The 106000-nt window shown below is 41.3% G+C and overlaps 4 protein-coding genes across 4 annotated transcripts; 2 read left to right on the top strand and 2 right to left on the bottom strand.

Moving 5' to 3' along the window:
* Positions 1-756: 756 nt before the first annotated feature.
* Positions 757-10677, bottom strand: LOC135082437 (splicing factor, suppressor of white-apricot homolog). Its single transcript, XM_063977231.1, has 10 exons — positions 10518-10677; positions 9544-9699; positions 7003-7260; positions 5624-6238; positions 4653-4786; positions 3904-3994; positions 3706-3760; positions 3493-3528; positions 2796-3160; positions 757-869 (listed from the first exon to the last, which is right to left on the bottom strand). Exons 1-9 carry the CDS (start codon positions 10675-10677, stop codon positions 2803-2805), a joined length of 1863 nt encoding a protein of 620 aa, XP_063833301.1. The 3' UTR covers positions 757-869; positions 2796-2802.
* Positions 10678-13230: 2553 nt separating this feature from the next.
* LOC135082436 (protein suppressor of white apricot-like) lies at positions 13231-19691 on the bottom strand. The gene is made up of 7 exons (XM_063977230.1): positions 19439-19691; positions 18712-18881; positions 17571-17734; positions 14800-15016; positions 14140-14201; positions 13552-13777; positions 13231-13337 (listed from the first exon to the last, which is right to left on the bottom strand). Exons 1-7 carry the CDS (start codon positions 19630-19632, stop codon positions 13231-13233), a joined length of 1140 nt encoding a protein of 379 aa, XP_063833300.1. The 5' UTR covers positions 19633-19691.
* Positions 19692-20906: 1215 nt separating this feature from the next.
* LOC135082433 (proline-rich protein 12) lies at positions 20907-77242 on the top strand. The gene is made up of 41 exons (XM_063977228.1): positions 20907-21421; positions 38224-38395; positions 39478-39556; positions 42602-42845; positions 42907-43085; positions 43157-43325; positions 43387-43565; positions 43637-43805; positions 44313-44489; positions 44545-44637; positions 44682-44834; positions 44912-45006; positions 45346-45514; positions 45576-45754; positions 45826-45994; positions 46056-46234; positions 46306-46474; positions 47676-47811; positions 48697-48789; positions 49052-49120; positions 49419-49518; positions 50272-50367; positions 51014-51127; positions 51608-51719; positions 52135-52281; positions 53992-54157; positions 54664-54751; positions 54889-54979; positions 55578-55686; positions 56161-56212; positions 57123-57209; positions 58374-58475; positions 59755-59848; positions 61520-61638; positions 62669-62783; positions 63728-63891; positions 71222-71323; positions 71507-71587; positions 73570-73629; positions 74866-74956; positions 76390-77242. Exons 1-41 carry the CDS (start codon positions 21343-21345, stop codon positions 76560-76562), a joined length of 5214 nt encoding a protein of 1737 aa, XP_063833298.1. The 5' UTR covers positions 20907-21342; the 3' UTR covers positions 76563-77242.
* Positions 77243-83851: 6609 nt separating this feature from the next.
* LOC135082432 (uncharacterized) lies at positions 83852-104486 on the top strand. The gene is made up of 6 exons (XM_063977227.1): positions 83852-86601; positions 92391-92568; positions 92955-93021; positions 93175-101944; positions 103507-103595; positions 104286-104486. The coding sequence occupies exons 2-6, from the start codon at positions 92399-92401 to the stop codon at positions 104484-104486; spliced, it is 9297 nt and encodes a 3098-aa protein (XP_063833297.1). The 5' UTR covers positions 83852-86601; positions 92391-92398.
* Positions 104487-106000: the final 1514 nt, after the last annotated feature.

Raw genomic sequence — 106000 nt, 5'->3', positions numbered from 1 at the left:
ACATAAAAATTTAGATTTGTTTTGAATATAAAATTAAATAGATTTTTCTGAATTTTCAATGATTTGGGACTTATTTGACCCATAATTTGGGAAAAATACAAATATTGATAACCCATAAGTTTATGAGTTTCGCATGTAAGCGAACAGTGATTTTATCTTTATAATGAAAACATAATGATGATAAAAGATGTAAATAAACATTTTTAATGTTATTAATTCAGTGATAAGCCAGTGGTGTACCCAAAGCACTCGCTATGTTTCTTTTAGTGTTATTTATGTAATAGCAAATGTACCTATCTCACTATCACCACTACTAATAATAAGCATTCAAATTATTTATATCGTAAATTTTAATTAATTACATTCAAAAAGGAACCCATGAGTGCGACCCTATTGTGACTATTAGCAGTACTTATTATTATTCTGTGCTATTATATTAGATTACTGGTAAAACGGTAATGTTATAATGAGACACAGAGCAATTATTGTGTGCAGTGTGTACTCTAAAAAGGACAATAGATCTGACTGTTTAACTACTGCGCTTTAAAGAAATATTCTCTTGTATTTGATAACGTTTAACAGTTTAACGTTTTAAGTGTATTGTTGATCAGTAATCAGTCAGAAAAAATACAATTTAGAAAACGTTAACGTGACGTCACTCGTTACCTATAGTAGGCACAAACTTCGCGTTATTTCTTGGAGCATTAAAACTAGATGTCGCTGTGTAAAATGGCGAAGGATTTAAATAAAATGTAATTTGGAACAATACGAAATCTATATTTATAAATACATACATTCATAATTCGTTAAGAAATCATAATCTACTTAACTAAGTCTTTTGTGTCGGGGGAATATTTGTCGTTGTGTACCTAAAACAAAAGAAATGACGATATAAACTTTTTACATAGCTTACCGATTCGAAGGATTATGTGATTTATCGTTATAGCGTTAAGTTTTTCTAATACACAGTGGGCGTATTAGCAGAAAAAACTCTTCAAAGAGTTTACGTTAACCAAAAAAATGTTGGCAATCATTTAAAAATGTTTTAAAAAGGAAAAATAAAGGTATTTTTTAAACTTATGCCAGGATATCATCATTATCAAGTCATTTAGTTTCCACTGCAGGAGCACGATCCTCTTATAATGTACTAGAAGTAAATAGTGTATTATTTTGGTCTACACTTTCTACGCTTTTCATGAGAGCGAATGAACTTTACATGTGTGGTGGCTTGCTACTGTTCGTGTTTCAAAAGTTTTGATAGACATTACGCTATCATTATGTGCATGTACACGTATAGTTCCAAAATACTGAACTGTCCTATCCATGAGCATCGAGTCGAAGGCCACAGAGGCCCTTAACATCGCGTCTGATTGGGGAGCCCGGAACCGACTGGGATTCTCTCCTGCCAAGTCGTCCATGATGACAATCAGGGGGAAATTCCAGAGGCCCCCAATCATCAAACTTGATGGCGCCTCGATCCGACAGGTGAGCTCAGGAACAGTGCTCGGCGTGGTGATCGATTCGGGTCTTTTGTTCACGCAGCATGCACAGGACATTGTAGAGCGCGCAGCCAAATGCTTCGGGAAGGTTTCGCGTGTGTCTGCGTCCTCCTGGGGCATTCGATACCCCGGTCTGCGCATTCTCTACCAGGGAACGTTCGTTGCCACGCTTGTGTATGCTGCGGCGTGTTGGTTTGAGCGGGTCAAAGTCCAGTCGGTAGGCGGGATTGTCCTGAGGGGGCAGAGGCCGGCACTCGTGCTGCTGACGAAGGCCTACCGGTCTGTCAGCACGGCCGCGCTCCCGGTCTTGGCCGGAGTGTTGCCCGCCGACCTCGAGGTGGAGTATGCTGGACGGACGGCTGTACTGAGGACGCGCCAGCTCGCGACCCTGGACGAGATGAGCAGTCGAAAACGCGATATACGGGACTCGGTGATCGTATTTTGGCAGCAGCGTTGGGAGCAGGAGACCAAAGGTCGTGAGCTCTATCAGTTCTTCCCGGAGGTGGCTAGTAGGCTCAGCATGCGCTGGGTCCAACCGGACTATGTGACCTCGCAGATACTCACTGGACACGGGTGCTTCAATAAAAGGCTGAGCGACATGAAGCTGCGAGAGGGGAGTATGTGTGAGTGCGGCGAGAGTGAGGAGGACAGGCACCACGTTCTGTGGTACTGTCCCCTGTATGAAGACCTGCGGTGGGAGATGCTGAGTGGGATAGCGCTCTCGGAGGGTTACGGTCCTGCGTGGTACCCCGATCTTGTCAGCTCGGAGGCGAACTTCGCGCGGCTGCGAGGTTTCGCGCACGCGTGGCATAGGAGGCGGAACGGACAGACGCCTAGCGGCCAGGCACCGGATGGTGCCAACGTGCTAGTAGAGTCCATGCCCCAGAAGGGGGAGAGTGGCAAGGGACAAATGGACAAAGATTAAAGAACTTGTAGAGAGTCAAGAATTGCGCGCGGTGGAGTGCAATCTGCCGTAGGCAGCCGCAATTCCGCGCGCATCTCTCAAGATTCGGCCACAATAACCGCGAGGTTGGTATGGCCATGGGTGGTGGTGGGATTTGTCCTATCCATGACATTGACAGTGGGGCGCCACCGTCAATACCGGATCGCTGATTCCGATTTTTGCCATGTTGGAAACCATATAGTTGAACGATGGTAGCGCCCCCCTGTCATTGAGTTTGGTGGGACAGTTCAGCGTGGGTCATCTATATACACATAAGTAAAGCTCACTAGCCTTCATGAGTTGCAAGAACTATAAATGCTGAATAAAGTTATTGTAATTCTTATTTCTCTTACCTGATTATCATTCTTCTTTCCCGCTATAAGACGACCCGGAGTCCTGCTCCGTATCGCTAGACCACTCTCCCTCACTATACTCCCTATCTTCTTTCTTTCTTCTCCTGTCCCTTCTCACTTCTCCATTCTCATCCTCCGAGGAGTCGTCCTGCCTTACAAAGCTTTGCTGCGTGTTGTCGTCAATATCCTGTACCAGTTCTTTGGTGGGGGAAGCGTTCCTGAGTTCCTTCAGAGTGCTCGTGAGGTCAATATTGATGGGGTGGTCAATTTCTCCTTCTTCCTCCTCCATTGGTTCGTCTCGGCGCCTCCGCTTTTTGCTTTTGGAGGCGTGTCGTCTTTCCTTCTTTCGTTTCTTCTTTTTGGTGCTGGAAATAGAGTTAAAATTGTGGTTAGCAAGGCGGACAACAATGCTAGCTGTGGTGTTGTAGGTTCAAACCCATATATCGCGTTCAAACTACAACCTGGTCGAGTTAACTGCGCAACTGGCTGCTGTGACGTCACATCGACGCTATGATACGGACAGGATGAACGCGGGGAGGTGTGCGGGAGAGTGCGAGAGAGTCGTGTGCAGATAACTTTATCGGGTTGTATGTTGGAATTAGAAGAGACATGCGTTTATTTGCGTATCACTTATCTACTTGCTAGCTTGTAAGGTCCGGTAATGATTTGGAAATTATCGATATTAAATTATATTTACCCGTCATAATCCGACTCGTCATTTTCTTCTGATGACCTGTAAAAACATAAATCGTGTTTATTAAATGTTTAAAAAAGGCAGTTTGTGTACGTAACGAATTCAGTAAATATAGCGATATGAATTTAAAAAAAATGATAGTAAATGTTTCTGATTTCTTGACTATGTATTTAATTTGTTACTTGTTTTAATACTAGGTTTCTAGATCCTACTTACTTGTTCTTTCTGCGTTTGCTCTTTCTGTGTGACCTTTCAGACCCATTTTCATAATCTAGAAAAAGAAAAAATCGAGTTATTATCACTTCAGAAATTACGCTCGAAAGAACGTCACATTTTCGTATTTAAATATGAACTCTATGGCACGAAATTAAGGTTACTTCTCGTATCTCAGTAATGTTTGTCTAAGGTCCTTACCGTATCGGTCTCGATGACGTCTCTTCTCGCGTTTTCTCCGTTTCTCCTCCTCTTCGGCTTTCTTCTTTCGCAACGATTCCAATGTGTCCACCTGGAAATGAAACAGGAATACATTGTATTTTTTAAAAAGGGTTCACAAGATTGGTGTAATAAATTGCGGAAACAGATGTATGTTATACTAGCGGCCGCCCGCGACTTCGTTCGCATGGACCTCGTTTTACCCCCGTTAGATATTATGTTGATAGGTATGGCGTTTCACGGCTTCCCCCGAATGAATATGTACGAACGTCAAAACAGTAGTTTGTCCAGCGCTGTAGACCAATGATGATAGATGGCGCTTTTTAGACACGTCTTATTTATTTATTGAAATTTATTTGTCACATGTCGTCATAAGTTATAGCCTATATGTTAATCTGGGTTATAAACAATAATACTGTAAAGTTTCAACAAAATCCGTTCAGGAGATTTTACGTGAAAGAGTAACAAACATCCAGACATCCAAACTTTCGCATTTATAATATTAGTAGGATTAAATTAAGCATTATATCACGCTAATGTTTCCAAAGATCACACTCCCACAAGATAGGATGGGCACACTGCTCATGACTGACATCATCAGGGCGGGCAGACGGGGGGTAAATACTTTTTTACCTTTATAAAAGTGTTTAGTTGCCAAATTCCGTTATAGTGAGTAAATGAGTCTTTATCCGTATTAAAAAGGCACACAAAGACAAAGAATAAACACTGACCATGGCGCTGGCTAAGGAAGATGTAGGCAACGCGGCGGCGGCGGGGTCCACGCCGACTTTCTTCAGGAACTCGGCGGCGCGGCGCCGGCGCGCCTGCTGCTTGGCGCGGTCGCTGGAGCGCGCATCAGATTCACCTGTAATTAAATATAGTGTGCTTAGTGAGGGTATACACCTAACGTCATCGCTAGTGTCAATTCATAGATTTTTGTGTAAGTAATAACTTTGAATAACTTTGACATTGATCTCTGGACATAAATGTATTTATCTCTTATTCTTATTAGTAGTCTTAGGTATGACATTCTATTTTGGACTTAATTATTTTATGTATTTAATTTTAATGTTATTTGACTATTATTTAATTTATCGTTTTAATTATTTGACAATTTTACATATTGAAATTGCTATTATAAATTATCTGTATTGTATAACTTGTTGGCGCGTTGGACTTTCTGTAAGCCTTCAAGCAGATTATAAATAAATAAATAAATAAAATAAATAGTGACTGCGTAAAAAATGACGATACTTTAAAGCAGTGTTTTTCAACCTATGGGTCGCGACCCCTTGGGGGGTTTTTTTTTCATGTCAGGGGGGTCGCGTCGTGAAAAAGGTTGAAAAACACTGCTTTAAAGAACTAAAATCTTCATAGATTTTCTTGACACACCCGCTAGCGAAGACGTTCAATGAAAAGTAAGCATACTGACGACGACACATCAAGATATGCAATGTGGCATCTTATTTGGTTGTAGTATAGTTTAGTAGGTGCGATTTTGCAAAAAAAAAAAATAGTCTGTTGACTGTACAATCATTGATAAATATATATGTCTTTGCCGAGCAATTCGGCTATTTCGGAACCCTAATCACACAGAAAATATGGACGCATGGATCATACCATACTCTGATGTCTTAACATCAATCAACAAAACAACATAAAAACCTCTATCTTTCTACCCAAATACATCATATTTATTTACCTTTAGAATCCTGGTCGCCAGTCAAATCAATCAGATCGTCCGTAGTGTCGACAAGCGATATAATCTCACTGTCCAACTCCTCTCTGCTATACCTTCGTTTCTTTTTCTCTTTCTCCCCGTCTCTCTCTTTCTTCTTCTCTCTATCTACACTCCGCTCCACTCTCTTAGACTCTTTGCTCTCCGATTTAGATTTGTATTCTTTTTTCCTATCCCTATGTTTTCTTTTCTCTTTCCTAGGGCTTTCTTTTACTTTCTTCTCAGGCGTTGGAGATTTTATTTTGATTTCTTCTTGGATCGGTTTTTCTTCTTTCTTTTCTATTTCTTTCACTTCTTTTATCTCCGGTAAGACGGTAGGTATTACTTGGGGGATAGGTTTGACTGGTGCTATGGGTTTGGGCATATCGTTGGTCTGGTTTTCAATCTTGTAGACAACTATAGGGGGTATGTGAGCGGCCGGGAATATTTGAGGGGCGGTTGATTTGGGAGACTCTTTGGGCTCTTCCGCCTTTTCTGTTTTTTCCGACTCGTCTTCTGAACTCGATTCGTAGGGAAGCGCTGGTTTGGGAAGGATTGGATCTGGTTCTTTTAGCTTTTTTATTGAGAAAGATACAGGGGCTGCAAAGAAAGAAAAGTTACTTTATTTATAGCATGGTCTAACAATATTAGAGCCTAAACATGAACATGATTGTCCGAAAAAAAACCGTGGTTACATTTATACGCTCGTTACTAAGTATAGTAACTCAGTAGAGTTTGTTGCGGCGCTTCTTCACAGCACTTGCCAAATGTTTGTCTCGAAGCGCTGGTAGGGCAAAAAAAGAATGAGACATGTATAGGCTCCTTAAGAGCATTTGACGATTTGCAAGTACTAATTTAATTAGTCTAAACAAATAAAGATAATTTTGATTTTGATTTTTTGAGTGTTAAGAGACTTAGGCTGAGTTGCACCATCTTACTTTAACATTAACAAAAGTCAAAAATCTGTCAAACTCCGTACAAAAAACACCGGTTAAGTCGCGGTTAAAATAATGGTGGTGCAACTCAGCTTTAGATTTCAAGGATAACTCAACAGCTTAGTACAGATTAGCTTAAAAGTACGCACGACGTGCTAATGAAGGTTTAAAGACTTTAAAATACTACTAAAGCCCGGTCTGCGAGCACGTAGAATTTTGTCCAATGACCCCAAGCTACCCACCCTTATTGCTCGCGCGTAATTATGTTGCTGTCGCGCTCGCACACTCACTGCGGCCGCCCGTCGCACAGTCGCGACAGCAATATAATTACGCGCGAGCGATAAGGATGGGTAGCTTGGGGTCATTGGACAAAATTCTACGTGCTCACAGACCAGACTATAGTCTCAATTTTTTTTAAATAAAACTCACCCGAGCTCTTTTTCTTCGCATCCTTTCCTTTCCCATTGACATCGCCTCGCTTCTGCTGCATCAGTCTCTTGTAATATGCGTGGTACACATTACTGGGCTCTAAGAACGTGAACCGAGGGTCGTTTTTCGAGCGCACGATCTCCGCGAACTCGTCACCGTTGCGAGCCACATAGGCAGCCATCTTGTCTATGACGAGTTGAACGTCCTCGGGCGGGGTGGGGATGGGAGTTTTGTCGGATGATGAGCTGTCATCGGAATCTGTGGGGAAATAGTAGAACATTGTAAGTAATTGAAAAAACATATTATTTTTTACGTGTATTTTGTTATAGTTTCTGACACGAATTTTGAGCGCTGAAGGAAACATACGCAGAATGTTTGAATGCTGTATAGGGTAGAAAAACATTTCATAAGAAGCACTTCATTCTAGCCCTGAAAATCGATATTTTCAACCGACTTCAAAAAAAGGAGGAGGTTCTCAATTCGACCCGTATGTTTTTTTTTTCTATGTTTGTTACGCGATAACTCCGCCAATTATGAACCGATTTGAACAAATCGTTTTTCGGCGTATAGGTAATACCTCAAAGGTGGTCCCATTTAAATTTAATAATAGAAAAAACAACCCCCAAGGGTGGAAAATTGGGGATGAACTTTTTTATACGCAATATCTCCGCCGATTATAAATCAATTTGAACGATTATTTTTTTGTTGAATAGGTATTATCAAAAGGATGGTTTCATGCGAATTTGAAGAAAATATTTCACCCCTAAGGGTGGAAAATTGGGGATGAACTTTTTTATACGCAATATTTTTAATTTTTAGTTTTTTTTTGTGCTCACGCATTTAAAGTCGGTTTTTTTTTTTAAAGTTAATTATTATTAACTACTTATTGTGATAAAGTTAGATTCTTTTGTCATATAAAATCTTGAAAGTTTATCAATTTACTAGACATTCAAATTATATTTGGTGATTGTTGTTAATGGTAGGACACCACGTAGTCATAGCTGTGTGGTTTTGGTAAAATAGAATATATTGTTTTAAAGGGGCGACTTTGGAAATATGCCATCATAGGGAGTGTAGGCCAAAGCCTACCTGCCCTGCTGTTCTGTCATACTTCCTCATTTGCGTCTGGTAAATAAAAGACGGTTGTCTTTCTGTAGGGGAGAACACAAATGATCTGATGATGATGATACCTGAGCCGGCGCTATCGGAGTCAGTATTGTAGTGGTCGACGAGACTGAGGCCGGCGGAGCGCGCGGGCGCGGGCGGGGGCGGGCGCGGCGGGCGCGGGGGCGGCGGGAAGCGCGGCGGGAACTACGTGAACAGCGGCGGCGCTAGTGTTTATCGCTAGCTTACCTGATGCAACGCTATCGGAGTCTGTGTTGTGGTAATCTCTGATACTTAGACCGGCCGAGCCCGCGGGAGCGGAAACTACTGGTACGGCAGCGATGGTACTGGTGCTATCTGCTTCTTACCTGAGACAGCGCTGTCAGTCTGTATTGTAGTGGGCGGGGGAGGGCGCGGCATGGGGGATACTTCTGGAAGAGCGGCGATGCTAGTGTTCATTGCTGGCTTACCTGAGTCCTGATGCAGCGCTATTAGTCTGTTTATAGTGGTCTAAGAAGCCGAACCCTGCGGATCGCTTAGAGGCGAGAACTGCTGGAAAGGCGACGCCGCTGTTACTTTGCTAAAAATCCGGTCGCCGAGCAGATAGCATTTCGTCCAATGACCCCAAGCTACCCATCCTTATCGCTCGCGCGTAATTATATGCTGTCGCGAATGTGTGACGGTTGGCCGCAGTGAGTGTGCGAACGCGACAGCTATAAGGATGGGCAGCTTGGGGTCATTGGACGAAATTCTATGTGCTCGGCGACCGGACTTTAGTGGATGTTTTTTACCTGAGGCAGCACTATCGGAGCCTGTATTGTAGTGGTCGACGAGACTGAGGCCGGCGGAGCGCGCGGGCGCGGGCGGGGGCGGGCGCGGCGGGCGCGGGGGCGGCGGGAAGCGCGGCGGGAACTGCGCGAACAGCGGCGGCGCTAGTGTTTATTGCTGGCTTACCCTCAGGTAAGGCTGCATCAGGACTCATCCTGATGCAGCGCTATCGGTGTCTGTTTACAGTGGTCTACGAGACTGATGCCAGTTTTCACCATCAATCCCCAATTTTTAAGTGACCTCTATGAAAACAAAATGCCTGTTATGTGTTACCATAGGGTCACTTAAAAATTAGAGATTGATGGTGAAAACGGGCATGAGGCCTGCGGATTGTTTAGGGGCGAAAACTGCTGGAAAGGCGACACCGCTGTTACTTTGCTAAAAATCCGGTCGCCGAGCAGATAGCATTTCGTCCAATGACCCCCAGCTACCCATCCTTATCGCTCGCACGTAATTATAGTGCTATCGCGACTGTGCGACGGGCGGCCGCAGTGAGTGTGCGAACGCGACAGCAATATAGTTACGCGCGAGCGATAAGGATAGGCAGCTTGGGGTCATTGGACGAAATTCTATGTGCTCGGCGACCGGACTTAGTGGCTGTTGATTTACCTGAGGCAGCGCTATCAGAGTCTGTGTTATAATGATCCACCAGACTAAGGCCGGCGGAGCGGGCAGGCGCGGGCGGGGGCGGGCGCGGCGGGCGCGGGGGCGGCGGGAAGCGCGGCGGGAACTGCGTGAACAACGGCGGCGGCGGGATCGGCATACCTGTGAGGAAACAATATTTATTTTTATTGTTAGGAAAACAAACAGCATTCTATAACACGCATAGCATTCTATAACACCAATTAAACTCCACATTTGCCAAAGTTTTAACAAATAATTCTTACATAGGTAAGTATTCGTTTTTAGAAATTGAGTAATCAGAAACAAAAAAAAAGAAAATACATTTTTGGATGAAATTATTTCATATGAATTAACTTGATTACAGCATTATTATACAAGCTGTTACTTCGTTTGTGTGTGTAGTGGAAGTTGATCAATGAAATACCAAGTAGACTGTATAAAATTAGTGATCTATTCGATATAAATTTACAATGACAAGATTAGTACGAAGTCGTTGAAGAGAGTGCGACAGGGCCGTCTTCGCGGATGTTCGCTCTCGAACCGAACATTGCTCGTTCATTCGTCGAACGCTCACTGCCCGCTCCGGTCACGCCATCCGCGGGCAATGCCCATGTGTAGACACAAGCATTTGCTGGGCATACAAGGTTTTTAAAATTGCGTTTCTAAAAATTAGGCGAGAGCATTGTATAGCTTGCAAGGCTCGGTTTCCACCAAGGCAGAGCGGAATTTGACAACGGCTTCAGCGACGCGGCTCGGAGCTGACCTGTGGTCCGCGCAAGTTTTGACGGAGGTCATTCGGTTTGTCTAATCTAAGGAGACACTAATCCGTAAAGTCCTCATAAAGGTAGCAGGAAAGCGCTGGATACAGGTCGCTACCAACCGGTCAACATGGAAATCATTAGGGGAGGCCTGTGTTCAGCAGTGGACGTCCTGTGGCTGAAATGATGATGATGACTTACTAATTATAGGCGGCGGCGGCTGCGAGGCGTTATACATGACGGGTGCCCGCGCGATCTCAGCGCTCGCTTTCGGCGGCAGAGGTTCGGTGCCCGGCGGGGCCACTTCGCCCGGTGCTAATTCCGGCGTGGAAGCCTCGTCTAGGAAGGCTTCGCCCCGCATACTTAATACTACAGGCCTAAGAGTATTTTTGTGACAACAAACGCAAGCGAGACTTCAGATTTGTCACGTCATATGACACCCCTCCTGTGCCACTCCCATAGCTTAGACACTGTCTCAGTTAAGCTAGACCTATGACGGAGGCCTATGTTCAGCAGTGGATTCCCGGCGGGGCCACTTCGCCCGGTGCTAATTCCGGCGTGGAAGCCTCATCTAGGGAGGTTTCATCCCGTATACTTAATACTACAGGTGTTGCGCATAATTTGCGAAGGAGGCCTATGTTCATCAGTGGACGTCCTGTGGCTGAAATGATGATGATGACTCACTAATTATAGGCGGCGGCGGCTGCGAGGCGTTGCACATGACGGGTGCCCGCCATTGAGTTATAATGTACTACGTACTAGAGAAGACATGTCAACTAGACTGTTTCTGGCACGCAAACAGGTCCATGGACCGAAATTCAATTAGTATGTGCTCAGCGGTTGCTGTGACAACACGCTTGAGTGCAGTTTTGTTTTTTGAAATATGCCATCCTATAGACGAAAATACTGTTCAAATAACCCCAGATACATATTAAGTAAAAATCAAGGAATGACTTTTTACCATTAAGTTGTACATTTATGCACTTAAAACACTAATTTAATTTTAATTTGTTAATTACAAGGCGTCACCGCGGCGGCAGCCATTTTACAAAAATTTCAAAGAATAAAAATCGCAGACTTGACACTGACGCATAAATTAGTATATGAAAGGAAGGTTAAATACAGCAATAAAAAGATTTTTTTTTAGATTATAAGCACTTTGTATTGCACAAATTACTAATAGTCCCGTCCAGCCCCTAGTGTTAAGCTAAATAAGCTTGGGTTACGGGTGGGCTCACACAATAGTCGTGCGGCATCATGGATCAGTGAGATTGTTTGAATCTCACTGCTGTTGTTCGTATGCGACTGGTTAGTTAGTAAATCACCCTAATTATTGACACCTAGCTCACGAGATAGGCTAAAATTATAATAATTGTACAGTGTGTCTGGTCACCAGTGTCCGACCCGTTAGGGCGCAATAATATGATCAATTTAATCGACAAATCTAGTATTAAAAAATTACAGCTATTTTAATTTTTTTAGTTTCTGAGTCCGGATGGATTCATTTATTTACCAAATCTACCGATGTACAGGACCTATGAGTATAAAAGTGATTCGTTCGACAGCTGTAAAAGTAAGCAATACGTTGTCATCAAAAGCTTCCATTTAAATTTCTTAGAAACACTTGAACGTAAAAAAAATGATGCTTCTTTTTAGATTTTTCAATGTTACAAAAAACTAGAAAGTTTTACATTTTTAGATGCACTAAGTCATTACCTAAAAACTGATATACCTTGGCTTTAAATCAACTAGTCTAGGTGCTAGCTACACAGGAGATGCAGCGGTGAAAAGGAGAGGTGGGAATAGTCCCGTTACTTCTACCTCACAGCTATTATACGTGTACTCAACCACTGAGTTAGTTAACAATAGAGACAATAAAATAACTGAAAGTTTCTGACTTTCAGTTATTTTATTGGTTCTGGAATGAAGGCGTGGGTCATCCCTAGCTTTGTTCCTACCGTTACGAGTGGGAATTTTTCTAAAATCTCAAGATGGACTGACTGAAGATAGCAGGAAGACGCTGGGTGCAGGCCACTATCAACTGGGCGATGTGGAAATCATTAGAGGAGGCCTTTGTTCAGCAGTGGACGTCTAGTAGCTAAAATGATGATGACGATGTTTCCTTACAGTATCCAATTCAATAGGCAGAAACTAAACGTAAACGAAGTGTCGCCTCTGTAATGGTATCATTATCTATAACTCATAATATTTCGTGCGCTGTTGGATGACAGTTTTAAACTAGAGATGGGTAATTTTTTTATCGAATTAGAAAATACCAGTTAACGATTCTCAAGGCGATTATCGATTACATTAGATTTTAATCGGGAAGAAAAATAATTAATGGCTTAAGCATCAATATGCAGCCCATACGCACTTGTAGCACAAGTAACACGATTAGCCTCAGTCCCCTCAGTTGTGAATTCGGAATCGCCAGTTGTAATTTTAAAATCGCATCACAGAGTGAAGTAACTAACACCAACACCAAAAAACGGCAGAGCGAAGTGATTTCGAATGTTTCAACTGCTACGTTTTGTCACTTGTCTAGGAGGGCTAATTTTAGTCTAAGGGAGGGGAGCTTAGATTACATTACAGGAAACGCACAATATAATAAAAGAAAATTAATGTAAGTAGCTGAACCTTTTTGCTATTGAGCACCATGAAAATTTAACACAATTTGGCCGATTTGTTTATTTTCACAATCGATTCACAATGTCTATGATGAGGCGACCGCAGGAACGTCACTATTCGTGCAATCCTATCAATGAAGTACGACATTTTCTGGTGCAGATTTTATCGCCATAAATTATGAAACTTGATAGTCATGGATTTGACTGACAGCTGTCCGTCAAATTCCCGCCCCGCACCCCGCACTGTACATATTTTGTTCGCGATGTCTGTTCTATACGTAGTAATATTACTTCAATGGTGCCCGCGCGATCTCAGCGCTCGCTCTCGGCGGCAGAGGTTCAGTTCCCGGCGGGGCCACTTCGCCCGATGCTAATTCCGGCGTGTAGGAATCATCTAAGGAGGTTTCGCCCCGCATACTTAATACTACAGGCCTAAGAGTATTTTTGTGACAACAAACGCAAGCGAGACTTCAGATTTGTCACGTCATATGACACCCCTCCCGTGCCGCTCCCATAGCTTAGACACTGTCTCAGTTATGCTAGACCTATGACGGAGGCATATGTTCAGCAGTGGACGTCCTGTGGCTGAAATGATGAAAATGACTCACTAATGATAGGCGGCGGCTGCGAGGCGTTATACATGACGGGTGCCCGCGCGATCTCAGCGCTCGCTCTCGGCGGCAGAGGTTCAGTTCCCGGCGGGGCCACTTCGCCCGGTGCCAATTCCGGCGTGTAGGCCTCATCTAGGGAGGTTTCGCCCCGCATTTTTGATATTAGCATCGTGTAGTCGCAGTCGGCTGACGGTCGGTAATGGATGCTTGGGATTGATGGGGCCTGTGAAAAAAGTAAATAAAAGTGAGTATAGTATTTTATCGAGAACTTAGTAGCTCGCGTAATGGATCAGTTGCGGGTTCGAATCTTGCTGGGAGCAAATTTTACTAACGAATTATTTATTATACCCACAGAATCTTTGATTTAGGAAATACTGGTATCAGAATAAAAAAGCTATCAAAATCGTGACATGCACGACCTTCCTTATCATGTGATGGAAATACGCCATGTTTAAATGCCAAGGCCAAATAATAATGTTTTGGTACGTCTAAATTAAAATAAAAAATAACACATTTTTTTATCTCCAACCACTTGAACGGTAATTGACGTAATTAACAATGTAAATATGATTAAGTTTGACTTACAGACTCGATAACTGTTGACGCCAAACTTGGATGTAGGTACTCTTCGGTTTCTGGTGGTTTCTCTGCAAATAAACAAGGCAAGCAATAAAAAATGTTATCAGCTTACTTTTCTCACAGACCCTTTAGATATACTATGTTACTAAATAATGTTGAAACTTTTAGCCTAGGCGCAGACCACCAACTTTTAGTTGGCCGATAGTTGGATTCGGGCTGTTAATCAGTACGGAGATGTATGAAAGTGCGTACATTACAACGATTTGGTATCGGACGGTTCATCATAAAAATTAAAATCGGGTTCAACTACCGGCCAACTAAAAATCGGTGGTCTGCGCCTAGGCTTATAGTCAGCGTCAATACAATAATTTGTGACACCCAAAGTGGCCAAAAAGTTGATAACACAACCTTATTCCAATAGTAACAAAAATGTGTTGTGAAATTATTGGCTACTTTGGGTGTCACAAACTATTTGACACTAACTGTACTTTATTTTTATACCTTACCTAAAATTATAGTAAGACTTATGTACCAACTGTCATCTTTTGAGAACTTTTAATTTCCCAAATCCATTGTACAGCAGATAAACCCATCAGACATTTTTACAATACAAAATAGCTCTTACTATAATTACAGTGTAGCTTGATATTCCATGAACAGACTTACCTTCAACAACCTCCACTTCCTTCTCCGGCCACTTGCCAGCTTTGACCAGCGCGATGAGAGCAGCATAGTACGGATTCAACGGATCATCTTTATTCAGGAAGCGGAACTGCGGGTTGTCTCCCTGCTTCGCCTTAATCAAGATCTCCATCTGGGCACCTTGGGACGCTATGAACTTGGCCGTCTTCTCGATTATAGCGTTCTGCTTTTGGGACTCGGGCTGTTGGAGATAAATCAGCTATTAACCTCAATGCACTTTAACTGTAACTATAATCGGTGTTTATGTGTGTGGCAATTTTTAGATTTTGGTTTGTAGTATTTGCTATAGTTAAAGTATGATGGTGCAACCCAGGGTTATTATAAATATTATTTTATTGTTTTTGTTGTTCAACCAAGTTCATGTCATGCTTTTCCCTAAGCTAATAATAACTGTATCTATGATGCTATTATAAATGTCCAACGATCATAATTATATTAATACCATTTTTAAAGGAACCACCAGACAGTGGCGAACTATACCATCTGAGGGCCCTTGGCATATCTAGGGATTCTTTTTCATGGGGGCCTGGAACCATCCAACCAAGAATCGCGAGGGGGGGGGGGGGTGCGTTTAGGCCCGTGGCAAATTGCCAGCCCTGCCACTCTATAGTAAGGCCACTGCCACCAGATAATCCAGAGTATAAGATTATAAACTTTAGCCTTCCATTTCGACTTTAATAGAAAGACACGGATCTTAATGCTATGCTGCAGCCGTGGTCACATAGTATAGCAGCCAAAACGGCTTATTCCACTATTCATTCATTCTAGTTCATTAATCCTCATTACGTTAAAAATAAAAACCTAATACAACAGGGATTAGTGAACTTTTTGTTCACTATTCCCCATTAACCAAATTATAAATATAATAAATAATAGTGGAATAAGCCGCCAAAACGTCAAGCCGTGAGTATATAAGGTGTTATTTTTTGTACTGATCATACTTTACCAACGCATCTAATAAAATCATACAAATACAACCCAAGTGTTTTTAAAAAAAAAATCAGGCTAGTTTTTGTTTTTACTTTTCTTAACAAAAAAAAGATATTATTTTTACAACCATCCTGTCTTCACTCACTGCCTCTCTCTCTTTCTTTACTCATTTCATTCATACGAGTACGAACAATGGCCGCGCGCATTCATTCAACGTTCACACACATAAAGGTTAGATTACACTAAACCTACGTTACCAAAAATTATCACTCGTGAGTATGTACCTACGATGTTACGTCATGTTAATAGGTACTACGCGCTGGGAGAAACAAAATCTAGCTACATAAGTAGGTAAATAAGTGTATTTTCATTAGTGTAATAGCGGGGGACTTTTCCAACGAACCGAGGCGAATCATCCGCGTTAAACTAGAAATTTAAAAAAGGATAGAAATTGGAATTCAATATCTACGGTTTCGTAATGCCTATGCAATTTATTTAGAGACGTAATAAAAAATTGATAGGTACATACCTATTACTACTTCGCTTCGCTTCAGTGGAAATGCACCCTAATATTGAATATGAATAGGTGTTGTAAATAAAACTCACTGATCAATTTTCCTGGTTTTAATTCCTAAATTATGATTTGCCATCACACTTTAGATTCATTGATTTTACTTATTCACACATTTACCTATTTTGAATGTTGTTATTTAAAGTTCCTAGGTTATTATTACACTAATCACAATACATTTTGAACGTCAAGCCTTTGTTGAATGTTCACGTAAACACTGTCTTGCACTGTCTAATCTAGCCACGATCGAATTGAGGTAATGCTTTCGGGCTGCACACTTGCTTGCTGTTCACTAGACACCACGTCGGATGTTGTATTCACAATTCGCGCACTAACTTTTTTACGGAAAAAGTCCCTTTCGCGTAAACAAGCACTCATCTGTCCAAATCACACTGTAGGTATGTACCTAGGTAGACTTCCGCAATAACCATCGATAGAACTAGGTCGCGGTCGTGGCCCTCTGGCAACAACTCCTTGATAAGGCATTCCGTATTTTTACGCAAAAGCCGCCGTCTGCGGCGCTCGCATCTGGGTACCGCCAGCACTGTGCCGGTGATTGAAATTGAAATCCAGAACTTCGTCCTCGAAGCGCACGGAATCTCGTCAAGTCAGGATACGGCTGCGCTCCCTGAAGCGCTGCGCGGCTCCAAACAAGCAAGGTATGAAGGTTTTCGACTCGTCAATGTTTCTCGTCGGCCAGTTAGTGTGCCCGAAACATAATTTCACCTGCGTTTTGTTATTGATCAAGCGCGGCATTGTAATAAATCACACATACACTGCAATACGTTTGGGCGCATTGGACGGACTGGGACGATTATTTATGTTGTTGCGCTCCCGCATGCCGATCGGCGGCTCGGCGCGGGCTGTGGGCGCGGAGCGACTGGCAGCGATATCAATATGGCCGACTCACGCGGCGCGGCACGTGGCAGTGGTCGTTGCCCTCGGCCGGCTACTACGATAGTGCGTACAAACGAATACTCACCGCGCTCAAAGGATGATTTATTTTTTATTTTTTTCGAAACATTCTTTGTCGTTTTACTCGAAAACTAGCCTGAATTTTTTTTTAAAAACACTTGGGTTGTATTTGTATGATTTTATTAGATGCGTTGGTAAAGTATGATCAGTACAAAAAATAACACCTTATATAATGTAACTCATTAATAAATGTCGCGTTAAGACCCGGGTTTATTTAAATCCAGAGTATGTATACAAAAACGTTACTTTATACACTTACCAAGACAATTTCCAGCGACAGCAGTGCCTTAAACGCAGGCGTAGGCAGGAAAGGTTCATCGACCTCCACGGGAGCCGCGGGCGCGGCCGGCTCCTGCTGCGTGGCCTCGTAGTTGAAGCCCACTTGACCGTAGCCCGCTGCGTGGAGACGCTTCAGCTCCTCTTCTGTTGTACAAAAAATAAAAAAGATATTTTAAATAATAATTTTAACAACATTGTAGGTAATTATTTTAACAATATAATTTAACGGTCCTCTAATTTATCATCTCCAGTTTGCCCTTGACATAAGCCTTCTCCAAAGATCTCTATGCTTCTCTGTGAATCTGTATGTAATACAAGTTAGTAGTGCTAATTGAAAAACACAACATTACAGTATGCATAGAGGAGAGAATGGAGATAAAAAATAATAAAGCCAAATAAACTACATATTCTTTAGTTTAAATGTCTGATTGAAGAAATTTATTTCAGTTAACTTCAGGGTTGCATGATTTAAATCAACTTGATTTAAATCATGATTTAAATCACGATTTTTATTGCATGATTTTTTTAATAAAAATCACTGATTTAAATCAATATACTAAAATGGAATTAATGCAACGCTGGGAGTGCATATTAATCAACTGTAATGTTCAAAACAATGTTAATATTAGGTGTTCAAGTATGAAATAGACGTTCTGTATGGAAAATTAGAAAAAAATATTTTCACTATAGATTTTTTTTGCGAAAAAAATAAAATTGATACTTGTAAAAAGATATTCGTGTTTTTGTAATGGAAACAGACACCACTTAGGACGAGCTGTTTTTGAAGAGTTTTTTCTTGTTTCAGTAAAAATATGACATACCATCTTACATAATTTAACTTTTTTGGCTTGTTCCCAGTACTATACCTCAATTGTACCTAAATAAACATGTTTTCCGCATGAAAAACCAAGGCAATGATTGCAAAATCGAATAAAAATCAAAAAAATCAATATAAATCAAATAAATCACGATTTATTCAAAAAAAAACTGATTTTTTTGATTAAAATAAAAAAATTGTGATTTTTTTCCACCCTGGTTAACTTCCATACATGGGTGATGACATAAAATTAATCAGCTTACTAAAATATTGTATGTAGTTTTATGGCAAGTTGTTTACACACCTTTGTACATTTCCTCCTCATCTTCATCCGTGTGCAGGGCTCGGTACCTCTCTTCGTCACACAGTTGTTCCACTTCCAGCTCCGCTTTAGTGAGCTCCACGCGCCAGTCGAAGCCCCCGGACGGGGCTTCGTGCGACGACAGGTCGTGCAGGGCCCCTCGAGCATCATACCTGTCCAAATAACAAATGCCTCACTACTCGAACACAATTTGTGTACACAATTAAGCCTTTACATAATTACAATGTAATTCAGGGAAAATATTACTAGTAAGAACCTACTTAATTATAGTTATTTGTTCAATTAGTAAGTTTTTATTAAGACTATAGACACTTATTACTAACTGTAATGATTTCTTTACAAGTTTAGAGTGAAATCTTATGATATGAGGAACTTTGAAGTCAAATTCCCACACAATCTCTTGAATGAGCATATAAACCTAACACTTGCTCAGTCAAAATGAACACTCATCTCATGTCTCAAGACAAATGGCAGATTATACATACGCAAGGGTACCGCTCCAGATATACATACCACCGAGGGTTGTCACCGTAACGTAACGCCGGCCCGGCGCACACTGCCGCTGCTTGCACCCCGTCACTGCTTCAAGTAATATCCTCTGCGAAAATCTTAAAGCTCTTCCAAAATTTAGTTTTTTCTGACCATTGACAGTCGCTTTATAGTTTTTAGCGCCACAGTTAGCAGTCTTATAGTAAAAAACAGATCGAACCTGTCGATTTTCAATGTTTCATCCCCCATCCACGGAATGAGGTGCTTTCCTTGGTCAATGTGCAGGGCTTTCTCATTGTCCCTGAACAATTTGCACGAGTACCCGAACACGAATAGTTCTTCTTTCTTCTCTTTACATTCACTTTTACGCAAAATACCGGATTCACTACGATTCCCAGTCCATTTTAGAGACATTTTTAATAAATTTACAACGCGAAATTCACCATCACACGCACACAGCCAAGATTTTTTTTTGTCAATATTGACATTTGACAGGTTAGCTAAAGCTAGCGTTCAGCGGGTCTAGTCAAAACGCACTTTAAAATCGCAAACCCATCGCAAACCAGTCGCAAACAAATAAACAAATCGCAAAAGAGGTCGATAACAAAAAAGGCTTAGTCAAACGGCAAAAAATCGAATCGCAAAGCCCTACCTATCGATAATCGAAAGACTGGATTGAAATTTCCCATACAAAGGCTTAGCCAACATGCATTTAAGACTCAATCAAAATCGAATCGAATCGCAACACCCGCCATTTTCATTGCGATTACTAAAACCCCGGTGATAAGCTTCGATTCGATCGAAACCAATAGGGTGAGTTGCACCACCTAACTTTGACCGTAACTATGACGTTAACCGGTGTTTTTTGTATGGAGTTTGACAGATTTTAGACGTTTGTCAAAGTTAAACTAAGATGGTGCAACCCACCCTAAGGTTGTTTTGACAAATCCGTATCGCGATGTCGTTTTGACAGCTAGTTTGACAGCGAAGCATAGACGTAAACAGAGAGAGGAAGAAACTAATTTATAAAAAAAAGCTAGAAAAAGTAAAAACAATCGCAAAGTCATAGACATTTTTTAACTTTTATTCGATTTTGAATGAACTTTTATATCGCCGCGTCGTTGGTGGTTCAATGTGCATTTTGGCTGCCATTTTCCGATCGAATCGAATTACTGGTGACGCGGCGACTGACATTAGTGAAAACTTCCTATTGGTTTGTGATGGCATTTTGACTAGACCCACAGAACCATGTTCAGAACACAGATATGGATATCTGTGGTTCAGAAGTTTTTCAGATAAAAAAGTTTATTAAATAAATAATTAAAAGACTTGAAAACATTTTTATTTATTTCAATTATTTAAAACGATTGATACTTAATTATTACTATACTGTGATTCTTACAATAAAATGTTTCTAAACGGATCGCAAAACAAAAGAGCATTCGTTTCGTTTTCGTTCAGAAAAATACATTGGTAGAGAGAATGTTATTGTTTTATTTAGGTCAATGTTTTATTGCATTTAATAATAAAATAAATTTAAATAAAATTATTAATTATAACAAAAATAAAATTAAGGTTATAATGGTGATTTAGAAATAGGTGCGTAGCACAAAGAATGCCGTTTGCTAATAAAAAATAATAAATGGCAACTGGATATAACCTAGCCAAATTGGATAGAACATAATAACTCGAGTTGGTTTGGGGAAACTTCCTTTGACCAAGTACCTCTTAAATTTTGCAGCATCAGAATATACGTTTTCAAAAGGCATATGGCGGACGTTTTATATATTTTTGCATCGAAAACTGATAAATTCTTTTAGTTATGAGTATCTTGTGACCGCTAGAGCCTATTTGTTAAAATTAGCTGATAAACGTTAGTTTTTAAATGTGTAAATAAGTCTATTATATCTAGAGTCTTGTAAATATTGATAGTATTTTCATGCGTGGACGTTTTTATCCGTATTGAAAAACGAAAAGTCTGTGATAATAAACAATACCTTTAGGTGATAGAATAATTTCCTGAACACTTTTGTAAATATTGTAAAGTTATTTTAGACTTTTAGCAAAGTTAATATATTGAGCGAAGACTGAAGAATTGAGTGTTTGATCTGAGACTTGCGAGCTATGTCAGCTGTGAACCTATTATCGTCTTTGAAAGAGAAACCTCACGACGAAAGCCCAAAGGATGGCTCTAAATACGAAGGTAAGTGCTTTTCAGACTGCCCTATCATCTACTTCACAGTCAGTCACATAAAGACTCCCGTTTAGTTTAGATTTCTCTAGATAAAATCCAAGTAGAGCAGTGATTGTTTACAAAATATCACTTTGCTTCTATTATTTACAGTTAGGTCTCTTCGTTGCGTTGCAGGCGTCATGAAAACGCTCCTAGAGTTAAGTAGGTCACAATAATGCAGGTATTTGGCCTTCTCAAACTGCTGCTTTTGTGACATACAAATTAGAAACTGATTGGATTTTTCTAACCTGTTCAATTAGAATTGAATATGTAATGTTTGTGTTTTTATTCTTTCTCTTAAAGGAAAGCTTAATTTTGGCTTGTTATTAAACAAAAATATGTATAGGTCATTATCCTTTGTGTTGGTAAAACTTGTTTTGGCTACATTCCGAACATCACCTTTTTGCATCATTAATTGCAATAAATTAATAAGATGTGTCATCATGTCAACTCATGAATCAAAAGACCATAATTTAAAAAATATCTGCCTATCAATAATTGAAGAGATAAAGATAAATTACATACTGGAAATAATTGAATATAAGTTGTCTTCAGCCGTTGTTAATGCGTTGAACATCAATGAAGAACTAATAACGTTGTTAAGGAAAGTCTATTGACATTCAAATGGTCATTGAAAATCAAATAACATTCTTTCAAGAAACTGGAACTATAGGGTACATTCCTAACTTCGATAATTAGGTTTTTTTCAAGCAGGTGCAGTTGGCTTATTGTGACACTAGTAATAATGCAATGAATGCCCAAAAGAGTCTGATTTATTTATTTATTTATTCTAAGTGATTTTGATAAACTATATTAGTATTAATATTCTTGAAACTAAAATTTATACTAACAATCAAAACTGGAGTTTAAAAAAAGATATGCTTTGATGGGTACAAATTAACTTGTTAGTAGGTAATTATTGATGGATTCCCTACGATATCCCGAAAGTTAAATGATAGATTTTCAGAAATGAAAATTCACCGATGCCTTCTTAGTATGAAGTTTTAATCCCAAGACGTAATGCAAGAACATTGACTTTCTGTCTAATACAAATGTAAAAGTATTGAACTATTTTTGCCAAAATTTTGGTGGTAGGTGCAGAAAGTTTGTGTTGTTTCTCATCATTACGATATGAAACCTCATTATTATGTTTTTGGTTAACATAAATTGTTATTGGTTTTGATCGGTGGACTAGTGGTGATATAGACTTCATGTGACAGATCAGACACCAGATGACAAAGCCTCAGGCAAAAACACGTCTGAATATATTTTCCGAAATAAACCGCTTCTCTTCATTATTTATTATGTATTGATATGCAGGAATAAAATACAGGGTGGCCAAAACAGTGAGGTCTAAAAGAAAAATTTAGAATCCTTACATCAAGGTGTACCTAAATCACCCCCATGTATATCGTACGATTGTGCTTAGTTTAGGAAATAGAGTTAATTTTGTGATATTTTAAAATTTTATGACCTAGTAGGCTTTAAACATTTTTATCTTTTTTTTGGGTTAACTTTTTTCAGATTTCTTTTTTTCGACAGATTTGTTATTAATTGTAGATGTTTGAAAAAAATAATCACCTTCCTATCTTTGATTCAAGATACAAAAGTTTTGCTAGAAACATTAGAATTATGCTTTTATCAGAACACTATCAAATTTTTTAACTTAAAAGTTTAAGTAAAAAAAAGAACTTCCATAGGTCCAAAACCATTTTAAAAACTGCGCCGTTTCATGAACATTCATAATAATACAAAAAAACATGTACTTAATGGGCCACTATTTCCTGTAATCGGTCCACTAAAGTGGTAAGTCGGAGATTCCGTTACATGTTTTTGACTTTCTTAGAGTGAATTAATATTGGGAATCCTCTAAGTTTACATTACGTAGAACAGATTTAGAGCAGCAACTGGACATAACATGTTTTTATTCTCAACGAGGAAGCTCTTGCCCTTCATCACACCTGGTGGAAACTGATGATTAGGCTGAAGGTGGAAGGGAACTTCAACTACAAAGGAACTATGGCTTCCTACCTCTGAATTCCGGAACACATTGTTATTTTAAGTAAGTTTTAATGAACATAAACCAAATGGGATCCTTGTTCTTCTCACTGTAGTAGGTATTTTAAGGGTAATAGTAAAATGTAACAACTGCCTCTGCCTTCAAGTGCTAAGAGGTAAGCTTCAGAGGTCCCGGGTTTGATTCCCAGTGGAGGTGAAATTTTCTGCTCGGTTTGGTTGGTGGTAAGGTTTGATCTAAGTCTGCCTGGCTAGCAACTCTATTTTCCTAAGTCTGTCACTATAACAATAATATTAATAGCATTACTGTATTCCGGCATTTGGAGGTAGGAAGCCATAGTTCCTTTGTAGTTGAAGTTCCCTTCCACCTTCAGCCTAATCATCAGTTTCCACCAGGTTTGATGAAGGGCAAGAGCTTCCTCGATGAGAATAAAAACATGTTCTGTCCAGTTACTGCTCTAAATCTGTTCTACGTAATGTAAACTTAGAGGATTCCCAATATTAATTCACTCTAAGAAAGTCAAAAACAGGTAACGGAATCTCCGACTTACCACTTTAGTGGACCGATTACAGGAAATAGTGGCCCATTAAGTACATGTTTTTTTGTATTATTATGAATGTTCAGGAAACGGCGCAGTTTTTAAAATGGTTTTGGACCTATGGAAGTTCTTTTTTTTACTTAAACTTTTAAGTTGAAAATTTGATAGTGTTCTGATAAAAGCATAATTCTAATGTTTCTAGCAAAACTATTGTATCTTGAATCAAAGATAGGAAGGTGATAATTTTTTTCAAACATCTACAATTAATAACAAATCTGTCGAAAAAAAGAAATCTGAAAAAAGTTAACACAAAAAAAAGATAAAAATGTTTAAAGCCTACTAGGTCATAAAATTTTAAAATATCACAAAATTAACTCTATCTCCTAAACTAAGCACAATCGTATCATATACATGGGGGTGATTTAGGTACACTTTGATGTAAGGAATCTAAATTTTTCTTTTAGACCTCACTGTTTTGGCCACCCTGTATATTTTTTAATTGTATTGCACATTTTCTATACACATGAAATTTTATTTACTGTCTAGTAACTGTAAACCAGCAAATTTTGAATGTTAATAGTCATGTTTATTTATTCTTTAGTCCTTTATAAATTGATTGATGATGGTGAATTTATTGCTATAAGTTCTCTGCCAGTTACCCTTTGGTATAAACGGCAAAAATCTGAGGGAGGAAGAGATTCTCTTGTTGCCATGTGAAAACGTATTATTCATTAAACTTTTGCTTATTATTTAATTAAGTATTAAAATTGAAGTGATTTTGAACAAAAGATGCGCGCGCATTAATAGCTTATTTCAAGCTAATGCAAATTAATACATTCTTATTCTTACTTATCCTACTTACTGAGGACCTGATATTTGTTAATTTTCTTTTAGAAAACTATAGGCCAGAGTTCAAGAAACAAATGTGGCGGCAAAGTCCCGTTAGAAAAAAGGTTTTTTTTTTTCGCAACTCATCAACACAACAGCCGACATTTTATCTGATTACATGATGCCTAGCTGTTGATTGACATTACATTACTTTCTTTAATATGAACCTGTTTACACAAATTCTTTTTTTTATATATTTCCCACATAGATATTCCAATACATTCAACTAATAAAGTATGCGATTTTTTGATATTATTCGTTGACTGTAGGATTACGAACTTTGCGTAATGATATCGGCCGTTTTGTAAAAGGTATTATTACTGAGCTAGGGAGTAAATCCGCGGGGATTTGAAGGTCAAGGGAGAAGCTTTCCCCTATTGCGCACCCCTCTGGTTGCAGGAATTCTCTGCAAACGCCTACCTACATGCATATAATAGCTGGTCACTGTTTTGGCCAGTCAATTTGTTTAAATATGCATGCACGGAAGGGTCAACTTTAGAGTGATTTATGCATTTCGTTTTGAACTCGATTCTACTAGGTATGTATGTAAATAGTGTTAAATTGTAGATTGTAGATACTTGTGTAAGTTGGTTTAATTTTAAAATATTTCTAATTATTTCCTAGATCCAACTTGGTTTACCATGAAACTGCTCCATTAAATATAAAACAAATTGTGCTTGTGTTGTAATGGAAATTGCCGTTGGCCGGTCGCTATTTACAGCTTTCGTTACGTTTTGTCAGAAACCGACGGTATATTCGAAAATGTTACAAGTCGGAATCGGAAAAATACCCACTTTTTTTTGAGAATTTTTATCGTGCAAGCAACAGCCGTTTCTGCGCCAGTCTTTGAGACGTGTCCGTGCGCTGCGAACCCCGCGACAGTTTCCGAGGAAATTCGCCAAATTCCCTCTGCCTTGCTTCCCAGTTTTAACTACCTTCATCGCGAACCTGATACGTAGGATATTCACGTCTGTGTTTACGTATTTTCTCTCGCTCCGTCGATTGCGTCTCATCGACAACCCTAGTTTTAAAGTTTTATTTAATTTAATCGTATTCGTATTGTTATTCTTATTATTTTATTTTAGTGTATCTAGTTATTAGGTAGGTTACGTTAGGTTTTAAATTTTCGGTCCGCCATTTTGTTGTGACGCGTCACCGAGATGGGCTGTAAGGAGATTCAGGCGCCCGCGGGCGATGTTTCGAAGAAAGGGAAGAGGAGGAGGCGCAGGGCTGGATCCAGGTCTGCCAAGCGTCGCGCGCGCAAGACCGCGGCCTCCGCTGGCCTGACAGGCCCGGTCATGTCCCCCATGAAATGCGCCGTCCACGCGTTCTTGATGCGGTACCAGAGCGCCCTGAGAAGGGTGCCGGCGCAGATCCCGCCGAAAATCCACGCCGGACCGCCGTCGAAGAGAGTCAAACGGGTCTCGTGGCGTAAGTGACGTGATTGTTATTACTATCGCCGATTTTTTTAGGCGACCCTTTTCAGATCGCTCGAAATTATTTGAAAATGTCATACTTAACTTCAGGGTGTGATTGCAGTCAAATACCTACATTGCTCTGCTTATAAAAAACATAAAAGCAAAGCAGTTTCCATCGATAATAGTGAAAATTTATCTGATTGTAACGTTAGTACGATTCGCGATTTATTTACAGTTTTTATCACCCTCCTATTGAAACCTTGAAAATGTACAAAACTAATTTGACATCTACCATTGCGTGCTCTGTGTTAATTGCAGTTGTATTTTACGTTTCCGATTTGTAGATTCGCACGCGGAAATCAATACGTGCACGATACGACCTACCCCTTTTCACAATAAAGAAAAAAGTCAGCGACGAATCAAAACCGGGCCTTTGTTTGGACTTTGGACGGAAGCGCATGTATCTATCTATCTATCTACACGCGACAGTTTTATGTCCTTTACTAGTATTTGTACGTGGCTTCGTCTTTCGAAGATTTCGATATACAAGTCTAAATACTATAGCTATAAGCTGTAAGATTGTTAAGTTTCATCAAAATCTGTCCAGTAGTGTTTGCGTGAAGAGATAACAGATCCATAATTCCTCACAAACTTTCGCTTTTAAAATATTAGTACTGATAACAAACAGAGTTACATTGGATTAACCAAACAATGAGAAATCCGTGTGTTTTATCTCAAATAATATTTTAGTTAAATAAACATTTTAATCACTATACAAAAGCAAGATGAAGTTGCACTCTTATCTGTTTGCAGTAATTATAAACAAATGTATAGTTTTCAATAATTATATCTGATAAGAACATAAATAGAAATGGGGTACAGCCTACTGTTACCTAGTTAATATTCAGACTTCATTGTTCTTAATATGTAATTTTAATGTCGTGAGGAATTCCCTCTTTTCAGTTTAAAATAGTGTGGTTATTCAATAAAAACCAATTTGTTTAGCGAAACCTAATTATTTCAGCAGCCGTTAATTAACAGGTTCACCGCATCAATTAGTTTTAACTAATATGTACCACGATTTACGGGTAATGTAACTGTAGAAAATTCGTTTATGTTGTAAGTACACACTACACACTCTAAAATAACTTCAACACTATTAATATTGTTTCAGGCTTATTAAATAGACTTGTATGAATGCATAAAGACCAATGGACAACACGCATAAGTTGTAATATTAAGTTAAATTATGACTTAATTTAAAGTTTAGATCACACACATTACACTAGTTTTTATTTCACCTCAATCCATCCAGTATTACCGAAGATAGAGCCTCGAGAAGTTTACGGACTTTTTAAAATTTTCAAAAAATTCCAATATTCGCGTGTGACGTCACAACATGATTTTGCAGCCCCCGCACGTTAACCCATTTACCACTTTTTGTCTTTTTCCAACTAAAATAAGATTTTACCTAACTGACAACTGTTGTTAGTTGTCATCGTTCAATCACATTTCAAACTAGGCGCTAAAAAAGTAACCATTATTATGCCACCTATTGCCAATTTTGTGCACTATGAAGCCATTTTTACATTTATGCACTTAAATATAAATTTTCTGGAAAAATAACCAAGTTTGTGTCTCTGTGCTCAATAACGAGTAAATAGTCCAGTTATTTGTTAATTTTACTTGGAAAGTTTTCCGGAATTTTTGAAAATTGGTGAATAAATAGATTTCGCTATGTTCTTTCCGAATTTTGTGACCTCGTTTATAGCAGCGCGCGCGCCCGCCTTATTGAAAAAAATCCGCCTTAAAAAGGTTTTTGACAACTACTTTTTTCATTTTATAATTTTTGGGACATAGACAAGCTAAGAAGCTTTGATAAATGTGATAAATTTCATGTAATGTAAGTTAAATAGATTTAGAGTTGTGAAACAGTCAAATTAATGTACCTGCTAAATTGCGAGTTCTTTTTTCTTTGATCATGGCAGGACACTCTGCCGGGTGTCCTAAATATGCTGAAGTATAAAAAAATTCGCGTTGCTGAAGTATAAATTTTTTTTGTCTTGTTTGTTTCTACATTACATAATTGTATCCTACTAATATTATAAATGTGAAAAATTGGATGTCTGGAAGTTTAAAATAAAGTAAAGTAATGTTTATTTCTCACCAACATAACAGATAATATTATGATAACAAACAATCAGGAAAAACAAAAAGTAAGAATGTTGGTGGGTTGATACCTGAACTAGGAAGATTCCTGTGTCTCAGGTTTGTTACTCTTTCACGCAAAAAGTACTCAACGGATTTTGTTGAAACTGTACAATATTATTGTTTGTAACCCAGATTAACATATAGGCTATAATTTATGCCGATCTGTGACACTAAATTTCACGCGGGTGAAGCCGCAGGCAAAAGCTAGTCGTGAAATAAATAGGAAAGTTTAAGGTTCTGAAACGTGGTCGCTTACTATGGGCCTCATAAGAAGGCTCAAGGTCACCCAAAGGGTGATGGAGCGGGCTATGCTCGGGGTTTCCCTGCGTGATCGAATCAGAAATGAGGAGATCCGCAGGAGAACCAAAGTGACCGACATAGCACGCAGAATTGCTAAAATCAAGTGGCAGTGGGCGGGACACATAGCTCGTAGAGACAGACAGAGTTGGGGCAGAAAATTTCTTGAGTGGCGACCACGGGCTGGAAGACGTAGCGTGGGCAGGCCTCCTACTAGGTGGACCGACGATCTGGTAAAGGTCGCGGGAAGAACCTGAATGCGGGCAGCGCAGGACTGTTCATTATGAAAAACCTATGGAAAACCCAAAGGCCTCTCGCCTTTGTCCAGCAGTGAACGTCATTTGGCTGTAACGACGAAATAGGAAAGAATGTAACTATCAAAAATCTTCTCTAAGGCAGCATTTTTCCAATTTCGCAACGAGCGCGGCAATCACACTTAACTAACAGACTAACAGAGAGCATAGCGAAATCTATTTTAATCACCAATTTTCAAAACTCCCGGAACACTTTCCAGGTAACCACGTTAATTTGTACCAAACGACTGGACTATTTAATTTAATTAAATTGATATAAAAATTTGGGTACATCTTCTCAAAAACAAAAGAACTGGTGCTAAAAGGGTTAAGTGACGTTTTGACATTTGTAGAGGGCCTTGTAGAAGGGGAGGCTATGGTGCTGAATGTGGATTAACTCGAGTGTCATAGTAACTTATTAGACTGCTAAGCTTGATGATAAAAAGAAAAATATTTTATTCAATGTACATAGTCTGGTCATAAGTTCTGTCATATGATAATAACTTTTGAATTTTGAATGAAGGTTTCAAAAACATTTTTTACTGAATTATAATTAAAAAGAAAAAATGTGCGATAGTTCGAATTTTATTGTATGTGTAGTGGACGCATAAAATAAAGTTGTCTGTCCGAACTGCAGTTGTCACGTTGCATTGCTACGCGCCAAAGCAGATTTTCGTTGTGCTGAAAAAGTTTAGTTTATCTTTTCATTAAATGATAGGTATAGGTGTACCAGAATCTCATGGCAAACAAAAATATTGGAAAAGTGTGTCTTTAATATGGCAAATGTCTATGGCTTTATACCTGTCAAAGTAAATCAAGTGAACTGTCAGTCGCTGCAGAAATTTTGTAATCTCTTCATGCCTATTTGTTATTTTTGTGAAAAAGTCAAAAAAGCTCAAGCAAGTCATATTGTTTTCAATGTGTATTGTAAAATAAGGCATAATTCAAAGTCAATCTTTGATTTTAAAGCGCGTCGTTGAGTTGACAGTAAGTTGGAGTGAAATTGGATACATTTAGTGTATTACCTAACTGCGTCAGAAGGAGGGTTTTTTTTAAATATTATTCTTATAATAGCTGCTTTATCGGGGGTTTCAGGTGTACCTCACAAATTGGTGCAGAGGAATGGTGAAAATGTTATGACCATGTAAATAAAATTGAAAAAGATTTCATCAAGTAAGATGTAAGATAGAATAATTGAAATGGTGGAAGAGCAACTTATAATCAATACCTCTTTATCTTGATCATCTATTGAAGAAAAGTGGAATCCTTGGAATCGTTTTCTAGTTCTGAATGAAGTGATTAGTTATAAGTATGATACATAATAAAATTAGTTACATAAAGTAATATACGATTTACTTATTTTTCAAGACATTTTCCTATTATTATTACTGACGGGATTGCTACCATGTACCTTAGTTTTGAGTTTCCAATATTTCGGCACTGTTGCAAGCGCCATGGCAGGCCTGGCTCACTCCGCGCGGTACATCCGATAATTACCTACAGCGAAGCGCCCCGCCGGCGGGTATTATATCAGTCGAGTGTCACGCGCGCGCTCGTCAGGACGCTGGCGTGCGTTGTAGTATGATTATAATTCTATGATCGAAGTATTATTTAAAAATGGACATAAAGAGAAAGAAATATTGTGCGGCGTTCGGGTGTTTAAATTCGAAAAGTAATCTACCGGATTTATCTTTTTTTTTCGCTTACCAAAGATGCTGAAAGGTATGTTGGCCATGTAGGTAATCAATAATTCTTAGGATAGTATAGGAACCTAACCTACTATGACTACTGCTCAGAATGCGTTCGTTCGTTTCAGCCAAATGACGTCCACTGCTGGACAAAGGCCTCTCCCAAGGTTTTCCATAATGAATGCATACTTACCTACATACGTACCTCATTACAAATAAGTAGATTAATTATTTTTTCACTAGACAGCAACCCTAACAGCGTAAGAAGAGTTCAGAGGCACGCGATAGAAAGAGACAAAACTTGTAGGTGAATAAAATTGTAGGTACGTAGTGCTGTGCGAGCTGAATTCCACTGTATCGCGTCGTAGCAAGACTCGCATTTATTTAAATCGTCTTGCGGAGTAATCCTTCTGTACCTGTACTATTACTTATTCTGTGGCCATGGTCACGGAGTAACTGAAGAAATTAAAACCAGACATCGTTCAGATGTGCATTCAAAAGACCTGAGATTTAAAAAAATCCCACGTTTTGTTTAAACAGTAAGCGAAAAAAAAGTGACTTGAAAATGGAATACAAAATGATAAGGTATGGTAAATGATAAGTCTTTATCAATGAAGAAGCAGAAGTTCAATTTCATGACGTGTCCTCCATCTAGGCTAGTTTCCATCGTCACTCAAAGTTTGGCTGCGGTCTCAAATTTGGGCTTAATTGAGGTATTTTTTGGGTGAGAGGCATAAGAACTAATGCCGTTTTATATCAAAAATTCATACTTAAAGGTAATCAACCAGGTACAAAGTATTTCCTTGTATGTTAGTCTGCCACTCTTTAGTAAGTCCCGAAATCCCCGCTTCGGCTCCCCTACTAACCATTCTAACCATTGTACACAGATAATATCTTACATGCAGCTTTTCATGTTACTACGTCACATTTTCAAAATCCGCGCGGAAAATCGCTCCTAGCGGAAGAGCGCACTTTGAGCTTGAATATTTCAGTCATTTTTAAAGATACCAAAAAAGTAAAAATACAGTATTCATTCTAATTTTTTGTAGATTTTTTTGGCATCTTCAACAAAAATTGTGCGCCATGTCCATTAGACAACAGAATATCTGCTCGACTTTGAAAAAGTTTGAATAGACTTGAGAGCGTCGTTTCAGAATAGAGTATAAACACCTGAGACACAAAAAAGCCATATTATTACGTAAATCCTACTTCCTACTAATATTATAAATGCGAAAGTTTAGATGTCTGGATGGATGTTTGTTACTCTTTCACGCAAAAACTACTGAACGGATTTTGATGAAACTTTACAGTATTATTCTTTATAACCCCCAATAACATTAGGCTATAATTTATGACGATCTGTGACAAACTAAGTTTCATGCGGGTGAAGCCGCGGGCGGAACGCTAGTGTTAAATAATATTTCGTCTAATGATAACGACTTATCATTCATATCATTGCGATTAATCTAGCGTCATGGCCACCAACGAAGAAAGTCATGACAATGAACTCAAATTAGAGATAATTGAGTAGAAAGGAGTCAATTTACAGTATTGTTCATAGGCTGAATGAACGAACAGTTGACAGTCCATTCGACTAGTTTTTAGTCCTATCTAACCTAGGCTAGGCTATAAATTTTGTCTACGTGAATTATTTCGTCTGTCATAGAGGCACTTGTGTGTTTCCGTGACCCGTTTTAAAACCGGGATAAAAATAATATCTTTCATTTTTCCCTGAGTTTAGGACTCTCTAAAAAAACTATGTATCTGTATTAAAAAACATCGAAATCGGTTCAGCAGGTTAAGCCACAGGTTAAGCGTGAAAAGATAAGACAAATAAGACATACGGGGCTACTTCCGCGTTAATTATATTAGCATGGATTGTGTTTTGTGGGTTTTAAGAAGTGCCTATCATAAGATCACTAGCTAGGGACTGGAATTCACTGTCTTTTCTGAACACTATAATCCGGGTCTTTTCAAGGCGAGAGTGAATGGGCACTTACAGGGAAGATATGTTCTATCCTAGAATGCATCTCACCAGGTGCGATTGCGGTCTAATTGCGATTAATACCTGCCTTGCCTTCATCATCATCATTTCAGCTATAGCCTTACATAAAAAAAAATCTGATAATGTGACATAATTTTTCAACTTTCTCTATGATAGAACTTTTTTTTTAAACCTCAACGCCAAGCGCCATCACGTATTCAGCATTATTTTATCAATCAACCAATTCGCAACATCATGACCCCTCGGAATCGTCGAACTGTGCCAGTGGGCCGACCTTGGGTTGGGTCCCCTTGCAGTGCACTATGCGGACTCGCCCATCGATTTTACGGATAGGTGTACAGGAGCCAGCGTTTTTATACGCCGTCATTATCCGCGTAATATTACATACCAGCAACATGACATTGATCAAGTTTACAACGTTGTGGTCTGGTGTTGAGATGCGTTGGAAATTGCTAATAATATTATTAATTAACACCGGGTGCGATTGCGGCCAAATACCTGCCTTGTCTAGCATAAAAAAAAATAGCTCTTTTTTTATAATGAAAAATGTTTGGTACTTTTAGACGACTGTTTTCTGAAATTGTGTCTACATCGTCTATGATTTGATTACCAGCTAAGATGTTTTTCATTGATTACCTACCAGTTGATAAGAACAAAAAAAAAATTTTTTTTTGCTCAGTTTCTGGAACACATTTCACCAAAGAATGGCCGAGTTGATTTGGATAAAATTACCATCCTTGTTGAAAAATATGTATGAAGAAATATCTATGTTCCTAATCTTACATTCATTATTCCGATTTATGTCTAGTTCTGAGATGAGTATTTATGCCTTTGTGTATAATCGATTATTAATTGAAATTACAAATTATAAACGGTATCGTACCGTTATAATTGTTATACATTTTGTTCAGATTAATTCAGCGATATCCAACAACGTTCCATTCAATGCTCAATTACATATTAATTTGACATGAGGCAAAAGAACGAAACAAATGATTTACAATGATACATTTGTGTTAAATATCGCGCGCAAAAATTATCACCAGTCAACATTTTCACGGAAAATACAAATTAAACGGATTAAAAATATTATAGCAGAGTTTCCTATTTATTGATTTTATAGCAATATCACTACATAGTATAAAACAAAGTCGCTTTCCGCTGTCTGTCCCTATGTATGCTTAGATCTTTAAAACTACGCAATGGATTTTGATGCGGTTTTTTTAATAGATAGAGTGATTCAAGAGGATGGTTTATAAGTACCTATACTTAGCATCCGTGCGAAGCCGGGGCGAGGCACTAGTATTTAATGTTTTTAAAAATTATCATTTATGGTTTTGATCTAAATGGGTTGCGAATCTAATGTTATTATTTTAATCTATTATTATTATTTTAATTATGTCTTGAAATATTCATTCGTAGATGCACTGCACGTTAGTTGTGACGTTAGTGACATTGCACTCTCGAACGCAGTGGCTAAAGAATATCAAGTAACACACACATATCACATACATATACACACATATACACTCACACACGTATTCAGCCTACTGCACACAATACACACAAACGCATGCAGACTCAAACTCAAAATATCTCTGGATACACTTTTCCGTATTTGTATTAAATTGTAGTTTAGTCATTATTAGTATTAAATTAAACGTTGGACTGCTTAACTTGACTTGTAGACGCTTATATCTGTCGCTGTACTGGTTACATAGCACCACTGGGTGCCCACGACACAGGTTATTCCTAGTGTGGGACCCGCAGACAAAGCAATATAATGTTTACCGATTTCATTGTTACCAATTGTATTTGAAGGTGTATGCGTAAACGGTGTGTTTGCATAAATAAAATATTTGTATTTTGTATTTGTAAATATTTGTAACTGGAGCTGCTCTTTGAAATGGTTTCGATATTACTGTGACTCTGTCACTCACACTGACATAGTACGCGAGTGTGTGTGAGAGAGAGACCGCTCCAAACTAAATAACTTTTTGGATTAGTGCATCTGAATGATGCCTCTTATCTAGGGCTGCCAAGTGTCTGATTTTCCTCTTATTTTTCTTGAGACTTTGATTAATATGTCCATTTCTACTGTTTTCGTTCGATATTTCGATGATAAAAATATCTAACCCTCATCAGAAAGTGTTGTATCAAATGTTACATCAACATTTTCTGAATAGTTTCCACTTTTCAATCATTCAGTGTTCGGATCCAAGCCAGATTTGATAATGTCAAGAAATTGTTAAAATTGTGCTCTTACTCTTTATGGTTTACGGGTATTTTTGAACAAACCCCGAAACTTCAGGGAGTCGCTCAAATTTTATTGAGAAATCCCAGGTTTCACGACTCCTTTGTCCACAATTTCGACAATGGCAACCCTACTTCACTTGTGCAGTAAAAGTGTGCCGATCGTCGCGACCTTGTGCGACCACGGAGTACGGACCCGGTCTGTTTATTTTTGTCTGTCGCGGATTCCTGCCGTGTTTACTACGCTAATTACACGTTTCACCTTATCTGTGCCCGGCCAGTTTATGGTGTTTACGTTTTTATTCATTTGAGTTTGATGGTGGACACTGCTAACTGCCTGCCTCGCAGAATTGCTAAAATCAAGTGGCAGTGGGCGGGGCACATATGTAGCTCGTAGAGACGATGGCCGTTGGGGCAGGAAAGTTCTCGAGTGGCGACCATGGGCTGGAAGACGTAGCGTGGGCAGGCCTCCTACTAAGTGGACCGACGATCTGGTAAAGGTCGCGGGAAGAGCCTGGATGCGGGCAGCGCAGGACTGTTCATTATGGAAAACCTTGGGGGGGGCCTTTGTCCAGCAGTGGACGTCATTTGGCTGAAACGACGAACGACGTCGACGACCGCTAACTGCATAGGACCCTAGAAATGTACATTACAGTATTGTTTCTGTAGGTTTATTCTATGTTAGTAATTGTCTACTGCGCATTTGGCCGCGTCGTAAGCACACCGCACAAAAACTGACAAATACATATACCTACAAGAAATATAAACCTTCCTTTTGACTTCGCAGTATCGGGAAGCAAATGTCGGAACAGTTTAGGCGGTCTTATAGCTAGATACCAATCTATTCCAATCCAATCCGGAATTTTATTAGTTTCTGACAAAGGTAGTTTTATGTCATCAGGATCAGGAGGATCCAATCTTAACTAAATGCCATACTTTGTTACCGAATGTAGACATGATTTATAACATTACTAGCTTTCCGCCCGCGGCTTCGCCCGCGTGGAATTTTGTCTGTCATAGAAAACCTTTATCGCGCGCGTCCCTGTTTTAAAAACCGGGATAAAAACTATCCTATGTCCTTTCCCGGGACTCAAAATATCTCTATGCCAACTTTCATCAAAATCGGTTCAGTGGTTTAGGCGTAAAAGCAAGACAGACAGATAGTTACTTTCGCATTTATAATATTAGTATAGATTTACTTTCTGATCTACATTTATGTATTTGAAAAATTCTCAGGAAGAATCGTACACGTAGTTAACCACATCAGTGCCTAGTTAAACGTCCCGTTGAAAAACTATAAAAAAACTCGTTTCTCTAGTTAGTGCGAATCACGTCTGCTATCAGCTGATGCAAGCGGTCATCGACCTGCAGCGAACTGTCGCTTTAAACTATTGTTAGCAATCACTAATGGCATATACATACATACATAGACATATTGTGCAATCGTTTGTGCAAGGAAACTGTATGATGTAGGTACGCTTTAAAATTAACAAAATTCGACAGTCGTCAAAAGAGTATTTGGTTGCAAAATCTACCCTATTAAAACGGAATTAGATGCCAGAGTTAATTTGATGTTCATGTGCCGACACCTGTACAGCGATAGAACATCACACTATTCATTTTTGTTGCAAAGTAAACTGTATTACAAAGAGATAAGATGCGACAGTTTTAGCTTGATGTGGAGTCGTGCTCAGTTCTTATTTTCGAGGACAATGCAATCTTCAGCTATTTGGAATGCAATTGCAAATTGCAATACTGTTTTAAAACTAAATAAAACTGAATTTTATTGCCAAACGAAACTCTATTGTCAGTACTTTTGGTATTTTTGTTGTATCAAGTTTCTTACATGTTCTTCATTGCTTAAGAGCTTGATTGATAAGAAAGAAACGCAAACAAAGATGAATGAAATTTTTTATGGATGGTTGACCATTGCCTTTTCAATGCAACTACTATAAGAAATGCAGAAAAAACTATTGGAAACCATGAAACCATTGAAATCCAAGCCAGTGATTTATTCTAATTAAAACCTAGACTGCATCTCACCTAACATCAGGTACGATTGTGGTCAAATAAATGCTTTATTCTATAAAAAAACTTCCGGTTAAAATTTTAGTTATAATTTTATTTGTAGTATAATAAATCATCATTACAATAATTGCATGACATATCCATGCTTATAAGGACGCGTTATTGCGCGTCTTTGTATGCTCAATATCAGTATTTACCAGTATTTTTGAAGAAGGGCTTACTCGGGAACCAAATAATCCTGCAACCAAGCTCCCACTACAACTCTGTCTAAGCTCCAAGAGGTGTTCTCATCATCTTAGCCATAGGACGTCCACTGCAGAACATAGGCCTTCCCCAATTCATCCAATCCAAGGGGTCTCAAAACTGATAAACTCAGCTAGTGGTCTTTAAGACCAGAATGCTTGAGAAACCCTGTCTTAATTTCTTAAAGTATTCATTTCATTCATGCCGGGCATTTTCAAGGCGAGAGTGAATAGACCAGGGGTGGCCACTTTGATTAGACATAAGATCTACTTTTTACTAACGAAACCCTGGGCGATCTACCACTTACATACTTCTTGAAATCTTAAATGAAACAGCATAGTTTAGTCCACAATCGTGTAGTATTTTTTGCCTTGCCACGATCGACTGGACTAATCGACCGGTTGGCCACCCCTGGAATAGACATTTACAGGACAGATATGTACCATCCCAGCCTGCATCTCACTTAGCATCAGGTGCGATTGCGGTCAAATACCTGCCTTGTCTTGCATAAAAAAAATTCTCAAACTTTCCAGGGGACGAGGAGTGCGTGGGGTCTACTCAAAACTGATAAACTCGGTGCAGTCCTGTTGTCCCCCCTGCTTGGCCCCCCTGGGGGAGCCAACAGGATTTCGAAAACCTGTTATCCCCTCGAAAAATTTATGGCTTTTAAATCATTTTTGCCAGGGGGGACAACAGTCCTCAAATCATTGATTAAAAATCTAGTCCTGTTGTCTCCCCTAGCCAGGGGGGACAACAGGATTTCGAAATCCTGTTGACTCCCCCAGGGGGGGCAAGCAGGGGAGACAACAGGACTGCACCATAAACTCAGCTTGTGGTCTTTAAGACCAGAATGCTTAAGAGACCCTGGTTTAAAGTATCCTCGAACGTTCCAGGGGACGAGGAGTGCGTCGCGGCGAGCGGCGGCGGCGACCCGGCGGTGCTGGCGGTGGGGCCGGCGCGGCGGCCGCTCACCTACACGCGGGAGCAGCTGCTGCGGCTGCGGAACTCGCCGCTCGTCAAGGCCGGCCTCGAGACCGCCTTCGCCGGCTGCGAGGCCCTGGCGCTGTGAGTCCCCTCGCTCTAGCACAGCGGCCGCTCGCCTACACGCGGGAGCAGCTGCTGCGACTGCTCAGCTCGCCGCTCGTCAAGGCCGGCCTCGAGACCGCCTTCGCCGGCTGCGAGGCGCTGGCGCTGTGAGTCCTCCTCGCTCTAGCACAGCGGCCGCTGACTACACGCGGGAGCAGCTGCTGCGGCTGCGGAACTCGCCGCTCGTCAAGGCCGGCCTCGAGACCGCCTTCGCCGGCTGCGAGGCGCTGGCGCTGAGAGTCCCCTCGCTCTAGCACAGCGGCCGCTGACTACACGCGGGAGCAGCTGCTGCGGCTGCGGAACTCGCCGCTCGTCAAGGCCGGCCTCGAGACCGCCTTCGCCGGCTGCGAGGCGCTGGCGCTGTGAGTCCCCTCGCTCTAGCACAGCGGCCGCTGACTACACGCAGGAGCAGCAGCAGCGCCCGCTGACTTCACGCGGTAGCAGCTGCTGCGACTGCTCAACTCGCCGCTAGTCAAGGCCGGCCTCGAGACCGGGAGCGCGATGAGCTGCTGATCATGTAGCCAGTAGGATTGGTTCCAGAAGTGACCAGGCGGCCGCTGAGCTACACGCGGGAGGAACTTCTGCGTCTGCACATCTCGGTCCCAGAGAAAAGGCGATCCTTACCTTCGAACCGCCGCTCTTAAAGAGGGATTCGAATCCTCTTATTTTTCTACCTCCAATTATCAGCTAATAGGACTTACCAATTTATTTAGCCAGTAGGATTAGTCCTAGAGAGAAGTCGATATCCTTACCTTGGAACCTTTTCTGTGATTCTGCTACTGACAATAGGGTTACTTACATTTTTTGAGCAACTGCTTAGCACTGGCCCTTATTGCTCCGCCGATGTGATGACAGGGTTGATTTAAAAAAGATGACTTTGTTATCTAATATCCTTTACACCGGAACCGATACAAAAGCTGATACTTTGCGGTTGACACAATAGACGTCCACGTGCTTGCAAACGATTGTTCAATTGTGAATCTATTAAAATGAGAATGCTACGCATCCTAATGCCTGTATGTGCTTTGTATGAGGTGATTGTATTGTGCCCATTGTTGCAGCGTGCTGAAGAGACGAGCCGACTCGCCCAACGAGGAGGACAAGGGAGCTAGGGGGGATGCACCAAATGAGAACCATAAGGTATTGACCATAGGGTCCACATTGAAAACTAGACTATTTTTTTTAGGGTTAAGTTATTTTGCAAACGTAGGTGCCTTTTTGGTGATGATAGTTTTACTTCATATTCATAAATGGATAGATATTCAAGTTGCATGATGTCAAATTGACTTCTTTATCAAGAATATGACTCTTTTGTTTCCCTATGAGTAGTGCATTCATTTACATTGACAGTGTTACAAATGAATTTTTATCATCTTGCTAGCTTGTTCACAGTGGTTATAAGATTATTTTATCCTTCACAATTATTAGCATCAATTTATAAAACTTACTGTGTATGTGTCAAATAAAAGTACTTGCACTCGCATGGATGACCCTGTGAAAATTACCCACAAAATGACATGTGCATGTGGATTGAGTGATCCTTGCTTCAATCTTAACAAAAATCGAGGAAGTTTTACTTAAAATATGTTAAAACATTGCGATGAAGTTTAAAAATTTGTTAAACCTAAGATAAAAATGTTATGGCCAATAAATAGGAGCACTCATACCGCACGCTTTAAGAAAACGTCAACATGTTTATTTCAGAAAATAAAGCCTTTCCACTTCTTTTTATAGTATTGAAAAATTGTTAAGAATATGTTAAAACTATTAACAAATTCCGAAATCCCTTGCACGTCCCGTTCCAAAGTTATGACGATTATTTAGGATCACTCACACCGCACACGGGCCGTATGAGTGCTCTTCAAAATCATGACTATTTATTAATAAATACGTTTTATTTCTGTTGGGAAATGTGTGCAAACTGACGAGCGAATTTGTTAAAGAATAAGTGTGACAAAACTTAAAAGCTGAAGGAAGAAATTAACCTTTATTCTTTCCTCCAATATGCCGTGTGAGTGATCCTTACTTTTACCTCTATCTGCTCATATGTAGTTCGTAGGCAGACTGAGATAGTATCTAAAATTGTTAATTGTTTTTAACAATTATTTGGCATATATTTTGCTTTTATTAAGGCCATAATTTAAGAAATATCAGGCTTAGATGATTCCTAAAGGAAAATGTTGATTAGGGTACGTATGATTTTTTATTTTGAGAGACTGTTTCGATTCATCAGAAGTTTTCCTAAGGACGTTTTATCAAAAATAATCCTAAAGGAATTATTTGAAAAAATCTGCTACTAGCAGCATTTTTTCAATTTGGTGGCGCCCGCGGAGACAATAGGAGGTCGCAAAGTTGAAATTCGTAATAATACAACATTAATACGTTTTTAATTGAAAACTGTCACTGTCTCAATTTTAGTGGAAAAGTGACACTATTTTTAGAGAAAAAATTAAATATTAAATAAACAATTATGATAATTTGAAAGATAATTATATTTCCGTAAAAGCCAACTAAGGCCCAGTTTTTTGATTCATAGTTAAAATAACAAATTGTTAAATTTTGCTACTAATGTTTAAATATTAACAAAATGTTATCTAATAGTTAAAAAATGTACTAAAAGTCAAGCTAACCACTGTTCGAAAAACATTTTTTTCTGATATTTAACCACTTGTCATTTGACATCTGTCAAATTTGACCATTGGTTATTTTAACTAAGAATCAAAAAACCGGGCCTAAGCCACTACTGGTCTTTAACAAAAAACAAAACATTTAATAGCATTTTGCTCATTTTGCAAAGGTTTTAAAATTTGAGCATTTCAAATGCTTTTCCTGAAAAATAGACTTTTTTGTATAGTGACAGTTTGATTATGAACGTGCGATATAAACAGGACACAAAACACCTAAAGTATGTACCTAGGTATGTCAAGTAAAACAGAATGTCTAGAAGAGTAGTTAGCCAATAGGAATAAAATATAAACAGGACACCTAATACATATTAGATTGCATTGGTTTTGCATTGTCACGTCTGACGAATCGGAACAGTCTCACAAAATAAAAAATCATATGTACCCTAATCAACATTTTCCTTTAGGAATCATCTAAGCCTGATATTTCTTAAATTATGGCCTTAATAAAAGCAAAATATATGCCAAATAATTGTTAAAAACAATTAACAATTTTAGATACTATCTCAGTCTGCCTACGAACTACATATGAGCAGATAGAGGTAAAAGTAAGGATCACTCACACGGCATATTGGAGGAAAGAATAAAGGTTAATTTCTTCCTTCAGCTTTTAAGTTTTGTCACACTTATTCTTTAACAAATTCGCTCGTCAGTTTGCACACATTTCCCAACAGAAATAAAACGTATTTATTAATAAATAGTCATGATTTTGAAGAGCACTCATACGGCCCGTGTGCGGTGTGAGTGATCCTAAATAATCGTCATAACTTTGGAACGGGACGTGCAAGGGATTTCGGAATTTGTTAATAGTTTTAACATATTCTTAACAATTTTTCAATACTATAAAAAGAAGTGGAAAGGCTTTATTTTCTGAAATAAACATGTTGACGTTTTCTTAAAGCGTGCGGTATGAGTGCTCCTATTTATTGGCCATAACATTTTTATCTTAGGTTTAACAAATTTTTAAACTTCATTGCAATGTTTTAACATATTTTAAGTAAAACTTCCTCGATTTTTGTTAAGATTGAAGCAAGGATCACTCAATCCACATGCACATCAAAATGACTGTGTCATTTATTATTTTCATTTTCCATCTTCTTTTCATGATATCCTTATTTTTCTTCTGTAAACTTCACTCTTTACAGTCTTTTTATATTAACGATTTGTTCGGTGATTCGAGTTCGCTCAGACTCCGCGACATCGACCGTAACATTGCTGCGATTATTTTAATAATGCGATTACCTATAAATGGCTAAGCAGATACATAATTTAAGGTACCATCATTTGTATTGTATTGCTGTTGGTTTTCCGAATTAAATAAAATAAAATAATTTAATTGCTTGCAATATGTTACCTAAAATAATCGTGTACAGGCCCGCCTTCGCCAAAGCGAGATAAGAATCAACACTGGTGGTTTATTGTAATAAATAATGTATTTTGCGTTTTGGAATAGCATTTTGGTTTTCAAGGGAGACAAAGTTAAAAGAGTAATATCTCTCAGGGTGTGTACGGTCGCGAGCGCGAGCGCCGTTCAGCGGACCCTCGCGAGCGGGTCCGCAAGGAGGGCTCTCCAGGCGGAGGCATCGTGCTGTCCCCGCAGCGGCGCTCCTTCACGTCGGGCTGCGGCGCGCCCGCCGCCGCCGCGCCCGCCGCGCCGCCGCACCTCGCCGCGCGCACGCGACCTGACTCCCCGCTGTCTGCTGCGCACGCCGCGCACGCCGCGCCGCCCGCCAAGCCTGATACGGGTGAGTCTTACTAGCGCCCCCTGCTGCCGTCTAGAGACAAGCCTCTTCTCCACCAAGCTAGGGCTCTCTAGGCGGGCGTCGTGCTGTCCCCGCAGCGGCGCTCCTTCACGTCGGGCTGCGGCGCGCCCGCCGCCGCCGCGCCCGCCGCGCCGCCGCACCTCGCCGCGCGCACGCGACCTGACTCCCCGCTGTCTGCTGCGCACGCCGCGCACGCCGCGCCGCCCGCCAAGCCTGATACGGGTGAGTCTTACTAGCGCCCCCTGCTGCCGTCTAGAGACAAGCCTCTTCTCCACCAAGCTAGGGCTCTCTAGGCGGGCGTCGTGCTGTCCCCGCAGCGGCGCTCCTTCACGTCGGGCTGCGGCGCGCCCGCCGCCGCCGCGCCCGCCGCGCCGCCGCACCTCGCCGCGCGCACGCGACCTGACTCCCCGCTGTCTGCTGCGCACGCCGCGCACGCCGCGCCGCCCGCCAAGCCTGATACGGGTGAGTCTTACTAGCGCCCCCTGCTGCCGTCTAGAGACAAGCCTCTTCTCCACCAAGCTAGGGCTCTCTAGGCGGGCGTCGTGCTGTCCCCGCAGCGGCGCTCCTTCACGTCGGGCTGCGGCGCGCCCGCCGCCGCCGCGCCCGCCGCGCCGCCGCACCTCGCCGCGCGCACGCGACCTGACTCCCCGCTGTCTGCTGCGCACGCCGCGCACGCCGCGCCGCCCGCCAAGCCTGATACGGGTGAGTCTTACTAGCGCCCCCTGCTGCCGTCTAGAGACAAGCCTCTTCTCCACCAAGCTAGGGCTCTCTAGGCGGGCGTCGTGCTGTCCCCGCAGCGGCGCTCCTTCACGTCGGGCTGCGGCGCGCCCGCCGCCGCCGCGCCCGCCGCGCCGCCGCACCTCGCCGCGCGCACGCGACCTGACTCCCCGCTGTCTGCTGCGCACGCCGCGCACGCCGCGCCGCCCGCCAAGCCCGACGCGGGTGAGTCTTACTAGCGCCCCCTGCTGTCGCCTAAAGTGTCCCTTAGCCTCTGGTGTCTAGAAGAGAGTTCCGCCGTCTCTAAGCTAGGGTGAGTGTGCTGCACTTTGCCGCGCGCACGTGACTTGATTCTCCGTTGTCAGTTGCGCACGCGGCGCCGCCTGCCAAGCCCAATACGGGTGAGTGGCTTACTAGAGCGCCCCTGCCCCTCCTAGAAGTGTCCCTTCGTCGCGCGCACGCGATCTGTTTCCGCGCTGTCAGCTGCGCACGCGGCGCTTCCCATCAAGCTCGACCAGGGTAAGTGTCTTACTAGCGCCTCCTGCTGCCGCTTAGAGACTTGTCCCTTCGTCGCTTCACTAGGCAAGGGAGAGTGCTGCACATTGCTGCGCACACGTGACTAGATTCTCCTGTCATCTGCGCACGCGCCGCCTCCCGCAAAGCTTGTACAGGGTGTCTTACTAGAGCGCCCCTGCTGCCGCCTAGAGATGAGTATCTTCTCCACCAAGCTAGGGCTCTCTAGGCGGGCATCGTGCTGTCCCCAGCGGCGCTCCTTCACGTCGGGCTGCGGCGCGCCCGCCGCCGCCGCGCCCGCCGCGCCGCCGCACCTCGCCGCGCGCACGCGACCTGACTCCCCGCTGTCTGCTGCGCACGCCGCGCACGCCGCGCCGCCCGCCAAGCCCGATGCGGGTGAGTCTTACTAGAGAGCCTCTGGTGTCTACAGGCGAGTCCTTTCATCACTTAGCTTGGGCAAGTGTGCTGCAGAATGCCGCGCGCTCGCGACTTGATTCCCCGCTGTCTGCTGTGCACGCCGCGCCGCCCGCCAAGCCTGATACGGGTGAGTCCCCTGCTGTCGCCTAAAATTGTCCCTTCATCACTTAGCTAGGGCCAGTGTGCTGCAGAATGCCGCGCGCACGCGACCTTTCCCCCCTGACTCTCTTAGAAGTGTCCCTTCGGTGCGAGTGCGCTGCGCGCGCACGCAATCTAGTTCCCCGCTGTTATCTGCGCACGCGCCGCCTGCGAAACCCGACACTGGTAAGTGTCTTACTATTGAGCCTCGCTTGCGTCTCTTAGCTAGTGAGTGTGCTCCACATTGCCCCTGCCCCTCCTAGAAGTGTCCTTTCGTCGCGAGTGCGCTGCGAGCGCGCGCGATCTGGTTCCGCGCTGTCAGCTGCGCACGCGGCGCTTCCCACGAATTGCTACCAGGGTAAGTGTCTTACTAGCGCCCCCTGCTGCCGCTTAGAGACTAGTCCCTTCGTAGCTTCGCTAGGCAAGGGTGAGTGCTGCACATTGCTGCGCGCACGTGACTAGATTCTCCTGTCATCTGCGCACGCGCCGCCTCCCGCTAAGCCTGTACAGGGTGTCTTACTAGAGCGCTCCTGCTGCCGCCTAGAGACAAGCCTCTTTGTCACCAAGCTAGGGGACTCTCTGTTGTCAACTGCGCACGCGGCGCTTCTTACCAAGCCCGACCAAGTGTCTTACTAGAAAAGCGCCCCTGCTGCCGCCTACAGACAAGCCTCTTCTCCACCAAGCTAGGGCTCTCTAGGCGGGCGTCGTGCTGTCCCCGCAGCGGCGCTCCTTCACGTCGGGCTGCGGCGCGCCCGCCGCCGCCGCGCCCGCCGCGCCGCCGCACCTCGCCGCGCGCACGCGACCTGACTCCCCGCTGTCTGCTGCGCACGCCGCGCACGCCGCGCCGCCCGCCAAGCCTGATACGGGTGAGTCTTACTAGCGCCCCCTGCTGCCGTCTAGAGACAAGCCTCTTCTCCACCAAGCTAGGGCTCTCTAGGCGGGCGTCGTGCTGTCCCCGCAGCGGCGCTCCTTCACGTCGGGCTGCGGCGCGCCCGCCGCCGCCGCGCCCGCCGCGCCGCCGCACCTCGCCGCGCGCACGCGACCTGACTCCCCGCTGTCTGCTGCGCACGCCGCGCACGCCGCGCCGCCCGCCAAGCCTGATACGGGTGAGTCTTACTAGCGCCCCCTGCTGCCGTCTAGAGACAAGCCTCTTCTCCACCAAGCTAGGGCTCTCTAGGCGGGCGTCGTGCTGTCCCCGCAGCGGCGCTCCTTCACGTCGGGCTGCGGCGCGCCCGCCGCCGCCGCGCCCGCCGCGCCGCCGCACCTCGCCGCGCGCACGCGACCTGACTCCCCGCTGTCTGCTGCGCACGCCGCGCACGCCGCGCCGCCCGCCAAGCCTGATACGGGTGAGTCTTACTAGCGCCCCCTGCTGCCGTCTAGAGACAAGCCTCTTCTCCACCAAGCTAGGGCTCTCTAGGCGGGCGTCGTGCTGTCCCCGCAGCGGCGCTCCTTCACGTCGGGCTGCGGCGCGCCCGCCGCCGCCGCGCCCGCCGCGCCGCCGCACCTCGCCGCGCGCACGCGACCTGACTCCCCGCTGTCTGCTGCGCACGCCGCGCACGCCGCGCCGCCCGCCAAGCCTGATACGGGTGAGTCTTACTAGCGCCCCCTGCTGCCGTCTAGAGACAAGCCTCTTCTCCACCAAGCTAGGGCTCTCTAGGCGGGCATCGTGCTGTCCCCGCAGCGGCGCTCCTTCACGTCGGGCTGCGGCGCGCCCGCCGCCGCCGCGCCCGCCGCGCCGCCGCACCTCGCCGCGCGCACGCGACCTGACTCCCCGCTGTCTGCTGCGCACGCCGCGCACGCCGCGCCGCCCGCCAAGCCTGATGCGGGTGAGTGTCTTGCTGGAGCCCCCTGCTGTCGCCTAAAAGTGTCCCTTCATCACTTAGCTAGGGCCAGTGTGCTGCAGAATGCCGCGCGCACGCGACTTGATTCCCCGCTGTCTGCTGCGCACGCGGCGCTTCCCATCAAGCTCGAACAGTATTAGTGTCTTGCTAGAGCGCCCCTGTCGCCGCCTAGAGGTGAGTCCCGTTGTCGCTTAGCTCAGGCAAGAGTGCTGCGCATTGTCGCACGCATGCGACTCGATTCCTCGCTGTCAGCTGCGCACGCGGCGCCGCCTGCGAAGCCTGATACGAGTAAGTTTCTTGCTAGAGCGCCCCTGCCCCTCCTAGAAGTGTCCCGCTGTCCGCCGCGCACGCCGCGCCGCCCGCCAAGCCCGATGCGGGTGAGTGGCTTACTAGCCGCCTAGAGACTAATCACTGTCTCCAAGCTAGAGTGAGGGTGCTGTACATTGCCGCGCGCACGTGTCCTGAATCGTCACTGTAAGCTGCGCACGCGCCGCTTTCAACCAAACCTGATACGATTAAGGTTCTTTTCGCGCCCCCTGTTGTCGCCTAGAGGCGAGTCCCGCAGTCTTCAAGCTAGGATGAGTGTGTTGCACATTGCTGCGCGCACGTGACTTGATTCCTCGCTGTCAGCTGCGCACGCGACTTGATTCCTCGCTGTCAGCTGCGCACGCGGCGCTTCCGACCTAGCCTGACACGGGTGAGTGTCTTACTAGCGCCCTCTGATGTTGGCTAGAGGCGAGTCTCTTCATCACCAAGCTAGAGTGAGATCGCCGCGCCTACATGATAAGTAAACATGGCCTTCAGAATTAATCAGAATATCATTGTTTTGATTATTTCGCTATTGCATGTAAATCATCGAGGCCTACATTATAGCTGGCAGATACAGGTGGTGCATGCGTTAAGAATAAACATGCACTGTATATTGCTGCCTACATATTTATTATACTTAAACATAAATCCTTATAAAACTAACGCGAATGCACAAAGCGCCCGCTCCGGACTTGTGTATGGAAACGCGTCCGCGACATTGCGCTACACATTCTATTTTTTCACACAAACCCGCGTGCGGGTTTCCGCGCGAGTTTTATCGCATTCCCTTAGAGAGTTAAGACCCGTATGAATCAAAATTAATACTCGAAGTTAGTAGACAAATAAACATGTTCTTAAATACGTGTATTGTCCGTAGGTCGCCGCATAGGATCCGGCCGCATCATGGTGCGCGACGTGCCGGCCAGCGGTTGGGAAGACAACGAGTATCGCGACCGCGTGGCCGAGCCCTACCGACCGCCGCGCGACCGCGACAACCGCGCCAATGGAGACAGGTGACGTACAGACATAACGGCATCGTTAGAGATTAGAGAGTGGACATATTGCGACCCGGATCTTGACTAGAGACTGGGAAAAGGGAGCATACGCTCTCCATGCGACCGCGAGCACAGGGCCAATGGAGACAGGTGACGTACAGACATAACGGCATCGTTAGAGATTAGAGAGCGGACATATTGCGACCCGGATCTTGACTAGAGACTGGGAAAAGGGAGCATACGCTCTCCATGCGACCGCGAGCACAGGGCTCCATTGGCCCTGATGACGTACATTATCATCAGGGGCAAGTTTAACTTTTTTGATCGCTCCGAAAGTCGAATCTCTTCACGGAACGAAGTAACTTCATCCGAAAAAACTGGAATTCGTTGCCTGCTGCTGTCTTTCCCGAAGACTATGATCCTGGCCTTTTCAAGGCGAGAGTGAATAGGCACTTACAAGGCAGATATGTACCATCCTAGACTGCATCCCACTTAACATCAGGTGCGATTGTGGTCAAATACCTGCCTTGTTATGCATAAATAAAATAAAAACGCTGGAGCCAAAACTTTTAGAAATTGCCAGGTCATTCGGTCAACGTTGCAGGAGCAAGCCCCTTCCCCTAGATATCTGAACTACTGTCCGCATTCAGGTGTTTCTCGCGATCTTCATCAGATTGTCGGTCCACCGAGTGAGAGACCTGTCAACTGTCGACACTCTTTTCTGCCCCAATGGCCATCAGATCTAGCTATGAGCCTCGCCCACTGTAATTTAAGTTTGGAAATTCTACAGGTTGAGTAAGAAGAGAGCGTGAACATCTTATAAATAAAATATTGAATTCTTGAAAATATAAAAATTCCAGTAAAAAAAAAATTAACGAAATTTTAAGTTTAACTTTCTTACAGGTATGACCGTCGGTCGTTCAGCCGAGACTCCTACTCCTCTGACATCAAGAGGGAACGGGACGATCGATTCAACAACGAGAAGGGACGCGACAGGTTGGTCCAATTCGAAAATAAACTCGGTAAATCGCTTCATGACCAGTGGACGAGAATTTTTCAGAGATATAGTAGAGCAATGACATGTAGAGAGATCACATGATATCTCTAATTTACTAAGTCAATTGACTAACTTTGATTTCAAAGCCACTAAAAGTCTATATTGTACAGTTGATTGAAAACTAATTTGTTTTTTAAGGCCACGATGTGTCTATGTCTTGTAAAATTATAAAATTCGTAATAATTTTTTTGTTTGTTTCAGAGAGGACAACCGTAGATCTGGTGGTCGCTTCTCTCAACGCCGATTTGAGAAGGAAGATGAACCCGAATGGTATGTATATTACTAATAAACTGTTACTAAAGCCCGGTCTGTGAGCACGTAGAATTTTGTCCAATGACCCCAAGCTACCCATCCATCCATTATGTTGCTGTCGCGCTCGCACACTCACTGTGGGCGCTCGTCGCACAGTCGCGACAGCAATACAATTACGCGCGAGCGATAAGGATGGGTAGCTTGGGGTCATTGGACAAACTTCTACGTGCTCGCAGACCAGACTATGCTCGCAGACCAGACTATAGAATACTATGTAGGGATTATACAATTAATTTGTGTGTTTTGGTGACCATAGGTTTAGTGGAGGGCCGACATCTCAACACGACACGATCGAGCTGCGCGGTTTCGACGAACCGGTCAAGAAGAATGGTGCAACGAACAACAAAGAGACTGACGTAAGCATTTATAATATACTTTCCACATAAAGTGCACGTCATGCTTATGCTACCGTCAATTGACGATTCCTTGCATCTTGCGTAAACACAAACAAAACTGACCACAGAGCGGCAACGTATTGTGTATAACGAATAAAGCCCGTATTCACAAACGATGCTTGCCAAAGTGAAGCAGCAAATCGAATGCACAGCGTTGAATAGAGCTCTGTGATTGGTTCGTGCGTCCACGCGCACTGTGAGTACTCATAGTAATGTTTGTGAATACGGGCGTTAGCAAATTATGCCTATCGTCATCTGCTAATGTTTGACGTCACAAATACAGCCTCTTGTGCCGCTCCCATTCCTTATGCAATGACTCAGTTATGCCCCTAGACCTGTAGCGCACATAAAAATAAATCTTTTTAAAAGCCTTATTAACTACATAATTATTATTATTGACGGGATTGCTACCATATACCATCGGCAACAGTGTTAACTATCCATTGCCTGTCATGTCGTCTCGTTCTATCGCAAAGAATCACTATTTGATGAGAGCGAGAGCAAAAACGGAAATATTAACTATCTAACACTGTGGCCGTGTGTACCTTAATTTTGAGTTTCCGATATTTCGGCACTGTTGCAAGCGCCATGGTCACGGAGTTTAAAACAATACATTTTACATATTAACCTAATCGAAAAAATAGTGACAGCCATTGTAATAATACAGTAAATGTTATATCTATGAGAGTGTATTATAAATGTGTCACGTTTCAGAAATGGAACAACAGTGGCGGCGCGCGGTCGCCGGCGGCGGAGCGTTGGCGCGAGCCCTCGCCCGCACCGCCCGCGGAATCGCCCAACACTAGCAATGTGAGTTGATTTGTTATTCAATTTATTTATTTATTTAATAGGACAACCAACAAGACATACACTAGAAGACAATCGATATTTACAGCGTATTTAAACTTAATCTAAGTGCTGCCTTAATTATAGGTTGCCACGGCATGCAATAGTGGACTAATACATTTAAACTGTCTACACTAAAGAGAAAATTCAAGCATTTTCAGTTACTTTGCTTTGAAGCGGCACATACTCGTCCCAATTCAAGTTTTAGCAATAAGTACCTACTGAGAAGAGGCCTTTGTCCAGCAGTGGACGTCATTTGGCTGAAACGAACGAACGAACTGAAAAGAGGCAGCGCAAGAAACAGTCACATTTATTGATAGGCTATTGTTTCAGCACTATTAGGTCGTTGACACCGATAATTTGGACACACTTCATTACAGCCATGATTTTTTTAAACTGTTTAACTGTATTTCCATTAGCATTCTACGATATAACATTGATCAACTATATGACCTTTTTAACTACAAAGACGACTCGAGACGAGTGAAGATCTGTATCTTCAATCCAGGACCTAAAAGTAATTGCTTTTTAACAACTTTTATTTAGGTTTGGTTCATATGTTGTAATATGTGTTTCCTGTAATGCAAATAATCGTCTATTTATCAATCAGGACAAGGATTCCGGCGTGGAGTCGAAGGCGGAGGAGCCGGCGGCCAGCAACGAGCAGCCGGACTTCAACCTCGACGAGTTCCTCAAGTTCGACACCATACCTGACGTGCTCACGGTAACTAGAACAACAATTATATTCTTCAAGCGATGGAACATCAAACTTGACACTTCTAGTTGTTTGCTACCAAGCAAGCGTCAAATAGTTCGTGAGTCGTGACACACAAAGTAGTCAACAAGTCTTTGTTACAAATAAAATAAGACTGACTGTATTGTCATCCTACTAAACACTAAAATATTATCTCAGAACATAGTAAATTTTATATTTAAATCTAGCTTTCCGCCCGCAGTTTCGGCCGCGTGAAATTTTGTCTGTCACAGAAAAACTTTATCGCGCGCGTCCCTGTTTCAAAAACCGGGATAAAAACTATTCTATGTCCTTTCCCGGGACTCAAACTATCTCTATGCCAAATTTCATCAAAATCGGTTCCGTGGTTTAGGCGTGAAAGCAAGACGGACAGACAGAGTTACTTTCGCATTTATAATATTAGTATAGATTTTACAATAAATGATGTCATTGATTTTATTTTATTTTTAGAACGGCACCGGGGAGTCCGAGGGTGGCAGCCGATTCAGCCGCTGGTTCCGCCGCGAGAGCCCCACCAACGACGCGCGCCACTACGAGCGATTGCTGCACAACATGGTTGACGGTGAGTTTACAATGTTTGTTTCTTTTGCGATGGGATTTACAAAAAATATAATGCATTTATTATAGATGTAGATTGTTAGATACGTAGAGCTTCTACTACAAACTATTAGCTTTGTGTCCAATGTCTCCATTCGTTAGTTATAACAATGTTAAATGGATTTATAAATAAACCCGTGAACATCAACATCAACTTTTTTTTGTAGCTTCTGAGATGTAAATTGTATTTTTGCTACGATTGCGTTCTTTTTGGCGGATCCTTGAATCTCAGGTCGAAACTATCAATCATGAGTGGATAATTATTGTCCTAAGAATCCTGTAATCCATGTAATTTTGCAATGCATTTTTTTTCTCTTTATTGCTCTAACTCTTAGTACGCTTTTTTAGAGTTGGCTTTAAGTTCAGTTATTGTTTCTCAGACCTGGACGAGCCAGTGCGGCCTACGCCGGGCACGCCGAGCGCTGAATCGCACGTGTTCGCGCCGATCTCGCCGCCCGCGCACCCGCGCCCGCCTTCTCTGCTGGACTTGTTGCGACAGGCCAACGCGCATATTGAACCGCACCAAGGTCAGTCACTATACCTACTGACGATAGTACATAACACTTAGCAACATATTCGTAGCAGTAAGAACGTCCGTAGCATGCACCCACTTACTAAGCCTCTGCGCAGTACGAGCGTGTCACTAGAAACATATTCGTAGCAGTAAGAACGTCCGTAGCATGCACCCACTTACTAAGCCTCTGCGCAGTACGGGCGTGTCACTAGCTTTTGCAAGAACTACAACATTGAGTACCGATCACACTGTGTTTCAAGAATTCGTAGCAGTGAGATGGTCCGTAGCCTGCTTTATTTGCTACGCTATACATAAAGAACGTGTTCGCGCCGATCTCGCCGCCCGCGCACCCGCGCCCGCCTTCCTTGCTGGACTTGCTGCGACAGGCCAACGCGCATATTGAACCGCACCAAGGTCAGTCACTACTTTACCTAATGACTGTAGTGTAGTACATCTTGCAGCTGTAGCAGTTAAAAGATCCGTAGCAAGATATTCGTAGCAGTAAGAACGTCCGTAGCACACTTCATCGCGCATATTGAACACCAAGATTAGTACTATACTTACGAGCAAAAGTATGGAATCACCATCTTGTGTTTTGTTCCCAACGATCTGAAGAACTCAATGACTATTTATGCATCTATGGTATCAAGTTAAAGTTTGTAATGTAACCTTTAAACTGGTACCATTTTTAATTTAATCTTCATAGTCGTTTAGCTACAAAGATTACTCAAAAAGAATGGGGTGATTCCATACTTTTGCTCGCGAGTGTAGTTACTATGCTTGCTGACCGAAGTACTTGCAGCTGTAGCGGATAAACATTTTTCATATTCGTAACAGTAAGAACATTGGTAGCACATTTCTGAATGCTACGGCATATGCGAGACGGTTTTGTAATGTCATGATTAGCGTAATAACTCTGTAGCAGTCAACGCTGTCATAGCAGTGAATGCTTGCGTAAATTATCCACCAGCTAGCTTTAAATCTTATTCCAATAGAAATAACTACATCAAAATATCCCCGTATCAGCAGGCCTGTTCATCTCCGCGAGTTTACATCGAAAACAAAACACGCACGATGGCCCACCTACAGGATACTATTCGACAAGGCCTCACATACGAGCGAACATTGACTCACGCACGCGTATTCTTTTGTATGGTAGAAGAAAATAAAGAAAATGGTGTACTAAATACTGTGCAGTATTTAAATGCCTAAATAATAATAAAAACACAGAATGTACTTTTTTAAGTTGCCTCAAGACACTGAGAGGTAAATAAGTAGTTAATATTATTCATGATAATTCATGCTAAATTATGTATTTCCTCCGCCATTTTCCGCAGTTTGGCACCTCACGTCACATCATTTTACCGAAGTCAGCTTCGGCGCAGTGCCGATCACTGACGTTTGTCAACAAAATGGTGCTTGACTCTTGAGACAGGCTAAATTACACCATATTGTTAATGACATTGAGCATACATTTTTTTAAATACCTTCGCTAAGTAAAACTTCTGTACGTAGTACTTATTATTATTCTGTGGTATCAGTCACAATCACGAGTAGCATAATCCTCCTTCCATGCATTCCTGTAATCGGTACGAACAGTACCTTACTACAATGTCAACAGCTGTAGCAATTGAAAGATTTCTAGCAGTTCCTAGCGGGTCTTCAGACTGATATTTTCTCACAACCGACCTTTTTTTTTTTCTAAACCATGTATTATTTCCAGGCATGGGCGTGAACTCAGGCGTGGGCTCCAACGCGGGCAAGATGCAGAGCCTGGAAGAACTGGAAGCGCGTTTGAGGCCGCAACACCCGCGCGCGCACCCGCCGCCCGCCGCGCCCGCACCCGCCGACCACGAGCTGGCGGCCTTCAAGCGCCTCGTGAGTAGACTGTACCATCCAAAGTCCGGTCGCAGCAGATAGAAATTCGGCCAACGACCCCAAGCTACCCATCCTTATCGCCCCCACCGCGCCCGCGCCCGCCGACCACGAGCTGGCGGCCTTCAAGCGCCTCGTGAGTAGACTGTACCATCCAAAGTCCGGTCGCAGCAGATAGAAATTCGGCCAATGACCCCAAGCTACCCATCCTTATCGCCCCCACCGCGCCCGCGCCCGCCGACCACGAGCTGGCGGCCTTCAAGCGCCTCGTGAGTACATTGTACCATCTGAAGTCCGGTCGCAGCAGATAGAAATTCGGCCAATGACCCCAAGCTACCCATCCTTATCGCTCGCGCGTAATTATATTGCTGTCGCGACTGAGCGACGGGCGCCCGCAGTGAGTGTGCGAGCTGGTTCTCAGCAGTTGACCTTGTAGAGGACTAGCGGCCGCAGCACCCGCCCCCAGCTGGCGGCCTTCAAGCGCCTCGTGAATGTCCCCCAGCCCCCCCCTCATCTGTAGCCCCCCCCGGCCGGCTGCGGAGCCTGGAGCACCCGCGCCCGCCGCGCCCGCGCCCGCCGACCACGAGCTGGCGGCCTTCAAGCGCCTCGTGAGTAGATCTAAAATCCGGTCGCCGAGCAGATAGAAATTCGGCCAATGACCCCACCAAGCTACCCATCCTTATCCCGCCCCCAGCTGGCGGCCTTCAAGCGCCTCGTGAGTGTCCCCCCCCCCCCTCGCCTGTAGCCCCCCCGGCCGGCTGCGGAGCCTGGAGCACCCTCCCCCGCCGCGCCCGCGCCCGCCGACCACGAGCTGGCGGCCTTCAAGCGCCTCGTGAGTAGACTGTACCGTCCAAAGTCCGGTCGCAGCAGATAGAAATTCGGCCAATGACCCCAAGCTACCCATCCTTATCGCTCACGCGTAATTATATTGCTGTCGCGACTGTGCGACGGGCGCCCGCAGTGAGTGTGCGAGCTGGTTCTCAGCAGCCGCCGACCACGAGCTGGCGGCCTTCAAGCGCCTCGTGAGTAGATCTAAAGTCCGGTCGCCGAGCAGATAGAAATTCGTCCAATGACCCCACCAAGCTACCCATCCTTAACGCTAGCGCGTAATTATATTGCTGTCGCAACTGTGCGACGGTCGGCCGCAGTGAGTGTGCGAGCTGGTTCTCAGCAGCCGCCGACCACGAGCTGGCGGCCTTCAAGCGCCTCGTGAGTACATTGTACCATCTGAAGTCCGGTCGCAGCAGATAGAAATTCGTCCAATGACCCCAAGCTACCCATCCTTAACGCTAGCGCGTAATTATATTGCTATCGCGACTATGCGACGGGCGGCCGCAGTGAGTGTGCGAGCTGGTTCTCAGCAGCCGCCGACCACGAGCTGGCGGCCTTCAAGCGCCTCGTGAGTACATTGTACCATCTGAAGTCCGGTCGCAGCAGATAGAAATTCGGCCAACGACCCCAAGCTACCCATCCTTATCGCCCCCACCGCGCCCGCGCCCGCCGACCACGAGCTGGCGGCCTTCAAGCGCCTCGTGAGTAGACTGTACCATCGGAAGTCCGGTCGCAGCAGATAGAAATTCGGCCAATGACCCAAGCTACCCATCCTTATCGCCCCCACCGCGCCCGCGCCCGCCGACCACGAGCTGGCGGCCTTCAAGCGCCTCGTGAGTAGATCTAAAGTCGGTCGCCGAGCTGATAGAAATACGTCCAATGACCCCACCAAGCTACCCATCCTTAACGCTCGCGCGTAATTATATTGCTGTCGCGACTGTGCGACGGGCGCCCGCAGTGAGTGTGCGAGCTGGTTCTCAGCAGCCGCCGACCACGAGCTGGCGGCCTTCAAGCGCCTCGTGAGTAGACTGTACCATCCAAAGTCCGGTCGCAGCAGATAGAAATTCGTACAATGACCCCAAGCTACCCATCCTTATCGCTCGCGCGTAATTATTTTGCTGTCGCGACTGTGCGACGGGCGGCCGCAGTGAGTGTGCGAGCTGGTTCTCAGCAGTTGACCTTGTAGAAGACTAGCGCCCGCGCCCGCCGACCACGAGCTGGCGGCCTTCAAGCGCCTCGTGAGTACATTGTAACCAACAGCACACGAAAACTACCCATTCTCAACAGACGTTTCGTTTCAGCCAAATGACGTCCACTGCTGGACAAAGGCCTCCCCCAAGGTTTTCCACAATGAACGGTCCTGCGCTACCCGCATCCAGGCTCTTCCCGCGACCTTTACCAGATCGTCGGTCCACCTAGACGTCCAACAGACGTTTATTAAAAAAAAAAGATTATTAGTAATTTGTTTAATAACAATACAACAATACTCCCGTTAGCCCCTCGCACTAAGCTAAATATGCTTGTATCATGAGTGAACTCACCACAATAGTCGAGCGGCGGCGGGGACCGAACCGCGTTCCCCGGATCACGAGTCGGCCAGTTCGACCCCTTCACCGTTCGGCTATCGTGGCTTATATTAAAAACAAATGAACGTGATTTACCGCGGTGGTTTTACGCGCCGGCAACCCCCTTCACTGCAGTCTTCCTGGCCAGATGCACAGCCTCAAGAAGTTCCAGGCAGAATGGTAACAGAGAAACGACACTAACAGTTGTCAGCAGATCACGTTAGCTTAGAACATCGTGCATCGGAGCTGGAGGCACGGTCGTCGTGACGGAGTATATCATGACGCTAATTTTCAGCAGTTGACCGTTGCCAGTGCGCTATATGTAGAACCTCAATTTTTTCCAGTCTTTACTGACCACGCTGGAGCATCTCAACCTCGTCAACAATTAATAAAAGCATCGCACATCACTTAGGACTGCATGAAGTTCTGGACATATTTTGCATCGCGTCTCTTGACGAAATAAACTTTAACTCGCATATTAGGTCTAAGCTGTTTCAAATTGTATTAGTTTATTTATACATTGGTTCCATCAAAAGTACCGTAATTTCCTAGTTCTAGCAATAAATTCTTTCTTAATTTCCAGCTGGCGCAAGTATCTGGAGGACACGCGGTGCCGGCGGCGCCGGAGCGCCATCCTCCGCCGCAGCCGCAGCCCATGAGCCTGTTGCAGGTATATTCATTAAACTACATGTTCTCCACTTAAAACTACACATATTTGTTCAAAAATTGCATTTACAGTAACTAAATTGTTCAACTAAAGGGTCGCCGAAGCACGTAGAAATTTGTCCAATGACCCCGAGCTACCGCGCGCGTAATTATATTGCTGTCGCTACTGTGCGACGGGCGGCCGCAGCGAGTGTGCGAGCGCGACAGCAATATAATTACGCGCGAGCGATAAGGATGGATAGCTCGGGTTCATTGGACGAAATTCTACGTGCTCGGTGACCGGACTATACAATGTGTTAATGAATAATTAACTTTTTTTTAAAATAAAACCGACTTCAAATGCTTGGACACAAAAAAAAACTAAAAATTGAAAATATTGCGTATAAAAAAGTTCATCCCCAATTTTCCACCCTTGGGGGTGAAATATTTTCTTCAAATTCGCATGAAACCACCCTTTTGATAATACCTATTCAACAAAAAAATAATCGTTCAAATTGATTTATAATCGGCGGAGATATTGCGTATAAAAAAGTTCATCCCCAATTTTCCACCCTTGGGGGTTGTTTTTTCTATTATTAAATTTAAATGGGACCACCTTTGAGGTATTACCTATACGCAGAAAAAAGATTTGTTCAAATCGGTTCATAATTGGCGGAGTTATCGTGTAACAAACATAGAAAAAAAAAAAAACCATACGGGTCGAATTGAGAACCTCCTCCTTTTTTTTGAAGTCGGTTGAAAAGCGCAAAACCTCAGACACCCCAACTTATTTTTATTATAAAAGAATTATGTAAATTATTAAAATTAATTTTCGCGGATTATTTACGAAGATATTCACTCTTTTTGTTTTCGCCCCGCTCACTTGTTACCTCTTTTTCATGCATTTCTGGAAACGTATTGACCTTTCACTCGCTCATTTCAAGGCATGCACGCCTATGAGTAGGTTAGTAGTTAACGTAGATAGTTCATTCACCTCTGATAATAGAGTTAAGTAACGGCGTAATTAAAATATTATTTGGTTAAAATTTGACCCTAATTTTTTATTAGTGGAATCGATTCTTCTCTCGATTCCGAACAAACTAATTTCAGGTTTTGCGCTTTTTCATTAACACGTTGTATAGACCCAATTTGCTCAATGAATGAATTGTCATGTCCCATTGTTCTGCAGATGTTGAACAAGAGCATGGAGCAGCAAAAGGCCCAGCAGCAGCAGCAGCAGCAGCAGCCGCATATCCCGCAGGAGCTCCTATACAAGCTCCTGCAGGTACAGGTAATACAATACGCCTCGTATCAATACTATTGAGAAAAATGCCAACGTTAGAACTAAGTTATGTCAAAGACTCACTGCCGGGGGCAAGAAAACTTTCGGGCGCTAGGGAGAAACGCGTGCGGTGTGTCCCTTATCGATAGCCGCTCGCTCGATAAATGTGCGCCAGCGCATGATAATTATTTACTCTTAGTATTTATTTAATTACCCTCGCAGAAATGTATGTTATGTATGAACCCACTAAGTAATCATAATATATTTTTAGTTTAATATTGTTTTTTTTCTGTATCATTGTAATTTTTCCGATTTTATTTACTTTAATAAATATATTTATTATATGTATTTAATGCTCTTTCCATTATTTTTGTAATTTTAAGGAATATTATTAATTACTTATAGTATTATTATTGATACTACACTGTTGCAAGTGCAACACTACGTCTCCCCATAAGGCCCGTAAGTGTGAAAGAGAGATACGTGAACGCTGTCGCAGTCCCACGTTTTATTGCCCCATTGGCAGCGAGTCTTTGACAGAACTATAGTGATTTAAGTGACATTTTGGGCACAATAGTATGTTTTCGAAATAGAAGTAAATGGCAATGGCATTGACTTTGCAGAACGCATCAGTTCTATCTCTCCAAGTCTCTTAATGAAGTTAGCAGCTTAGATTACTGTGGCATGGATGGATCATGATTTTTAGGCCATTGTGTAATGGTGAAAATGACATGTTTCTAACAAATAAGCAAATTCAAATATGATATTGTTTTAAGCCTTATAATTCCATGTTCAGGATCATCAGGAGGCTCGATATAATGCCTTGTATACAGTGTGTTTGGGATTGGGCTAGAGATATTTAAGTCATTTTATTGACAAATATGCCCCCAAAAACGTGCCCGTCAAAACTGAATTTTTTGACAAAAACTAAAATTCATTATTATTTTTTTTAAGATTTTTGGTCATTATTTTTCATTTTTGTGTTTTTTTAATGACACATAATATTAGCTTACAAATGCAATTTTTTATTTATCTGTTAGACGGGCACATAAGAAATACAAACATTTTTATGTAGAGTGACATAAAAAATTAAGCCCCTCCCCATTCCAAGAGGGGGGATGGGCCCACCATATAAGGGCATTTTTGTCGATAAAATTGACATCACAACATCGCCTTAAATTATCGCTAGCCCTATCCCAAACACATTAGTTTTTTAATTTAAACGGGATCCTGCAAAAAACGGGATGTATCCGTGGGAACCAGCCCTAATTGTATGATTGTCTTTCAGCAGCGGCAGCAGCAGCAGCAGGCGGGTGAAATGGGGCTCCACAGCGCTGACCGCGAGCTCTTACAGCGGCCTGAAGCGCAAGCGCTTGTTCACGGTAAGAAAACCCTCACGTGATAGCAGTTCCAGCAATACAGTTACATTGCAGCAATTTGAGCGCTTTCAGCATTAGAATTGCAGAATAATAAATTTATTAATAATAAACTTTTCTGTCATTACGGCTATAAAGCCTACAACAGGTTATTGGGTCTGCCCCTCCCACTGCCACTTAGATAAGCAACTCTTCGGTTACTTTGGTACTCCGACGGATTTCCTCATTTCTGGTACGAAAGAAAGGAAACTCCACGACTCTTTGGGTGACTTTGAGTCGTCTTAAGCCGGGTGTAATGTGTAATGTAAGATTACGTGTAATGTAACACGAATGAAGAATATTCACTAATTTTGTTTTTTAGCTTTCTGTATTCTCTTTTAAAAATAAAAAATACAAGTGAAAGAATTATTTCGATACGTCAATTAGTTTCCAATATATTGAATTTTAAAAGTGCGGGTGACGTCATATTACAGTGACTGGCTCATATTTGTATGGGTGGAATCTTGCAAGCTGAATTAAGACCCACTTCCAGGCAACCGATTAAGCTGAAATTTCGCAAACACATGTGATTTGGATGACCATGCAATATTATGATGACATGGAGCTGATCTGATGATGGAGCTGGAAGGTGGCCATAGGAACTCTATAATAAAACGACTTAAATCCATCGAGTTTGGGTTCGTTCGTTTTGTATTGACGAGTACTTTAATTCTATATAGTAATCAGGGTCTAATGATGGAGCTGGAAGGTAATTCGCAATAAAACGACACAATCGCATTAAGTTTGGGTTTGGTTCAATTTTAATTTCTGTGATGGGTCTGGGTGTAAATATGTATAATAAGTTTGTATTTACAAAAAAAAAATGTATTTAAGTATGTTTATATTCGTTTTCTAGTGAGCGGATACTGTGAATGTACGTCACGCGGGGTCACGTGACCGTCGGCGGCACTCAATATTTAAGCGAACTTTGAATGCCTATAAAATCATAACTACTGGGTATTTTAGAATGAAATAAAAACTAATGTATTTGTAAATGTAAAAGCCTAACTGTAACATAGGTTTCAAGTGATTTTGCATACCTAGTAACATTCTCAATTCTACGCGTGGACGGCATTACGAGCATTGCATTTAAAATACTGCCCATACTATTTCCTTTACATTACACGATACATTTCCATTACGCGTTACACCCGTTTGGACCCGGCTTTATAATGAGTAAGGGACCACGAATCGGTAGACTTAGTGTAGGTGGGTTTCTCATTCGGTAGATCGATGATCTAGTGAAGGTGAAGGGAGCACTTGGCTGCGAGCAGCGCAGTCAAGGAATATTATTATTATTATTGGTTTTTGGGCCTTTATTTGCGCCAACTCGACCAGGTTTGATCTATTGTGGCAGCCCTTGTCTTTAGAGTTCACTGCTTAGTCCCGTTGAGTCTATAAATTTCCAGATTCTTTGGAGCGTGATATCTGCTATCTCATCCGGGTGCATGATGTGTCGCCCGAGATGGATACTTCTTTTGCTCATAAGCGGGCCGCATAAGCAGAGAACATGCATGGCCGTTTCTTCTAGTCAAGGAATAGAAGTCTTTGTCAAGGAATAGACGTCATTTGGTTGAAACGAACTTCAAATACCATTCGAATATAGCCGTATTAACTGATTTCTTCTTTCTCCCGCAGGCTTGAAGGCAGGCGAGATCACGGTCCAGCACATCATGCAGCAGCTCAGCAACCCGGGCCTGCAGAGCCGCCACCGCGACGTGCTGCTCACCATCCTGCGGCTGCAGCACCAGCGCCAGGTCAGACTGGGTACTAGTTGGGGGGACCATAATGAAACGTGACAATTACTTCTGAAAAAACATAGTTCAAGTCAAAAGAACACGTAGCTTGAACATAATCTTGACATAACATCAGCGGTTTTACTCCGAAAAAAGTTATTCAGTTTCGAATGTTCTAAAGCCCGGTCTGTGAGCATGTAGAATTTTGTCCAATGACCCCAAGCTACCCATCCTTATCGCTCGCGCGTAATTATATTGCTGTCGCGACTGTGCGACAGGCGCCCGCAGTGAGTGTGCGAGCGCGACAGCAACATAATTACGCGCGAACGATAAGGATGGGTAGCTTGGGGTCATTGGACAAAATTCTACGTGCTCACGGACCAGGCTTTAGTTGAGTCTTTTTTTTTTATCCACAACGAGGAAGCTCTTGGCCTGTATCTCACCTGATGGTAAGTGATGATCAGGCCGAAGGTGGAAGCGAGCTTCATCCGGAATCCTCAACTACGGAGGAACTGGCTATCTTACCTCTAACTGCCTGAACACAACAATGCTGTTAACATGTTGTTATGGCGACAGACTTAGGTAAGATGGTGGTAGCTAACCAGGCGGACTTAGAACAAGCCCTACCACCAACCAAACCGAAAGTATAAAGTTGTGGAAACATTTGACAAAACGTTTTATTGTGAGTTATTTTTTGGTGTTTTCGGACCACTAGGTGGACCGATGATCTGCTGAATGTAGCGGGAAGCACCCTGATGCGGGCAGCACAGGGCCGGTTGTTGTAAAAGTCCTTGGAGGAGGCCTTTGTCCCGCAGTGGGCGTCATTTAGCTGAAACAAACTTGATTTTTGGAACGGGACTATTCCCACCGCTGCAACTCCTGTGTAGCCAGGATCTCTACAGATTGACCGCCAATAAAAACCCAACCAGTGAAGGTCAAGTTAAACTGTCATTGGACCCGCAACGAAATTAATCAGAAGAACATAGGAGGAGTTCGAAGTTAGTTGATTTTTGGTAGTGTATATTATACTAAAGCTGAGTGTATCCCACAGATGGGCGGCTCGCCGCTGCCCAGCGTGGGCGTGGGCGCGGCGCCGCACCTGGTGGTCCCGCCGCACCACCAGCCGCTCCGCCTGTCGCCGCTGCCTCACCCCAGCGAGTATAATGGTATGGACGACATGTTTAATGAGGGCTATCGTTTTTATACTTAACAGTTGGCACCCCTGGCGATTGACAGGACCTTACTCTACAGTGGCGCCATCTTGATGAGTGCAAATGCGATAGTCCTCGTACCACTTTAGCGCTCACCAGTTGGTGCCACTGTCGTCGCTACTAGCAAGTGACAGGACCTTACTCTACAGTGGCGCTAACTGGTGAGCGCTAAAACATCACATTACACTATCGATATGACGGAAATGACCTAGTTTACCTTTACGTTGATTGAATTTTCGCACGGCACAGTAAGCGCCTCTTAACCGTTTTAGGTTCTGGAGTGTCCAATGTAATAGACATGACACTACCAACTCGGCATTACAACTTAATTTATTTTTACACAGGGTGCATTTTTGCAAGCTCTTAAACATTTTATTTACCGAAAAAAAGTCTATTCTACATTGATTGTTACAAGACCTGTGTGAACTGCACTTACGATGCGTTTAGTTTCTATAAATTACAGCCTTGGGCAAATATTTAAAAATAAATGTTCCTAAATAAGGCTCTAGTAATATTTAGGTTTTTTTTCTTCTAGAGTAAACAATGTAGTTATAATTGTTCTCGCGACTTTTATAATAATACACACGTAAACAGCGTTATTTGGTATACATAGGTATTTGTACAATTTCTAAAATCATTTGGCTAAAAGCATAACTAATAAAACCTTATTCGCACCATGGACGCAGCGTACTGTGTGTCGCCGATCATGGCCGCTAGCCCTAACACGCTATCGGTGCACCATCCAGGTAATATTATTAACACATACGTAGTAGTAGTCTTTATTTCTGAATGTTGTAGTGTCGTCACTTGTGATTCACCGTTGATTTCAGGCCTAAAATACTTGAAATATTAAAGCCACGTTAAATGAGCGCGTTAAAAATGTCAATTCACGTCTACAGGCGTACCCGCACGTATCCCGTCGCCGCGAGAGTTAGCCGCGCATACACAAAGCATCATGCAGGGAGCGCTCATCAAGAAGAAGCTGGAGGAGCAGCGCGAGAACTACCGCCGCCGCCACGAGGCGCCCAAGCAGCCCACTCCCATCTCCTTCACGCCCACATCTGTGAGTACTTAGTATCATCATCGTTAAAAGCTTAGGAGCAGCAACTGAGTATTTTTTGCGACGTGGAGCCATCGGGTGATTTTGTTACGTCAAAACTACAGCGAAACTTACTTATTTATTTTACCAATGGTCCATGACTCTCACTCGGCATGGGGCACACTGAAAACCAGCGCCGTGGCCTTCGTTACCGTGAGCCACGGCATATGCTGAATGGGGTCCCGTTGTAGTAGGCATCTTGTTGGTGAATGGGTGGCACTGCTCAGTTTACTCTTGTTTTTATTTTTTTCTTCTTCCAGTATTATATGCCACTACATATAGGGGCATTTCACGCGAAGCGGACAGCGAAAATCAAGTCAGGTCTTGGATTTTGTTCATATTTGGATTAAATGTGCTGCTATATGACCTAAATGGATGTGCATCATTATAATTTTTTTATGAAGCTTAGTTTATTTTTTATGAGCGTTCAAAAAATTGGTAAAATTTTAGGAAAAGATTTTTCAGAAGCTATTACTGTTATTATTACATTTGATTAAAAATAAACTAACTATTGGACTTTTGAGAATAAATAACTGTGTTTCTTACTATTTACTACAAATTTGAAATTTCTTTTTTGTTCATATAGAAAACCGGAAGTAAAGTTTTAAAATCGAATTTTACAAAACTTCGGGACTTTTTAAATTTTAAATTTTTATTTTAAAATATACCTATTAGTCTATAAATAACGTGTGTAAAGTTGTAGAATGGAGTCTGTATTGGTTTTTGATTTAGACGCAGTACAGTGCGAGCGCGCCGCAATGAGCGTTCATACTGGCTATCGACATTTGGCTACTGTATAAAAAATTTTTGTTCGAAAAAAACTGAAACGTTAATATTGTTGCATGCATACTCTTAAACAATTATAATTTTGACTCGGCGAACTTTGTACCGCCTAAAAACAATGATTGTTGGCATTGAGATGGTATTACGTCGCAGACCACCCACAACTTATTGGATAATACTCTTAAAACATTACCCTTCTTTTTGGGTAGTCGGGATATGTTAGTCCAGGGTAGAGGTGGGCGCCGATATACAGGGTGTCCCGTAATGTAACGTCAAGCCGGAACTGGGTGTTGATGCAAGTTGTGCTGGTTATCAGAAAAATATAAAAAAAAATCTATGTGGCATATTTTAAAAATAATAGGCATTTAAAAAAAATCGAAAAATTCTACTCCAGGTGACGGTCCTTTTACTCGTGTTGCCACAAATCTTCACTTTTTTCAAATTTTTTTTTTGTTATGTAACCCTGAATAATGCTTCTCTAAATTGTTATCAAAATTACAAAACCAGCTGCTCCAACTTGGATGAAAAAAATACATTATTCCCAAGAAAAATATCAAAATAAAAATTTTGCTTAGTTTAAACTGACTGTACTGAAAAAAAAAATTGTACTACGCGAGTGTGGCAAGTGACGTCATAATTTGGCGCATTTAGTATGGATTCCAAAATGGTATAACACTGTAAAATCTTGCTGTAATTGTCGACAATTTTTGTTTATTGGAAATAATCCCGTTTTTAACTTTATCTACCTTGGTTAAAAATATTATTCTAATGTGCCCAAAATTCAAGTTTCTGGCTTAAGTGAGGTGGAGAAGCCATTTTAAAAGGTATGAGCGGGACGGAGAGGGCCATCTTACCAAGCAGGGATGTTATGGATATCCGTAACCGTAACCGAAACTATCGGATATCCGAAATAAAAAATGTCCATAACCGTAACCGAAACTGATTCAAAAGTTACGAATAGTTTCGGATAAAGGCCAAACTGCAAAACTCTATGAAATCTGCAGTATACACGCCGCAGCTGCAATGCCGCGCTGCCGATTTCATAGTTTTGCAGTTTGCGGTTGCAGTTTGCGGTCTGCGGCCCGTCTTGGAATTGTACCTTAAATCTTAATATTTGTTACCAACTTGTCTGGCATTCGCTGGCACCATCTAATATGCCAGCCTGTTTTACCTTTATCATACATAGGTGTCGTCTTAGTTGGTACATAAAGTAGCTATGTGGGTCACGCTCACGCAGCATCTTGCTATTTGTATTATACCTACATTTTTGAAATTCTAATAATTCCGTAACCGAAATTATCCGAGACTTTCGGATAATCTGAAATGATTTCATATCCGTGACCGTAACCGAAACCGGTATAATATTATTCTAATATCCGTAACCGTATCCATAACCGAAACTTCATATCCTTATTATCCCTGTTACCAAGTACAAGTGAGTAAGAGGCAGGCAGAGCAGGTAGTAAAGGCGCGCGCGCACGGGTGACTTTTGTCACAGTATGTCAACTCATGGTGACAAAAGTTTCTGTGACTGACTGTACGGTAGTCAGTCACAGAAACTTGAATTTTGGGCACATTAGAATAATAATTTTTAACCAAGGTAGATAAAGTTAAAAACGGGACTATTTCCAAAAAACCAAAAATTGTCGACAATTACAGCAAAAATTTACCAAGTGTTATACCATTTTGGAATCCTTACTAAATGCGCCAAATTATGACGTCACTTGCCACACTCGCGTAGTACATTTTTTTTTCAGTACAGTCAGTTTAAACTAGGCAAAATTTTTATTTTGAAATTTTTTTTGGGAATAATGTATTTTTTTCATCCAAGCTGGAGCAGCTGGTTTTGTAATTTTGATAACAATTTAGAGAAGCATTATTCAGGGTTACATAACAAAAAAAAAAATTTGGAAAAAGTGAAGATTTGTGGCAACACGAGCAAAAGGACCGTCACCTGGAGTAGAATTTTTTGATTTTTTTTAAATGCCTATTATTTTTAAAATATGCCACATAGATTTTTTTTTATATTTTTCTGATAACCAGCACAACTTGCCTCAACACCCAGTTCCGGCTTGACGTTACATTACGGGACACCCTGTATAATTGGCCGGCGGCGGCGCGCCGACTTTTTGACCTCGGCGGCGGCGGCGTCGGCGGCGTGACCTTGTTTGACCTTTGTTCATTGGGTATTTTTTTTTAAATCTGCTTTTTTAGTATCTGTCGTCAAGACTAATCAGGTGATTTGCAGTTCGTTGGGGTTTGAGTTAAATTAGCTCTCTTGATCATAGATACTTTGATATTTGGATAGCGGGTTTGGCTGAGATCAGGTTCTCGTGTATTTCCTAAAGGCGAGCGTGCGAATGTGCCGATAAAAGTACCCTTAACATGTATTTTTGAGCTCTTTGGAGGCACATAGTTAATGTTAGATTAGCTGACTGTTGGTGGAATATTATATTCAGTTCTGTTTTATTTATATTTATGGTCTTTCTTTGTTATCCTACGGTCCAGGATGTTAATGTAGGTTGATTGCAGCAATGGGTCGAGGTCTAGATTGGCCGGAGGATACGTTTCACGTCTTAAATGATAATATGGTGAGACTTCGAGGCTTAATAATTACATGCGCCACTTGGTTAGCCAATCAGCTGACTTTGCAACAGTCTAGTCACTTTAAGATCACAGTTCCATTTGAGGAAGGCCGCAGCTTTCTGGTGTCTGGGCTACTTTACTAGTAGATGTTATAGAGTATCGGACCAAGTACAGAGTCCTGGGGTACTCCAGTTCTGCAGCTAAAAAGGGAAGATTTTGTCACCGAGTTTGATTTTAAACTGTCTGTCACTGAGATAAGAATCCATCAGCAGGTAGTAGAAGTGTGCTAGAAGGTACTTTTTATTTCATAGAGTAGTCCTTTATGATAAACCCAGCTGAAGCCGCAGCAAAAGCAGACGTACAGGATTCTTTATTTTCCAAACATTGTACTGATTATGGTTGGTATGGTTTCTGCCAAAATTTATGGTCGGGTATACTATATTACATGGGTCATACTTAGGCAAGGGAATAAACGAGCAAGAATGATCCTTTTCCATAATTTTAACAATACAAATGTCAGATTAATTGAGCGATAAGAGAATTCGTTAGGTGACTTGCCAGTCTTATGGATCATTTCCAAAGTTAAGAGACTTGCGAGGTTCTCACTCAGTGTGGTCATTGTCAAGACCATGGACTTCATGGTGATCAGATCAAATGCAAGTGCTTTACAAGGGTTCATTTTTGCTATTTCTTTAGTTTAGCCATCTCTCTTAGCGTTAGTTCTTTCGTTTCAGCCGAAAGACGTCCTGCGCCGCTCGCATCCAGGCACTTCCTGCGACCTTCCCCAAATCGTCGGTCCACCTAGTGGGAGGCCTGCCCACGCTACGTCTTTTGGCTCGTGGTTGCCACTTAAGAACTTTACTGCCCCAGCGGCCATCAGCTCTACGAGATATGTGCCCCGCCCACTGCCACTTGATTTTAGCGATTCTGTAAGCTACGTCAGTCACTTTGTCCTCCTGCGTCTTTCGTCCTCAATTAGCGTAGTAGGAATCAATCTTCTACTTTGAATTTGAGGAGGGTAAGCGGAAACGTGGCGGTCAACTCCTCAGATAGTCAAGTACAAAAATGTCCAGAAGCAGCATACGAAAAGATACAAAATGGGCCCTCTCAAATCACAATGGGAAGGTTTGGCAGCACAGCACCTAGAATGGCGGGAGATTGTGTTGTGTAGAGGCGAGTCCGCGAATTCAAGGAGCAGCGCACAACTGAACTCGACGCAAAACGCGATGATGTAAAACTCTCAATGTGCGAGGAGTTTGCCGCGAAGATCGGCTAGGTAAGTCATCTTCGGGCGCACCAGCGCCGCTAAGACAGTTAAGTTGAAGTGGTCACCATGACCGAAATCGGTCGGATGAATCAAAGGCAGGCATCATAGCTGCAAGTCTCGGATCAAGTTCAATGCTTGATCTTATTTTTTTGATTGAATTGTGGATTCTTTGGATTATCCGTGTCAATGGGTTTAAATAAACCGGCTTGTCATGTAGCAAAGGTCTGAGATTTTTCTTGTCAGTTCGCACTCATGTATTATCAGACCTAATAAGCGGAGAACACTTTGAGGGAGGTACTTTGTTGCCTTCCAGAGGTTGTGGTTCCCATTTGCATTCCGAGACATATTTGCCAAACTCTGTGTGTGATTCGCTTAAAGTATAGTCCAATAGTGTGGGTTGTCTGCCAGACGAAGGCGGGGATTTTTTCTTGACAGCAAGAGGGACCGACGCCTCTCGCGTTCAATTATTTACTAGACCAAGCAGCAACTTGAATAATGTACTTGATTAACTGTTAATATAGTTAGTATTGAGTTATTCAATCAATTTATTAGTATATCAACGGCATTAAGTTGCGAAAAAAATTATGCCAACCACATAATTTACATTAACTCAGATAGTCAGGCCGCGCTGATGGCCTTAAACTCCAACTTAATCACCTCAAAGTTGGTAGAAAACTGCATGAGTCGACTGAATACCCTAGGAGAACGTAACAGAGTAACGCTGAAATGGGTTCCAGGTCACGCGGGAATGGTGGCAATGAAAATGCCGACGAACTAAGCGACGAGAGGAGGGGGAACACAATATGGTCAAGAACCCTTTTGTGGCATTCCCAAAAGTCTCGCTTGAATGACCCTGGAGAACATCTATTAAAACAAATCCTTTAAGCCATGGTCAGACACGCCAGGATTAACTCATTCCAAAGCTCTCATAAAAGCCTATGACCGAAAATGCTCTAAGCAGATTATAGGACTGAGTAGGATCAAAATGCGCATCTTAGTTCGAGCCCTCACTGGACACTGCAGCTTAAACAAGCACTCGTCCACTATGGGACTGTCCGAATCAAGAACGCGCAGGATGTGCCAAGAGGCAGATGAAACGCCACCACATATTCTCACGGCTGCGGAGCTTTGATGCGCAAGCGGAGCTTACACCTAGGCAAACACATCCTAAGCCCACAAGATGTAAAACATATCGCCCCCCAAAAGATACTGCAATTCCTAATGGATGCAGGACTCAGAGACGAACTGTAAGGAAGATAGCGCCGATCACAATAGATCGGTGCCGGTCGTAGTGATACTAGGACTTTATTGAACTAGAATAGCCGCTCAACTCAATAAAAAAAATCTGCGTTCGAAACACAAATTAGCACAGTATAGGAGAGGAATAAATTGCAAATAGTTGGTACAGTATCAGTATCGGCGCGCCGACAGCTGGTCGTCGGCGGCGGCGGCGTGAAAAAATTCGCGGCGGCGGCGGCGCGCCGGCGTGGCGCCCACCTCTAGTCCAGGGTGCCAGCTATCTCCATGCCAAATTTCATGAAAATCTGTTCAGCCGTTCTTAGTTTTATACATAAAACATAGTCGTGTTAGTTAGTTACACGATTTATAAGTCAAGAACGGCTGGGCAGATTTTGATGAAATTTGATATGGAGGTAGCGATCCAACTACCTAAAAAAGAAGAATAATGTTTTTAGTGTATTATTCAATAAGATGTTATTAGTCCGCGATGTAATACGCACCATCTCAATGCCAACAATCATTGTCTGTTAAACGGTACGAAGTTCGCCGAGTCAAAATTATAATTGTTTAAGAGTATGCATGCAACAATATTAACGTTTCAGTTATTTTCGAACAAATAATTTTTATACAGTAGCCAAATGTCGGTAGCCAGTATGACGCTCATTGCGGCGCGCTCGCACTGTACTACTTCTAAATCAAAAACCAATACAGACTCCATTCTACAACTTTAGACACGTTATTTATAGACTACTAGGTATATTTTAAAATAAAAATTAAAAATTTAAAAAGTCCCGAAGTTTTGTAAAATTTGATTTTAAAACTTTACTTCCGGTTTTCTATGTGAACAAAAAAGAAATTTCAAATTTGTAGTAAATAGTAAGAAACACAGTTATTTATTCTCAAAAGTCCAATGGTTAGTTTATTTTTAATCAAATGTAATAATAGCAGTAATAGTTTCTGAAAAATCTGTTCCTACAATTTTACCAATTTTTTGAACGCTCATAAAAAATAAACTAAGCTTCATAAAAAAATTATAATGCTGCACATCCATTCAGGTCATATAGCAATACATTTAATCCAAATATGAACAAAATCCAAAACCTGACTTGATTTTCGCTGTCCGCTTCGCGTGAAATGCCCCATATGTAATTGCCTGTATTTGTGTGATGTCCATTGTAATAAATGTGTCTTTCTTTCTTTCTTTTAAACTTCACATGTGCGTGTGACATGGTGATATGTATGCCGTAACAGCTCTGTTGCGTCACATGTTATCCCTTCTGTAAAAACTTGCTGTTGTCCTCGGATGAATTAAGATTTACTTGGTCCACTTTGCTGATCAGAGAAGTCACCCTGAGAGAAACAAGCTCTCGCTCTGTTACTTTGATAGACAAAACCATAACTTTTTTGTGTTATTTCTAGGTGTTGCGCAAAATGACCGCCGAGAAAGAATCAGAGGCGCCCAGCCCAAAGCAACAGTGGGCGCAGCCGCCCAAGATGCCCCAAGGGCGGCCAATCGTCAAGGTATGGTTACGAGAAGTAGTGTCTTCTAAAACATAAAGAAAATTCAAATGACTATCAAAATTCTAATCATCCTGCACAATAAGAGGCAGGCGTGGTCGTTCTTTCACTAATTCAGTCTTCTACCTACCTTTTCAGTTTTCTTATTACTTGAAGTTTGAAATACTGACAAGGTTTTGTGTGCAGGGAAACCAGAGTGGAGCGGCACCAATGGGCTACGGTCAGTCACAGTCCGAATACCAGCAGCACTATCTTAACCAACAGCAGGTCGGTAACTCAATCACATATACTATAGTTGTTGCAATTCACGAAGGTGAGTGAGCTTTACATGTGTGGTGGATCGCTACTGTTCGTTTTTCAAAAGTTTTGATACACGTCACACTATCGTTATGCTATATAAGGTGTTATTTTTTATACTGATCATACTTTACCAACGCATCTAATAAAATCATACAAATACAACCCGTGTTTTTAAAAAAAAATTCAGGCTAGTTTTTGTTTTTACTTTTCCTAACAAAAAAAAGATATTATTTTTACAACCATCCTGTCTTCACTCACTGCCTCTCTCTCTTTCTTTACTCATTTCATTCATACGAGTACGAACAATGGCCGGGCGCGTTCATTCAACGTTCACACACATAAAGGTTAGATTACACTAAACCTACGTTACCAAAAATTATCACTCGTGAGTATGTACGATGTTACGTCATGTTAATAGGTACTACGCGCTGGGAGAAACAAAATCTAGCCACATAAGTAGGTAAATAAGTGTATTTTCATTAGTGTAATAGCGGGGGACTTTTCCAACGAACCGAGGCGAATCATCCGCGTTAAACTAGAAATTTAAAAAAGGATAGAAATTGGAATTCAATATCTACGGTTTCGTAATGCCTACGCAATTTATTTAGAGACGTAATAAAAAATTGATAGGTACATACCTATTACTACTTCGCTTCGCTTCAGTGGAAATGCACCCTAATATTGAATATGAATAGGTGTTGTAAATAAAACTCACTGATCAATTTTCCTGGTTTTAATTCCTAAATTATGATTTGCCATCACACTTAAGATTCATTGATTTTACTTATTCACACATTTACCTATTTTGAATGTTGTTATTTAAAGTTCCTAGGTTATTATTACACTAATCACAATACATTTTGAACGTCAAGCCTTTGTTGAATGTTCACGTAAACACTGTCTTGCACTGTCTAATCTAGCCACGATCGAATTGAGGTAATGCTTTCGGGCTGCACACTTGCTTGCTGTTCACTAGACACCACGTCGGATGTTGTATTCACAATTCGCGCACTAACTTTTTTACGGAAAAAGTCCCTTTCGCGTAAACAAGCACTCATCTGTCCAAACCACACTGTAGGTATGTACCTAGGTAGACTTCCGCAATAACCATCGATAGAACTCGGTCGCGGTCGTGGCCCTCTGGCAACAACTCCTTGATAAGGCATTCCGTATTTTTACGCAAAAGCCGCCGTCTGCGGCGCTCGCATCTGGGTACCGCCAGCACTGTGCCGGTGATTGAAATTGAAATCCAGAACTTCGTCCTCGAAGCGCACGGGATCTCGTCAAGTCAGGATACGGCTGCGCTCCCTGAAGCGCTGCGCGGCTCCAAACAAGCAAGGTGTGAAGGTTTTCGACTCGTCAATGTTTCTCGTCGGCCAGTTAGTGTGCCCGAAACATAATTTCACCTGCGTTTTGTTATTGATCAAGCGCGGCATTATAATAACTCGCACATACACTGCAATACGTTTGGGCGCATTGGACGGACTGGGACGATTATTTATGTTGTTGCACTCCCGCATGCCGATCGGCGGCTCGGCACGGGCTGTGGGCGCGGAGCGACTGGCAGCGATATCAATATGGCCGACTCACGCGGCGCGGCACGTGGCAGCGGTCGTTGCCCTCGGCCGGCTACTACGATAGTGCGTAAACGAATACTCACCGCGCTCAAAGGATGATTTATTTTTTATTTTTTTCGAAACATTATTTGTCGTTTTACTCGAAAACTAGCCTGAATTTTTTTTTAAAAACACTTGGGTTGTATTTGTATGATTTTATTAGATGCGTTGGTAAAGTATGATCAGTATAAAAAATAACACCTTATATACACAAGCAAGTAAAGCTCACTCGCCTTCGTGACAAGAACTATACTTATGTATGTGACGTCATCTAGATATGTTTTAAACTTCGCTACTTTGACTAATGCAATTGGTACATACTTTTGTCTCCAGATGGTCGGTGGAGGACGTCCATTTCCTCACCCACAGCAAAGACAGCAAGTACCTAATTCGGTAAGTCTCTTCATTTTGATGATCTGATTTATTTTGGTGCTATTTTTATGTGTTGCTTAGTAACGTTACTTTATGGATCAATTAAATCGTTTAACTTTTTGAAAAAAAATCTGCTAATTGATTTAAATTGAATATTGAATTTGTTTTTTTTATTTAATGATGTGGGTTGCGTTTACTTAGACCTGACCACAGACCGCATTCAGTGTGGCAAATTCTTTAATTTCAATGTCAAGTGGTTTCATTTCTGGTTAAGAATCGCAAGACTCGTCTAAAAGCACTTTTACCACAGAATAATAATAAGTACTACGTACAGAAGTTTTACTTCGCGAAGGTATTTAAAAAAATGTATGCTCAATGTCATTAACAATATGGTGTAACTTAGCCTGTCTCAAGAGTCAAGCACCATTTTGTTGACAAACGTCAGTGATCGGCACTGCTCCGAAGCTATAGTACTGACTTCGGTAAAATGATGTGACGTGAGGTGCCAAACTGCGGAAAATGGCGGAGGAAATACATGATTTAGCATGAATTATCATGAATAATATTAACTACTTATTTACCTCTCAGTGTCTTGAGGCAACTTAAAAAAGTACATTCTGTGTTTTTATTTTCTTTATTTTCTTCCATCATACACAAGAATACGCGTGCGCGAGTCAATGTTCGCTCGTATGTGAGGCCTTGTCGAATAGTATCCTGTAGGTGGGCCATCGTGCGTGTTTTGTTTTCGATGTAAACTCGCGGAGATGAACAGGCCTGCTTTTACGTACAGTTCCTGCAACTCTCGAAGGCAAGTGGTGAGCTTTACTTGTGTACGTGTACAGTGTACATGCACATTGATAGTGTAATGTCTGTCAAAACTTGAAAAACTAACAGTATCGAGCCACCACATGTAAAGCTCACTCCCCAGACAGATAATTAGTAAATATTAGACTCATATTTTTTATTTTCTTTCATAATTAAATAATAACAGTGCTACATCGAGTTGAAATGGCGCGATACGTCACGCTTGAGTAGAATTTTTACTCAAAAGTGACGTCACGCGACATTTCAACTCAATATAATACTGTAATTATTCGATTATGGAAAAAATTAAAAAATATGAGTAATATTTTCTAATTATCTGTCTGACGGACTAAATAGAATTTCGATATCATTACCCAGTCATCATCCATATAGCAATTTGCAACAACTATAAATAAATTATAATCGAAATAAATCATATTTGTTTGGTTCCAGTACAACAACATGAACAACATGGCGCGAGGCATGGTCGGGGGCACCACGCTGCAGCAGCTCCTCGTGCAGTCCCACCAGAACCGCCTCAATGGTAAATATGCGCAGGGAACCTCGCCTCATGGTCACCCTGTAGGTGCTACACATGATTTGTTAGGACATTCGTTTTTATACGTTTAGACACACGCGGAATTCAACAGGACATAAACAGGCGTATAACCATAAAATGTCATTGAAGCAACACTGAATTTCTCTTTCTCTAAAGGTAGTCTTTCGAACTAAGCGGCACAGACGCAGCGTCTTTAGCTTTGGTCTTGTGCCACCAACGCCGCGTCACTAACTCACTTCCAAAGGCTACCTTTCAGACCAAAGCTAAAGACGCTGCGTCTGTGACGCTTAGTTCGAAAGGCTACCTTAAAAAGTATTTGAATGTACTATTTCTTCCGTATGCTGATGGATGACAGACGGCTCTTTATTTGTATTGAAATAAATATTACATGACATGGGTCGGACAACATAACACGAAACGTCTGATAACGTCAATTTAGTTCACGTAGTAACTCGTGTCTTACATACATATAAAAAAGAACGCTCTGGACTTTATTTATTTATTAGAACAAAAAGTCATGCTTTACGCTCTGGTTCTTCAGAAAGCGCGACTCTAAACGCCTGTTTGAATAAAGTTACGTGTCATCTCAGTGATTTTTCCATAAATTGGCGACACATTGACATCTTATAAGCCCTGCTTTTAAGTTCAGCGTGTTTTTAAACGTAATCTTACATTTATGTCATTAATTTCGATGGTCTTCATATGTTATTATTTTGTTTGTTATAGACTAGCTCTTCCCCGCGTGGAAAGTGGTTTGTAACAAATAAATTTACAGTTGCAATGATGATAAGATCTTGGTGTCTATGGATTTGCTATCTAAGACCTATGTCTGATAGAAATAAAGAAGTTTTTGAAATGTAGGAATTTGCATGCAATATTTTTGTTTAAAAATCAAGACACGAAGATTTTAACACATTTGCAGCATTATTTATTCAGGAATAGTGTAATTTTTTATCATTATTAAATCGTAGATATTTTGATTGTTGATGAAAAAAATTGTTATGAACGATTCCCCGATTTTCTATTTCAGTCCGTAATTTACCTAGTCTTTGTTTGGTTTTATGAGGTACTCTATATTTCTGAGGACTTCGCTATAAATTAAATTTCAAATTATGTACTGACTGGAATGAAAAATCTGACTGTAGATCTATTTCATTCTATGCTAGTATCATGATACATTGCGATGCCCAAAACTTGATTCAAATTCAACGTAGATTCATGTCTGAAATTACTTTACATACAATTATTATAAAAATAAATTGATAAAAGATTGAATTTTAGATTACCTTTGTTTTGACTTGAATGAATGCTTGAGTTTGCATCGAGTTTTACACACCTTAACCCTCATACATTCTGTTACCATAAAACGTGCGCGAGCCACTTCAAAACAACAATGGTAAGATAGTTTAAATCGTCAGAAATGGGCGGCGGGTCCGGCGGCGGCGACAACCAGCTAGCTCGCTGGTTCTCGCCGGAACTTCTCGCGCGTGCGTCCGCCGGCAAGCTGCCTTCAGTCCACGTGCCCAACGCGCTGTCGCTCGAAGACCTGGAGCGCCACCACCACTCGCCCGCGCCTCCGCTGCGCAACTGAGCCAACTGAGCCAACCGAGCCACCGAGACGACCGCTGAGCTGATGAGCACCCACCACTACGAATAACCGCGCCGATACGCTCTAATTTTGCACACAAAGCTTTATAAGTGACTTGAAAGATTGAACTGTCTTACTAGAAATCAAATCAATAGACATGGATAGTTTGAGTGATATTCTGCTTTGTGTGCAAAATTGACAAGTAGTATTGGCGCGGACGATACAGGGCTGCGATCGGTAGCCGGATGTTGGTCTTTTTTGCTAGTTTTGAAATCGAATCGGGATTTCTACCGTGTAATGTATCGCTCGTATTCGGTGAGATGTTACGATGAGCTGTTTTATGTTCCTGTTTAAAGATGTAATGTTGTGCAAGATAGGAATTCCGGTTTGATCTAGTTTTAGATTGATTGAAGTGTTTGAACGGATGAGAGTAAAGTATCGGCGGGCCGAAAACATGGCGGTATTAGAACGAATGAATTTTCACTGACAAGAAATGTTTTTGATTGGTAAAATTCACAACGCGCGAGCGTATTTGACGGTGTAATTGTGTCCTTTAAATTCGGCTACCGGTTGTGAACTCACCCTGTATACTCGGTGACTACTATCGCCAGTCATACATATGAGCCCTTTCAGATCCTATTGTGATGTTGTGATTTTGTTGAAAAAATTCCCAGTACTTTAAACTTGACCGTCTTTTATTACTTAATCATCACTTTACTAACAGTCGCGCATACGTATGATTGGCACGCGCCTAGCCCATACTTGCGCACGAGTGGAAAAATGACGTGTTCTCGTCATTTATACGCAAGTTTCGCGCGAGAAATGTCAGCAAGTTTGCCTTAAACACTTGCTTTTAGTTTAATCCGTCGATATCACAATCGGGACCTTAATATTTTCGGTTCAAATCAAAGAAATAAGGTTCAAATTTGCGCAGATAACTTTGGTCCTGAATGTGACGTTTGACGCTCTCATTTCTCGCATGAACTATTGCCACTTCTCGACACTATTCAAAGTAAATTATGAATATACATAGCTCGATGCAAGCTAAGATGAAATACTCAATTCGACGTTTAGATTGCGTTATTTTTAGCGTGAAATTCATATTTCTTTTTCAAAATTAAGGTCTTATTGACCAAATTCGTGATTATACAAAAATCTACGGATATATAATTATTGGTGTGTTTACATGAGCTGAATGTGATGTTGATATGAACTCGTCAAAGCTAGGTATATAGGTTAGAACACAACAGTTCGTGTGACCTCGTGAAACATGCCATGAAATCAATTCATCATTCCCAAATTCAAAGTACTTAATACATGCTAGCCAAGACGCACCCAGTCAACGTTCATTGGGTCTAAAGTTAACCGACTACGTACTAGACATACAAATAACAATACCTCAGTTTAACCATAGGATGTTGTAGGATCACCGTCAATTGTAAATATAATCGTTGTTACTGTTACAAAGCCTTGTCAGGGACGACAACTAGCAACGAAGGTAACATAGGTGTTGGAATTAATATTTGATGTCCCATTTATCTATTGGGCATTTTGGCCCAGGCCTAGTTTTGCACAGTTACGGTCGCTAGATAGTCCAAACGGATAAAATAATACCTAAATACATGCAATCTTCTTTCAGCACATAATGTTAATATACTAAGATACCTGAATTGCTATTGATAGAAATTTCTAGACTATTCATTTGTTATAATAATGTAACACGTGAACAGGCTTTGACTAAGTTGTGCTATAAGAATAACATGAATGTTGGGCATTATTTTATCTGACATAGTCAATATAAAAAAGACCAAATAGTGATGATCCATTGGAAATAATAAGACATCCCTTCGATTATTGCTGATGTTCTAATTCATGTTCTATTACATATTTCAATCTTCGCATTTGTGACGTCAATCGATGTGCTCGATCGACTTCAGTTTACCGATTCAGGTGTTCGTCGAGCTGGTCGTTGACGGTTTAGTGTTTCTGTCTTTATCTCTCCAGAAGTATTACGTCGCGCCAGCAAGTGTCCTCGTGATCCAGGTAGCAGCTGATGGGAGGGAACTTTTGATGTATTTCTTTGTAGATATTTAACGTGTAGTGCCTAGTCTCGCCGTCTGGCCACGACATAAGTGTTATTATTGTTTGTCGACCCTCTGTCAGCTCCCTTTACGTTTATCTTGATGTCTTCTTGGAATATGTCCCGCGCCGTGACTCAGCGACGCGAGACATCGAGCGAGTGTGCGAGTGTGAGTGAGCGGTATATTGTATGTCTTAAGGTTGTGTTTGTAAGCATTTTTTCTTACTATGTCATTTTCGTGAGGAGGAGAAAGATTTACGTTAAAAACAAAGAAATATTCGTCATTATTCATGTCTATACATTTATTGTTAGCGGATAGACATTTTAGGATGGCCGTTTTAGTTGTCATTCGCGAATTATTTTGTACGACAATTTTCGGGATTAGCACAAGTGTGTCCGTTATCCCATTTGTGTTTTGAAATTCCTAAATATATTTTTTTAAAGGTTTTACGATTCGATTCGATCCGATGACGTCAGGCGAGTCCGCGGATTCGCGTGTCAATTATATCATTTTGGAAAACTCCTGGTTTAGAGTAGTTTCGGTACCGTCCATCGAGAGATTTCTTAAGTTTTATCTAAACTCCTTCATAATAAACAGGTTCGGTTTTTGTCGAATTCCCAGTGTATAAAGATATTAGTTAGGACTTTGGATATCGCGTAGGATCTCTCGTAAAACATCCGCTCAATACGACGACCGCAAGCAATACCTGTATACAATTCCTTCACTTCGCCTTTGTTTTAGTACACCAGTGAATAAGGCGCGGTCCACACAGGGCATGGTATTTTAGAGACAGTCAGTTTTCATTGTAAAGGTCAGTGCCTACTGTAGTTATGGAACTGGGCATGAATAATCTTCGGTGTTTTTAGAATAAGTAATTTTCAAAACAAACTTGGCGGTAAACTCGAAGCCTCTGTGGGTCGCGCCGTTGACAGAAAACTGACGTTAGCCAAAGCGCAGGACTCGATTTCGATGTGATTTTGAAATGGATTTGAGAGGAACTTAATCATGAAGTGTTTGAGATTTTGTTTTGTGCGTTGGTTCGGCAATCGCATTAGATGCGCACGCCGTTTCGGTTATGTAGACGCAATAGAGGCGAAATTCTGTTTTTGGGAATTGTGAGCCGCAACGGCGGCGGGGCCCGCGCCGGCGCTTACGTAACAACACGAGATATGTCTCCTGTAAGCTTTAAATTATTGATTAAAGAAAAAATTTAAAGTTCACGTTGTTTTATTTTTTGTAAAGCTAACTATCCTTCACTGTTAAGACATATACACTAGGGGACAAATGAAGCAACACGTTGCGGAACATGTTCCTCAACAACTACGTGGAATGTGCCGAGATACATGTCGCGGAACATTTTGTCAACCACACTTCTCGAGGCGGGAGCAAGCAACATGCCCCGCGTCACGTACAATGTTGTGGGTCATGTTGCGGGACACTATGCAACGTTGCAGCGTCACGTATATTTTGTGTTGCGGGGACAAAATGTTCCCTAGTGTATCCGCGGCTTTACAGTGCCACCAGGGGACTGACTCGAATGTAGGCTGCTTATAAACGAATATAGTGGATAAATTAGCGTCCTAAACGGCAATGCACAAATCTCTCATTTTGTGGTATAGGAATTAATTTTATCGAGTGCATTATTCAATAATCTGACCTCTCAACTCAACACAACACCTTTGTTCGCAACTGTACTGACGAAAGCTCGATATCATACCGTTGCACACTGGATCGAGCCCATACAAAGCGTTGGACATCGCTTCCTTACTCAGTGTTTTTAAAATAAAATGAGATTGCGTCAACGTAGTAACTTCAAATTTTTACAGTGTAAGGTTGATAAGTTTATCTTTCTAATGTGATAGGTTTTACTTATTAGATGGCAATTAATATAAGTGAAAAAAATTCTTAAAATATAGTGATGAAAAACTTGTATTTATTGTTCAATGAAAAGCAAATACTCACTCATTTTGGTCTATTTCCATATTTAAAGAGTAACATAATCTAACAATACTCTAAATTTATTCTCATTAAGTGTTAAAATTTTTAAAGAAATATTTTTGTAAACGCCTGATTTTTCATTGCACACAATCAGTTTGTTCGATTTTGTCGAGCTTGATTTCATATTCTGTTAACTGTTAGATACATAATCTAACAATACTCTAAATTTATTCTCATTAAGTGTTAAAATTATGAAAGAATTTTTTTTGTAAACGCCTGATTTTTCATTACACACAATCACTTTGTTCGATTTTGTCGAGCTTGATTTTATATTCTGTTAGCTGTTAGATACATACTAATGCAATTTTATAGGAACTTGGCGGACTACAAAACTGACTCCAATCAACAGATTATACGTTTATATACGCCAATATACGTTTGTAGCTAAAAACTGGTTCTCATTATAATGACACTGCTTCTTCTTGCGACAAACAGTGTCAATGAAATTATTGATTTTTTTCGATAGTTATCTGATAAATAAAATGTGTAACTTAGTACCTACCTAACACAATCATAAATTAAGAAAAAAATACATACAAAATGTATGTATGGTATGTACTAAATTCAACGACGACAATCTTTTGAGATGATGACAGTGTGATTTTTTTACTATGTCTGTTTTATAGTATTTCTTTATGTTCATAAAGTATTAACTACGTTAGTACTTACCTCTGTTTATCTGAAGAGAGTGTATGGGAAAACAGCTCTAGTATCCTAGCTAAAGAACTAGCGCGATCTTTCATCGTGGTTTTTAATAATGCATACAAATCTCTATTTGCCTTGAGGTTTTCCATTTTAATGAGTATTTTTTACTGAATTGCACACGATAAATAACTCATAAACCAAAATAAACATCTTTGGTTTACCTGACATTATTTTAGTGTAACGAATTTTACCTAAGTTAATTTTGCTATGCGGAAAAATGAGGCGCTTTTATTTAGTTTTTTGTGATTTTCTCGAAAATATGGATGAACAAGGGTCCAAAAACTGAGTAATAATATCGCCCACATTGTCATCTATCATCTCTCATTCATGGTTTGTTAAAGATCGCCCAAGATGTCAACTAAAACACGCAGTTTTCATTTAAAAAAATACCTTTTAAAATTACGTCAAAATAGCCAAGCTAGAAATTTTTTAGGCACTCATTTTAACACACAGATTAAGATAAAGGTATAAACTAATACATTATTAAGTACTAACATAAAACCAGTGAACGAAATTGGATATATTGACAATACAAACAGAAGTCAGAAAATCCATGATTTTGACTTTGTTCACTTTACGGTCGCACCACATAGCTATGATAGTAGATCATGACTTGATATTAATGATATTTGATAGAATGAAGTCTCATCTTTCAACTTATATGCAAATCAATCTTGTTTTAAGTAGTTGCATTTAAAGCACCATGTCCAACACCTTGTATGGGCTCGATCCACCGTGCGTTGATTTAAGATGGCAAGCCTTATGTATGGAACGGTCGCTTTTTTGTGACCTTTATAATTTGGTCGGCTTATAGAAGAATTCCTGATATTTTTTTGCAGTCCGATAACTTTCTTATAAGCCGTAATATAAAGCTGAAATTAACAGGATAGCTTATTTAAGGAACATTTTAATTTGTCCATTGTATGCCATGTTCCCTTGTTATAAGGGAAGAATTGCGTATTCGGCCACGAAAGTAAGACTGTTAAAATAAATTAAATTTCTTGAAATCTCTCTTTTGCGCAAAGCCACATCATTTATATTTACTGTGGTTATAAACGTGTACCAAGGGTACATGCTACACCTTTTTATTCGATTGTAAGAGTACTGGTTTACTCACAAATCCGTTTTATCTGATTTTCGAAATCATTTAATTACACTGGTGTTTATCATTCAAATCAATGACTAATGCTTGAACTAATTTGGACATCAAGGTCTATCATTGGTATTTTTTTCAAACTTTTGCGTTGAGCCATTTACGAGATCTGGGACATCACAAAACATTACCCCAGCAAAATTCTGAATAACTTGAAAACCGGAACAAGAACAAATTTTGCTATTCGTGGACAAATTACTACGCAACAAAAGCTATCTATCCATGTATTTGGTACCGGGATAGAACGACTTTCAAAAAAAAAATTTGCTGGGGTAACGTTTCAAACATTACCTGTTCTTTCCTAATAATTTTAAAACTATAATTTGAACGAATTTTGCTATTAGTGGACAAATTTCTGCTCACGATGGACTAATTATCTGCTATACTCTCGACTCTCTAAAGCACAACATTTATAAAAATTTTGCTGCGGTAATGCACTCAATTTTATTCAGGGTTCAGTGTGGCAGAGTGGTTCTCGCGAACCCACACTGCGGATTTATCCCGCCAGGTGGCGCATTAGGATTCTTGTCAGTTGTCAAGTTTGACATGTTCGAAGGCCGCCACTGGCGCCATCTACAAATAGCTGCGGAGCTTTTTAAAACCACAGATTTTATCACTTGTGGAAACCTATTGGAGCGCCATCTTGTGCAGCCGAAAGTATTTATTTAGTGTAAAGTTTTTGACTCATCACTAGATGGCGCTACTGACCTAAAAGATGCCAAACAAGTCAACTTGATAAAACCCGATGTGCTTGTGATATTGATTCGGACGAGGTGGGGGGAAATACAGTGGGTACCTACAAGTTAGTAGAAAGTCAAGGTGTTTTGACCAATTTCGACTTGAAATACGGCGCGGCGGCGGGCCACAACTAGGGCTTAGGGCATCTAACATGGTTTGTAGTTTTCACGCGGGAAGTTTTTAGCACAAATCTTTTTCTGTAAAATGCGTTCAAAAAGAATTAGTAAAGTAGGTATTTGTAAGTTTAAGCACGGATTTTTTTCAGTCGATATTCACTAATTTGACTCTTTGAAGATAAATCTTGCAACTTGTTTACCAATAACATACGCAGTAAGGCCACAGAATAATATTAAGTTGGTAAGGCATAAGTGATGGGTTGAGGCCTTGAGGCAACATAGAAGCACCACGTTACACCTGTGGTGGCGCTATTGATCTAACCTTAGATCTAAGGATCTAACAATATTAACGATGTGTGTATTTATGTAATTGAGGAAAATTTGAATAAACCAGCGCATTTGGTAAACTTTTTAACACATTACATAAATGTCAGTAAAATAATTTTTAAAACATATTGCCTAACAATGATTTGTGATGTTTTTAGTTTAAAAATCGCCCTTCAAATTTCTGTTAGATAATAGAAACATGCAATTGTTATTTAAATAGCTTTATTTTCAACTTAATTTTAAGATACAAGCTTTTAATCTTTTACTATGTTATTATAAACATTTGTGGTAAGTCTGTTCACTTATCTTGAGTTCTTGAGCACACTAGTTTTCTGTAAATTACTTAGTTCCGTACCTTCGTGTCCTTCGCACTATTTGTATTATCAAAGTTGTTCTACTATCTTTACTTTTCAGTTGTTTACGAAAAATTTTCAGTCTACGGTGCGGCAGCCTCGCATAACGGTGCTCCGAGACCGACTGGTTTGTAGTCGGATAAGCGGTAACTCATATACCTAGTACGATTTTCCTTATACTCAGAGCATGCGCAAAGTGCTCGGCATTGGAAACACAATCGATCGACCAAAATAACATAGCCCTAACTTCACAGTGTGTGGTAGAATCATGACGCACAACGCGAACCGAGTAGAAGAGATACGATACTATCACGATACGATCACTATACTATCTACAGCATAGGTATGCGTTATCAAAGGTTACGCCTACATACTTGTCTGCTTTGTAACTTAATAAATAACTATGTTGAGTTGTAGTAAGAGGTAGGAACTACGTTTCTATGCATTCTATCTAATTCTCGAACAATTTATGGCAACCAATCTATGAAATAGAAGCGTACTAGATAGTGGTGCTAATGTTGAAAAGGGAGATTTTTAAGTATTTCGGAAAAATCTTACATTTGGCGTAAGTTTACTTGTGTAGATACAAGTTAAACTTGACGCTGTGAGCCAATCTCTGCTGGTTATTTGTAACATCAGACTGCTTTTATATTTTTATTTGTACAATAAGTATGTAGGGCATGGAAGAATTGAATAAATCCATTGCGTAAGATAAGCCAAGAACTAGTAGAGAGGGATAATTTACTGCTGCAATGATAGTAGGGACTGTCGGAAAATTTGAAAATCCAGGACGATCTATCATACTTACGGTCACAATCACACGTCATTCCTGATATAGACAAAATCCCCACATAAGGCCTGAAATAGGTGCATAGGTAGAGGTACCTAGATGAAAAAACTATAATAGGTAAGGTAAGACATAATATTTGCGATATCTAGGTTCAAAAACTTATTTCATCAATTCCAGTCTGAAATACAGAATCGGGCCTGAGAGCCTACTCAAAAATATCACCTTTTAAACTAGAACCGCATTAGAAACAGCAGTCTGCAATAAAACTACTTTTCTCTACTTGGTGTTCTTCAAGATCCTGTAAAACAACAGATAGTAGGTATCTATCTCCGAAATGTACGACTACTTATCCAGAGTGGATATGGATGACTCCGATGTTCCGAAAAAACTAAAATGAGTTGAAAAGAATCATACCGACCAAGGTGGGATTGCCAAGCAAATGGGCGAAATTTAGGGAATTCCTCAGTTTATGACGACCACACATTTTCTGCTCCTCACATTTTTTCAGGGATGCTGAAGTCAGAACATGGAATTAACTACGAAAATCTGTTAAGAATGAAATTCCCTGAACCTTTCGCGTTTCAAGTTCTTATGATATTCAAGCTTCTTCATATTTATGGTTAGTTGTCTTGTCCATCATAGGAATGGTAACACTTTTTGATTCGTTTACTCCACTTAAAAAATCTGGTTTTGATGAAATTCAGCATCGCATACCTACTAACTACCTACGTTGACCTCTGAGGAAGTTTACAAGGTAGTAGGTAACTTATAAATAATGTAAAAGGTTAGCAGGACCACAATGAACAACAAATCCTTTGCGATATTGATACCTAGTGAGTCATTCAGTTTTTGTAACGAGTAGCTAGACCACCTAGGTTTTAATTTTAATGGCGGGATTTGTGATCTACCAACGTATGAAAAATACCTATAAGTAGGTTAGATAAACTGATTTGTACCGGGCATGATAGTCTTTAGCGGACTGAATACATTTTAATGTTTGCAGATAAAGCTACTACTAAACAGTGTATTCGAATACCTTTAATAAATAAAGATCACATTAATGTAACCGAGTTTTTAACAAGAAATCGTCACCTTTCACTTATTAGATTCAACGCCAGTTTCCCGATACTTGTACCACACCTACAAGCAATACATTGAAAACCCAAAAGGGGAAGCTGATAAACGATAAAAGAACCACAGGATTCACACAATATGAAATTAAAATTCTACTTTTCACACGAATGCTTTGATAAAAGTGACACTTCCTGGCAAGCGAGTGACCTATTTGTCATTGGTTGATTACGTCAACAGTGCAGTTTTGCTTCTGGCCGAAAAGAATCCACCCAACAAAAGACACACAAAAAAACACGCGATAGTGCTCTAGAACATCAAATTCGAATGTGCTTGTCGCTCAAAAGCTATCGCGCCATTTTGAAGACGTGAGCAGTTGCGAGTAGATAATATAGCGAGAACGTAACCGCGTGAACACCGACCGGGGACAGCGAAGCCCGACGGCCGAATGATTTTTGAGGCGTACAAACTGGAAGAGGGGTCCCCGCGCGGTGGGGCGTCGGTCTCCGTCCTTGTTTCCGAGCCTATAGCATAGCTAACTTGCAGCCGACAGTCGTCGCCCGCTCCTGAGAGGTGTAAGAGAAACGAGACCCAGGAATAATAATTATAACAAAGAACATTGCTGGCCCATAGCAGAATGTGCGACAGTTACAACGCCGTGTGTTCATTCGATTAATATTATTTCGTTACCGATTGTAGAATAGCAAAAGGTTAGTGAAACATTTCTGTCCATTGGGAATTTCAGCGATAGATTTTAATGCCATGCAATGGCGTCGGTTCGGCGAAAGATGGCTCGTGTTATAAGCGTTTAGTGATTGCTGCGTAATGAACGCGAGTCTCGACTCGTTGTGTGCGAAACCTATTTCTAACATGAACCGAGCTATAGAAAGTGACAATTTACAATCAAGCTTCGTGAAGATCTAATGAGAGATACATAATGATGTACCTATTGCAATGGTATTGCATTACCTAATACATATCACAGACGTCAGCATACCAGCTACCATCACGCTTAGGTACACAAAATATTGTACGTTTTTACCTACGTACCTATGGGATTATATTTTCAGATTATTATGTCTTATTTACCTTGCTAATGTTATTTAGGTGGAATTTAGAGATTTCACCTGATAATTAATAACTTTTACTTTAATTTTATTGATAGCTGCTCAAGCGGATATGAAGATTGTCTTGCTTACGGCCGTCTATCATTAAAATGATGCTCAAGGTATGTTAGTTATTAGATGCTGCTTATTTCCATACGAGTACGTAGTCATTATTACAATAATAAAATATAGGGCGACAATACCGTCCGTATCACAATAAATAATAGTGAAACAAACAAAAAGATAAATTTAAGTACTAGGTATTTTACAAAAAAAATGGCGGGTGCAAATCCGGCTGTGGCTGTCAATAAACGAAAACGGAAGTGAACGAACATGCATCAAATATGTGCCTTTCAAGATTACTTTGTCGAAAATAATTTGAATTGTTTAGTAAATTAATTTATCATGCAAATAATATTAAAAAAATGTTTTTTTAGTGTTGTGCTACTATTGTAGGTTTGGTAAATTGGTAGACAATTAATTTTACTGTGTAGGACGGCCGACCGCCATTTTGTTGTTAGTTAGCGGTAGCGTCGCTCGCCCGCGCCTCGCTTTTCTTCTCACTCACTCACACTCGCATAGTCGCCTCATCGCCTGTCGAACAAACAAATTGCTCGCAGTCACCGCCACAACGACACCGAGAGAGCGCAGTCACGTTTAGAACAAAATTTTAATTGTAATATCTACGTTGGTTAGATTATATCGAAGTGCTTGTTGTTTTTTAAACTTTTCTACAAAAATACAAATAATATGTTAAGTAGCCATTTATAACCTACTGTGATTTATTGTGATCGGTTGGCGATAGAAAAGCGTAGTCGGTAAGATACAATATTGTTTATGTTTATGCATTAAAAAATACCATGATGAGGCACCACAAAATAGTGTATTTTAAAGCATCCTTGTATAAAATATGGCTTTGCACCTATTGCTTGTTGATAGTTAGGTTATAAGTATTATTAATTTGACCTACCTACCTACCTACCCAGGATTTAAAAAATAATTTTAGGTTACCTACTCGGTATAACTAAACTAACAATTTAATTTTTGGAGAGGAGCTGGCTGGACGTACGGTTTTGTTTGAGTTCGGTTATTCTTAGCTAGTGATGTTCGATATTTGCGCGATACGGTTTTTTATCGTAGGAAAAAAAACCGGTTTCGGTTCGGTAAAAGCGCTATGTTACGAATGAGTGTTAAGTGAATTATATAAATACGGTTATTTGTTACTAGTGATGTACCTACCGATGAATGGATTATCGCTGGGGAAAAAGAACTGCACTAAAGTACTTGACAGGCATTTTGTTTATTTACCTATTTACGATAATACTACATAATTAACATAAGTATTATTGTTGATCTATAACAAAATACCTATAACGATCTGTTTATAGATCAGTGACTACATGGTGTTATTAGTGCTGTGAAAGCTTCGATATCGATTATTCTATTCCGGTTTCTGATACTAAAGGAAGAACCGGTTGCTGTAAAAGTGCGCAATCACGGCCGTTTTTTGTGCTAGTGTAAATAACACGGTGATGATGACAGATGAATACGCGAAATCTAAACCACATTACATTTTCACTCCCAGTTAAGTAGCAGTCGGATGTTTTACGAACGAAATGAGACCGCTAGAGATGTTCGATTTGCATTTTAAGAATCGATAATGGCGCATTATTAATCGATTTTAGTTTTTTGAAGTTATTTGGTATGAACTTTCGACGACTTTTAATATTTTAAGTATGGTTATTCAGTCTTTAAACGTGTTATAGTTTAGTATATTTTTCATTATTTCTTTTTAAATACTTTCATTCAAGAGGTTCAGAGAGCGCGGCGCTAGCGGTTAAGTGTGGTCATCGCTTACACGTTTCGATTTTGGATTTTTTTAAAGATTATTATTTCTGTTCCGATTATTAATCAAATATTCGTGTCGTTGGAAATAAAATGAGATTATTTGGTGAATCGATACTTATGCTTGGACAGTGATATATCGGAATTAAGAGAACTTTACGTTATTTTAGCGTACGTTGTACGTGTATTACATGGTTTTGGAACTGGATTATTACCTGTGATTATCTGTTCATCGGGAAATGCAGTCGAGCACATGGAGTAGAACTTACACTGATTCGACTAACATTATCTATGCTATTGTGGATGAACGTGTGTTGGTAAACTGTTACTAACTTTACAAACTGTTCGTTCGCTATTAATTCCTACGAGCTCTTAAGAAAAAACTCTTAAGGGCTTGTTCCCACAAAGTTATCCAGTTTTATTTTACAGCATCCCGTTTATTAGTAAAAGTGTTTTAATCTTAACGTTCACACGAATATCCCGTTTGCAGGGGTCCGCAAAAAACCGTCCCGTTCGAATTCCAGTCCAGTTTTGCGGGATCCGAAAAACTGGATTGCCGTGGGGACGATCCTTAATGCATCAATACGCGTGATGATATAAAAGTTTGTCCAGAAATGTCAGATCCTTTGCATTCCAGCAGAGAAACTTTGGAATTTTTGGATCGTAAACGGAATAGTAATACTTTACAATTGTTTCTTCACATCTATAAAATCTTCGAGGCGGCTCGAATTCGAGAAGAATTAAGTGTTGTAAAAGTAGAACCATACTCTGAAGGTAGTACATACCTACCGTTTCAACATTGCTAAAGCAATACCTTATCGCGGAACCTCTTGACCTCCAATACTTTAGGATAGGCTGTTATGATGCAGTATTATAATATCCGTTGTCTAGTACCCATAGTACAAGCTTTGCTTAGCTTGGGACTAGATCGCGCATTGTAAAATGTCCAAGGATATTTATTATTTCTATTCCTATCTTAGGCAGAAATCGGCGGGGTAATACCGGTCTTGGCAACCGGCAACAATAGCAACGTAACTGTTACTGCTGATATATGGAAACTAGCGCCACCTACATTTGAACGTGGCGTTGTCATTGGTTGGCATTGCAGTCACGAACCGGTTGTACAATTAACCGGTTCCTATGATCTGTAAAACATGCGGTTATCCCTATCTGTTGAACTTCACAGGGATGAGTATTGTTTTTTGTTTTACGATACTTACACGTTCCGTTGATTTGTTTTCTTCTCGGACTTTTTTCCGATGTTTCTGTCTTATTTTTTAATAATTTTTTTGTTAAGAGCGTTTAACAATCGTATCACTCCATTTGCTTTTCCGATAAGGCGTCCAGCCCCTTAGCGGTTGATTGATGTCATTAAAAATACCACGTTTAAAATATTATTATTACCTGAGTTAACCCTATACCTATCTACCTACAACCATTTTCTGAACGTTATGTTTAGGCTATTGTTTTATTCATGATGCCGGTTTACAGCATTAGAATTCAGAAGAATGCCATAATCGTCTAAATATTTATTAAATGCGCCAGCCTTTTGTCTATTTGATCCATAAGTTAGTGCCTGCCGCCTACTTTAAATTAAATTAATAATATAATTATTCTCACGCGGCTTTGTGTATTTTAATTTGATATGCTAAAATCGTGAATTCATGATCTCAATATCAGGAGGAACTTGAAGCTTGCTTCATTATCGCAATATCGGTATTTACGGAGAAGTAAAATAAATAAAAACAATAAAAAAATCACTGTTTTATAAAAAAGGCAACGAAAATTGCGCAAGAAAAGGATGAACTCAAATTAGGGTAATAAATACTCATTGTGTCTTTGTGTTCCATAAAAACCGGCGCACGCGCATCTAGTGTAATAATACTAGGGGAGCGGACGTGATCTTTCTATTATTTCTCAGTTTTAACCCTCGGGACTTGTTGTTAATGGCGGTCGAGCTGTAAAAGTCCTATATTTGTTGGAAAAAGTTACTTGTTTTTTAAAAAGAGATTGCCTCAATATGTTGAAAATGTTTACAGTAGTAGCACAGAATAATAATAAGTACTACGTACAGAAGTTTTACTTCGCGAAGGTATTTAAAAAAATGTATGCTCAATGTCCTTAACAATATGGTGTAATTTAGCCTGTCTCAAGAGTCAAGCACCATTTTGTTGACAAACGTCAGTGATCGGCACTGCGCCGAAGCTATAGGGCTGACTTCGGTAAAATGATGTGACGTGGGGTGCTAAACTGCGGAAAATGGCGGAGGAAATACATGATTTAGCATGAATTATCATGAATAATATTAACTACTTATTTATCTCTCAGTGTCTTGAGGCAACTTAAAAAAGTACATTCTGTGTTTTTATTATTATTTAGGCAGTTAAATACTGCACAGTATTTAGTACACCATTTTCTTTATTTTCTTCCATCATACACAAGAATACGCGTGCGTGAGTCAATGTTCGCTCGTATGTGAGGTCTTGTCGAATAGTATCCTGTAGGTGGGCCATCGTGCGTGTTTTGTTTTCGATGTAAACTCGCGGAGATGAACAGGCCTGGTTGGTAGTAGTGCGAGCTAGCGACATACCTATATTTTGAAGTTAAATTCGCATACGCGACGATCGACGAATGTATGCATTCCTAAAAGATTTATGCAAATTAGTAAACATAGAATTCTGATGTATAAAACATAAGCATTCTGACCTACATTGCTGAAACTATGATACGAACATACCTATATCTTTCGCTTTTGTATCTCGTTTTAAGGTTCTATTTTAAAGTAAGAAAGAAAAAAAAGATATTTATTTGGTATCAAAGATATTACAATACTTATATCTTATTTTATCAAAATGCTGTAAAAGCAGTAAGATATACATTAATTAATTCGTTAAAACGGTGTTAAAAGGTAATTAGGTACCTAGTTCTATTTATATCGCTAGATGAAAATATGATAGACTGCGTCAGTTGCGTTTGCGAATAGTGTTGTATCTATCGGTGACGAATGAACTTTATGAATTGAATCGGTTTCGGTAACTGTTTAACTTTAATCTACCGATTAGATTCGCGTTACCGATTCATGCCATCTCTAGTGTGTATCTAAAGCCGGGTCTTTAGATATATACTCTATTAATCTGTGGTCTCCAGCGCGTGTTGTGCCCTACACAAATAACAAAAACATGTCAACATTTTTCTAGGCAATTTTGTTGAATGTTGAAATGTTTTTTTTATTGTTTAGGGTAAAACACGCTCTGGAAACCCGGCTTAAACGGAGAGTTAGTGCACCATGCACACTAGAAATTTCTAATTCAATTTAGTAAAATGAAATCTGTTACTTTCTACTACTATAACTAATATAATTTTGACTATTTCCATTTGTTTTGCCTATTTATAAGACTGAAATATCTATCCTTCATCTATTCATAGAATGCGTCTTTATTTTTTTGCAAGTAGGCTTTTAAAAAAGTCGCTTTAGAACTTCCCAGTTAAATTGTAACCCTATCACTGCCTAATACATTGTCTTATGTCCATAATATCGTTGATTCTAGCCGCCAAAATGGAGTCGGATTACGATCGGAAGTTTGAGGAGATGAAGAAGTACATTCCATTCCTGGAGAGCATGATCAAAAGGCTGGAGAGCAACAGGAGTGGAAGCGTCAACCCTCGGCAGGCGCAGCTGGATAAGATCAAGTCCCTGAGGGATCTCCTGCAGGATGAGAAGAAAAGGTTTAGTGATTTTACAGGGTATCTGATTCATTACGTGATTGTGACGTTGCATGCTTGTAGTCTGTTTCAGTTGGTAAACCAGCGTAGACATTATGCAACTTTATTTTGTATTTGCTTTATTGCATAGAAGTTATTAGTAAAAAATATTTCAAATCTCTTACACATGAAACTGTATGAGAGTTAGTTCGAGTAAACTGCCTGTTTTAATAGAAATCCTCGTTATTTAACCCTTCAAGCCTCATTTTTTTAATGTGGCTAACTTAATTGTTATTTTTAATTTGCTAGAATCATTAAAATACACCAAAACCAAATAATTTATTTAAAAATAATATGTACCTATAATGTTTCTTAAAAATAGATAAATTAACAAGATTGTTTTCTTCTAGAATGAAAATGGAGAACTTAAACAAATGCGAACAAGTGCTGGTCAATTTGTACGCTAAGGTAGAACAGGTAAGTGTGTTCAAAAGCCTACAAATTATAATATTTAGCGCTAACAACTCTATTTTATTCACTACTGGTTACAAAGCTATAGTTAAAATCAAAAATGAATTTTTTTATCCACCCACTAAATGCTATTCACACAAAATCTCTCTTTTGTTACAGAAAGATGCTATACCAGAAAAATCTGCATCAGGTCCGGCATACTCAAGTAATTCCAAACAGAAAGACGAAAAAGCTTTAGATTCTGCAAGGAACAAACTTAACTCTATTTCGAAAGATCTGGTTGATAATAAAGACACTTTGCCTGAAATAGCTAGAGCTAGTGAAATCGAGGAAATTTGCACGCCAGGCAGTAAAGAACCAGCGCTATTCCAAAGGAGACCAAATTTAAAGAAATCCGCATCCCCTACACGTAAAGCCTCAATCAGTCCGAAGTCTACGTCTAAACGTAACTACACTCGTGTTTTGGTGTCTCCAGAACCACGAAGCAAATGGGATGAACCCAACCCAAACCCGGATAAGCCCTTATTCAGCCGTAGGTCACCTCGACGGTCCCCCAAAAGAGTATCGCCTGCTTACCACAAAAAAGAAAGAAAAAAATCAAAGAGTCAGAAGTCCAAAGGTCTGAACATCACATTGAACGTGCCACAAGAAACTTTGGATTCATTAAACACTAAAGATATACTTACACGTATCATGAAGTGTAACGATAATGACGTGGACATTGAAACTTTAAGAGAAGCAAAAAGACAGATACTGAGTGAGTTAAATCAGACTGGTGCGAATTGTGATGACATATCCGATTTATTACTTAAGTCTTATAAAGACAGTAAGAAGAATAAAAATTCTAAAAAGAAAAAAGATGACGTTGAGGAAGGGGAGCTGTCTGACAGCGAAAGTGAAGCCATTGAAAGCATTTATGGAGATGTTTTGCTTGATAATAAGGGTAAGCAAAGTTCATCAAGCAAAGCTAAAATCTCTGATGATAAGAGGAAGATACAGATTTGTCTTTTACTCAATTCTGATAAAGATGGAAATGTCAGTGAGTCATCCAAAGCCGACGAGAAAGGGCCCAAGGATTTAAATGAGACAGATCCATCTGATTTTCAAATGTATGATCAAAAAAGCGCCGAGGCGAAAGCTAATCTTAGCAATATGGAGAACCAATTAGATATGAGTAAAGACGAAACTGAGAATAGTGCCACTAATGCCGATATAAATAAAAACGTGTCTGATACACAAGAAAAGGATAATGTTGTTAAGCCAGCTAACTTTTACAAGCCATTAGAGTCTTCATCTAATGATAAAATCGAGAAAGATGCCTCGGCGACTACTGATGCTGAGAAGTTAAGTTCTTCTGAAAAAACAGCAAAAACTTCAAACGATAAATCTGTGAACTCCTCGAGTCCAAATGACTCTAAGGAAACAAAAAGTCAGGTTGAAATACCTTTACTAAATGAACGTCCAGTTTCGGATGATAAACCTGTTGTATCAGAAATAGATATATTGCAAGCTCTAAAAAATGAAATACTAAGTGAATCTCTATCGATTCCTGGATCTGAAACCGTGACGCCACTATTACATCAACCAAAACTTACAAAAGTTGCTAGTGCCCAAGAAATCGCACCGAAAAAACGAATTTCTTTTGAGAAATATAAAGAAAAGGCCACAACACCGGCAAAAGCCACCACTCCGCTTTTTATAAAAGACTCATCACAAAGTTTAAAAGAAGATTTAGCCAAGAAACAAAGTCTTAAATTGACAATGAAGGAATGTGAACGATTCAATTTCCCTACTAAACTAGCGTTAGATGAAGATGGCGTATCTGATGATGAAGATAGTCAGGACAAAGTTTCTTTGGATAATATTTATGACGACATCGCTCCGCAATCGCCTGATAATAAAAATGACGGCAATGCTACGAATGCAACTAAACCACCAGTTATAATACCCGCAGAGTCCCTTCAACCTGCAGCCGCGACTGCTACAGGCGACGTTGATATGAGAACATTAATGCCACAAGTATTAATCCCGCAATTTCCTAGCCCAATACCAAACAAAGATGGCAGTATTGAAAACAAAACTAAGAATGAAGAGAAAACGAAAAAGCCTTTAGATCCTCGATTGAGAAAAGATTTCAACCAATCTGCAAACGTAGAATCTTCCTCATTTCCTATTCAACCACTCATGGCTACACCAATCGGTTCTCCCTTTCCTCACATGATGAGTCCCGATATAAGATGTGTGCCACCTGTACTTAACTATTTCCCTAATATGACCCCTAGTAGAGCCCCATTGACTCCTAGTATAAACCCTAGTATGACGCCCTCCATGACACCAATCATGACTCCAAATGCACGAACTTATGATATACCTGCTATTCAAAACGAGGAAAATGCGGCTCAGAAACATGTTTATGCCCCGATGTTTATGCCGTTTGATCAACGAGAAAATGAAAGTTCAGTTGCTAAAGAAATAAGACCTAATTACAAACCTGAAGTAGAAAATAGAAAATCCAGGTGGAATCCTGCTAAAGACGTCAACACGACGCGAAAATGGGAAGAACACGATTCTAGGTCAACATCTGCACAGAGAGATGCTCCCGATTATCAGAAGTCGCGATTTAATGACAACAAATATAACAATTACAACAAGTTTCAGAAAACTTCAGGATACAATATTGATAGAAGAGATTCTTTGAATAGATTGGAATGTCCCACAACCCCCGTTCATCCCTTCGGTCGGTCAGATTGTCCTCTCACTCCGACGCATCCATTCGGTCGACTTGAGGCTCCAATGACGCCTTTGCCATCTTTTGGCAGATCAGATTGTCCCTCAACACCCAGTTATCAGTTCGGTCGAACAGAGTGCCCTCCAACGCCAAGCCATTCCTTCGGGAGATCAGATGCTCCCACGACGCCGAGTCATCCTTTCGGCAGATCAGAGTGTCCTACTACGCCTAGTCATCCATTCGGACGTGGCGAAATGCCAATGACACCAAGTCACCCGTTTGGCAGATCAGATAATACTGTCAGGGATCCAAGGCTAAATAGAAGTAATGATTTTGATGGCTATCAGAAGAACGATAGGGATCGCAATAGTTACTACAAAGATCGTAATTCGTCGAATTACTCTTCTCACAACGATAGGTACGGTGGGTCCGATTCTTACAGATCACACAGAGAACAAAGTGTTGGTCGAGATGACAGATATAGTAAATACTCGCCTCGTGATTCGGACCATCGTCAATTTAATAGAGACAATAGATCTCGGCGCGAGCCCAGTGTCGGTCGCGTGGCGGGAAGAGATAACGAAGAGGATCGATTTTACTCGCGAGAGCGCAGCTACGGCCGTAAGGGTAACGATTACCGTAACGATTGCGATAATTCCAGAGGGAATAGTGAATACGGGGTAAGAAAAGGGTTTTACCGCGAACGCAGTATTGGAAGATCAACACCTGATGAAAGACAGCACCCTCCTCATAGAGCTACCAGTGTAGGTAGAAGTTTTTCACAGGACGATGAGGAAAACAGACTATCCGTCAAGCCCCACGCTGGAAGATCGTTTACTATTGATACTAGTGTCACAACAACATTCCAAGATTTCCTAGACACCGGGCGAAAAATTCAAGTATTCGATTATTCGTTCGATAGCCGTAAACAACGAGCATCGAGTGTCGGACGATCTTTGTGCCGCGAGCCTAGTGTCGGAAGGACAGTGTCTCAAAATCGAAACGAACATAATGAGACCCATGAAGACACGAAAAGAAACAACTTTAGGCGTGCTTGCAGCGTTGGTCGAGATTTAGTAAGTTCAAAAGCAGAAAAAAGTTTTAAAGATATAAAAGCGGAATTTCATTTATTTAAATCCCAATGTGATGCTAGAGAAACCAAAGTAGCGAAAACTAGTGTTGCTGCAATAGGTAATCGACGAGCAGAGACTTCAAATAAAAGGCAAAGCCGAATTGATTTACATGAAAATAAAGTAAAGAAAGGGCCAGAGAATAGTACGAAAAAACCCTATTCGCCCAGGAAAAACAATCGAGATCCCAGGTTACGTAGAGATTTTAACGATTTTAAAAGTAAAGACAATAAAAATGATTACAATCGGAGAAATTCTGGCATAGTATACTCAAATGATAACATAAGTAAAGGTACTATTTTGGGTTCAGGATATGGCGTTAAAAACTACAAAATTCCAAAAATTAAACGACCTGAGCCTGAAGTAATAAAAACTGATAAAATTGAACCTGAAAAGAAATCAAGTGACCCTAAATTAGAAGCAATGAAAAAGAACGTTCAAGGCAAAGGCGAGGAAAATAAAAATAGCTTAATTGAACTATACATGAGGACGCAGAAAAAAGAAGTCCCGACAAAAAGAAGCGTAGAAAAATCAGTGCCAATACAAGAGAAACCAAAAAATGTAAGTGCTAATGATAAAGTGGTAAAAGTGAATAAAAAACAAAGAGTAGAGAATAAAGCAGAAACCAAAAAAAATGCCGATATCCAGGAAAGTGATTTGGAAAAAGATGACAATGTAGAGTTAAAACGAATTACTAGATCCAGTAGAAAAAGTACTTCATCGCAACCAAGTAATAAATCTAGAGCTAAAAAAGCGGTTATCTATGATACAGACTCTGACGAAGAAACATTAAACGAGAAGTTAAATAAGACCAAAACAGAAACCTTGAATGTTAAAAGTGATACTAAAACAGAGACCAAAAAACTCAATGAAGAAAGAACCGTTGTCACAAATGACGATTCCAACACTGGCGATTTGGACTCCAGTTTTGGCATTGATGATTTGGAAATGTTCTCCGATAACATTGTCTCAGACCCAGTTATGGATAATATAAATGCTCTTATAGCAGATTTGGACAACGACTTGGGGCCAAATAAAATGGTAACACCAACTGATTTTTCTGAAGACATTTCTCTTGAAACCATGTTGGAAAGTATAACAAGTCAAGGGAAAGAGGACACAAAGTCGTTAAACGAGGAAGAGTCTCTGAATATAATTTCAGAGGTTATCAAAGATGATTTAAATCAGTCTAAAAACTTTGACCAACTAAAGTTATCGCAAGATAGTCAAGAGATTACATTAAACACGTCAACAACTAATGTAAGTGTAATGAAGCTTGATGAAACAGTAAAAGAAGCAGTTGCTGAGCTTAAAGAGTCTCCACAACTGAAGATCGATGATTTGAAAGATGAGTCATTGGTATCTGCTCAAGATTCAAATAAAAAACCGCAAAGTTGCGATGACTTGGTTACCACAAGTGGAAATGATACCGTAGAACCAACTGATAAGATGGAAGCCACGAATATAGAACAGAATAGAAGTTCTACACCTGACAGTACCATAAACACTAATGAATTGGCTCAGGAAAAATCATTAAGTCAACCAGAGAGCATCCCCGACAGTACCAATGAAGTTCAGAATGAACACAGCTCTATTGTGTCATCAACACACGATAACTCTGAACCAACCTCTTCTAACAAAGAAACAACACCGGCATTGGATTCAATAGGAAATATATTGTCTCTTTTGCAAAACAAATCGAAAATTAAGGAGTTGCTGAATATGCTAGGCGAGCAGTCTTCTGACAATGATAAGATTAAAAAGAAACTAGAGAAACTGAGTGAGATAGTTTCTGATGAAGATGACGATTCGAGAGATGTCAACGATGACTCTGAAGCTATTAAAAAACACGATAACGAGGAAACAGCATCTGTTGTCAGTGAAAAAGAGGCAAAGCTTACAAACGAAGAGGATCTCATTAACGATGATTCTGGAAAAAAGTTAACAGGTGATGAATCTAGTGATAAACAAACAGAAGATGACTCGAGTATTAAGCAAAAAGAGGATAGTTTGAAGGATGACTCAAAAGAAGAAATTGACCATGAAGATAACCTAAAAAATAAAGAGCTTAAAGGAACCATGAGCCCAAAGAAAACTGCTAAAAAAACCTCCAAAAATTTGGCTGATGATGAAGAGAAAACAAATAAAACTACTGAAAGCGAAAACATAGTTGAAACTGAAAAAACAGATACAACCTTAGAAGATGAAAATGAAGAAGAAGAAATAACTGAACCTACTTTGACAGTCAAAAAAGGGCCAATTAAAAAAGGAAAGAAAAGAAATGCAAAGTCGAAGTCTGCTAAGAATATTGTGTCTAAAGCGAAGAGAGTTACAAGATCTTCCAAAGGTCCAACCAAGAAAAAGCGATCTAATGAATTAATAAAATTGCAAGAAGATATAAAAGAGATGTTTATGAGAGATGACGTACTGAATGCTACAGGAATTAGAATGTGTCGTTTAGCGAAACTGGTAGACGATAAAAAAGAAGAGACTCCTACTGAATCTGAACCAGTTGTTGTCATGGAAAAATCTAAAGAGGTAGAGACATTTGAAGAAACACAGACAGACAAAGCCAGTAAAGTGAAAATCAAGCCGAAATCTAAACCAAAAATACAACCTCTTCCAGAAATTGAAAAGAAACCAAACAAAGTAAAGCCATCAAAGTACAAGCCAGGACCTAAATCGAAAACCAAACAACAAAGAAAGGACGAGGACGCTGATGATCCTTATGCGTTTGAATCTGACTCTGTCAGCGATATTTTGAATGAGGAAGCAAGTATCAAATCCTATGATGGCAAAGAGGACTCGAGTTCAGATTCAGAGAATGAATCATTAGCTTCCTCTAGAAGCATCGGAAGTTCAGAGTTACTTTGTGAACTGAAAAAGAAACCTAAACGCAAGCGATTTAGCTGGCAGTCTGGCATTATAAAAAAGACGAAAAGGAAGAAGCCTGACGCCAAACAAACTGAAGTTTCCTTAAACGACGACAAACTAATCCAAAAGAAGGTCACCATACCTGATCTCAACTGCTTCACAGATAAGTCGTATTGTTTCCGTAAAGATGTGTTTGAATATCCATGCCGTCTATGCGAATATGTTGGTACAGAAATAGTGCACCATTACAAAGAGGAACATCCTCATTCGGAAATACCCCTTTCTCGTATGAACCCAGAAACAGCTAGAGAAGCGATCGAACAATGCGAAGATATTAATTTCCAAGCAGTCAGTAAAATACCTACTGACAAATACGTATGCAGGTTCTGCTATAAAGAGTTTGGCAAGTCGAGAAAAGGTGGGGTTTTGGAATCTTTCTTTTGGCATGTAGTTAGTGTGCACACTGGAGAGTATAAAAAACTGTGTTCGGATTGTATGAACGTCACAAGATGCCCGTTTAATTTAGACATTCCGCCTCCTCCCAAAGATGTGAAAGGGCAGCTTATAGGGTATATTTGTGAGAAATGTAATTTCACACAAATATCATTGGAGAATCTTAAAACTCATGTAATTGTTCGACATAACGATGAGCAGACAGAGGTTTACACCATTAATTTGGCGGTTATGTCTAAGAAAACAATAAATGCACTTCTAAAGAAATACAGTGCAGCTGCATCATCAGATCCCGAGCCGAGAGTGCTGAGAAGCTCGCGCTCGAATCACAGCTTGGAAGCTAGCGATGATCGCAGCGAAGATCGCAGCTTAGATCGCAGCAGAGATCGCAGCGGAGATCGCAGTGAAGATGACACTGACAGTGATCACACGAACGAACCGATCGCTAAGAGAATAAAACGCAAGAGTAAAAAATCACGTGTGTCTATTGAAGTACCGCCTAAAAGCTCTTTACAGTCAAAAATAACGTTTGAAAACGATGATAATCTTAGCGACAACATGTCAACTGGAGCCGACAGCGTGAGCACTATCAAGGTTGAACGAGAAGATCTTGTGGATGATCTACGAAACGAGCAATTAACTAACACGAAAAAAGCTCAAGATCCTCCGGAGACTGCTCCAGAAACCTTCGTGCCCGAACCGCCCGCTGCAGCTGAGATCGAGACGTCTCAAACTAATTCTTCAGATGACATTTTCCCGTATCCCCACTTCAAAATAAGTTTCACAGATGCAGGCTTAAAAGAGTACGTGTGTTGCATAAACGGCGTCGAAAGTCATTACAAAACCACTTTACTCATATCAATGAAAAAGCACGTACAAACAAAGCACTCAGAATTGTGGGACGGATACTGCTTCGTTTGTAAGGTGATCGTCACCCCTCAAGGGCGGCATGATTTCAGGGAATGCTTTCAGCACTACCTCGATGCGCATATTGACAACTTCCCGGTATTAGAGAAACCGGTTCCGGTCGAACCGGTACCAGAACCAGAAGTTATCACACCCCCTAAGCCGAAGATAAATGTTCGTCCTCTGTCCGAGCTTATAAGCACTGACGAACCAATTGCTGCTGAGGAATTGCCACCTCTGCCGAAGATCGAAAGCATCGTCAGCTTGAGCCTTCAGCCGGAGCTGCCCACTGGAGATGACCAGTCTAGCTACGAGCTGCCACCAGAGCTGGAGCCGGAACCGGAGCCGGAGCCAGAACCGGAGCCTGAGCCGGTGATCCCGTTGAAGTACGAGGAAGCGCAAGCCGAAGTGATGTCGCAGAAGCAGCAGGTGGTCTTGGACACCATGAAATCAAAGGAAAAGTTGATGCACGTGTATAAGTGTGCGGGTCGCTACTGCTCTTTCTCCACGGATTCGGTTGAAGCAGCGCTGCAACACGCGTCGACGCATCAGCGTATAGGCGGCGAGAATGCTATGTTGTGTGCGTATTGCAGCTTCGACTGCATGGGAAACACCATAGACTTGGTGATGCACGTATTCAAGAGCCATGGGACGTGCCCATACGTGTGTGGGCACTGCTTCTACCGGGCGGCGGCAAGCCAGTCCGTCGTGGCGCATATAAGCAGAGTCCATCGAGGATTGAAGCCGCTGATCCTCAAATCGCCTGTGAATCCTCAGCCACCACCCGATGACACGAAGCTGTCGCGAGAGGCTGCGGTCCAATATTACGTGTGTGCTGGTACGTATGCGTTTTTTGTTTCAATATTGCTTACTTTAGGCTAAAATTCGACAGTAAATAGCTATTACGAGCAGCAGGCAAAAAATAAAATAACTACCTACTCATTATCTACTAAATAATGACTATGTATTTACAAATAAACAGTTTGAATTTAACCGTTAACTGTCGAACTTGGGCCGAATGTTGTTGCTCATTTTACAAAATTATGCCTTAATTTTAATAATTGATAAGACATTTTACGCTCAATTGCTGTGTATACGGTAATTTTCACATTCAAACAAAATGTGCTTACATATTTTAGATTTTAAGTCGTCGTTGTAAAGCCTATTATCATTTTTATGGATGATTGAATAGCAAACGTTGTTATGAAGTTATGATACGCCATCAAAACATTGCTTGAAGACAAAGATATGTTTCCGTTCATATTATAGTTTCCACTTTGCGTTTGTTTAAGTGCGGTGAGCGCCTTTTTTGCGGTGTTTTAACTATTAAAGTACAGCCAAAATAAATGAGTGTGAGAGTGACAAACTATACTCAACGTCAAATAAATCGCACCTTCCGCGACGCGAACTTTAAAGATTTTCTTCTGACATAATCATGGTGCCCCAACAATATTGGTGTTATTTGAAAGCCCAATAAATATCCTTTAAGAAAAACACATTTAATTTCTTAATAAATGATTAACATATACGATAAATGTGACTTGAAAAATGACTTCACTTTGGGCTCACCTGTGGGATCAATAAGACCAATTTTTATGGTTATAAAATCAAATAATGACCTCACGTGTCCTCTTTAACAGATGGATAGCGATTAATTCCAACTTAACAGTTTTATAGCCATAAAAGTTGGCTCAAGCGTAACTACCTATTTTTTGAGGAAGTGACTCTGGATCCTTCTAAAGACACATTTTTGGGGTAAAAGCCTTTCCTTTAATGAAATTAAGCTATGAACTAGGCTTTCAAATGGTACCAATGTTGGTGGGAAGTGAGGATGCATACTTTTGAAAAGTGCTTGTTGCGGGAGGTGCGATTTATTTGATGCCGAGTGTATAATATCTAGGATAGATTACAAAGCCGCCATATACGGCTGACACCATATCATTTGGTATGTAATCTTTTTGTTAAATTCGGTTCAATTTGCAGTAAGACTAATGTATCTAAAATTGTCATATCCATGATTGATTGAACAGAATGTTTGATGTTTTCAGGATAATAACATACAATAAGCGTAAATTATGATATAGAAGTATAACACCTGTATCCACAAACGATGCTTGCTTATGTGAAGCAGCAAATCGAACGCACAGCGTTGAATAGAGCTCTGTGATTAAGTTCGTGTGTGACCCTATGCGTCTATGCGCACTGTAGTCATAGTAATGTTTGTGAATACGGGCGTAAATGTGTTATTAGGCTTTAATGGAAATAACAAAAGCAATGAGATAAAAATTAACATACACTTATCATAGTATTCGTCACTATCACGCCTTTTTATGTCTAATCATTTTTATCAAATTTTTTCAATAGTTTGTCATGCTTAAACTATCTTTCTTTTGTTTTCAGGCGCTTGCAAGTACCGTAACTACGTGGCGAAAAAGTTCCAAGAACATTTGACACTTGCGCATGCGTCGGATACATGGGTACATTGCTATGTAAGTAATTTTTATATACAAAGTAAAAAGGGAAAAGAGAATAAGTTAAGAATATCGATATTGCTACGTGAGGTGCGAGATTTTGGAAGTCAAAAAAATTTCAGTTCAGCTTTAAATATCTATTTTTATGCAACTAATGAGTTGTTTTGAAATTAATATAATAAGCATTGGCGTGAAAAGTTTAGTCACGTGCATTTGATGCTTTAATTAACAAAAAGAGTTTCTATTGGCTAGGTTTATAAAATACCTGCATCTATGTTATGTTACACATGCTCCTGCTTAGTTTACTAAACTTGCTCTTTCATTGTATGTTTTATGTCACCTCTGTCTTATTTGCTTTTTTTTTATTTTACCTCTTTTGTCTTTTGTGATGTCCATGTCAATAAATGTTTCTTTCTTTCTTTCTTCTCCTGATATCCCGATATTAAAATACAATAATAAGTACATTTGTTTGCTCCCTTACTAATTTCAAAGTGACACAAAAGGTCTAAACACTTTAAATATTAAAAAAAAAAACTCAATAGTTATTTCATTTTATGAATTGACGCTGACGCTGTTTAAAGAGGCGCTGGACGCAGGCCGCTACCAATTGATCAACATGGAAATCATTAGGGGAGGCCTATGTTCAGCAGTGGACGTCCTATGGCTGAAATTATGATGATGATGATGATTTATGAATTAAAATTTCAGATTTGCTCGGAGACCAGAGCGTCGGCCGCCGAGCTTCTGGTCCACATGAAGAGCCACGAGCTCAATATGTACCAGTGCACGTGGTGCGTCCACGGCGCCGACAACGAGGCGCAGTTGCTCGCGCATTCGTCGGCCAAGCATCCCGACAAGCCGCCCGCCGCGTACGTCCGGATGATCACTAAGAAGGTACGAGTTATTTAACATAGCAAGGCGTCCGCTGGCGAGCTACTGAGCTACATGAGCTGCGAGCTACTGAGCCACGAGCTGCGAGCTACTGAGCTACATGAGCTGTGAGCTACTGAGTCACTTGAGCTGTGAGCTACTGAGCTACATGAGCTGCGAGCTACTGAGCCACTTGAGCTGCGAGCTACTGAGCTACATGAGCTGTGAGCTACTGAGTCACTTGAGCTGCGAGCTACTGAGCTACATGAGCTGCGAGCTACTGAGCTACATGAGCTGTGAGCTACTGAGCTACATGAGCTGCGAGCTACTGAGCTACATGAGCTGCGAGCTGCTGAGCTACATGAGCTGCGAGCTACTGAGCTACATGAGCTGTGAGCTACATGAGCTGTGAGCTACTGAGCTACATGAGCTGCGAGCTACTGAGCTGCGAGCTGCTGAGCTACATGAGCTGCGAGCTACTGAGCTACATGAGCTGCGAGCTACTGAGCTACATGAGCTGCGAGCTACTGAGCTACATGAGCTGCGAGCTACTGAGCTACATGAGCTGCGAGCTACTGAGCTACATGAGCTGCGAGCTACTGAGCTACATGAGCTGCGAGCTACTGAGCTACATGAGCTGTGAGCTACTGAGCTACATGAGCTGCGAGCTACTGAGCTACATGAGCTGCGAGCTACTGAGCTACATGAGCTGCGAGCTACTGAGCTACATGAGCTGTGAGCTACTGAGTCACTTGAGCTGCGAGCTACTGAGCTACATGAGCTGCGAGCTACTGAGCTACATGAGCTGCGAGCTACTGAGCTACATGAGCTGTGAGCTACTGAGCTACATGAGCTGCGAGCTACTGAGCTACATGAGCTGCGAGCTACTGAGCTACATGAGCTGCGAGCTACTGAGCTACATGAGCTGTGAGCTACTGAGTCACTTGAGCTGCGAGCTGCTGAGCTACATTAGCTGCGAGCTACTGAGCTACATGAGCTGCGAGCTACTGAGCTACATGAGCTGTGAGCTACTGAGTCACTTGAGCTGTGAGCTACTGAGCTACATGAGCTGCGAGCTAGCTACTGAGCTACATGAGCTGCGAGCTAGCTACTGAGCTACATGAGCTGCGAGCTACTGAGCTACATGAGCTGCGAGCTGCTGAGCTACATGAGCTGCGAGCTACTGAGCTACATGAGCTGCGAGCTACTGAGCCACTTGAGCTGCGAGCTACTGAGCTACATGAGCTGTGAGCTACTGAGTCACTTGAGCTGCGAGCTACTGAGCTACATGAGCTGCGAGCTACTGAGCTACATGAGCTGTGAGCTACTGAGCTACATGAGCTGCGAGCTACTAAGCTACATGAGCTGCGAGCTACTGAGCTACATGAGCTGCGAGCTACTGAGCTACATGAGCTGCGAGCTACTGAGCTACATGAGCTGCGAGCTACTGAGCTACATGAGCTGCGAGCTACTGAGCTACATGAGCTGCGAGCTACTGAGCTACAAGAGCTGTGAGCTACTGAGCTACACGAGCCACGAGCTCAGTATATGAG

Source organism: Ostrinia nubilalis, chromosome 21 (assembly GCF_963855985.1).
Source record: "Ostrinia nubilalis chromosome 21, ilOstNubi1.1, whole genome shotgun sequence".
Taxonomy (NCBI): Eukaryota; Metazoa; Arthropoda; class Insecta; order Lepidoptera; family Crambidae; genus Ostrinia; species Ostrinia nubilalis.
This window is presented reverse-complemented; position numbering and strand designations above follow the sequence as displayed.

Bases quoted from the DNA above. Each gene is read 5' to 3' on its own strand.
- LOC135082437 (XM_063977231.1), bottom strand. From the start codon at position 10,677: ATGCGGGGCGAAGCCTTCCTAGACGAGGCTTCCACGCCGGAATTAGCA. The intron at 7,261-9,543 runs GTAAATCAACAG...ATTTCCCCACAG, and splicing joins CTCTGATAGCGCTGCCTCAG to ATTCCGATGACAGCTCATCA. The intron at 4,787-5,623 runs GTAAATAAATAT...ATTTAATTACAG, and splicing joins TGGCGACCAGGATTCTAAAG to GTGAATCTGATGCGCGCTCC.
- LOC135082436 (XM_063977230.1), bottom strand. From the start codon at position 19,632: ATGTCTCTAAAATGGACTGGGAATCGTAGTGAATCCGGTATTTTGCGT. The intron at 18,882-19,438 runs GTTCGATCTGTT...TTATTTGGACAG, and splicing joins GAAACATTGAAAATCGACAG to GTATGATGCTCGAGGGGCCC. The intron at 13,338-13,551 runs GTGAGTCATTTT...AAACCTCCTTAG, and splicing joins GCAGCCGCCGCCTATCATTA to ATGATTCCTACACGCCGGAA.
- LOC135082433 (XM_063977228.1), top strand. From the start codon at position 21,343: ATGTCAGCTGTGAACCTATTATCGTCTTTGAAAGAGAAACCTCACGAC. The intron at 42,846-42,906 runs GTGAGTCTTACT...CCACCAAGCTAG, and splicing joins GCCCGCCAAGCCTGATACGG to GGCTCTCTAGGCGGGCGTCG. The intron at 71,588-73,569 runs GTCGGTAACTCA...TTTTGTCTCCAG, and splicing joins ACTATCTTAACCAACAGCAG to ATGGTCGGTGGAGGACGTCC.
- LOC135082432 (XM_063977227.1), top strand. From the start codon at position 92,399: ATGGAGTCGGATTACGATCGGAAGTTTGAGGAGATGAAGAAGTACATT. The intron at 101,945-103,506 runs GTACGTATGCGT...TTTTGTTTTCAG, and splicing joins CCAATATTACGTGTGTGCTG to GCGCTTGCAAGTACCGTAAC. The intron at 103,596-104,285 runs GTAAGTAATTTT...TTAAAATTTCAG, and splicing joins ATACATGGGTACATTGCTAT to ATTTGCTCGGAGACCAGAGC.